The 144,179-nt window shown below is 40.9% G+C and overlaps 3 protein-coding genes across 16 annotated transcripts in view; 2 read left to right on the top strand and 1 right to left on the bottom strand.

The window, feature by feature from the left end:
- The window catches only part of FRG1 (FSHD region gene 1), a 10,865-nt gene extending 9,739 nt beyond the window's left edge, over positions 1 to 1,126 (top strand). The window contains exon 9 of the mRNA XM_045821510.1: positions 1,026 to 1,126. Within this exon, the coding sequence (XP_045677466.1) occupies positions 1,026 to 1,062 (37 nt within the window). The 3' untranslated portion in view covers positions 1,063 to 1,126. The remainder of the gene's footprint in view (positions 1 to 1,025) is intronic.
- A 16,465-nt stretch (positions 1,127 to 17,591) lies between these two features.
- ASAH1 (N-acylsphingosine amidohydrolase 1) lies at positions 17,592 to 46,590 on the top strand. The gene is made up of 14 exons (XM_045821376.1): positions 17,592 to 17,744; positions 27,814 to 27,860; positions 31,995 to 32,085; positions 32,526 to 32,612; positions 33,607 to 33,685; positions 36,905 to 36,979; positions 37,874 to 37,919; positions 38,994 to 39,138; positions 39,671 to 39,725; positions 39,857 to 39,938; positions 43,352 to 43,483; positions 43,576 to 43,699; positions 44,112 to 44,168; positions 45,534 to 46,590. Exons 1-14 carry the CDS (start codon positions 17,667 to 17,669, stop codon positions 45,621 to 45,623), a joined length of 1,188 nt encoding a protein of 395 aa, XP_045677332.1. The 5' UTR covers positions 17,592 to 17,666; the 3' UTR covers positions 45,624 to 46,590.
- A 5,331-nt stretch (positions 46,591 to 51,921) lies between these two features.
- PCM1 (pericentriolar material 1) lies at positions 51,922 to 134,963 on the bottom strand. Of its 14 annotated transcripts, none has more exons than XM_045821741.1 (41): positions 134,423 to 134,963; positions 133,006 to 133,076; positions 122,430 to 122,547; positions 120,703 to 120,948; positions 118,770 to 119,042; positions 117,922 to 118,095; positions 110,946 to 111,123; positions 110,700 to 110,789; positions 108,264 to 108,364; positions 106,480 to 106,693; positions 104,436 to 104,637; positions 103,378 to 103,551; positions 102,522 to 102,679; positions 102,164 to 102,408; positions 98,763 to 98,917; positions 98,488 to 98,617; positions 97,350 to 97,490; positions 96,442 to 96,632; positions 94,768 to 94,968; positions 93,056 to 93,275; positions 92,806 to 92,951; positions 92,144 to 92,334; positions 90,688 to 90,859; positions 90,449 to 90,526; positions 85,937 to 86,292; positions 80,681 to 80,845; positions 75,732 to 75,904; positions 75,256 to 75,387; positions 70,880 to 71,000; positions 69,270 to 69,428; positions 68,894 to 69,030; positions 64,038 to 64,184; positions 62,162 to 62,359; positions 60,489 to 60,551; positions 59,939 to 60,074; positions 59,489 to 59,649; positions 56,513 to 56,588; positions 55,730 to 55,986; positions 53,568 to 53,660; positions 53,363 to 53,480; positions 51,922 to 52,036 (listed from the first exon to the last, which is right to left on the bottom strand). In XM_045821741.1, exons 3-41 carry the CDS (start codon positions 122,523 to 122,525, stop codon positions 52,011 to 52,013), a joined length of 6,294 nt encoding a protein of 2,097 aa, XP_045677697.1. In that variant the 5' UTR covers positions 122,526 to 122,547; positions 133,006 to 133,076; positions 134,423 to 134,963; the 3' UTR covers positions 51,922 to 52,010. The 14 variants fall into 14 exon arrangements, with proteins under 14 accessions (XP_045677697.1, XP_045677693.1, XP_045677696.1 ...); XM_045821737.1 differs by having other exon boundaries at positions 133,006 to 133,073; XM_045821740.1 differs by having other exon boundaries at positions 134,616 to 134,963.
- Between the last annotated feature and the right edge of the window lie 9,216 nt (positions 134,964 to 144,179).

Below are 144,179 nucleotides of genomic sequence, written 5' to 3'. Positions count from 1 at the left end.
CTCAAAATGAGGTCAAAATGGGGCACTTTAAAAATTTCTAAATAGAAAATTAAATAAGTGAAATTGAAGCACTTTTATTGAAGTGAATTCAGTGAATTCTGAAGTGAATTCAGAAGTGTGCAGGATATTTATCATAGCACATTATCAATATTTATCACTTGTTTAGTTAAGTAATTCCCTGAATTTACTACATTAAAAATAAGGAGTGAGGTTTAACTTTGAGCTTAACAACTAAAATCAAAGAAGGGCCAGATTAAAAGAGAAGTTGCTAATTTTCTGCCACTTACTCAAGCCCTACATTGCAAAGTTAGTCTTTAGACATTTCTTTATAGTACTTGATAAAGACAGTGTGTTTCTTGTTAACTAGGTATTGCCTAAAGTCAGCAAATGATGTAAGAATTTTTTTCCAGCTGTGCAAATTAGCATCTAGTATCTAGTTCTTAGAAATCGAGACTAGGATATAAAAATAGATCAGGTTATGGATACAGAAAAAATAGAATAAGGTCTATATCCTATAATTTGTATCACTTAGGAAAAATACAACGTTGTTAAATATAGAAGTTTAGGGCAGGCTTAAAATCAGAGGTAATTAAAATTGGTATTGTGTGAAACAGGGTCACTGGTTCGATTCCCAGTCAGGGCACATGCCTGGGTTGCGGGCCATGTCCTCAGTATGGGGCACATAAGGCAACCACACACTGATGTTTCTTTCCCTCTCTTTCCCCTTCTCTTCCCTTCTCTCTGAAAATAAATATTTTAAAATATATTTTTTAAAAATTGGTATTATGGATTGAAAAAGCCCTTAGACACATTTGTTAAAGATTAGGAAAAGACTTTCATAAGAATAGAATCCACTGAGTATGAAACATAAAATTGAAAAGTAAAATTTTAATCAAAATATTATAAGTGGTATGATAATATAACTGAGAACATAATATCTAAACATGAGTTTATGTTTAGTAGCAGTTTACTATATATGGAATGTTTTATGTAGATTAATTTTCATTATTTGTCTTTTCAAACAGGAGAGCAAAATTGAAAGCTGATAGATACTGCAAATGACCGGGATTTTTGTCTCTGCCTTCTTTTGTTTTTTTTTCTGAATAAAATAACCAGTGGAAGTGTTTTTACAGAGTTCTTGGGTCATTATGGAATTATTGCTAAACTAGTAGCTAGTCTGACCAAGATTAATGGAGTTTAACTGAGCTTCTCCACGGACGCACTTGTGAGCTCACGGCAGTGTCCGCATGGAGATGAAACTTGGAGTGCGCACTCAGAGGGCCACGGGGTGTGTTTTCTTGTCAGGATTTCCCATCACAAAGCACGAGGTGCTGTTCTGTGAAACCGACGTTCTTGTAGAGCTGGTGGCATCCGTCTCACTGCTTTATGGCCTGCTTTACATCACTTGACACAGTAGGTGCCCATCAGTACCTTTAAAAGGAAGTTAGAAAGTGCTGATCCATCAGTCCACAAGGCTTTGATTCTGCCTCTTCAGGACTGCCCCAACCACACGCAAGCCAAACGGACACACCAGCACCAGGGGGCAGGGCGGAGGGAAGGCAGCCCTGCATTAGGCAGCGGAGTGGGAGCGGGAAACTTGCTTAAAGAGCAGGTAGGCGCAGAATAGACAAGAGGGAAGCTGGGGGAGTCCCCTACTTAGGACCATTTGGCCCCAGTGGACATCTGTGCTAGGCATTGGTCCTCGCTGTAGGATGGGAGGGAGCCATTCCTTAACCCGGTGAGGTTCAGCACTAAGCTTTGCTGAGGTCTGCCGTACTACACCAACTTCATTCCCAGCCTGTGTCTTCCTGAGTTTCTGAACCCAGTGTTCCGGATGCCATCGAACCCCAGGTGTGTCAGAGTCCAGGCAGTGGATTGGGTTCCTGGACCTCACTGGAAATTCTGCTTTGGGGGACTTAGGTTGTCTGGGGCATCTGCATGTGCTCACCATCCCACACCGATTCCAGCGCACAGCTGGGACTGAGACCTGGCCTGAGCTGCCGGACCCCGCCTGGGGCTCAGCCTTCATATTTCATCTGTCACCAGCTACAGAGGTGCACGGCCCTCTTCAACAGGGCAGCTGAGCTGCCACTTCCAGCCAGATAGAGGAGCCCTTGCTGTGGGCAGAGCTGGAACTTGGTGCTGCAGCTCCAAAAGCTCCTTTTTCTGATCCTTAGGTTGGGAGCCTGCTTACTGCTCTGACCCTGCACAGCAGTGGTTCTCAACCAGGGCGTATTTTGCCTCCCAGGGCACATTTCAGAATGGCTGGGGATATTTTGGGTTGTTGCAATGAGGAGAGGAAGTGCTACTAGCAGCTGGAGGGTTAGACTCAGAATGCGGCTAAACATCCTGCAGAGCACAAGGCGGCCCAAAACACAGGAAGTGCCAAGGCCACGGACTTCGTCTGTTCCTTAACTTCTGCCAGATCTCCTGCCCCTAAAAGTAAACAGTAGTTCAAATTTATGTATAAGAACCACTTAGGGTACCTGTAGATTTCCTAGACCCATAGACTTAGCCAGTCTAGGGCTGGGCTCCAAAATTAGCATTTTAATAAGCACTCCAAGTGATTCTGCAGCACGTGGTCTGAGCCACACTTTGAGAGACTACCCTCAAGAAACTGAACCCTTGTCTCCAACACCGGCCTGGTACCTGAGACGATCTGACCAGTTTCCCGGGAACCCATGTTCCGTCCTGAATTTCTGAACCCAGCGCATCCCTGGATTCCTCCTCCTGACGCTCACCCTCATGTGCCCCGTTCCTGCCCCCATCCCAGACAGCAGAGCTGTTACAGAACTAACTCCCGCCAACCAGGGCGATTCAGGTTAAATGTATGCACCGCCGGCCCTCGTGGAGTTCATACTAAGCTGGCGGAGGACAGGATGTGAATTTTAGAAGTCGCAGGGGACAGATAAGAGTTACCTCCCCGTGTCCACCATTGCACCTCATGCAAACCCCTGTTGGTAGCGCTGGCACCACTGGGGACGGGGCAGAGGTCAGGAAGGAATGCATGAATGCATCTAGACCCTGTCACATGGCCCCACTTTTCCAGCTCACCCATGAGGACATGGGGAGAAACTGTGTTCAAAGCACTGTTGAAATCTGGCCGAGCATGTCCCTGACTTACCAGGCTGGCCACCTTATCTAAAAGAAGGTTATACAGAGAAAGACAAATACCACATGATTTCACTTACCTGTGGTATCTACAAAAGAAAAAACCAAACAAGCAGAGTCACAGACAGGGAAAAAGTGGTGGTTGCTGGGTGGTGGGGTGGGGGGCGAGCGAAGTAGGTGAAGGGGCTGTGATGCGGGCCCCGGCTCGTGGGGCCCACCGCACTGTGAATGACACACGAGGCATTCTCGCGGACTACCGGGTCCTGTGGAGGAAAAGGGACGGCATGCCTTTCCTCTCAAGAGGAGAAAAAACCTCCGCCCTTGACCAGCCTTTACTGCTTTTCTGGGCACATTACATGATGGTCCTCATTTACTCTGCCCAGGTTCGCTTTATGTGGTTACCTTTTACAGAAAACAAAGGAGCCGGATGCCGCTAATCACTTCACAGAAGAGGGATATTTGCAAATGCAAAGGGAAAAGTGGTTGAAGTGGTTATACTCCATACTGGGGACAGATTTTAGGAAGTTACAGTAAGCACTCGGCTGTCACAATTCCGGGTGAGGGAGTTTTAGCAAAAGCAAGTCTCAAAGCGGCCTAGGTACAATGCAGGCCTGATTCCCCACAGGAGAACCTATCCGTGGGCCTGGGTCCTCTGCATCTCCGAGTGGGAGCTGGGCCCACACCACACAGAACGGCCTCCTATAGGGATCCAGAGGACACTTCTGCAGGTAGAAATTAAGTCTCAGAGGTGCAGTGCACAGCATAGGGAGTCACTTCGTATGGTGACCATTTTGTAATGCACAAAAATGCTGAGTCACTGTGTTGTGCACCTGGAACTAATACTGTATGTCAACTACAATTTCATTTTTTAAAGCTTATATACAATAAAAGCACTAACCAAAAAAAAAAAGGTCCCCACACCATATTTTGACTGCCCATGTTTTTCAGATTAGGTTATTTCGGTTTTTCTACCTGTACATTTACTGACATTCTTACTATTTTACCATCTCCGAACTGCTGTCCCCTGTCCCGGTGACTGTTTAATCTCGGACACTCTCTTTCGCTTCTGGAATCCCCGTGAGGTTGCAGTTTCCCGTTCTCTGTTGGAACTTCCTGTCCACTAAGCAGGTTTTGGTGGGTTTGTTCTCGTTTGTGGGGTCAGAGCTGTAACAGCTCCCTTGGGAACCCTCGTCCACTAGCTCTATAACATCCTGGGCGTCTGGGGGCGTTCTCCACTGCTCACCTTTTCTTTGGTGACGTCTGATGATTTCTCATGTCTGATGTAATTAGATTGTATTCTGGGCACTGTGGGTCATGCATTACAGACACTGTGAAGTCTGTTTTGTTCCTCTGAAACATTTTCGTCTGTTCGTATAATAGACAGTTAACTTGATTGATCTCAAGCTCCAAGTGCTGTCTCCCCCTCCAGTGGCAACAGCTGGAATCTCTGTGTGGTCCCTTCTGTCAGGCTGGGCTGCCTGGGGTCCACCCCAGGGGTGTGGGGTCGGAGATCAGTGGCCGCGTGGCCACCCTCCGGTGCTCTCCTACTCAAGACCTCGCCTCCCGTCCCACACTCCTCGGTCACTCCGGACGCTGTCCTCTGCTCTGGACCTGTCCGCTGAGTCCTGCGCTAGCACCACTGGAGGGTTCCCCGTGAGTTTTCATCGCTCCCAGGGGCACTGCCTGGGGCCTATCCAAACTGCAAACGAGTTAAAAATACGATTCCCTTCTTATCAGAATTAACTCCCCTCAAGTCTGCATGCTTGTGGTCACTCCCCATTAGCTTTAGATAATTTTTTAGTATTTTGCCCCAAGCTGACGTCTGTGTGTGTGAGAGAGGGGTGGTGCGGGACAAGAAGCTCCGGCAGGACTGGCTCAGACTCAGATGAAGGGCCTGCCTGGGTCTCCATACAGGTGGTAACTCTAACACCCTACACACACACACAGATAATAATAATAATAGCAACAAAGAAGTCATTAAAATATACGAATACATTCATACATCTTAAAATATCCCTGAATTCCTAAAACAGCCTCAGCAAACCAGATAACCCAGCAGGCCCCCAAGCACTGGAGTTCCTGGGCCCACCCCAGTGCGGACACTCACCAGCCCGTGGCTTCGACCCACGGCTGCAGAAACTATACTTACTCAGTTTTCTAAACTCTTATGACACAGAAGAACGTATTAAAACACGCTGACTTAATACTGTATTGTATTAGCCAAATTGTTATGACATGATAGTTTTCTTCACTGGGGTGGGAAATCATGATGACTTTGTTTTCATGAAATTATTCTTGTATGTTATTGTCCTAATCAATAATATTAGCCTGAGCGGCTTAATGCAAATAAAGACTATTAAACTTTTTTTCTGACTCCTACATATTGAAACCCATTTAATTTAATGAAAAGATTAGGAACAAATTTAAAAGAATAATTCCATACCTTTATTTCCCCTTTTCTCTCCATTAGTTTACAATTTCTTTCAAGTGCCTATTTCATGAAGGGAACTTGACGGTGCTAAGGCAGGTTTTGCTCGTTGACATTTCTTGTGCCCTATTCCTCAGGAACGTCTCTGGCACGACTCGGTGTATTTCTGTTTAACTCTATGGCACTGGCACTCTTGCCTTACGTAGTACTGAGGCTTGTTTTCTACGACGGAGAAACCAGGTGCATTCCTTCCATTTAGCCTGGTGTTTCAACACTGCCTTTGTGTTTCTTGGAGAATGTAGTCTCCGTTCTCAGAGTGTACAGCGAGGACTCGTCAACTCAAACCTGCAGGTGTGTATCTTGCAGCGCTGTACAGATCTAGTGAGGTTCTGCAATCCCGAGCTGAGTGCCGCCGGAGACAGCCTGGGGCGTAGCGCTGCTCCTTAGTGTTGGTTTTTCCTCCGGGCAGTTTCCCAATCCTGGTCCTCAGAGGTGAGCGGAATTGTGAGGGAGAGAACAAAGGAAACAAAGCACATCTCTTCATTCCTTCAGAAAGGTAGAAACTCAAGTAAGACCAGAGTAAGGAGTCAAGTCATAACTTCTAACCTTATACACAGAAAACAGAGCTACAATCACGGGGAAGAATAAAATTGGCAATGCTTTAAGCTTCCAATGTCTCTTCTCTCTTCTTTATTATTTCCTTATGTGGGTATCACTGCATATTATCCCCTATTTTCTTATCCTGCTTCTAAATATATTCCCGAGGCATATTTCCCTTTTCTTTTTGCCTTTATTTTACTAACACCAGGAAAAGCCTGGGTACATACCTAGGTTCAGGAGAACTCAAAGTTAAGATACTAGTTTAGCCAACCACCAGCACTCATTCAGCCCGATGCTACCTGCACGACGTGTCAGCAGTGTGGTGACGTGTGGGAAAGGGCCAGTGGGCCTTGGACCAACCGAGGCTGTTCCGCAGTTCCTCAGCCCTCAAGTCCTAGTTTAGACCGTCGTCCAAGCACAGCAGCAAGAACTGTTTAAATGTATCCCTTCCCACTGCTGTTCAGGGAAATAATCTCCCCAGCTGCCTACAGAATCAGAGCCTTCTTGCATGTTTCCGTGTTCCTCATTTTTAGTCCTGAAATCCTCTCAAGAAGGCCTTCGATATGTCCCATCGCTGTTTCTGTACCTCTGCACCCATGATCACCAACCACCTTTTCTTTATCCACGTTCCTTTGTTGCCAAAACCTCTTTCCACACCTTTGCGCTCTTTCACGTGCAGAAAAATGGGCGAAGGCTTAAGCAGTTAGCAGAAGGGTCAATGAAAATTTCCAGTAAACAAATTTGCTCTTGACTCTCCCATGAAAATGCCCCTTCTGATTTTTTCCAAGCTGAATTCGGCTCTCCTCCTAGCGCGGCCAGAGTTGGAGGATCATGTACCATGGCCCCAAGTCCCAGGTTGAAACTCCTCATCACCCATCCACTCAACCTGGAAGCTCCTATCACCCCCACCCATCACCACCGCAGTTCTGCCCTGCTCTTCCTCAGCGTCCTCCAGCCCCTGAGACCGGGGTCACAGTGGTCCTCTCACCGAGCCGCCCATCCTCCGTTTCACTGGCCTCAGCTTCCACACTATTATGACCTCACCGCTTTAAAAAGCCTGTCACCTCTGGTCTGCTAAGCTTTTATACTACTGTAAAGTAACTGCAGAGATGCTAAGTTCTACATTTTGCTTTTGCTGCACCTTCTTCCTAGATTGAAAATCCCCATCTCGAACTCTGAATGCCTTTCACCCTTTACCCAGTGGGGGGTGGTTTGGGGATGATTAAAGAGCTGTGCATTCAAGCTCCCCTCCGACTGCGGCCCAGCTCCCAGCAGGCCCAGGTGGTAGAGTCCGCGGCCTGGAGGTGGGGACCTCTGACCTAAAGGATGTGTAAAGAACATTTCATATAAGAAGATTCATATTTTTCTCAGGCATAGGGAACATACACAAGAGTTGACTCCATGCTTAACCATACAGTTAGCCTCCAAAAATAAGCAAGGTGCTATAGAGACCATAGATTCTGCAAAATTCAATGAATTATTGAGAAATCAACAAAAGATAACTTATGGAATTAACTTATATTTGTGAGCAATGTTTCTTATCCACAGGGAGTAGATAGGAGTTTATGAAAGAATACTAATTTCTTTACCATTCTCTAATATACTGACCATATAAAACACCTACACACAATACAAAGAAAACCATCAAAAATGCAAAAACTACTCCCTCTTGGAATTTATATTACAGAAATTAACACAGAGCTAAGGAAAACAGAAAGTTCAAGCATACAAGGAGTGTTTTTAAAAGATAAATTTAAAATCCTACACATTTGGAAAATTTTTATTTTTTAAACTCATACATCAAGGAAGAAATCAAATTAAAATTACAAAATAATCCAAATTTTCATGAAAAACCTACATATCAAAATAGTAGAGAGGTAGCAAAAGTAGGAATTAACTAGTTACATATATAACCTAGATATTAATATATAGCTAGATATTGCAGATATAGTAATAAACAACATAGGCATGATCCCTGCCTTGATAGTTTACTAAGATAGATTATTATTTATTAAGACAGATAGATAATTTAAAAAGGCAGACTAAACAAATAATAAGTAATCAAATAATTATTATTGTGCAAAGTGCTGACAAGGAAAAGTGCAGGCTCTCTGAGAACTGATTTACGTACGGGCCGACTACACTTTGGAAAGCTGCAGGTCAGGGAAGGCTCCCCTGGGGGGACCTAAATTAAGCTGAATTGTGAGAGACGAGTAGGACGCACATGCGCCAGGGCATGGCTGGGAGAGAACAGTCCGCGCGCCAGAACCCGGTGAGCAGGAGCAGTAAGGCAAGAGAAAGAAAAAAAAGAAAGAAAGAAAGAAAGAAAGAAAGCCAGAGAGGAAGTCGGAGGCAGTCCATCTTCTGAGCAGAGGCAGAGCCTTCTGAGCCATGTTGGGGTCTGGACTTGGCTGCAGGGGGATGGAAAATCACCATAAGGTATTAAGCAAGGAAGTGATAGTATTAAGTTTGCATTTCTGAAAGACCTTTGACTGCAGTTGAGAGGATATTTGGGATAAGGGCAAGAGAGAGAACTATGAATCAGTCCACTTAGGAAGAGACTGCAGTGCCAAAAGGAAGATATTATGGGAACCCAAATCCGGGTGTTGGCAGGGAGGTGCAGAGAGGATGGCAGATTTCAGAATTGTTTTAAACATAATTAACTGCCTTCATAATTAAATGTAAGAGACAGGGAAAGAGGGGTCATGAGCAATTCCTAAATTTCTTGCTTGAGCATTAGCGTGGGTGGCAAAGCCACTTATTGAGGTGGAGGAAGAGCAGGCTGTTGTTGGGGGGCGGGGGGAAGAAAAACTGGTGAGCTCAGTGTGACGTGTCACGAGGTGCTGAAGAGCAACCACGTGGAGCTCGCAGACTCAGAATGGGCCAGGAAGCCACGAGAATGAGATCACTTGGCCCACAGAAGAGAGTAAGATGCACAGATATGACAGCGATCTGGGGACTCCAGTACTAGTGTGGCCTAGTGCAGAGGAGCTGAGAAAGTCTGAGGAAAGGCATGCAGGCAAGGATTCTGAAAACCAGTAGAATGTAATATGACGGAAGCCATAAAGGGGGAGCTTGTTAAGGAAAAGGGGGGTCCATTTTTTTTAACATGCTGAAGGACTAGTGAAATGAAATTCGCACTACAGCACTCACCAGGTACCTCGATAGGGGAGTGACTGGTTTGATATCCAGATTAGGAAGTGTTGGTGGGTAAGTAGAAATAAGGAGAGTAATACAATAAATTTGGCTGCATACTCTTTAATTTGAAGGAACAATAGGAAATGCAAAAGACTTTTTATTATTTGGACAGGATGAACAAGTTTTTGTTCTGCCAAGCAGAAATATTTTTTAAAAACTACCAACTAGCCCTGGCTGGTGTGGCTCAGTGGCTTGCGTGCTGGGGCATGCAAGAAGCAACTGGTCAATGTATCTCTTGCACATGGATGTATGTGTGTGTCTCTCCCTCCCTTCCCTTCTCTCTAAAAATAAATAAATAAAATCTTTAAAAAAACCCTACCAACTAGTGCCATAATTTTATAAAGGAGTATTAAATTTCAAAAGAAAAAAGTTTGAAGGATATAACATCCAAATAAAAGACAGTCCTCAGGAGAAGACAACTGGTAACCTTAATCTAACATACCTATCTTGAACTTGCTAAATGGGTAGACATGGACAACATTAACTTATCTGTTTCTTAGTTCATCACAGATGCATCGACATCTCCTGATGACCTGATTCCAGCCCATGGATTTGCTTGGGGGAATTTCCAGTGTAGTACTCTTTTGAGGACTGGTGAGTGGTGTTAGCAACAGGATCCAAGGGAGAATTTTTCCCCTTAACAAAGGAAAGACTTGAGTATGCTTAAATGCTAATGTCAAGAGCCAATCGAGAAGAAGAGGTTGAAATGCAAGAGAGAGAAGGCATAATTTATGGCATGGTATTCCAGAAAAGGCAGTAGAAGCAGGAACCCAGGTGGCACGTGGAGAAACTGGACTTAAACAGGAGAGACAACCTCCCCACTGCGGCAGGGCTGGGGTAGGAAGAATGGGGACGGGTACAGACCCACGAGTTGACTTGGCAGCAGAGAGGTGAGGTAGTTCCCCCTCTAGAGTTTATATTTTCTCCATGAAGAAGGTAAGTTAATCTAAGAGTAACGGAACAAAGAGCAGATGATCAAAGTTCTGAGAAGAGTGGTTAGGGGAGAGATAAAGTGCATGAGATTCAGATTTGCTGTGTAGTATGTGGAGGGGCGTAAATTTTTGTTTTGATTTCTAATGATACCTATTCGGCAAAGCAGAATTCAGTAGCCCAGGCTGTATTCGTGCAGGGCTGGGATTTCCCAGAATGCACAGTGAACGGACAAACAGCAAGAACATCTAATACATTTGGTTGGCAAGTAGTTGAAGTGATGGACCTTGGAATCTAAGCTGGACGGGGGGGGGGGGGCAGCAAGAAAATGGGGAGCCTGATGGGGGGAAGAAAGCAGACAGATGACGAAAAGCACAAAGACCCATCAGGGAGTAGATGTAATTGAACGAGCAATCTAAAAAGCTAGGAGGGCAATCCAGACTCTAAATAAAGCTGTTTGTGTATTAAGATGGGTGTCTTTCATTGCAGTCTTTCCTTTTTATAAAATGTTTTAAATCACAACTGTACAACTTACAGAGGTTTTGTGGCCTGGTCTGGGAATTCAGTGTAAGGTGTCTATGCCTTGGAATCAGAAATCTGAGCATAGTTACTTAACCCAAGCCTCAGATTTCTCAACCATGAGATGGGGTAATAACAGCGCTTACTTCATATTCATGTGGAAAACGCATGGTGATTTCCAAACATCTGACTTAAAAACTTCCAGAAAACAATCCATTTGTAATTTGGTGATACCTTATATTATTTTAAACACCATTTGGTATATGATGTTAATGCCGTTCCTTTAGTTATTTTAGTTATTCAACAAACATTTGTTGTTGCGTGCTGTCATTATGTGCCAGACACTGTTCTAGGGGCTGAGGCTGGGCAGCAAGCAAAACACAATCCCCTCCCTCCAGAGCTTACATTCTGGTCAGAAGACGACAGACACTAATTGAATGAAAAGCACATGTGCCTAACACACGATGGTGATGACATCCAGAGTCAGGCCAAGGGAGGAGAGGGGGATGAGGAGAACCTGGGGAGTCTCGTACTACCTATGGTGCTGTAGGAAGGCCTTCCTAATGAGGGGCTAGTTGAGCATCTGTGTACTCCACATAGATATATATCTGGGAAAGAACCTTCTAGAGTGTAGGAGCAATAACTACAAAGTTCCTCATCATGAGAAAAGGGGAAACGGGAAGGGTGTGAGATCGGAGAGGTAGCAGGAGGCCGGCCAGATCCTAAGCGGCCTTGTAGGCCACTGTGAGATCCTTGGCTTTCACTCACTGAAGGGTTTTGAGGAGAGGAATGGCGTGATCTGACTCATGTGCACAGCAGACAGCTGATGGGGAAGGCAGGGAAACCCATTACAAGTTCATTGTAATTATCCAGAGGAAAACCTGGGCCAAGGCAGAGGCAGAACTGGTGCGAATTCATTGGATTCTGCATGTAATATATTTTGAGGGCAGAGCCAGTAGCATTTGCTGGATGTGTGGTAAGAAAGAAAAGTCAAAAGTAACTGTAAGATCTTTGGCCTAAGCAAACTGGAGAATGGATTTGCCATTTACCGAGACAGGGAGGGTTGAGAAAGGGACAGTGTGGATGGAGAGAGAGAAAAGAGTTCATTTTTAGACACGATGAGTTTAGTAAAATGCCTATTAGATATCCACAGGAGATGATGTTGAGAACATTGCGAGATGTAAGGGCCTGAGTTCAGGGAACAGAGGTAAGCTAGTGACATAAATTTGAGACTTACCAATATAAAAAAGGCATTCAAGTCTTCAAATTGGGTGAGATCACATAAGGGGTGAGCACAGATGAAGAAGAAAGGCATCCGAACACTGAGCCCGGGGCACCCGCTGAGGAGGAGGACGTGCAGGAGGCGGCCAGTGCGGCAGAGCAGCAGCAACAGAGAGTGGCATTCCGGAGGAAAATGCAGTAAGTGCTCCAGGATCTAAGACGCAATCGTGGAGTGCGGTATTTGAGATAAAATAGAAGCCAAGAGCATTGCAAGAGAAGAGGTCGAGAAACCAAGAAACCAGAATAGTGGCAGGATTGTCTTTGTGGGCAGTTCGATCATCAGGAACGTGGACAGGAATCTTCTTGGGAAGAGTGCCAGCGAGACGGGTGTGTGGAAATCCGAGGGGCGAGGGGCGCGTGTCTTCGGTGTGATGGCAGTAGCTCCCCAGCCCAGTCAGATTGTTGGGAATGTTTTGGACGTTGGTATCATTAGGTTGGCCATGTGGCAGTGTTGATATTCAGCTGCCTTTTAACCTACAAAGACGGCAATTTCATATGGTGCAACCTGATAGGACCGAACATATAAAATATGTCCGAATTGTGGTCAGCTTCAAAAGCTTTTATTATTAGCGCTGTTTTTCTTTTCAGTTGTGAGCTCCCTGAGATCAGAAATTCGTATTTGTATCACATGCGTATCTTTCCTAACATAGTTATCTGCGTGGTACTGTTAGTTGGTCATATAGCGCTTATCCAGCATGTATTATTACTGCCATTGTTTTTGCTGGCTTCCGTTGTCATTTCAGGGGGGAAGGTCTTGTCCCTACCACTCCGAGTTGGGAAACAATTGAGAAGTATTATACACAGGCATCAGACGGGGATCAAGCACAGCTTTATGGCTGCGGATCACACTGAAATAGAGGCCAAGGTGGGAACCCAACTCTTTCTCCTCCGGAATGAACTTAGACACTCAGTCACTTGGCAGATGCAAACTGGCGCCCACGAGCACAGCTAGTTTCTCACATGAAGGGGGATAAACTGAGGGCCGATGAGGCTGGGTTTTGCAGAGAGCAGACACCAGCCCTCCCACAAGGCTCCAGTCTTGGATACCTTCTCTCCACACCTCCCCCTGCCGGCCTTCTGCGAGGCTTCCTTCAGTCTTTGCAGCCATCCTGTTAACACGGTGTTTTACAAGTTTGCTGGAGACGTGCTAATATTGGAAGTCATGGCCAAAGGCTACAAATGCTGCCCCCATCGCTCTCGTTGTCCAGGGCTTGCTTGCTGCCGTGAGCTGACCGCTGTGGGCAGGCAGGTCTGAATGACAGAGCCAGAGAGGCCAGGCCCCACACGTGACCCTTCCAGCTACTCACCAATTAAGTCAGTCACTCCTCCCTTAAGGAGACAGGAATTGAGTGATTCAAGAGAAAGGTAGAAGCTTCCTCCCCAAAACATCTGATGGTAGATCCAGGCCTGAAGCTTATATAATTTGGATGATCCTCTTTAAAAAAAAAAAAAAAAAAAAAAGAATTGCAAGTGTAAAATTAGGTAGAAGGTTTGGAAGAGGCTTGTGTTATAGTTTTACAATAAATCCTACTCTGCTCTTGCAAAGGCAGAAATACCTATTTTAGTGTGCCAATCTATTAGCATACCCTCAGATACAATAATTCAACTTGCAAGCAAACGAACCTGACCTCACTTAAATAATAAAGAGCAGTCAGTGGCTCACATTAATGAAGAGTCCAGTTGTTGGACAGGCTCCATGATTGGTTGATTCAGCAGCTGAGCAATGTCCTAATGACCCAGTTTCTTTCCTCTGTGTTGTCCACAGTGCGGTGGTTCCCTTCAGGTTTACAGCACGAATGCCAGCAGCAATGAGGATGACCAACTCACTCTTTCCTGTTAGAAGAGCCTCAACCTTAGGACAAAAGCCCTGATCTTCAGACCAGGGCCTGTTGGATTCAAGAGTCCAAGTGACTAAGGCTAAAATCAAGAACTGGGCCAAAAGGGACAGGGTCACCTAAAGGTCAGGCAACCAGGGCCCACCTCTGCAGGTAAGACTAAGGATAGGATACGGCTCATCCTAATCAGGTGGCTGCTTTGTGATGGAGAGCAACTGAGGCTCGAAAAACATCCACTATCTTCAACCAGAGGTTAGAGTATGCAATACCAGGCTAAATGCATTGAGAGTTGTCCAGATACTTGTTTGATTCACATTTCCCCCAATCTTCATTTGCTTCTACCATGAGACTGATAGCCAGGCGGGCCCTAGTCTATCCAGCACCTAGAGTAAGTGCTCAGAACTGATTGAGAGAACATATGAATAAATCACGAACTTGGAAGAAACAACCGGTTGGAGCATTACATAGGTAACTGCAATGGTTTACGTGAAAATGAAACTATGCAAGAATATAAAGTCAAAACGACAAAGAGATTTAGAGATTACTGGATGTGAGCTGAATTGACAAATCAGGTCAGAACCACAGGTCTTACCAAAGAAAGCGGAGGAAGGATAAAAGGCTCTTGAAGCTCTAACATGTCGGAGGGGTTCAAAAATATTTCACAAGAAACAGAAAGATAAGTGAAAAGTGATGGATAGTTAAGTAACTATTTTATTTTGACACTCTATGGGGAGGGCAATGAGGTTTAACGTAAGCACTACATTTGTAGGTGTACACTGGAATACCTTAAGCTGAAGGTAATGATTTAACATATTTTTCTGTAGAAAAGTAAAGCCAAAAGCAAGTGCTTTTTCTTAGTGTGACAAAGCTACTGGAGAGGAAGGATTGTGTAACCGTTTTTGCATGATCTCTTATTTTCCATTTTTAGTATCTTTCATTCTCCTGAAATGGACAAAAATCTAAGCCTTGAAACTCAGATTACATTTTAAACATAATAAGCTTTTTTCTTGAAACAAAATAGCTCATTGGTTAAGACTCGGGTAAATATTTATTTTTGGAACTGAAATATCGGTTCCATATTTTTTGGACTTCCGGTGCAAATTTTTGAATATTCAGTTTTACCAATCAAGTCGCACCTGTTCTGGGCAATGTGGTGGTATGTGTGGCAGAGTTCATTCAGGGTGGGGTGGTTAGACTGCAATGGTGTTAAACCAAGGTTCCACCTCAGGAAGCTCGGAATGTTAGGCAGGAGACTGGAGAAGGTCCACAGCCTGCCAAGCACTTCAGCTATTCTGATAAACAATCTGATTACTGATGCTGACTCTCGCATACTCAACTGGTTATCCAAGTCCTATACTTGATGCTTGTTGTGAAGGTAGTAGTTGAACCACCCTTCCCATTGACAGCCCTTCATTGGTCTATTTAAATACCATTTGCTATTAATATGTCAGTATGCCTCAAACCACGGCAAAGTTCCCTATGGCCACACGCTCTGCCTTGGCTCTCTGTACATGGCTGGTATTGAAGAATGGAGTGGGTTTAAAAAAAAAAAAGGATGTATGTGTAAGAAAAAAACATGCATAAAATGGTATAATTTTAGGGAAGTAGATTCAATTCTTAATTTGTCTGAAAATGGAATCAACAGCATAGAAAAGGTCTTTGAAAGTTAAAGGCAAAGTTATAAGAAAGTTGTGTGCAAGAATACCATGATAATTAATGTTTTCTGCCTAAAGAATCTGATTTTGCCACACCACTTAACCACCAATTAATCTCCTCTCACAGGGTAAAAAAATGTGCTTGGTGACATGTTCAAAGTGCCCTCAGCAGTATTTAAGGTGAATGATCTTCGATCCACATAGCCATTTATACACGAAAAGATGGGAGTACTCTAGGTCCAAGGTAATCCAACCTATTTGCACGTTACACATTTGCCTAGAATAAAGCCAGAAGCTTACAAAGACTTCTAGTGGCAGATACCATCTGCCCTACCCCACTTATCTCCCATACTTACCTACTTCTTTCCCTGCTTCCTTCTGCTGCACCCACACGGACTTCCTGCAGAACACGCCAGGCCCATTCTCACACTGGAACCTTCATACAAGCTACTTCGTCTGCCTGGACTCCTCTTCCCCGGGCACCCACAAACCTCCCTCCCTCACCTCCTCCAAATCTCTGCTCAAACGTCACTTCGTCGGTAACGCCAATGCCACCCATCTTATTTAACATTGCAACTCTCCCCACTCTTGATCTCCCTTACTCTTTTTCTGTTTGGTACTTATCACCTGCTAACATCCAACATAAGTTTCCTTATGTAGGATGCTACATAACACCTGGATTCATTTCTCATCCAGATCGAAAACATCATAAGGGAGGAATTCCTTGTCTTTTTTGGTTCTCTGCTTGTCCTACAATGCTTGGTACACTGTAAATTGACAGTAAATATTTGTCGGGTTAGTGAACATTTCTACAATCTGCTTGCTTACTGTTGAATCAGAAACCACTTTGATCATGTGGTATGTTTCAAAAGTCAAACTTCCTCCTCCAAGAGAAACACTCATCTAGCATCCCCCCCCAAAAAAAAATGTCTAGGGGGAAAAAACCCTCGAAACATCAAATTCTCATTTCCAAATCTCCAACAAAAAATTGTTTTTCTAAGGAATACAAATGGGTAAAATTGCAATTTCACAGAATCACATGCGCAAGACAAAAATAAATATACGAAGATGTTAGTGACTGCATTCTGAGTTTTACATAAACAAAGAATGCTAGCTGAAATGTCAAAGCCCCATCAGAAACTGGAACCCAGAGAGACTTTCCTGTTGGGCTTATTACTAACTCATCCTACGAGGGTGATAGCGTCCACAGAAGCACGGATGCCAAACAAATACCTGCTTTTCAGGTGCAGGCTGCCCTCCCCCCGGGTTTAGCACAGCTCAGAACACACAGCCGCTGGATGGCGGAATACATCAGGAAGGTGCGCGCCTCTCAGTAACTGAAGCCAAAATTCGGTGACCGGTCACTCCGCTGTGAAAGCCTAAATGAGTTAACTCACAGCCTGGGGTCTCCGTGGGGTACTCCCTACCGCCCCTTGACACCTGGGCCTGTCCAGTGACCCCAGGGTCAGGCTGAATAACCTCACTCACTTCGGGCTTGCCCTCCTCAAAAGGCAAAGACGGGTCGGGGTCGCGTGTTAGGTAGCGTTTTACGACTTTTGTGACTAGGGTCTGTTTCGCGGGCAATTAACACCGAGTGGACTGAGCGCGGACCTCACCCTGGGCCGTTCAGGGATGTTGCACAGGTGGCACGGGCCCGGAGAGCAGCGGGACCTCACTCCTCGGTGCCACTCGAGGTTGGGACCCCAAATGACCCCCACACCCGGCTTCGAGGACCAGCCGAGGTTTCTCGGAGCTAGACCCGGTGAAGTCACAGCGGTCTGGGCGGGGCTCCGGCTCGACCCAACCACTGCCCGCGCGGAGGGGTGTCCGACCAAGAGCACGGCCCTAGCGCGAGCACTGGCGAGTACCCTCGGGGTCCCTGCCCCACGCCGAAAGCCTCCCAGCTCTCGTCGCCCTGTTTTCGCGACACCGATAAGCCCCATCCTGTCCTTCCCGCCCGTCTCCTCTGCTCCCTACCCAGCTCCCCACCTCGAGTGGTGCAGCCCGGGTGGTAGGTCACGTGGCGGCGGGGCGTGGCCTGCTTCCAGCCTTGGAGGTGTCTATCGAGGCCTCCGCCAGCATCTCGGAGCGGCTTCGGCGGCTGGAACGATGCAGGGCAGGAGTAGCCTAACCTTCGTCTTTCTGACCGTGGCCGTCATCTGGGCCGTGGCGCAGCACGCGCCGCCGGTGGGTGAGCTGGCTCGGGGGGCGCGCAGGTGCGGGCGTGGCAGGTAGGGCGGGGCGCTAGGAACACCTGGTCCGGGCAGCATCTTTACAGGTGTCCGTGGTTACCAGCGCGCGGGGTGGGGGGTGGGGGGTGGGCTCACACTACTCGCGGAATTGACTCGGCACAGCTGGAACCTTTTAGGGAAATCCTGATCTCTGCAGGATGGTGCTTGTGATTTACACACCCTAAAATTTCAGGGATTGCGCTTGTTCTACGAGTTCCGGGCTTGTGCATTCTGAACTGCTGAGAGAAAAAGTTCCAGTCGACTTGCGTACATAACTCGGTTAAGCGGGGGACTGCTTGATGACTTCGGCATTCTCTGCGCGGTGACGAGCTGCTGAAGTTGCAGCCCTGGATCCTGAGTGCATTGGGGAAGGCCTAGGCGTCCCCCAGTCGGGGACGTGGGAGCAGCCCAGGCAGGCCCCATGTGGCGGCTGCACCCTCACCCCAGTCATGTGAACGCCCGTCCCGTGGCTCTTTCCCGGGTAGGAAGTCCCAGGAACACAGATGCAACTGCAAGAGGCAGCGAGGCCCCAGCCTGACTCTCCTTTTACAGAGGAGGAAGTGGATTAGTGACAGAATGTCTAGCCAGAGGTCACACTTTTGTCTGCTGGAGCACGCTGACCTCAAGCCTCTTGACACCCAGGCTGGTGCTCTTTCATAAGCCTCTTCTTTCAAAGCATCAAGGCTACATTTTTCTTTGTCAGCTAATCAGATAAAGAGGACTTGGGTGCACCTGACCTGAGACTAGTCGAGGGTGAACTTGAATAGCTTAGCTAGGATACTGATAGTAGGACCACAGTGTGTGTCTTAATTCTTTTATTACTCTAAGGAGAAATGCTTTACGAATAAAGTCATGGCAGAATATTATTCAGCCTTTAAAAGTTATGTTAAGCAAGTAAAGGCAGAATACAGAATACTATGTGCAGTGATTTCAATCACGGGCAAATGCACAGTATACATGGGAAGACAAGGATTGGAAGAGCATAAGGGGAAATAAAATTAGTATGCTTTAGTGTGAATAAGGAATTAATTTGCTTTGAAGTGGTTGGAATTTCGTGAATTTTTAAGGAATTTGTTCCTTTGACACTGTCCGTGACCTTCAGCCAACCTCCCCTTCCCCTCAGGAAACATAGCTGTAGTTGAACAAAGTATTATTCTCTGTGGTGAGGGAGAGCCCACCATGGGCAACTGTGGGGCCTTTCAGCACAAAGTAGAAAAAACCTGTTTCGTCGTTTGCAGTTTGGTTGTGTGATTTGGAGACAGGTTGAAGGAATTGTGGGTTGCTGTACATTGAATGCTTTTAGGAAGTGGAGCCATTCCAGGATTGGGTAATAAACAGTCAAGTTAGCAAGAGAAGGGGTGTTCGGTGTTTGGTGGGTTGCCTAGTACTCTTGTTTTTGTCTGTGCTGAGACAGAATCGTGAGTGGCCCTGCTTTTATCTCGTCCCCGGGGAAGCTTCGCTGAGGTGGGGATGCTGTGAGGTTGGTTGTATCCAGGACGAGAACAGCCGTAGCCTGGCCCTGTGTGTCCGACCGGCGTGCGATAATACTGAGGTCTGGTTGTGAACTTCAGACACGCTGCAGGTGTCAGGGGACCTCTACACTTTACCATTCCAAGCGACAGTATTTCAAAGGCTCTTTCTGAAACAAGAAGACGCAGCAGTCTTCATGAATTGAACAGTTCTTACCTGCCACAGTGGTTGTGAAAATCTCGTCCTGCTACTGGTGTCCATGTGGGAAGCTGCTTTCCTAAGTCTTTAATGGAATGAGAAAAAATGAGGGCGTGAAGCTAAAATTATTAAATCAGAATGCTCACTGTTATTCTGATTTTACGGCTTTTCAATTTTTGTTGTTAAAACATTCTTTCTGTTACGTTTGTGGGGTTTTGCTTTGTTTGGTTTAACATCGCCTCCTGGGAGCATCAAGAATCGGACTCCCGTGCGCTGGGGTCCCTGTTCCTTTTTTCACTGATCTGGGAAATTCTGGGAGCCTCTGGCTGGAAGCTACAGACGTTTCATGACCTCAGTCTCTGACAAGAGCATGCAGTTGTTAACTTTGAATCATTTTATATGATAAGCTGCTGGTAACCACGTAGGGACAAAAGATACTTCAAAACTGCTTCTGACGCATGTGAATAATGAGGACCCGCTTTAAGTCACAAACAAAAAATCATATGACTCTCGGAATGTCTGTGGGCTTTGTTTCTTCTTGTTTTTGAGGCCTTTCAGACTCTAGCCTATTGTGAGGACTTCCTGAGTCATCCTTTCCTATTGATTCCATGAGGAGACCCGTGAAGAGACGGTGGCCCCGAGGGTGACGCAGAAGTACCGGGAGAGGGCTCTTAGACCTTGTTCATGATTTTGGACTCTGTCCTAAAAACCGTGGGAAGCCATTGGGTCGTTTTAAACGAGATATGACACAATAAAATTTTCCCTTTAAAAAGAGCACTTTGGACTGGGAGGAGCCGAGGGTGGACGCCAGGAGACTGGTGCAGGGGAGGAAATGGGATGATGCGTGGGAGGGTGGTGGCGGTGGAGGAGGAGAGAAGGGGACGGCTCTGGAGAAGACGAGGGGCAGAGTGAGCGGAAGGAGGATGGGTTGGACGACAGGAGGGACAGGCCCCTGTCTGAGGTGCTCAGCTGGGCGAAGGGTGGCATCACTACCAGGGAACACGGCAGGCCAACGTTCGGGAGTGGAAGAAAGATCATTTTCATTCTGGGTATATTGGACTCCCAGTGGCAATGAGCTACCTAGTGGACCTTTTGCACGGGAGCTCAGGGGGAGGTCTGGGGGGTTGCAGGCACCTTACTGGGAGCCACTGGAGCAGGTGAACATCGAGCGGAGAGAGGATCTAGGAAGAGGAGTGATGACGCCTAGGCAAAGGCCGAGGGACCTGCTCAGGCAGCGTCCAGTGGGGAAGAACTGACCGAGTCAAAGCAGCAGCCACAATGGAGGAGCGAGTGCTGTGGGAGCTCGGAGAGTGTGGGGCAGGTTCCCTGGGCCGAATGCCATTGAGGTGTCCGCTGTGCTTGGCACCCGGCGGTCATCGGCCACCTTGGCCAGTGCAGGGTTGGGAGCGGCTAACGGGTGCAGCCAGCTGAGGAGCTACCAGAAGGCAAGGAATCCGAGTCGGGGAGATGACTCTTCTCGTGAATAAATCTGAGCGGATTCCTAAAGTACGTGAAAAAGATACATAATGGCTCAGTAAGTAATTGCTGGATTAAACTTATTTTCATGCATCAGCTTCTCATGTGAGTAGTAGCACTCTTGACAGGAGCTAACTGAATTAGGTTTTAGCAATGATTTCCACCAAGTTCCCAGAAGTCCCGTAAACCCCACCTGGCCCGGCCAGTTTTATTGTAAGTGCATCTGCTGTTCCACGGCACTGCAAAGGAAGGGACACGCAGGTGTGGTCTGTCCCTTGCCCAGCAAATATCGCGTGCCCCTGTGTGCCAGCTTCTGTTCGAGATGCGGGAAGCAGGTCGATGCGCAAGAGGAAAGGTGCCTGCCCTCATGGAGGGTTTGTTCACATTTCTTTTACCTAAACATCCCCAGTGTCATTGGGTACCTTCCCACCAAAAGTCAGAACACAAAGGAAAAACTTTGCATGCTCATTTGAGCTTGACATATATGCAGGAAACATGCCTTTTCTCATCCAGTAGGTGTGTGTCTGCTCCGTTGTATACAGAGAACATTTTAAGAAAAATCTTAGAATATAGTTGTCGAGTTAAAGAATTGAATTAAAATTGCCTCCTAGGATTGTTCAGCTTCTTTTCTGATGGCGTGAACACTGGTGTGAGCTGTATAATTTCTTTCAATTACCTTTGATTGTCGTTTTCTGAGGATGTGAATGAGACAGGAACATGAGAGCTCTCTGTACCTTTTTGTGCGCCTTTCCAGTGAGGTTCTCACCAGTTCCGCAGGACTCAGTGTTTGAAGGAGTTGCACAAGTGACATCATTTCTTTTAGGGTGGAGCATTTAAGTCGCTAATGGGAAAAATGATCATTTATATATTGTCTTCCTGAATATAGTGTCTCCAGTAGCTTTATAATTAGTTTTTCTTAATGAGTGGAGAGGACATGAAGATTATTTAATTTCAAAGAGGTTCCAGTTCCTATCAAATAACCAGAATAATCAGAGAATTCGCTAACCCAGAAAGTGTTCACCAAAAATGTCTTCCAGAGATTTTCCAGCATTTCCTCTGGCCTTAGGAAGCAAAGATGAGAAAGGGCACGTGAGAGAAACTGAGATTTTAGGTGGGTTGTGTGTATTTCCCGTAATATACCAAGCAGACTGTTTAATCGCGCTGACCTATCACCTATAATCTTTACCTCTCATCTATTTAAATTTGTACTTACCTTGACAAGGTTGTCTATTATTAAGTCCATGTGTACTTAAATTTGGAGACGGTAAGACACTTGAATAACAGGTGAGCTCACTGTAAGTCTGTTGAAGCCTGTACATAGATTCTGAAGCTCCCTTTCCTCACAGAAGTCTCCCTTGTGGGGCAGGATGTGGCGGCCTCCACTCCACCCCCAGAGTTCACCTGGTTAAAATGGCCTTTTTGCCTTTTACTCTTACAGCCGGCCTCTATGCAGATTTCATGTCTGTGTTAGAATTTCCTGTTCACTGCTGCTGGGGCGATCGTAGCACAACATCTTATGCCCTCAGACTCCTTCCTACCTGTATGGTGGCCAGGCCACTCTCTCACCTCTGGGGCAGGTCACGTTATGTCCTGAGACGTGACAGAGAACGTGTAACTCCCCCCACAGTGGTCTCATCAGAGATAAGCCTTGTCGTTTGATTTTAATGTTGGCTTTGGAACCCAGGTCGTGCAACTATAACCATTCAGGAGAGATGAACATGGTTATGTTGCACTTATTTGCTGAGTGGATTCCAGTGGTCACTGAAACCCTGAAGCAAGTACAGATTGTGGCTGATCTGGGATTACATGGAGGTGCCAGCTCCGCTGTTACCTGGGGGAAGCTGTGGGGCAGCAGGAAGGCTGGGACCCCCGTCCTCTCACCAGCTGCATGACCTTCTGATCGCCAGTGGAGCCGAGCCTGGCATTCAGAACAGGACCCTGAAGTCCCTGGTAACCTGTGTTAGACCAGCTGGAAAGGAGCCTGGAGGCTTCAGCTAGAAATAAGTGACGAAGATTCATGCGTGGGTCCCAGGGTTTGCAAACCATCAACACTAGGCAGTACCAAGAGTGTATTCCAAAGAAAACAGAAAGGCTTAGAGCTCTCGTTGTGATATGCACCTCCTTCAGAAGAGTCAGCCCTGCATTCGCAGCCTCTGGATGGGTCTGAGAGGGTCTTCCGCTATGTGACCGCGGGTCTGGGTGTGTGGACCGTCTTTCCTGAGCCGTTCAGGGGCCAATCAGAGGGCTATCTGAAGTGGTACAAGTAGGCAAGGATGTAAAAAGTAAAGTTCCCTCTTTTTCCTCCCTTTTTTTCTTCCACTGTGCATACCTCTACTCTTGCCTAGTAAACATTGATAACACGATTGTACCTGGAAGATCTGTGAATATTGCTCATTGTTCAGTACACTGTGCTTACATTTCCTTTCCTGGAATTCCAAAGCCAAAATTCTGTTGGCACTGAAAGAATATTCAAATGTATTCTCCACCAAATGCTCACATTAACACCACAGTTCAGTTTGCTTCATATTTATATCATGCCTTTCTTATACAGATTGTTTTCCTGGGAGTTTCTAATTGCTTCCTCTTTTTTTTTCTTAGCAGAAGAAGCCAAGCCTATGCCATTGTCACTGTATTCTGGGGTTTTTTTTTTTTCCAGCTTCTGACTTATTCTCTCAATATTTATTCTGTCCAGTCGTCTTGAAACCTACTGAATTCCTATTCTGGTTGGCTCTGTTTTCTTTTTATCTGGACCATGCTTTCCCAGTACCACAGTGTCCCCCTGTAGTTCCAGGGCGTTTCTCTTTTGTCCTCACATTCTGTTATTTTGGAGAGTAAGAGTAAGAAATGAGGATGAAGGGAGAGTTGCGTGAGGGACCAGTAAACAGGACAGAAAAGAACTCCCAGCCTCTGCAGACAGAACTGCATGTGGCATGATTGGTGGGCAGAAAACTAAACACACGATGTCCGTCTCTCCGTCCACACCACCTCACAGGGTGTCCTCTGGAAACTGAGGAAGCAGTCAGGCGGGACCCGGGGCAGTGTCTGCAGGTGCTGACACCCTGGAGCGGTTGGCAGATGGCAGCCAGCAGGCCGGACCCTCCTGCCAGCTGTTCTGGGGAGGCCTGGGGGCTAAGGATGGTTCTTACATTCTTAAAAACTTGGGGTGATCAAAAGGAAATGAGGACTTGGTGACATGGAAAAATCACCTGAACGCCACACACCAGTCTCCATAAACAGCGTTGCTTGGGAACAGAGACACGCTCGTTGGCTCGCTTCCTGTCTGCGGCTTATTGCCGTAGCGAAGCCATGTGTGGTGTGCTCCTGGCCTTTCACTGCCGCGCGGGCACTGCAAGTGACAGCCAGCAGCTGGAACTCAACAGCATGTTGAGTGCCACCTGTAGCTGTGTGGTCTGTCATTTTAACCTTTAAAAACAATTGCCAGCCCTGGCTGGGTGGGTCAGTTGGTTGAAGCGTCATCCTGTACACCAAAAGGTCACTGGTTTGATCCCCGGTCAGGACACATACCTAGGTTGTGGGTTTGATTCCTGGTCAGGGCACAGACAGGGGGCAACTGATTGATGTTTCTTTCTCGTGTCTACGTTTCTCTGTCTCCGTCTCCTCCCCCCACCACTTTGTCTTTCACTAAAATCAATAAACATATTCTTGGGTGGTGAGGCTTAAAAAAATTGAATACAGTAGTCAAGTGAAATAAAAATTAGAGCAAACTATCATTGAACACAAGACAAGAAGTGAGAAAATTGTTCTCTCAAGGCAAAGTGGAGTATGGATCATCTTGCTACCGAGTTAGATGGCTGAGCCTCGTGTTCCTTATGCAGCGACACCAGAGTTGTGATAAAAGATACACTGTGTGTAACGTGACAGGATTAACCAGTCCTCACCATATCCCCAAGTTAGAGGACAATGAAGTATCAGAAAAATACAGAAAATTCAAAGCGGAGTGTCTCATCACAGCAGCATTTATTTATAAATTTTAGAGAGTGTAATGAAGCTACAACCAAAGTAAGTCTCCAGATAGCTCATCGGTTAGCTAAGTGAGGAAAGCCGTTTACCAACGGTAACCGAAATCACATGTGATTGCGGTCATGTAAGTAATGTGCCCTGAGAAAATTTGTTTCACACAATCAGTCCAGGACTCTGGCAACATCATCAGTATTAGTTGAAGAACAAGGCAAAAGATTCCTAGCTGTTTTCCTTGGCTCTTGAAGTTACTGATACCGATCAGTTATTGATATTGTACTTAACTAGGGCATCAATGCCAAGTTTCAGACTAAAGAGTTACTCTCTGCAAGTAGTCTGCCTGGAACAGCTCCAGGCAGGATGTTTTCAAAGAAGCTGAGAATCTCGTCATTCAGTTCAGACCTAAAGTGGAATCTGCTATGATGTGTAACAATTGACAGTAGAAAAGATATGAGGTCTGTCTGGAAAAAGTCCAACCATTGTTAACATAATGGGAACGGTTTACATGACATCGATGTCACCTGGCAGCCAAGGAGAGAGGACTGGAATGCGCATGTGTGAACAATGACGACTTCACTGCACTCGTCAGTGGGGGCGGTAGGCACATATGTGAGTGAGCATGTGGCCGTCACATTCAAAATGACTGAGTGAGTAGAGCAACGAATCTGCATCAAATTTTGCATTGAGCTTGAACATCCCTCTGAGGAAACTATTCAGATGAGTCAGAAGGCCACAGCGCTGGGCATCTGGTGATTGGCAGCTTCATCACAACAATGTACCTGCTCATGCATCACATCCCCTGCAGAGTTTTTTGGCAAAACATCAAATAACCCAGGTGACTTAGCCTCCCTACAGCCTCCATTTGGCGCCCTGTGACTTCTGGCTTTTCCCAAAACCAAAATCACCTTTGAAAGGGAAGAGATTTCAGACCACCAATGAGATTCAGGAAAATATGATGGAGCAGCTGATGGCATTTGGGAGAACAGTGTGAAGTCCCAAGGTGCCTACTTTGAAGGGGACTGAGGCATCATTGTCCTATGTGCAATGTTTCTTGTATCTTCTTCAATAAATATCTCTATTTTTCATAGCACATGGCTGGATACTTTCTGGACAGACCTTGTGTGTAGAACAAAAAAAGGTTTAGTTGGACAAATGTACAAAGTTTGTGAAAATGGCACTTAAAAGTTGTGGTTATTGATAATATTATGAATTGGCAAACACTTGAGGGGAAATACTTGAATCTCTTACATGTGACGGAATGAGTAATGCCAACCATGAACTTCTTTTGCTCTTGTAGACTTAACCATCACCATTTCTGTGAATTTGTGTAGGAAATAGAGGCTGACTTATCCTACCCCACAGCAGTTAGGGGGGTTAGCAGCAGGAAAACCTCACTGTGAGTTTTATACCCAGGTCAGGGCCGAGACTGAAATTTTTCTAAACAAGACCCTCCTTCAGCCGCTATTATTAAACATTGAATGGCTTGGAAAATCAGCTCTTGCTAAGTTGATACTGGATTATCAAATTGACATTTAACATCTGTTATTTTTATATTGTAATAATTTAGAAGTAGAACTTAAATTCTAGTGATTGAATGAGCTTTTGATAATTTGATACTTGATACTGCGTCTTAGTGAAATCAGCCTAACGTTACAAGGCAACACAGCACTTGTCCGAGAACCTTAGTTGGGCTGCCGTTACGTTCTTTTCACAACCAGGAACGTTTGGATCACAGGGAGCGCCAAGCTACTTTATACCCCTCCCGTGCTATTAAAAGTTAACACAAGATGTGAGAGCTTCATTCTCACACAGTTTTTGCTGCCGGTATATTTTTCTGAGCTCAATCTACAGTTCTAGTGGTTTCCTTCCCTACTCTATGTCCTGCTTATGGTGAATCTATCCTCCTTGTTAAAAGTTATTTAACTTGCATAACATTGAGTCTCCAGAGGAAAGATAAACAGGTTTGCTCTCTTGAACTAGTAATAAAAAAGTTGCAAATTCATGTGGACTTTTTTTTTGGTTCATTTTATGTTAAGAGCTAATTCTATTTTGCTACTAAGCTTGAACTCTTCCCTAAGGCTCGTTGGTTCATTGCCTCCTCTGCAGTGGCCTCAGGTTCAGGGTCATCCTCCCCTCCAGGAGCACAAAGCTTGGTAGTGAAGAGAGAAACAGTCGTAACTATGACGCCATGCCAAAAGATGGCGATGGAGATGTGTGCAAACGCTGTGGAGTGCAGGGCAGGGGGTGACTGTTTTCGCATGGAAAGTAGATGAAGATGTCTTCAAAACACGCGCACACAGCAGTGTTTGAGCTGGATCTTAGAAATTAAAGCCAGAAGTTCCCCGGGTAGAGGACAGGCATTCCAGGCAGAGGCAACACCACGTGCACAGGCCTGGAAGGCGAGAGACGGTAGGACATGGCTGCACATGTCCCCGCACAACAGGGGGAGTGGCAGGAGAGAGGCTGGGCCAGTAAAGTAGGACCGGATTGTGAAGGCCCTGGACAGCGTGCCCTGAAAATCTGGTTCCGGATGCAAATTTCTATTGCAGGAGAGGTGGCTCATAAGTTCAAGTAACATCACATCCTATCAGGTTATTTAGTGTTCAACCAACCTATTTGACATAGATTTTCCATCTACTTACACTTCCTCTTTATTTGATATACGTGCAGTATAAGAGCCAAATGACCATACCTGGCACTAGTGTAAATTCAATTGAGACAGAAAATGCACTGAAGTTTGAGATTTTTAGTAGTTTTTAAAGGAGGAAAAGACTTTTAAGAAGTATTGAAATAGTCTAAAAGGGCAGTCATTCTTGATTTTGTCTTTACAAGCTTTAACCATTTTTGCAAGTTGCCTATTCAATTTGTTATTTTCTGAAACTTGAAATTTTCTTTTTTTTTAGTGGACAGAAGACTGCAGAAAATCAACTTACCCTCCTTCTGGACCAACGTGAGTAAATATGAGATGATCAAAACTCACATTTTCCTGTGTAATAATCTCAAAAAATAATGGGAGTGAATAAAAATTTAAGTCATGTCCTCTAAGAAAGGCAAAAAAAATCTTTCTCAGGTTTGTGTATGATGTATTTGACTAAAACTCTGGACAAATGTGAAAATACTCCATGATTACTACATCCGTTTCTAGCCTATCAAAATCATAGGGGGGAAAAAAAAAGATTCCCATTCTCCACTAAATTCTCCTGTCTACTGCTCGGCATTTTCCTCATCCTGAGAAACTCAGAGCCTAGTCATGATGTTCTGTGCTTCCTGAGTATTAACGACCAGATTTCACTGGGACAAAAAAGTGTAGGATCTTACATGTGAAACATTTAAGAAATAAATCTAGCACGGTAATCAAAATCTGTCAAGGGGAAAGCAGGACTGGAAGACAGAGGGAGGGGCCCAAATTGTGGTTTAGTGTACTCAGCGTTGATAATTTTAGTCTAGTTACAGGCATGGCCTTTTCTGATCCTTTGTGGCTACACGCCTGTGAGGAAGAGGTAAGGACAGCTCACCTGCCCCGAGGGGACCAGGGTGTGGGAAAGGAGGAAAGGGGTAAGATCCGCTGGGGAATCTTGTTTGGCCTGCTCTTCCTTCTGCACGAAAGTAGCCTGCTGGGGGCAGGGGAGGCAGAGGACAACTTGAACCAGGGGTATCAAGATGACTTTCCGGGTGTTGTAGGGCTCTAATCTATTTTGTACTGCACTTGCCTAAATTATGCATCCTAAATAGATAGGCTCTGTTTCAGATACAAAGAAACTGTAGCAAACTAAATTATTTTGATTTACTCACCTTTCTGCAGAAAGAGGCCAATATTTGTCAGGAAGTAAGTTAGAGGTAATTGGTTTCTGTGTTTTCCCAAAGCCAGAGCCCTGCCCAGTCGCCTGGGGTGGCTTGCCCTCTCCACGCCCTGCTGTCAACACTAACCAGCACACTAGCGGTCGTGCCCTATCGACTGCGCCCTGAACTTGGCTGGTCTCCACTGCCCCATGGAACATTCAATGAATATGTTCCACATTCAAGGCTCTGCTTCTACTCCGTTTCCTGCGCCCCTTGTATGTGTCTACAAACCGATTGCTCAGCAAACCTTACCTGCTTTCAAGTGGTTCCAAGTTACCGAGTGTGTGTGCACACGTGTATGACACATACAAATAAACACCATTTTCTTATATGTAGACAGCTGCATAATGGGACTGTTTTTGCCTGGGGTTTCTGCGGGATTCCTTCCTACCTCGGTAGGCAGTTCCCAACACAGAAATCCTCAGCACCACCCTGATCGTTTGGTCTCTCCTCTGAACTACCCACGGATCTTGAGATCTGGCAGAGAAGAACCTCGAAGGATGAGAAGTCCTCCTGTCCCTTTCGGGGCATCCTTTTCACTCAAGTGTGTAGATTCTGGAGAGATGTGTGGGCAACCGTGAGGAAGGAGAGAAAACACCTGTTTGTCCCACCTGACCAGTCACTTCAGCGCTGGAGGTCAAGGCCCGACAGCCCGAGCACCCGTGAACCACCCGCGTCCCATTAGCATTCCTCCGCTGCTGCTCACTGGGCTCGGCCTGGGCTCTGTTGTTGGTGTCGGCGTGTGGTGTAGCACTTGGGCTCCGTGCCAAGCCCCCTGGGGTCCCAGGTGGGTTCAGTCTGTGCTTGATACTGATTATGATGCCCTGGGCACAGCACGTGCTGTCTCCAAAATCGTTTAACGTGTGTTGTTTGTGGTAAAGTAGAAAAATATCCTACCGTGATTGCTGTTGATTGAATGCTGATGCCGCATAGTTCATGAAATCCTCATTGCCCTCCTAAGGCAGGTACTCTTGATTTCTGTAGGACATGCAGGTGCCGTTGTTCAATACTGAGATATTTTAGAAAAATGTTTAAAGAGAAGTAAAATAGGGGCTTATGGCTAAGCTTTAGTTAATTAAAAGAAGGTTGTTCATCAGATGAATGGTTCTTACCAAGAATTCTGGTTAACGGAGCTTTGATTGTAGAGAGGTTTCTGGGGTCCCCCACCCCCACTTCATTTAATTCTCCACTGGAATGAGTTCGTTTCCTCTCCGTTTCTTCTTCCGAGTTCTTGAGCCTGACCAGAGGGGTCCGCGCTGAAAACGAGTCAGGAGTTTAGGGCAGCTGTAGGGGCGTGGTTTGGATTTTATCGGCTGTTACGAGGGGAGGAGCAGCCGACTGGAGTTCACGGGTAGAACGCGTGCGTTGTGGACGGTGCGGCCACTGGCCGCTGGTGTGCGGGGGCGCCCCAGGAGCCGCTGATTTCTTACTGCCATTTGGCTCGGAGATACCGCTGCACGCCAGGGGCCGGGGGAGGGGCGCAGGGAGCAGGTTGGAAGCACCTGCCTGTGATAGGATGAAAATAATTATTGAATTGTGTAGCAAAATTTTGCATGTGAAATTATGATCAGCCAGAAATGGAATTTATTTGTCTTTATATAAAGCTTTTTTTCCCTAGGAATTAAGGAGGATAGTATTTAATATAGATATCAGCTAGTAAGGAAGGGGCATTTCAAAAATGCTTTGAAAAGCACAGAATTTATCCACTGCGGTTGGGTTTAAATGTACGTGTCCGGAGTCAGGCGTGCTTTCCTTTTCCACCTGCATCACGACACTGGTGGCTGCTGGTTAGCAGTCTCAAAAAGCCACAAACATGCACCCAGGCTCCAAGCTCAGCAGCATTATTTAGAGAAACAAATAAGTATTCACGGCCATAGAAGTGTCAATAGGACCACAGCTCCTGTCTTTTAGAACTAACCAATCTCTGCTATAGACGCAAGACTGGATCACATTTTAGTTCGACGGCCTGGCGGCACTGCACACGCTAGAGCCCAGCCTGCGCTTTTCTGGAGCGGAGTAACAGTGGGGCAAATGCTGGCTGTTTTTGGTGTAGTTTTTTAAAAAATTTATTGGGGTGACATTGGTTGATAAAATCATGTAAGTTTCAGAGGTATAATTCTATAATACATCATCTACGTATCGTATTGTGTTCACCACCCCAAGTCTAGTCTCCTTCCATTTATCCCCCACCCCCTCTCCTACCTCCCCCCACCCCCCTTTTCTGCTGGTAATCTCTGTACTGTTGTCTGTGTCTATGAGGGTTGTTTGGGGGAGGTTTTGGTGTTTTTTGTTGTTAATCCTGTCACATTTTTTACCCAGTACTCCTTGCCCCTGACAGCTGTCAGTCTGTTCTCTGTATCTTAGGCATAGTTTCAAGCTGAAGAATCACTGAATGGCACACCCTCAGAGGCTGTTTGAGTGTAGTAACAGATGCCAGAAGATAGCACTTTCGTAGCAACAGACTAGGTATAGCGTTCACCCACGAGAAAGAAATACGGCCCAGGTCCATTAATAATGGAAGGGCGTGGACATTACTGTATACTCAGCAGAAATTGCTCTGTGTACGTTGATGGGTGGGAAGCCGGGGAATGGGTGTGATCCCACAGTGCTTGGCCCTGGATTCCCGACAGAAGAATGAGAAGGGAGGAGCACAGGAGGCAGAGGAAGGTGGCCAAGTTCATGGGAAGCTGATACGTGGTGCCACTTCGGGGTCTTCAAGGATCACCCTACTAGAGCCAGCAGCAACTGGGCACTAGTGCCAGACTGTGCAAGAGGAAGTTCTGACTGGGAAACCAGTTAGCCAAGTTCCCAAGCTTAGACTAAACTTTTGCAGAGATTGAGGAGGAAAAAAAAAGGGGGCAGGTATTTTCTAGCAGTGAGATTCCAGTTACATGTAACTCTGGAACCAAAATTGATTCTTTCCCATATCACCAGTCACATTAACGTTTCAGTATGTATAATCTCTTCTAAGAGCTCTGAAACTGCTTATGATCATAGACAACGTAGGACAGAAGCACTGGGCCATGAGTGTTTGCAAGTTTTCACTTGAAGACTAACTTCTGTATTGTTATTAAGAATATATCTCTTCTAAGGGGACTAAGTGGTAACTGAAAAAACACCATAAAGATTACATTTTAAAAAAGGAATATATCTCTAACATGTCCATGTAGAGATATATTCCTAACACCCTAACACCCATTAAGACTGCTGCTAATATTTCAAGATGCTGCACCTCTCATTACAGCTACCGGGGGCCAGTCCCGTGGTACACCATAAACCTTGACTTGCCGCCCTACAAGAGATGGCATGACTTGCTCACTGACAAGGCATCGTCGGTAAGCTGTGGCTCCTGACTCTTCCGTTTCTGACCTCACTGACTGTGGTCGCACTGGTACAGGAACCCGTACTTCATGAAATTACACACCACGTATTTTAAGAGTGAGCTCTGGATTCTTTGCTGCCATTTACAATAAACGATAGCAGAGGAAAACATGCCGTTCCTTGTCTGTCACTTCTTGCTCTTTTCACTGGCCTTTGCCTTTGCTTCTTTCTTTCTCTCTGTCTCTTCTGCCTTCATCTACATGGTTGAGCACATGTCATGCTAAAGATGTGTTGTGTTTACATTTAACTGAAAATATTTTCCAGTATCACCCTATTTTATTTCTCTGCATACAAATAAATCAAAAGGTCTATATCTGTTTTCATTATACCAGTAGTAATCTTAAGTGTCAGTACTTCTTTATGTTTCTTATTAATTAGTTAATTAATTTTACAGCTAAAGATAATCGTGAACTCCCTAAAGGATGTAGTAAATGCTTTTGTTCCAAGTGGAAAAATTATGCAGATCGTGGATCAAAAGTTGGTAAGAAATATTGTTTCCTGTAATAAATTTTAAATACACCCAGTTCAGAAAAGCCTCTGGTATTTACTTAAAGGTGTAATTGTACGACCTCTTGTAAGGCGCTTAGACACGGCTGTGTTTATTCTAGACCACTGTCCAAACCTCAGCTTTCTCCTCAGGGAGAGCTGACTGAGACACACGGTGTGTGGTGGTCGTGAGCACGGCCTGACATGCCGCAGGCACGGCACAGTGCCTGGGTGTAGTAAGTGGTGAATGCACGCTCAGTGGGTCCTTTGTGTGTGTTAAATTGGAGGGTCTAGTCCATGCGTGTGCTGTCTTAGGCCACAGTCCCTACAAATAGCAAGCTGGTGAGCAATGAAACTTGTAAATTTTAAACATACTGTTTTAGCAAGAGGCTATGTGAGCTTTTAAATTTTGATCTCGTTGTTAGTGAACCATTGCAGTTAAGGATAAAAGTATGATGTACGCCATCGAAGTTGCTTGTGTGCTTACTATTTGCTAACAATGCATATAGCAGCTTAGCCCACGATCATATATTAACCAAGTCAGAAGTTTTTGAGAATGGCTAGAGACAGGTTCCTGCCATGTGTGGGAAGGAAACAGCAATGAGGGTGAAATGCCATTGGCTGAAGGGTGGGTTTGAGGAGAGAGGTAGGGAGGCTTCTTGTGGTGCTCCGGTTGTGGGTCACAGCGGGGCATCCATCCACGTGCAGCAGCCGCTCCGGTGCCCTGTGTCTGCAGAAGAGGGTGAAACAGAAACAACCTCAGACGCATTTGTCTCTGCATAATACCAGAGAACAGACGAGCGTAAGGGTGCAAAAGCAAGAGTCAGAGCGAGTATTACATAGGCCTTTTAAAAACACATGATGTAGAAGTGTCTTAAAAATAAGATCACCTATCGGGGCAGCAATCTCTAGAACGCATGCTGTGTAAAAGAACCAGATCTCAAAGCAGCGCCTGAGGTTGAGCGATTGTTCATTTGTTTGGTTTTCAGCCTGGTCTACTCGGCAACTTTCCTGGCCCCTATGAGGAGGAGATGAAGGGGATTGCAGATGTTACTGGCATACCTTTAGGTGAGGTTCATTTCTCAGCTTTTAAACAGTTTAATAAAGCACTTAACATTTGTTTCTATTGCGGCATGGTATACATCCTGTGAAGTGCACAGATCTTAAGAATACAGCTCAATAGAATTTTAAAAAATACTTACGGGCAATACTTAACTGCAACTCAGGTCAACATACAGAGAACTGCAGCCCCCCAGAATGCTCCATCGTACCCCTTCGCAGACAACACCGCCTCCCCAGGTGGCCGCTGTTCTGACTTCACCGCCGTTCGTTTTGCCTCTTGAACGTTTACAGACGGGACGGAGCAGTGCGCACTGTCGTCTGCTTTCTCATTCCCGTTGTACAAACAGGAGGTTGGGGTTGTCCCAGCTTTGGGATATGAAGAATGAACATGTGTGAACTTTCTTGTATATGTCTTTCGATGGGCATAGGCACTCATTTCTCTTGGATTTACAAGGAGGACCCCCGAGAATGGAATTTATTTGTAAAAATTGTATATTCTACATGCTGACACTTCAGTCCCCTTCAGAATACTATCTATTTGATGTAATACACCAATCAAGACATTTTTTCTGCTACTCAAACCTGTTTTTGAACTTGTTGATTTTGATGCCTTTGAAAAGGGCTTCTGCCATTTTTTGTTTCACCTCTTCCACATCGGCAAAACGTTTTCCCTTGAGGATGTTTTTCATCTGGGGAGATGAAAAGTTGCTTGTAGTGAAATCAAGTGAATAGGGAGGGTGGGGCACAGGGGTCTTGCTCTTTTTGGTCAAAAGTTGCTGAACACTCAGCGCATTGTGGGCAGGTGCGCTCGTAAATCACTCATCGTGAAATGGGCAAATGTGTTGAAAGAGCCTTCAAAAAACTTCACAGAAGCTGAACGCAGCCTCTCACAACGACACCAGCTGGCACACTGATACAGATGGGTTCCTAGAACACTCACCTAGCCGGGGAAGCCTGTCCTACAAGGGGCCCGCCCTCCAGAAGATAATTCCAGGGGTGTTTCGGGGTCCCCCCGCATATACTGGGTGACAAGGCAGCTGCAGTGTTTAGCCTGGTAGATTCTGCCGGCCAGTCCTCCAGAGCGGTTGTATCCATGGGCTGTCAACACAGCATACGAGTTCTAATTTTCTCCACTTGATTCTTTTCTACTTGATAGTCTTTTTTACTTGAGCCATTTTATTGTGTTATAGTATCCCATTATTGTCTCATTTGCATTTCCCTGATGGCTGATGAGAGCAAACAGTGTACTGACCCCTTTCTTCCTTCTTTGTGCTGGTTAAAGTCTTGTGCCCATATCTTATCTGTGTGAAGAAATTCTTTATATATTCTGAATGAAAGTTTTTTGTCAGAAATATGTATTCCAAATACCTTCTCCCAGTCTGTAGCTTGCTTTTTTATTCCCTTATTGGTGTCTTTTTGATGAACAAAAATTCTTAATTTTAATAAAGGTCATTTCCTCATTTTTTTTTAGGGGTAGTGCTTTTTGTGTGCATTTAAGAAATCTTTGCATATGCCAAGGTCACGAAAATATCCTTCTCTCTTCTAGATGTTTTTCATTTATTCGCTACATAATCTATCTCAAATTAACTTTGGGCATGGTGTTAGTGAAGGGCCAAGTTTCAGGGTTTTCCATCCATCCACTGGGCTAAGCTGCCTTTCCTGGCAAAGACCATCCTTCCCCAGTGAACTGCAGTGGTGCTCTTGATGGAAATTGGGTGGTCGTACACATCTGCTTCAGGCTGTGGACTTTCTGTGAAGTTTCATTTATCTATTTGTCTTTACTTATACCAGGACCATGCCCCTGCAGTCACTAAAGCTTTAGAGTAAGCCTTGGAGTATGTAGTGTAAGTTCTCCACCTTTATTTTTCTTCAGAGCTCTCTTAGCCATTCTAGACCCTTTGCATTTCCATGTAAATTTTAGAATCAGCCTGTCAACTTTGACAAAATAGCCAGCCGACATGTTGAGTGGGATTGTAATACTGAGTCTTCCAATCCACGAATATCATATATGAAATTTCAGTATTTATTTAGGTTGTTGATTTTTCTGAGCTGCATTTCTAACTTTTAGAGAGGGTGTCTTGCATATTATTCATTCATATATCCTCCATCATATTGTTTCTCATAGTCTTCATATTCATCATGTTTTTAGGTATTGATGTTTTGGAAGCTGTTTTCCAACTAATAGTATTTAATGAAACAGACTTTTTCTGCCACTCCAACAGTCTTCTTTTTAAGCTACTGAACAATAGAATAGCTACTTATTTTAAGTAGCCTGTATACCCTGGTTTTACAAGAGAGATGATTGAGAATTTCTGGAAATCAATAGTATTTATCAACAAAAAATGGCTAGATTTTTTTGGTTTTTGCTTCTTTAAAAAATGACTTAAAGGGTGGTCTCAAAAATGATCTAAAAAGCTAATTAGCATACAGAAAATATACATTTGTAGCTTATATGAGAAGTAAGTCTTTAATTTCTTTATTATATAAATAACTCTAGCAAATGAATACTACATAAATATCTCAAGAGAAAAATGAATTGAAAAGTTTAACCAATGATTCATAATAAAAGAAAAGAAGAGTGTAATTTCACCAAAACAGAAATCAAATGGAAAAAAACACACATTAAATTGGGGTGAAAAAAAAACGTTAAGCCTAACATATTAACATGAATTGGAACAGTGAAAATGTATATCATTGAATTATTATTAAATGCTATTAAATGGTATCATTATTATTACACAGTTTTGGAAGAATATACAACAATTAAAATATTTGACGATGAATTTTCTGTGTAAGCTCTGTACTTATTAATACTTTCTGTATTTCTTTTCTCATCTTCGAATATTGGTCACACTCTAAGGATCTAGGCAAAATACTTCTCAGTATGCAACCAAAAGCCAGATGCATTAAATTTTGTAGTTGAGCCTTCTGAAGAAAACTAAAAGGAAGCACATGGGTGAAACAATGTGGACGTTCTGGTGCAATAGAATTCCCCCGTGCCCACATGTTCAGCTCCCCCCTTTGGGGACTAGCTTTGTCATCCGTCTGCAGTGTCCAGGCCGGTGAGACGCTGTCACTCAGCCAGCCGTGCAGGCACGTTCAGGCTGGCCTGCTGGAGCAGAAACTCCCACAGGGAGGACAGCTCACCCCTTTCCAAAAAAGAAGTTTCTAATAATGTCATGGTTCTCTGTATTAACAAAAGAAAATTTCTGTCTTTTCCCATAGGAGAGATTATTTCATTCAACATTTTCTATGAGTTTTTCACCATCTGTACTTCGATAATAGCAGAGGACAAGAAAGGTAAGTGTGCTCAGGGAGGGTGGGCGCCAGGAAGTGCAGGGTCAGGGAACAGTCTCCCACGCAGATGGAGGGAGGACTTGTAGAACCTCAGCTTGCTTTGCGAATTGTGTGTGTGTGGCACACGGTTTTATGGATTTCTGTAAATTTTTAAAAGTAAATTGAAAACTATCCTTATTTTAAGACCACTGTAATGCCTATTAAAGTTTAGTTCAGGCATGCAAAACAACTTGGAAGAAGTGTTCCAGGACTATAAACATGCTTGCCCTTCCTCATGGTCTACTCATACTCATCTTCAGGATCTGACATAAGTACTCACAGGAGGCTTAATAATCTTTGTGATTGTAATGGTCCCAGCCTTCTCTTGCAGCCCAGGACAAATCATCCAGCATTCCTCAGCCAACAGCCCCCGGGCAGACCACCGTCACCTTCCCATGTTTTCCCTGGCAGATCCCGAGTACAGAGCACAGGATGATTTAGCCTGGGTCACTCTTATTTTTGACCTGCACTTTGTTATAAAAGCCTGCCTGTACCTAACCCTTGAGGTGTCCAGCTGTGGCTAACATGCCTGAAGGATGTTGGCAAGTCACATTAGGTGAGGCTAACGTAACTGTGTCCGGGTAGGACAGTGTCCTAGTGGACCAAAGAATGACCACTTATCCTCTCCCCGTATTCTAACCTTACCTGGAACCCTGTGATCTCGGGGATTATGGGGGGATCTGGCCAATGTGACAAGGAGAACAGTTTGATCTTAATACTCACAGTATCAAGATGCTGCTTAATTCTTCTTGGATTTAACAGGTGTAGATACCAGTGAACCAAAACGAAGCGTCTGGCTTTAAGATCTATCATACTATCATAACTACTTCTATGTGTCTCTTGCTTTCTTTCAATTAGGTCATTTAATACACGGGCGAAACATGGACTTTGGAATATTTCTTGGGTAAGTCAAGAAAATGGTGTGTTATCAGTCCTTAAGAAGAGTAGATTGTATTGTACTGATGAAAAGTCCCAAGTCATTCTCCAAGTGTGACCACAAGGGAAGAACGTGGGTTCCTTAGTGCTGGGACAAGATGGGCACACTCTTACTCAGTTGTTTGTGAGTGCGTACCTCAGTGGTACCTAGTGAACAGAGATCTGGAACACGCTTGAAGGCCCAGATGCACGTCCAGCTTATTGCTTAAAAGGAAGAATATCTCTGGCTGATGTGGCTCAGTGGGTTGAGTGCCTGCCTGCGAAGCAAAGGGTCGCCAGTTTGATTCCTGGTCAGGGCACCTACATGCCTGGGTTGCAGGCCAGGTCCCCAGTGGGGGTGGGGGCGCATGAGAGGCAACCACACATTGATGTTTCTCTCCCTTTTTCCCTCCCTTCCCTTCTCTAAAAATAAATAAAATCTAAAAAAAAAATCTCTAAAAAAGGAAGAATAGCCTTCTGTTTTATGTCTCAATCTTTCTGGAAAAAGTGTAGTCCTTTTTACAATGAGGGCTAAGTTTGAATCTGGGGTGTACCGTTTGTAGGCTGTTGTATTGGGAGAACGACTGAGCCTCTCTGAGCCTCAGTTTTGTCACGTGGAGAGTGGAGAGCAAAGCCCCTATATTATGGTAAAGTTCTTTTTTATATTGAATTGATTGGGGTGACACTGGTTAATAAAATTATATAGGTTTCAGGTGTGCAATTCTGTAATACATTGCCTGTACATTGTACTGTGTGTTCACCACCCCAAGTCGAGTCTCCTTCCATCACCATTATCCCCCCTTTACCCTCTTCTACCTGCCCCACCCTCTTTCCCTCTGGTAGTCACCATACTGTTGTCTACGTACCTGAGTTGTTGTTGTTTGTTTGTTTTTGTGCTTAATCCCTTTATCCCCAACCCCCCTCCGCTCTGACGCAAAGTTCTTGTTAGGGTTGATCATTAGGGATTAGATCAAGTACCTAGTATAACGCATGGCCGTCATCATTATCTTCATCATCATCATCATCATTGTTCTGAAATGTCACTAAAACTTGTCTTTTGCAGGTGGAATATAAATAATAACACCTGGGTCGTAACCGAGGCACTAAAACCGTTAACAGTGAACTTGGACTTCCGGAGAAACAATAAAACTGTCTTCAAGGCGTCAAGCTTTGCGGGCTATGTGGGCATGTTAACAGGATTCAAACCAGTAAGGACTGTCCCATTACGTAACATTACAGGTAGCTCTGCATCCTGCTTTTCCTCTCTGTGAAGGGTGGATCTAAGGAAACGAGGACCTAAAAAGAATATGGAGCCCCTGTTCACTCGTTTGCACTGCTTGTCACCTTCGCAGGAGTGAGCTCACATGGTAGAGGGGAGTAGAGAGGAAATGAAGGCTCCTGAGCCCACTCTGGGGGCAAAGTATGTGGCCGGATGGCGGGGCTGGGGAATGGCCGCCTGGAACCTGGTCCTGGGTCTGCCACGCAGACACGTTAGGCGTGAATTCTCTGCACTGCAGATTCTTCATTAGAGAAGGGAACTACTTACCTCTCACACGGGGGGCGAGAGTGCTTTGAACTTCTAAAACAGCTCTGTCAATAGCAGGTGATATAATCATGGTTTTGATTAATCGTTGCACTCCCCACGCCCCAGTCCAGGCCTGGGTAGACCACGCAGACTACGGCGAGAGGGCCTTGCACAGGGCGGTCTCGGTTTCTGACTTCACTCCTTTCTTTTCTCAGGGACTGTTCAGTCTTACACTAAATGAGCGTTTCAGTACAAATGGCGGTTATATGGGTGAGTAGACCGTTGTTAAGCGAAATGGGGAATTTCATGGGTGTTTTAAGAGGAGAGCTGGCTTCACCCTGTGGTTCACAGTCCCAGCTGTTCCAGGTCTGGTGACCCTGTGTGTGTTTGCTCCCTGCCAGGTGTCATCGAGTGGATTTTGGGGAAGAAGGATGCCATGTGGATAGGTTTTATCACTAGAGCAGTCCTGGAAAACAGCACAAGGTAATCTGGTTGCTTTATCATCAGATTTAATGTTTATTTTCTTTCACTTCAAAATTATTTGTATTGATATAATTGATGTGTAACATTAATTTAAGGTATACAAAAGGTTTTGTTATTTGTATGTATTGCAAAATGATCACAGTAAGTCTAACATCCATCACCACACACATTTTTTTTCCTTCTGAGAACTTGTAAGATGTACTTTTAGCAACTTTCAAATATACACTACAGTATTATTAACTATAATAACCACATTATACATTACATCTCTAGGACTTACTTTATATTTCAACGTTTTTACCTTTCAACCTCCTCCACTCATTTCACTAACCCAGTCCCCATCCTTGACTGACTCTGACAACCACTCATCTGTTCTCTGTGAGTTTGATTTTTTGTTTGCTTTTAGATTCCACATATGTGAGATCATATGGTATTTGTCTTTTGCCTTTGGATTTATTTCACTTAGTGTAAAGCCTTCAAGGTCCATTCATGTTGTTGCAGATGGCAAGATTTCCTTCTTTTTTATGGCTGAATAGTATTCCACTGTGCGTATATATCATATGCACACCTCATGTTCTTTATCCATTTCTCCGGCAGTGGGCACTTAGTTTGTTTCCATGTTTTGGAAACAAACATGGTGAATGTTTGGCTATTGTAAATAATGCTGCAGTGAACACGGGGGTGCAGGTATCTTTTTGAATCAGTGTTTTCATTTCCCTCAGCAAAATACTTCCAGAGGTGGAATTTCTAGACCGCATGGTAGTTCTGGTTTTAGTGTTTTGAGGATCCTTCGTACTGGTTTCCATGGTAGTTGCACCAATTTACATTCCTGCCAACAGTGCACAAGGGTTCGCTTTTCTCCACATCCTCACCATCACTTTTATTCCTTGTCTTTTTGATGAAAGCCATTCTAACAGGTGTGAGGTGCTATGTCACTGTACTTTGGATTTCTGATTGGTGATGTTAAGCACCTTTTCATGAACGTGATAGCCACCTGTTTGTCTTCTTGGAAAAATGGCTAATCAGAATTTTTGCTCATTTTTAATGGGATTATTTGGGTTTTTTTGCTGTTGAGTTGCATGAGTTCTTTATATATTATGGATAGTAACCCCTTATCAGATACATGTTTTGCAAATCTTTTCTCCAATTTAATAGGTTTTCTTTTCATTTTGTTGACAGTTTTCTTTGCTGTTCCGAAGCTTTTTAGTTTGATGGAGTCCCACTTATTTATTTTTGCTTTTGTTGCCTTTTGGTGTCAAATCCAAAACAATCATAGCCAAGACCAATGCTAAAGAGCTTACCACTTATTTTCTGCTAGGAATTTTATGGTTTTAGGTCTTATATTCGAGTCTTTAATTCATTTTGCATTGATTTGTGTGTTTTGTGAGATAGTGGTCCATTTTCATTGTTTTGCATGTGGCTTTGCATCCAGTTTTCCCAGCACCATTTATTGAAGAGACTATCCTTTGAAGGTACTTCAGTGTGTACTGAAGATACACATTGGTGTATCGCGTAATTGCTCTGTCTAGTACTGTCTAGTATTGGGTATTCTTGGCTCTTGTAAATTAATTTACTATATGTGTATGGGCTTATTTTGGGGCTTTCTATTCTGGTTCCATTGAGCTGTGTCTGTGTCTAATGCCAATACCATACTGTTTTTATTGCTATAGTTTTATAATATAGTTTGAAATCAGAACATGTGATTCGTACAGCTTTGTTCTTTCTCACGATTGCATTTGTTAGAGTTTTTTGATTTTTGTTTCTGGCTCCATATAAATTTTAGGATTATGCTGTTTTCTTTCTGTGAAAAATGCCATTGGAATTTTGACAGGGATTGCATTGAATCTGTAGATTGCTTTAGGTAGTATGGACATCTTAACAATATTAATTTCTCAATCCATGAGCATGGAATATCTTTCCATTTATTTATATCTTCCATTTCTTTCATCAGTGTCTTATATTTCTCAATGTGCAGGTATTTCACCTTCTGGGTTAAACTTATTCCTTGGTATTTTGTTCTTTTTGATGCAGTTCTTTTAATTTCCTTCTCGCAGTTATTAGTGCATAGCTACTGATTTTTGTTGATTTTATCCTGCAACTTTACTGAATCTATTAGTTCTAACAGTGTGTGTGTGTGTGTGTGTGTGTGTGTGTGTGTGTGTCAAAATTGTCTTCCAATTTTCTATGTATAATATTATGTCATCTGTAAATTGCAAGTTTTACTTCTTCCTTTCTGATTTGGATGCCTTTTGTTTTTCATGCATAATCGCTCTGTCTAGTACTGTAAAAACAATACTGAGTAAAAATGGAAAGAGTGGGCATCTCTGTCTTGTTCCTAATCTTAGAAGACAAGCATTCAGCTTTTCACCCCTGACCGTTAACTGTGAGCTTGTCACATGTGGGCTGCATTGTGTTGAGGGACATCCCCTCTGTACCCATACTTGCAGTTTTTAATCATCAGTGTATGTCGAAAATTGCCAAATGCTTTCTCCTCATCTGTTGAAATTGTCGTACGGTTTTTATCTTTTGTTTTGTTAACGTGGTGTATCACATTGATTTGTGGTTGTTGAGCCATCCCTGCATCCCTGGGGTAAATCCCACTTGATCATGGTGTATGATCCTTTTAGTGTGTTGTACTTTATTTTAAATTACTCACACTGAAATATAAAAAATTTTCCGGGTTATCTTCCATTGAAGAATTATTTCAGAGTTTCTGAGGTGAACCTCATATTCGAGTCTTTAATTCATTTTGCATTGATTTGTGTGTTTTCACACAAATCATTTTTTTTTCATTTACGTGTGTGTGTGTGTTTAGAGGAAGGAAATGAATTGTCAAAAAAAGTAAGGATAATGCTACTATGACAAAAAAATAACCCATACATAAAATAAAAATTGTACAATAAAATGTTCATTTAAATCATAATGCCTGTTAACCTAGAAGTTAGTCTATGCAGAAATCTTATAATAGCAAAACTGCCTGTAGCCAGCACTACATTAAAATGACTTAGAATAAATTGACAATTCTATTGTTACTGCTTTCCAGGGAACGAGCACAGTAATTTTTTGAAAATCCACTTCATTTATGAATGGCCCCCATTTTTAAAGTTGGCTCTACTCCCTAAGTCCTGTCTACGGTAATTAGTTTGCTCTGTGGTTTAGTGAAAGGCATCCACGGTGAGGGTGGGAGAAGACCCCTCGAGGCTGCTGTGTCCCTCAGGCTGGAGTGGACGTTTGAGGTCTCAGTGTTCTGCCACATCCGAGCTGGAGCTGGTCCTCCCCGAGCCACTGCTAACCAAACCTTTTTTAAAGAACATGTTCCTCAAATATTTGTTTTCACTTAGTACCTATAGCTAAAAATTTTTGATGCCATGTCAACTAAAACTTTTTGCTTTTTAAAAAACGTTTTTATGTAGTTATGAAGAAGCCAGGAATATACTGATCAAAACGAAGATACTGGCCCCGGCGTACTTCATCCTGGGAGGCAACAAGACCGGGGAGGGCTGTGTGATCACACGGGACAGAAAAAAATGTCTGGACGTGCACGAGTAAGTGCCCGCGTTGCGGCAGAACAGAACTACGGCACGGACTGACGGAGGTCCAGGCGTGAGTCCTGAGGAGTCTCTCTTTTTCTGTTTAGACTCGACCCCGAGCAGGGTAGGTGGTATGTGGTGGAAACTAATTACGACCGTTGGAAAAATCCCTTCTTCCTTGATGACCGCAGAACAGCTGCAAAGATGTGTCTAAACCACACAACACAAGACGTAAGTAACACAAGAAATGGGGACGTTCAAGATTACGTTGGTTCCGGCATTTTTCTCCGGCTTCTATGGAATTTATAAACCTAGTTCTATCCAGTATTGAGGGAAAGTCCCACTGAGTTTTTGTTTTGTTTTTGAAGAGCTAAATTTTGCTGTACTTACCTTTTTTATTCTAATTCTGGACACAACTCGGTGAAGTTGAATGACAAACAGGCAAGAATTAAAGGGGGAGGAAGAGTCAGAAAGAAAAAGTGACACATTAGAACCACTACTTCTGCTCCTGACAGTGACCCCGAGGGAAATTCATTTCGGGAGTGGGAGGGAGACTGATAGAATGTCTTGGTTTCCGACCCGTCTGTGTGAGTAGGGCTGTTGACATCTGTGTTTAATGTGCTGAACAATTTTTGTGTTTTAGAAAATCTCAATACCAACCATATATGATATCCTGTCAACAAAACCTGTCCTCAACAAGGTATTTGGAATTTTTATTGATTGATTGATTGATTGTAGAGAGAACAGAGGGAAGGAGGTGGAGGGAAGAGGGGAGGCAGACCTACGGAGACATCGACATCAACATCAACGGGCTGTCCCGCTCACGTACGCACTCATTGGTCGATTCTTGTGCGCGCCCTGACCGGGGTCCCACCTGCAGCCTTGGCGTACTGGGGGACGATCTCTACCCGGCTGAGCTCCCGGCCAGGGCTTAGAAGTATATACATGTATTTGCTTTTGGGGAAAGGATTTCGTCCTGTGTTTCATCTCCCCCCGCTGTCCTGGGAGAAATCAGAGCTAGAATCCTAAGTCATGTTCAGCTTAAGGCTGATTTTTAAAAATGCTTTTGTGTGACCAAAATAGTAACTGCTGGGATGTGACAAAGAAACCGGCCCCTGTGGCTTGGGCATCCAATTTGATCAGAGTATTGTTCCCAGTTTTACTTACATGGCATTGAATTAGGTGTAGCATTTTAGTCTTTACTTCTCCCAGAGATCTTATGCTGTCCACTACAAACACCTAAAACTTAACACCCTCCAAAACAGAGCTTTGTGTCTAGGTGGTTAGGGTTTCCCTTTAACGTTATTACATCTTTTATCTTTCCCTCACATTATAGCTAAAAAACACACCAAGTTTCCTAAGCATCCAGTTTGCTCACAGTGCCTGCTCCTTGTGTATCACACACCAGGATTCCCCCTTGGTCCTCTTCCTCGGCCCTCCCCCCAGCCCTCCCTGGCATCAGTGCGCCTCCTTTACCTCCGGCAGCACAGACTCCTCCTGCTGGGAGCGTTCAGATCAGAGCCTGGCTCCTCAAGGAAGCCTTCCTTAAGCCCCCTGGCCCCGCCATACTTCTTGCTTTGTCCACGTCCCGTTTGTGGGAACTTGCAGTGGTCATTTACAGATTCTGTGCCTTGTAATCTGCATGCCTGCATAGGGTCCCACTGTATATGCTTTAAGGGTGAGGGCAACCAAGGAAAACTGTTCATATTCCATACACGTGAAGCTTTGCGTGACTGCAGATCGCAAATGCAAGGTTCAGTCAGTCTGACAGCACTGGTGGTGAAGCAGTGTGCTGCTCTGGAATACGACCTTGTGAAGAACTCAAGGTTCTCTCCCAAGCATATTTATATGTGCAACCTGGAATAACAGCCTATTGAAATCAGTTGTTTTTAGCATTAACTTATTAGTTACTTACCTTCATATAACATTTATGTTTTTATAATGTAATACTATACATTACTTAATATTAGGTAACTTTATAAAGCAGTTCCACGAGAAACGTCCATATGATCAGGACATCTTGGAATTGAAAACACCCTTACAGTAAAACTAACTGTTGTTTCAGCTGACGGTGTTCACAACCTTGATGGACGTCGCCAAAGGTCAATTTGAGACTTACCTGCGGGACTGCCCAGACCCCTGTATCGGGTGGTGAGCACACGCCTGGCCTACAGAACGCGCTGGGGCGCGGTGGGAGCTCTCGCATGGCTGGCCTGTGCAGCCGCCTGCCCTCGGACCAGCAGCTGAGACTCAGGGCAGGGCCTCTCGAAGGCATGAGCTTGTCCGTCTCGGTGTGTTTACACTTCGCAGGCTATTTGTGCAGAAACAGCTGTTTGTTCTCACGTAAGTGAAGTACGACAGTCGTTCAGAATTTGTTGTTTCATTTCATTTTGACATTTGGGGGCGGGGGTGGGTCACCTATTGTGGGACCCACTTCCACGGAATAAAGCAGTCTCTGTGGGCACTGAAATCTGCACATCTGTATAATAGTTACAGTAAATAGTCCACGTTGTTTTTCACTTTTATCTACACATTTGTAAGTTTTTCTATGCGATTGTCTTTGCTGTTTGTGACAGCAATATCATTTCACCAACTTTGACGGGAGGGAGATGAGACATTCAACTGTATTATTTCTTAATGGACAACACTCGGGGCCTGACTCTGCATGGCAGTACTTGCGGGGGTTGATGAAGCGGTCGGCATGCAGGGTAGTGCTGGACACACAGAGTGGGAGTGTTCCCTTTTCCAGAAGCACCCTACCTCCCAGAGACCCCAGGAAGCTAGTAGCGTCAAAATCTGAGCTCCAGGTTCCGGGATGCACAGTGAACAGGCCAGGCCTGTGGAGAATGGGAGGTGGACCCACTGTCTGAAACGTTCCTATGTATCACCCACTTAATAGTTTTTCTTCTGATCAGTATGTATTTTTTAAAAACTTAAGTTCAGTTACTAAAAATGTTTTCAGCAATCAACACATTTATGAAAAATGCTAACAGAACGTGTTAACTTTTCTAACTTTCACAATGAACTGTGAAATGCATGCCAGCTGGCATGGCTGTATCCACTTCATTTCCGTATCAGCTGTACGCACGACGTTGAATAAAGTCACTGGAAGCAGTGTTGCAGTCTTGTGCGCTGACTGCGTCTGTGCCCGCGTGTCTGTCTGAGGGTGGGCGTTACCGTGGGAAAACCAAAGCCGAACAAGTCCGAGTTAAATTACAAGACTTGGGCAAGTGGGCCATTCAGTGTATGACCAAACAGCTACAACTTCCATGACTGATCCTCGCCACTTCCTAGCCCAGTGTGCTCTTCCTCCGACCAAGAGCCACAGGCTAACCCTGGAGGATTCCAGTGTCCAACTCTGAACGGAGTATGAGTATATAGTCACATGAATGTCTTGAATCTCACCATAGAGATATTCTAGGATTTCAAGGTTGGAAGACTACATTAAAACAGCACTTAAGGCTAGGGATGGGGCTGCCGTGGGTTTTACAAAGCTGAGAGCAGTGCTTTTCAACCTTTTTTATCTTATGGCACGCCTCAACTAATTACTAAAATTATGCAGCACACCAAAAAACATTTTCCACCAAATCTGACAAAAAAATAAATACAATTTTGATTGATTACTATAGTAATAGTAATCACCTACCCTTTTTGCTCCAAAGTGACTTCAAGATCAGGTGCCTACACCGGTATGTAAGTATTTCTGTGTACCAGAAAAATTACCCAATCAGATGCAACCTTGTTATGCACTGTGACTGATAAGGTTCAACTGTATTGTATGACCTATATATTTATGGTTCAAGACAGGGCGTTCACACCAGATGGCTATTGTGTTGGCTGTTGTAATTTTTAAATGACAGTCCAAGGCAAAAGATAACTACATACTAATACCATACTAAAGTCAGGTATTGCACATTTTAAAAACTGGTACACAGGTTGAAAATCACTGGCCCAGAGGCCATGGGAAGAACAGGGTTCCTCTATGAATAGCACCCTTCTCCCGTGCCCCGTGGTACGGACTGAGGAACAGGCCCCAGAAGGACCTCTAATGAAAAGTAACAAGGCCATGTGTTTTTAGGCTGTGCCACCTGCCAAGGAAGGGCCAGAGCCTTGCAAATCACGAGATGACTGACCAAAGCTGAGGTCACACTGATCCTTATAGTTTAATCCTAACCCAATTTTGTCTTGTTTAGTGACTTCAATGAACACTGATAATTATTTGTATAATTGCTCATTCGCTGATTTCCATTTTTAATTCTTTTTGTAAATCGTCCTTTGAAAGATACAGCTAATTACCATTTGACAAAATGTAAACACTAAAGCACCCTTGGATCCAGTTCTTTCATTTTGCAGATAGGAAAATGAGGAACAGAGAGGGTTAAATAGCATCACTATGTGTTTTTTTTTATTCCTCACCCGAGGATATATATGTTTGTTTTATTGATCTTGGGGAGGGAGGGAGGGGAGGAAAGGGGAAGAGAGAGAGAGAAACATCCATATGAGAAACATTACCAGTTGCCTCCTGTACACGCCCCAACGGGGGGTCAAACCTGCAACCTAGGCATGTGCCCTGACCGGAAAGCAAACCTGCCACCTGTTTAGTGTACGGAATGATGTTCCAACCAACCGAACCTCCTGGCCAGGGCAGCGTCAGTGTGTCCTGTGCATCACGTTCCCAACTGTCGTAGTAATACTCTCTGTGCTTTATCACAATACTGCCCAAGTAGTATCTGTGAAAGAACTGTAAGCTAAACAACAAAAGGGCTCTGGTGTATTGAAATGAATGCTCATATTTATACGAAAAAAAAAAAAAGCTGCAGTCCACAGTCTTGTCTAAGCTGAGCTCTTGAATCCTGACAGTCCAGTAGAAGGTACAGAGATTTTCTAGGTAAAACTCTAAGATGACCACTGACATTACATTAGAAAACATTTACATTCTGAAATATGCCTTACTTTTCTAGCTATTACCAGAAATTTTACTCCAACACAACAGAATTCAGTGGCGGACCAGAGAAAAGGGTTGTTAGAAATTCACCTGCGGGACACCCATATAATCCGCGTTTGACGACCGGCGGTAGTGGGGCACAGAGACAAGGAGGAAAAGACAGGGCAATCATACGTCATACAGTCCGCAGTGAAACAGAATGATACAGTCAAAAAGGCGATCTGAAATACGAATTTTGTAGCTTAATTAAACTCCATTACTCTATGTCAAACATTAGGGGTGTGTGGGGATAATAGGAGAGAATGAAAAAGGAGAGAAAATAAAACAGACAATAACCAGAGTGGTAAAAGTGGAACTGTGGACAACTCCACATCTAAGATCCACTCTAATGAGGGTTCTTGAGACTTTGCCTCCTTAGGTAAAAAGGGGACAATTATGACGAGTACAGAGCCAGGACATGTCAGAAAAGAATGTTTGCTGAGCAAAAAGCATACAGAAGCAAGTGTGAGCTCTGGAAGACCCCTGCTTTTCTCCAGCACGGATACACATGTGATGCACAGGTACACACGTGTGCAGCACTCGTCATCAGAGCATTTCCACGAACACTTTCGAGGGAGAGACTAGCCCATGCTCCCCTTCCAGGAAAATACTGAACACCCAGCAGGTGAAGCAGCAGCGTCTGTGTCCGCAGTCTCACTGCGGAGAGAGGTTTCATGCAACACTGAATACTGCGCTACAGTGAGTCGGTACAGCACGTTCTACTTTCAAAGTCCTTTAGTGATGTCATCTGATCACCAGAAGGCCTTAACTGGGCTGCTGTACTCTGGGAGATACAGTTCATTACAGGTGAGGAGCTCTTGCAATATGACAACTTTTACAACTATCATTTATTTTAAATTAATCGCATGTGATTTGATAGACCTAAATATCAGGGATAACTAACCACATGCAGAAAGTTTTAATGAAAAAGCATTCCATAAGAGAGAACTCTGCAGTACTGAAACTTTTATGTTGGGGTCAGTTCTCAAGTCAACAGCTTTTTGTCAACCGCTGGCCCAAACCTTTTGTATGGATATTTGAGACCGGACAGATGATATGAACCGATAAGATTAAAACACTTTTTATATAAGAATCAAAGTCATTTGTAAGCAAAGGATTCCCCTCTGTGCCTCACTGGAAAATGAGCCCACCGGAAGCACCAGTGTGAGGCAAGCGCCAGCCATGTAAAGACAGGGAACGCTGGAGTAACTAACAATCAGAGCTGTGCAGCGAGAACAACAGGAAATGCTGGCTCTTCCAGCAAGGTGCCTAGGTAGCCACATCTGCATGGTGAAATAAATGAAATCCAGAGCCAATCATTTCTTTGACAGATGAAGAGTGACCTGCTTATATTAAAGGAAGTTTAGCAATAAGCCAGAAACACGCCAGTCTAATTTTGAGTAAATACGAGACTGTTCTCCACACAGTATATAAGGTAGATACAACTAAGAAATAGAAGAGCAAGCCTGCGCTGTACGGAAAATGGCCTCAGGTTTGATAAATCTCTCTGGATAGTTGATATGCCATTATTTTTCATGGCTTGGTTTCTTTTTTACAGCTAAAATAGTCAGATCAGCCACAATTCTGGAATAAATTCTAAAGTGTAAATGAGTATGGTAATTTAAATGACAATGCAATTCAGGGTCATACGCAGGATATACATTTATTAGCAGTGAAAAAGCATTTAGCCAAAGTGAAATGTTACAAAATACAAAGAGCACCTGGCACAGTCTGGTGAGCGCACTACTTCAGGAATTACCTCAACCTGTGTAGGGTTCTCTCTCACTCCTTTTGACCTTTTCTACCTCCCATTTCTAACCAAATTTTTAACTTATAAATTAAGACAAACAGGAATATTTAATGCCTGACCCTTTAGCAATAGCTTCTGGGAAAAACATGAAACAAGTTATTTGTTCTCAAGCTCCATGTATTTTAAAACTAAATTACCTACTAAAATAGAAAACACCAGACTAGATTACAGCAGGTATAACATAAGTCAAATGAGCAAGTCTGATAAGGTTCGTAGGCACTACAACAACAACCAAGGTGTAAGTACAACTGTTCCACCGATCTTTAATATGCATGCAGAGAGAGAGAGTCATAACATGTGAGGCTTGGCTTGAGTACTGAAATGAAGTTTTTCCCTCTTCCTGAACAATCTAGAAAACAAATACAGAACTGAAGTATACATATAATGTGACGTACTGTTTCAGTTTCCCTGATGTCAGGCCAGGTGGGTAAGAATTCCTAATTCTGGAATGAGAGTTTTCTGAATATATGTTTTTTTAAAGCTGGAGATGTACATCTCATATAATTTAAATTAAGTACCAATACAGTAGATGTCCTCAGAAGAAAATGCTCATTGAATACTTCCTGACTGGACACTGCGGTTTTATAATAAGGTATCAGGCTGGTAAGAATTTTGAAGGAATACCAACCAAGCTCTCTTCAGTCAATCTTTAACCAACTTAAAAGATACCTGGGATAAATAACTGTTAACTGGTTCTGTGACGCCTTGCGGGGTAGAAGGCTAGGCTGGGATCTAAAGGTAACCATCGTTTACAAGCTGGCTGGCTGGCTGAGCGGTGCCAGAGTCACACGGACTTCCGTGCTTCAGCACCCACCTCTCTCACCGCACACGGGCACCTGCTGCGCCTCGGCTGTAAGCTGCCGTCTCGGTGAGCTTATCTGAAGGCACACAGAGCCTCGGCATTCCGGTACCTGCATTTAGTTCTGTTAGTCCCTCTTTGAAAGAGCTCAGTTTTTCATTTAAAATTAATCACAATGTTACTTGTCTGTGCAGATATACCCTCTAATTTTGTAAAACTTATTTATTTTTAGATGGAGGCAACACAGATGGGAACTGAAATTCTGGGAAATACCTGCTCGGTACTAAGACGTGTCCTAAACGTACTACCCAATTTGAACCGAGTATTCCTACCCTGCACTGCCTTCACAGACACCCCGGAAACCTGCACAGCCTGCCCCATCTTAGGAACAGGAGGAGGACACGCAGACACCTAGTAGCACATCAGGCCGTAACAGCAGCAACACTGGCATTACTGGGAAGCCTGGCATGATGGCTAGACTCGGTAACAAAAAGGGGCAACTGAGACAACTGTAAGAGCACAAACAAGAAAATATTTGGAAAAAAACTGCACGTCTCTAACTCTTGACCACTGCTCTTCTTTGAACAGCCTAATTATGCAGAACAGTGACTTGCTGTGTAGAATTTAACATAATTTCCAAAAAAGATTTTACAGTTAAGTCCAAACTTTATTTAAAACTACATTTTAAATTCAACATGACCAAACGCCACAATGGGGGAGTGGGGAGAGAAAAAAAAAAAAAAAGCCCACAGTGTATCAAGGCTTGAATCTGTCCCCAATTTAGTTTATGTTTTAAACTGCCATGGGCAGAAATTCGCACACTTACCGAAAATGCAGTGTCAAACTAATTTACATTTGTATACAGATCAAAACAGATGTTTATTTAGAACCATTTCCATATATGCACTGACTATGTAGTAAAGAGAGTTGGATGAGCCTCTGGAGATATTCATGTGCTCTGGGCTCCCACTGTTTCTGAAAAACAATAATAATCAACGTCTTATGAATTACTTACTGAATTAAGATATTACTAGAACTGAAGTATTTTTGTCTTCCATTAATTAAAGCACTCACTTTTAATATAAAGTTATTACAAGGAAATGCTAACTCAGACTGCCACAACGCCCCGATAACATATGGTAACGGCTGTGAGAGCCGTGACAGGTGAGGGTCTGTTTTAGATGGCAGACTGACCAGGAACTTCCCGTCTCTCTTCAACTCCCACAGAATAAAACAAAGCAAAGCAAACAAACAAAAAGCCCACTAGGAAAAAAAAGACAAGAACTGTAAAACCGAGCGACTCCGAGCGGAGGCCAGCGAAAGAGGGTGGCTCCGTGAGCAGAGTGGGGAGCCGAGCGGGAGGCGCGGCGCGGGGGAGGCTGCAGCCTGGACACAGAGCAGAGGGTGCGGCTGGGACTCGAACAGGCAGAACCCGGCCGAACACTGGGAAGTTCACTGAAGGTCTGCCTTCCCTTCACCTCACTTCCAGGGGAAACAACCTTACGTGACTTTAACCAGTGGGTGAACTGACAGACAGTAACAAAAATCTTTTGACCTGGACACAAGAAATGCTCTCCTGAGTGGCCCGGGGCTGTGCTATCAGACCCACACAAAAGGCAATCGGGGACTATCGCTTGGCTCTGTACTGAATCGTGTTTACACAGAACCACCTTCAGAAAAACAGACAAGGTTTAACTACTATGTTACAAAAACAAAATGTGTGTTTCTTTTCATAACCTCAATAATGTAAGAATCTGCAGAAAACTGAACAGAGAAGGCAAAGCAGGAGGGAAGGAGTAGCTGGGTAACGACCAGAGTTGACGAAACCAGCAAATGTACAAGGAAGTATGTATTGAAAATAACGAAGGAGACAGAGAAAACCAAAAGTAGTATGAACACTGAAAGGAAAGGAAGGTCTAAAGACTCGCTTTTCATTTAGAAGATGAAAACCACCATCTGAATTTTTTAATTTACGGGCTTGATTTTGAGATAGAGGGTCTCCTCCAAAAGAACTAACCACCAGTAATGAAAAGAAATGGGGTCTTCTACTTTCCTTTCTTAAACCATGTGTATATACTACTTTGCTAAAACTAAAGATTTTTAAAATAGAAGAAATTACTTGATAATACCATCCTAAAAATTAGTAAGCTAAACTAAAACTTTTACAGAATTATGTTTCCTTTACACTATATAGCTTAACTCTTCCAGGCACTAGTAGTACAGTAAAACAAAAACAAAAAAATGATGGCATAAGAATGAGTAATTTTGCAGTATGATATTGTTAAAACTGATAATTCATACCAGGTTCTTTCAGTGTCTGAGAATCCCCAGCTAATTCTTCAGTCTGCATTTCACATAATAACTCAGCAGATAAATGGTTTTTCTGTTCTTCTTGTACCATTTTCTTCCTTAGATCTGCCTTTAGAATGATGAAAAAAACAAAATCATTTTCATCTTAACAGTATTTATTATGTAAAGGTAAGTTTAATTAAAGAGAGCCAAATACCTCTGAGTATATTGTCAGTTTAAGTGGTAAATCTTCAACTTTCACAAAGTCTTCTTCATCAGATTTCTGACTTATATTACCCGATTCTGCTTCCTGCAAGATAAGCACATTGTTTCATGAAGGAATCCCAGCTGCAAACCAGTCATCCAGCCAGAGACAAAGGTGGATTCTTCCAAGTGCACCCCGGGAACTCCATCATGTGTAGTGCCCTAACACAGCCAAGCTCGCGCGAGAACGGCAGTCTGGGAGTCACACAAAGGGCCGTGCACCTGCTGGTACGGGAAACACTTTGTGCGTTCTGTTCTCATTTTATAAAACAAAGGGTCTGTTTATACAAGTTAAAGGGCGAAAAGGTAGCTATGTTTAGGGTTAAAATAGTTAGAGGGACAGCTCTTGTTTCTTGCTATGTTTACAAAAAACATGAGGGCTTTATCCAGCAGAATCTAAGTAAACACTTACACTTTCAGTATCAACCCTGTGGAGGGTCGAACAGAGACGAGGTATGAATTTAGCACTCATTTTTGCAATCACCTCATACTGTATTTTTCTGAAACTTGAATACTTTTATTCTCTTAGTTGTTTCTGATTTTTAACAGTTACCATCATCCTACCACTACCCAAGTGTAAACTGTAGGTTTTTCTTGAAATATTTCTTACCCGCCTCCCCCTCCCCTTTAGCTTGTGTTTTCTGTTTACGTGGTAAGGGAGCCCCCGACACTGCCTCCACAACCATACACTCCACAGTCACCCAGTTCGTCTCCATAGACCAGGACTACGGACCCTGCACTTTCTCACGCTAACACACTCAGCAGTGTCCTGGCTGAAATTCAAATTCAAGACCCTCTAGACTCCAACTCCAAGTTAATTTCACTGCAGTGCTTCCACTCAGCAACTCTACATACTCATCGAATGATAACGAGAAGAAGTCTAACAGGTAACTAAATAAGAATTTTAAGTGCGTAATTTTACTGATAGAGAAGTAAATAAAACAGAGTTAAGAATTACTCTTTTTACTAATGTTTTTGAAACATTATAAGCTCCCTTTCTGAGAAATTATAAAATCATAGTTGCAAATATATCTTTAGGGAGAAAACTGATGTTAATTAAAAATATGTGAAATACATTCTTTAGACCTAAGAGTACAATGTTATAAATCTCTTCATTTTTGCTGATAAGACAAAGTATATAAAACACATACAAATCCAAGGACCCAAAAAATAACCTGCTTGCTATAAAATTAAATTGATATAAAGGTCCAGATTTGGTGGCATATTTTCTAGCATTTTTTATGTCATTTAGTATATAGTGATACTCTATTGTTGTCAAATTATTTTATTTCCCATCCCAGTCTTTCAGGTCTATCAAAGACTTACGAAGTATCCTAAATACCACAGTTGAGAAAGCATGTGTAAGGGAGTAATGATGATTCAAGTATCATTATCCTTCAGGCCTGATTTTGAAATGAACTGTCTCCAGGCCACCACCTAGAACTCTGCGGAGGACGGTGAAGGCTGAGTGCTTGGCAAGGCCGCACTTGACTGTTTGCATCATCTGCAAAGCAGATCCAAGACGGGGGTCGGGGTGGGGCAACTGACAGATCCCTCAGGGTTTGAGAAGGGAATAGATAACCACAAGCTTCAGCTGAATGCGACTGTAACTTTTGCAGAAGACATATGTATCATTTAGATAGCCGGAGAATGGAACAATCCGTGCCCACAGCATCTCCCTAAATTTGCAAAATGTCCTTGAGCTCTACCCAACCATCCCCCATAAAATAAACACAGAGACCATGTTCAGGGTCATTGTCTCTCTATCAGAGGACAATGTCCCACCTGGCCCCTGCTTTTCTTTGAACTGTCTGTGTTGTGTCTTTCTAAATCTCCTGTCACCCCGACTCAGGCACCTCCATTCTGCGCTGGTCGCGGCAAAACTCATTACTTTGGTTCTCAAAATTATAAAAAGAATAGCTTTTAGGTTTTGAGATAGTCACCTTAATATTACCCTTCTGTTCAAGTTTAAATTAAGTTTGAATGAGAGATAAAAATAATCCGACAGTTTCTAAACCTAAACACAGAGTTGTATGTACATGCTGCAATTGTTACCCGGAAAATCCATATGCACAGAAATGACAGCAGAAATATTCAGAAAGGGATGGTACGTACATAGTCATTCACCAGCACTGGGGAGTCGGTGTCAGAACTTCCAGCCAGGGAGCTCTCAGGAGTCTCCTGAGCAGATTTCATCTCTTTGACTCTGGGCACCAGGGTTTCGGTCTCAGTTAGCGGCAAGGGCAAAGTGCCGGGCTGTTTAGATGACTCGGCGGTCGCAGGCGAGCCCTTCTGGACAGTGGTGTTGAGAGGTCGCTCGTTTTCCAAGATGTTGAGGGAGCACGGTTTCACAGGAGCGCTGTCCTGGTCATCTGTCATGGGGGACAGTCTTAACATTAGTATGTAATGCGACAGCTGTTAAATTTTTATTACACCAAAAAGGGCAATACTAAATCAGCATATGCAGGCTATTTAATACTCCCCCCAAAAAGCAACTATAAATTGTCCTCATCAATAGTTTCCAAATTTAATTAATTGGATTCATGTGGGGATGTTTTAAAAATTAAACCCCTAAAATTCACCAGATTTGTAAAATGAAGCAGGATTTTGAGGAGTAAAAATAGGTATTTTTAAAAACAACCTGCGTTTCTATCTAAAGACGTCTGCACCTTACAGAATTTTTTGTGTTTAAGTATGTAAACTTTTCTGTAACGACTCTTTGCAGAAAACAAAGCCCTGTGTTTTCTACAATGTTTTTAGGGGGAGAAAGGGGACATACATTAGGTCAAAAATACCCTCAAACTTACGTTAGCTAAGAATTTAATTTTTTTCAATTTTTAAGCACATAAAGGCACTTTAGATAGTATTAAAATGGAATAATCTATTTAGGTTTCTTACCTTTACTAGCAGTGGTTTCTTGTTCTGATGGGACATTTTTGCTTTCTGCTGATTTTTCAAACTCCTGTTGTAGAACCTAGAAGGAAAAAGAAATGTCTCAATAGCAAGGCCTAATACATATGGTCACTAGACAGGAGGAGGTAACTAGTATGTGGCTTTTGTCCAGCCTGAGACCTTTATACAAATGAATTAAAAAATATCTTCTGACTGTGATTGCAATTTCAGGATGGCTGAGTAAAAGGATTCCTCATCTTAAAGAATTTCAAAATAATACACAGAACTGGTATATTATAGATTCCACTACGTTGTATTATTTTTTCAGATCAAACTCTATCTTAAATAAAACTTACATCCGTTTGTATGTAGATGCTAAGAGTGTGGAAGAGGAACTGACCAGGATGGGCAAAAGACAAACGAAGCTGAGTGCCTCCAGCAGCAGGAGAAAACCACTGAGATTCACCTCCCACTGGAAGTGCCAGACTGTAGGAAGCAATACTGTGGTGGGGTGGGAGTCCGTGACGCAAAGTGGGTGCTGGTGAACATTTGAAGCTGTTTAAGGAAAACATGGACACCTAGGTTCCCTCCCCCAACTTGAACAGAAAACAGGAGATTACATGTTAGAGAAATTAAACCAGTGAAGTCTCAGGCCTGGGGGCCACCAGGGGTAGCAGGGGTACAGAAAACAGGAATGAGGAGGACAGGGCAAAGCGTCACACTGGAAACGGAGGGATTCATGGCACGCCCGTAAAATGAGCGGTGAGGCCCTCAGCCCCATCCCCACATCTAGCTGCAGCGTACCTCTTCCCAGGCAGGAGGAGAGGGGGCGCCCCTCTTTGGAGAAACTAATACACCCCAGGAAAAAAGACTAATAGATGTTGACATTTCAAAAAGCTGTCTACCCAATAATTGCCCTACAGTAAAGCCCAAAAGAAACCCAAGCAGGTTTTTAGTGTATCATTCTCTAAAACAAGCACCAAAGGTATAGGAGACATCTGAAAAATGTTTCTAGACAGTAGAAACAAGAGCGTGCTGTAAAAAAGTAACAATCATAAAAGGAAAAGAAAATGAGAAGACCTGTGGAGGCTAATATCTGATAATACTAATTCCAGACAGAAAGAAAAATGGTGAGAAATGAAGAATAAAAGAGAATTCATCAAACTGATGGGCATGACACAAATTAAAAAGACCCACTGAGTCCCCAGATGGTGAGTTAAAAAGGCCTGCAGCAATGCAGCGTATCATTGTAAAACTGCAGACCTCCAGGAGGAGGAAAGTTCTGGAATGGGAAAGAAAAAAACAGACAGACACAAAGGATCAGAACTAAGAAAGGCGTTCACTGGCCTGCTCAACAGTATTGTATACTAGAAGACAGAAACAGTGCCTTCAGAAATCTGAGAGAAAATAATTTCAACATGGAAATGTTGATTTTCTTAGACATATAAAATCTCAAAATCTCATTCTTAGAGCCTTATTAGATGTGTTCCACCAAAATTAGGTAATAAATCAAGAAACAGAAAGACAAAGACTGGATCCCAAAACAGCGGACTTCTATAATGACAAAGGGGTTCCCAAGCTAGTGGTGGCGCTTGTCCAACCTGAGATCACGCATGGGGATTTTAAACATCTTCCAAAAGTTTCAAGAAGGAGGCTGTGGCTGCAATTTCCAGACAGCTAAGAAAAGTTTCCTTTCTTCTTAACCTCCAAATAGTACAGAGAACTGGAATATTATGGATTCCACTACTTTGTATTATTTTTAGCGGCCTAAGAGCCAAACCTAGAATGGAGCAGAAGGGGGGAATGCTCCAGAAAGGACAAAAATGACAACCTGGTTTCTGTAGAAAATTCCGCCGAGAGATTTACCCACCTACTGCAGGGCACAGCAAAGACTTGGGCATGTGTTCAAAGACAACTAAGCGAATAAAACAGAGACAATTACTAAACTCAAGTGAAAAAAATGTGTAAGACTAAGCAATAAACAATGTGTGCATAGTTCAGTAGTCAGTAAATATTAACATAGTTTGGTTAAATCTAAACATCTGGTTATATAACCAACCAGAAAACATAATTAAATGAGGAGTTGTAAGTGACCTCAAAATCTTTATCTACTATATTAATAGAAAGTTGACAGATAACACAGTATACAAGTGAATGAAAAAATATATACACAAATGCTTATTATTCAGAAATACAGAGGTAAGTAGGAGAAAAAAACATACAAGTGTTGCCTCTGAGGCAGGATGAGGCAGAGGTAGTAAAGGGAGTAATTTTTTTTTTAAGATTTTATTATTTATTTTTAGAGAGGGAAGGGAAGGAGAAAGAGAGAGAGAAACATCAGTGTGCAGTTGCTGGGGACCGTGGCCTGCAACCCAGGCATGTGCCCTGACTGGGAATCGAACCTGTGATGCTTTGGTTCGCAGCCCATGCTCAATCCCCTGAGCTACGCCAGCCAGGGCGGAATAATTTTATTTTGTTACAATTCCATGATGGCTAGAAAAAAAATATAGATTAGAAATCCAAACCGTCTGAAGTAATCTCATAAATTTTAGGACTTGTTACCAAAAAAAAGTACAGTGCTTTTTTTCTTTTTAATTTTATTTATTTATTTTCAACAGAGGGGAAGGGAGAAGGAAAGGGAGGGAGAGAAACATCAATGTGTGGTTGCCTCTAGCACGCCCCTTGTTGGGGACCTGGCCTGCAACCCAGGCATGTACCCTGACTGGGAATCGAATCATCAACCCTTTGGTTCGCAGGCCATTGCTCTATCCACCGAGCCACGCCAGCCAAGGCAGGAAATACAGCGCTTTAAACATTGCTGATACAAAAACAGTGTTTCAGATTTCAATAAGGATATTTTAAAAATTTGTATTCATGAAAATGAGAACAGGGAAGCTATAAATTTCGGCACCGTTAAAAAGGACCTGCTTTCAGCAGTATAAAATGGGGCAGGCCGGAGGTGTGTCGTCCACACTGGAATACCTGGTCATCATGTTCGTTTTCTTCTGTAGTTTCAATGTTAGCCTGAAGTGAAGTCTGAACATCTACAGGTCCCTCCTCAAATTCTTCTATTTCTTCATCTTCATTCTCATCTTCTCCACTTCCATAATTAGTCAATGCTTGGGTTTCAGCTTTGGACAAATCTACATGGATTAACACAATCTTTAAGTAAATTTTCAGTACTTAATAGCTACAATTTACTGCATGTCTGTGTTGTGCAAGTGTTTCACATACAACATCGGACATCTTCCAAACAGGGGCTACTAGGAAAAACTGGTGCAGGAAGGACAAGTCTCTCAGTCGGGCCCACGCTGCGGTTCAGACTCAGAGCCGAGGGCTGCCTAGCTCCATACCCACTACACCCACCAGGCTGTTTCAGCCACAGACCTGCGGAGAGGAAGGGATGGCCGAGCACGAAGCCTCGAGACTTACTAATGGACACTGGGCATTCTTCACTTTCTTCATCTTCCTCCTGATCGGAAATGTCGGATCTCACATTTTTGGGACCGTCGCCATCATACTCTTCAGGTGTTTGAGTCTGCTTAACTGTTTCAGTCTCGTCCTTGTCCTAGCCACAAGAACATTCGAGTAATTAGTTTTTCAATTTGTTGCACAAAGTGAAACTTTGTTAGTACTTTTATATTATACTATTTCAAATTTAGATTTTTTCAAGTTCTCATAAAATTATCTCGTAATATTAAAACTAAGTGAATGTTGTGCTTTGACACAAATACCAAGGGAGACAGTACATTTTCTAAAGGTATATAGTAAGTCTATCATAAAAATTAGTAATAGCCATTATCTAATAAAAAACACAATCATTTTAGATGGTTTAGTTTTGTTTTTAAAAGAAAATAAAGGTTTGTCAGAAGAAAGAACACTTGATAACATACTTTGCTCTCAAACATTAAGGTAAAAGCTGTTCAAGTCATTTAGTCTCTTGTTTAGAAAGCATTATTTGGGGGCACAAATGAGCACGTACTTTGTCTTCCTCGTCAATTTCTGCAGCAGGTGAGCCACGATCTCCTTCGAGAATCCTTCTGGCCTACAAGCAAGTCAATTAAACAAAATTTAGGTTAACTCTTCAGCATGATAGTTAGGTATTCAGTAAACTGTAATAAATGGTGCATTTTGACCATCATCTAAAGAGCTGAATGCATCTTAGAAATGTAAATAAAACTCTTTCACTCAAATCTTTTAAAGTAACAAAACCAAAGCAACACTCCCTCCTGACATCTCCTTGGATACCTAGGAGTACTCAAATGTACAAAGCACAACACAGAAGTCTCGATCCCTTCCTTCCATAAGCTAGCCTCTTTCAGTCTCCTAGTCTCAGTAAATGGCCCCTCATTTGACCCAAATGAGCAAGTCAGAAAAGCCTCTACGTCACTTTTATTATTCACATTTAAACCATCAGAATGCCTCGCTAACTCAACCACCTCAGTGTACCTGCTGTTGCACATTCAGAGCTAAGACACGCAGTTTCTTACCTGGACTACTGCAACACCCTTACAACTGGCCTCTCGGCTTCTTTCTCTACTCTCCTACAACTCCTGTTCGACATGGTACGCACACACAAACTTCAAACTGTACATGAGATAACGTTACTCCTCTATTTCAAACCTTCCCATGGATTTCCATAATGCTTAGAATAGAAAGTGCCTATCACAGTCTCTCAGTCCCCATAACTTGGCTTTATATGCCTCTGGGGATTCGTATCCTAAACTCTTTAATTCAGTTAATGTGTTCCTGCCTCCCTGGCCTTCTGTCTGCTCTCCAAACTAACTGCTCGGTCCTGGCTTGGAGTCTTCACACTCCAGTTTGTTACTCCTGGAAAGCTCTCCCCCTTCACCGTCATTATAAACTACTTGTCTTTCATGCCTTTGCTCACATTTCACCCCCTTAAAGAGCCGTGTGAGACTGCCCATCTAAAGGAGTCCTGGTTACTTATACTGTCCTGTTTTGTTGTTCTCAAGCTCTAATCAATGGCTGAAACAATCCGAAACTTCTTTACGTCTAAAATAAAAACATTACAAAAAGTATGAAACAGATGGCTTACCTTTATCTGATTTAGATTTAAGGAAGAAGGGTTATCCCTTTGTTTTGGGTCCTGACCTGCTTTCATGATTAAAAGTCAAGAAAAGGGTGCAGGTATAGGGAAAAAGGTGCCTTGCACGGCTCAAGCTGAGGGGACAAAACTCATCCAACTTCACACGCGACCCAGACTAACTTAACAGGGTATACCACGCCGGAGGGGTGTGCGACCCAAGTTGTCACTCACACACACACACACACACACAGTTGGCTGGAGTGACACGCACGACCAGGGAATCTACTGCGACAGGCAGCAGCTGAGGCAGACAGATTCCTGTCGCCTCTTCTCCGCAAGCCTGAGTGAGTGACGGTACTGTGAACCAGGTATCTGACAATGGACGGTCAGCATCATTTCCCGTCTGCCTTCCTGATCTGCAGTCACTGATGCTACCACTGAGATTCTGTACGGGGCCAGCATAGGTACTGATTTGGAATCTGATTAACTGGTATCACTTTAAAACTACTTTTCTGAGGTCGAGATTTTAGTAATCAATAATAATCAAGAACTACATATGCATGCTAATTACAATTACTTCTAAAATTAAAATGAATGTAATTTACCTCTTTGGCATAAGACTGTATCACTCCAGCTGCTTCTATTTTCCTTTTGCATCTCTGTTTAACTGTCATGCTATTATTATCCAAATCTTGCATGAGTTTAAAGAACGCCAGCTCATTAAACAACACTTCCGATATCTCCACAAGAAGATCCTCTCCACAGTCTTTCAGTTTCCTGCCAGCAAATTTTGCCAATGAATCCTATTCGAAATAACCAAATCACTTTAAGATTATAGTAAACATCAATTGTGGACACAGCAGTACAAATCTAAATTACAATACTCAACTAATAAAAAATTATTTTATTACTTTTTAGCATTAAGAAACTTTTAGTTCTATTCAAGCAGAAATACAGCATCATCAAATGAACAAGTCTGCTATATTTGACACTTTTTTTTTTTATAAAACCGCTTTTCTTTCTTTTAAAAACATGGACTATGCTATTTAGAAAACAGGCAAATAACTATGACATCCCGTGTCCCATCTCCTAAAAAACTGCCGCCTCGAGCACCATCATGGAAAGGACGAATGCTGGTGCCTTGTGGGAAGAAACTCAACGAACAGGTTTTGTAAGGAAAAAAGTAGAAGAAAGTAATAGAGGCTCTAATTCATGAAAAACATTCAATACTCTGAGCAGATTTAATGTACATGCCTCTTATTCTTCATTTAGGTCCCTTCTTGGAGGAAAAAAAAGGAATGGTAGGAAAGTAGTCCAATGTTCTGAGACATAGAAAAATATCTTACATCCAAATTAAGTATTTTGGGATTTGCCCACAATTATGATTATCGTAGGCAAAACTGAGGAAAAGTGTATGGATATTGATAAACAAAAAGTTATTTAAATGACACACCATTTCTCTTTCAGCCTGATTCTAAAATGGAGTGTCTTCCCCACAGAAATAAGCTAGCTAAAGTTATAAACATACATTTATCTAAAAACTATTCTAAAAATTCTTAAACAACACATAAAACCACTGATATTTTATAGTCTTCATAAACTATGTTAGTTCTATTAAATTAAATAGAGCCAGAACAATTTCAAAACTGTATAGAATTTATACTTGTCTTTAAAAAAATAGGAAATTACAGTGATGGGAATTTGCATCAAGCCTAGGGTTTTAAAAAATTAGCAAAGTGATAATACTGTCTTCAAAACCAACCTAAAACAGGAATAGGAAGGAAAATTTTTATAGGAAAAATCTGTAACAAAAATATATATTTTTAGTTTGTAATAACAATACACATCACTGAATTACCTCAATGGAAAAATATACAGGAGAGTTTCACTGTGAGGATTTTTACAAGTGGTGTAAGGTATCCTTACTTCACATAGGGTGTTCTCAACCTTGGCACTTACTAACAACTCACTAGATGCTCGATGCCTCCTTGCCTATCGTGACAAACAGAATACAGACATTGCTAATGTCTTCTTGGCCAAAACTGCCCCCCTGCCCCTTTGAGAATCACCACTTTAACATAACTTAAGGTTACTGTCACAGCCTAAGAAATCTCCACAACCAACAGCAGGTTTCTGGCGTCTAAAATTTTGCAGATTGGTAAAAAATTATTTGAGAAAATATGACAGAAAACTTTCTAACCGTTTGGAACTTGAAATTTTTTACTAAGTAGCAGAAAAGTCAAAACAAAATTTGATTAGAGTTGGGATAGGTCTTAAAGATGATCAAATGAAATGAAGACACAGGCCCTAACAGCATTATTTTTAACCAAGTAAAGGAATAACCTAAAGAGTACTGTATCACCCCAAATAGAAGCTAGATGGATAGTTATTTGAATAAACTGTGTAATGTCAGGAATGGCAAAGAAAAAAAAATCTTCACCAGGCGGTACATATTTTTGTCGTGCAAGTAAAAACCCTTACCTGTAATATACTTCCAAGCTGCTTATGAAAGAACTTGACGAACTCCTTGCTCTCGTCGTTCTGCTGGGTCAGGGTCAGCACCATGCGCCTCACTGAAGTCAGAAGCTGAGGAGAGCATACTTCATCCATGTGCTCCTGAGAAAAACCCTGCGTGGTTAGGATCTAGACTCACCTATTGTTCAAAGAATATCAGTCCACAAAATGAGATTTTATTTTTCTTGTATAAATGCTTCTCAACTTTCCACTATACATCTGGAACTATTTATTCATAAGAATAGTCAAACCCCCACTCTACACACATTATAATGATTTTCGATTTTGATTCACCATGGCAGGTCACAGCCAGTAAAAGAAACTGTTTCAAATCCTTTCATCACTTTGTTTCTGTTCTGAAGGAGGACTCCCCCCACCCCGAACCCCACCCATGGTCTCCACACTCCCGTCTTCCTGTTCGCAGTTCAGTCCAGCTCCTCTTACAAACACTCCCGGGCGGTCTTGGCGGTGCCGCGGCATCCCGTGTACCACGGGCGTCCTGTGCACCACGGGACGGCCGATGGCACGCTCATCTCTACGTGCCAGGTGCCATTAGTGCCTCTAGCATCCCACGTCCCGATGACCGTAAGTGTAGCACGACATTAGAAACTGTTTCGAGGGTCAAAATGACCCCTACGTGAGAACCACTGTCCTCTCTCTCTCTTAAAAAGCCTCTTTGGACAAGTCTCTTCTCCTGAATCTTCATTTAGAAGCATGTTCAAACTACCCAATGACCCAAATCACGGTCAGCTTTCTGAGGTGAGTCTATAAAACACCCTTATCAAGTAACCTCAAGGTTCTGATCCCTCTCTTGCCACTGAAGTCATTGGGGCAGGCCCTCTAAAACCTTTAGCTGGGTAACTTTGTATTTTTTTTCTACATGAACATGTATTATGAGGTGGCCAACCTTGATGATACCTAAGATCCCTTAAATCTAAGGACTTAAGGTCATTTTTAAAAGACTCATGTGTCAAGGAGTCAGACATGTGAGTCACTACAAGCTATGCATGTCCAGCAGATGACACCTTTTTCCATATTCCCCACCCAGCACAGTGGCTGCCCGCAGGACACGCCCGTGAGCTGCTGGATGAGCAGTGCCACGGGAGCAGCACACCCCAGGTGCTCCAAGGAGCTGCGGCGGCATGTCAAAGGCAGCAACAAACCCCTCTGAAGAAGAACTGCTTCGGCCGGGCAGTGAGGAGCTATTTTGTATTTCCCACGGGAGGACCCGCGGCACAGAGGGCTCCCGCGGCACGAAAGGGACATGCTGAGTAACCGCGGGGAGGGGCCTGGGTGGACAGTGGTGAGAGACGAAGGTGGGACGGCCTGCCCAATCCTGCGACGGGGCCTCTTCAAGGCCAAGGAGTCTGCCCACTAAACACGCACTTCAGGCCTATGCCAGGGAGGCTGGGCAACAGGTAAGGGCACGAGTCAAGGCTATGCTAGCGGAGGAAAGTAAAGGTGACTGCTCTTAAGGAGGGGGATCGACGTTTGACTCCCCGGTGACAGAGGAGAGAGAGTGTGAGGAAGTCCGGCGCGCGTGACTGTGTGTAATGCTGACGTTAACAAAGAAGTCCTATAATCCTGCCAAAAAAGTCATGATTTGAAGTGAAACATGACATGATAAAAAGTTAAAATCCAATCATTAGCTCTACTCATTTTAGAAACTTAAATGCTAAATTCAGTAAGGAAATCCTTATGAAAAGATATCACTTAAATCAGACAAAAAATGGCAAGTGCACTAAAATTTTCTAACTAAGGATGGTTGTATTCCCCAAGCATAAAGCAAAATTATTCAGAATTTTTAACCCTTAGAAAATATTTGTATATATCAATTAAATATTACTACCAATATGCCTAATTTAACCAAAAAGACATGTTTAAAGCATTTATTGAATTACTCACGATAAAACAAAAATGTGAAAGGAAAAAGGAATACTCTGAGATATGTGTGCCAGAGAAGCAGCAAGTCAATTCACTTGAGGGAAAGGTTTTAATCTCTTAAATAAATTATTTACCTAAGAATATGTGTATATTCTTGTAAACCCATCAGAATATAAATATCCTTTTTGGGGGAGAAATACATGTTTTACAGATAACAAGAGACAGACCCACAGAATAATTGGTGGAACTGAGGTATTCGTCTTATCCCCTCAAATTCCCTTTATCCAGACTCTGAAGTCCTGCTCGGGTGAACACACTCTTCTAGTAGGGAGACAGACACATGCAAACCATTACGACACTTTGTCCTAAGTGCTGTAATGAAGACGTGTACCAATATCCCGGGGGCAGTGAAGAGAAGGAGGACTCTGCCCGTCAGAACGTGCAGAAGTATGTGGGCTGGGTCCTGAAGAGGAGACTGGCTGACAGACTGGAAGAGCCCTCCAGGCAAAGGAGATGACACGGGCAATGTGCCTTTCGAATGCCGCCAAGCAGGAAGCAAGGTGCGTGGGAAGGGATGGATAAGGGGCCGAGCCAGGCTATAAAAGGTTTTATGAGTGATGTTGTACCTGATCTGGATCCCAAGTCACACTTCTCAGAGCCTAAAGAGCTTGATTAGTCTGAAAAATGATGGTTGAGGTCTGAAGGATCCGTCTGTTCATTTATTATATTAATTCATTTAATAAGTATTTAACGAGTGCCTATTATACGCAGCTACTAATCTTGGCACTGGCGATAAACCAGTGACCGCGACAGATTTCTATCTCTGACTTTACACGGCTTTCACCGTAACAGGGAGAGATAGCACAAAATAAGAAGACATTGCATACATTAGAAGGTGACGAGCACTATGGAGATAAAGAAAAGCAGGTAAGGAACGGGTGGAGGTCTGCTCACCAAAAAGGGAACACTTGTCAGAAGATCTGAAGGGCTCGAGGGGCAAACCGTGCAGGCGTGTGAAGGAAGAGCACTCCAGGCCTAAGGATCAGGAAGGGCCAAGGCCTTACGAGTGCAAACCACGCTAGCAGGAGTCTGAAGATCAGAAGAGAAAGCAAACAGGGACCGCCCCGCCCTCCAGAGCTATTAAAATTGCCCAGGAGAAGGCGAGTCTTCAGTTTTCACGTGGGATAATTTGGGCACAGACAGATGGGCCAAAATCTCTCCTTTCGGCTGTAAGACAATGTCTGCAGGCAAAGCAGGCCCCACACCTGCCTTCTCGAAGACCGCTCTTCTCTAAGACATCCCGACGAAGGCAGTCCTTCCGGGGAAGAGTGCCAGTGCGTGGGACAACTCTGTCCCCAGTGTCGCACGCCCCGGGAAGTGCGGGAGAGGGCGAGCGATGAGCCCGACGATGACGTACTCAGTAGTCTGCCTATCGGAACGAAAAGACTTTTCATTTCTAATTTTTAAAATTTCCACTTAAATTGGAATGTGAGAGAGTGCCATCTCAGGTACAAGACTCATCTGTACTTTCCACTTCGGCACTTTTTCTCTGCCCTGTTCACAGTTAGTCAACAAAATTAATAATACTGCTTACCAGTCTCGTACTCTCACTGCTGGGAGAAATATAAATTGTTAAACCTTTCTGAAGGACAACTTAACATAATGTCTCAAAAGCTTTACCTTAGAACAAGAAATTCTATGTCTAACAATTACTTCTAAGAAATAAAAATGGGATGTATAAAAATTTTGATAAAATCATTGAAGTGATGTTTAGAATGGTGAAAAAGAAACCAGGATAGACATAAAGAGTTAACAAAAATAACTGATTAAAACAACAGAAAATTCTGGTCTGTGCGCACCCTCCCCTCAGAGCAGCCCCTAGCACAGCTCACTGGGCCGGCCCACGTGGTGAGCTCGCGCTCTCCTGTTCTGCACAACCACTAAGTGTTGAGTCGCCTCGTCCTGGGCCCAGATCTAGCTCCCTTGCTCTTACTTAGTGTCTGCTGTAGGTGACTCTATTGACCATTAATGGGACCTGTTAATTTCCAAAATATATTTCCATGGTCTGTTCCTCCCCATCGATAGTACCACACCCGTATCTAGGCCACTATCATTTCTCATCTGATCTCACTGCACTCCTGACCTCTATCATCAATCACCACATGTTAACCAGATTGTTTCTTGCTTGCTTAAACCTCTCTTGTGTTCTTCTGAAACTCTGAACACAGTCCAAACTCCTACTCACGGAGGATGTTCTACATACTAGCTCCCGCCTCGATCCCCAATTCCAGCTCTCACGACTTTCTTACAACCGCATGAGTCCTCTTCTAGTTTCTTCAACAGGCCAAACCAGTTACTCCTTTGGGCCCTTTAACTCTGTCTGGAATGATCTTGGTTTAAGCCTGCTCCTTATGCACATCTTTCCTTAAATGCTCCCTCTTCAGAGGCCTTCCTGGCCATCCAGTCTAGAACAGACACTATCATGGCATACTCTAATTCTCTGCATGGCACATATCATTATCGGATACACATTTACTTATCCTTTACATTCACTTTTTTTTTGGAGGGGGGTCCATACTCTCATCTTTACATGCAGGTTCCATGACAGCAAAGTCCTGGACTTGCCCACCAAACCCACCCTAAAGTAGGCATTCTATAAGTGTTTTTGAATGAATAGTGAATATTCTGTAACCATTAAAAGTATGCAGCAGAAAAAGTGATGTAGAAAGATGTTTACGGTATATGGGAAAAAGAGAACACACATATATGAACAAAATATTACAAAAAGGTTCACAAAATGTTGCTGGGACTATCTCTGAGTGACAAAATATGGGTTATTTTTAGTTTTGCTTACATGTATTTTCTGAATTTATTAAAATGGAGTACTTCGTATGAATTGAAGAACAAAACAAAGTTTATTCTTAAGAATTACTGCTTACCTTCAAAAATGGAATGACTTCTTTCATAATTGCTTTAATTTGTCGGTCTAGCTGCTGAGTATCAATTCTAGGACATGGGACGGCAGAGATTTCACTTACAGGTTGTTGTGAATTATGATTTTCAATAATAGGAGTTTCTATTTGTTAAAAAAAGATATATTAGCAAAATCAAGTCTATGACATAATATGTATGCATCTATGCAAAATTCTAAAGAACATTGTGATTTTATGCTAAAATAATACAAAGAAAAAACCAGCGACAGTTTTAGGACCCCTAAGAAGTGATTTTAAAAAACCACCATTATATATCAGATGGAGTGTTAAATTTTTACATATGGAACTACGATTTTTACTGTTAATGAATGCAACTACACACCTTCTAAATCATTGACAGTGGTCATGGCAGCAGCACCACTGTCATCCTCAATGATCTTGCAGGTACATCTTACGTTTGTGTTACTTTCGGCCTCAGTTTTCATGCGTTCGTACTCCCTCATCCTGGCCAGCGCCTGGTCCAAGTGGATCACAGTGTTACCTGCGTATGGGGCAGAAGTGTGTCTCAAAGATATAAAAGCAAACTTTGTCATGTATTCCTCTAAAGTTATTAATTAAAAAATGTCTGAACATAGGAAAGAAGAACTGGCTTTAACAAGTTCTAGGTATTGTATTAGTGGGCACCTGAAAACATTATCGTATTTATTTAATCCTAAAATAACCTTATGAAGTGGATGACAGCACCCTCATTTTCAGAGAACATAAGTAACCTGCACAAGGTTTCAGAGCCAAGTGCTAACAGGAATTTAAATGCAGGTCTCTTAAGACTCTAACGTCCTTACTTCAGTACATCATGTTGCTTCACTTAAACAGTACAAAAATAAATTCCAAATGTCATGCAAATTCTGATGCAAACAACCTAACTTACGACAATCAACTGAGGTAAGGAAAAGACCTAAGCAAGAATGACACTTCCCAATTCTCTCTTCTACTTCAAAGCTAATGCTGAATGACTGTAAGGGAAAGGAGTGAATGAAACAAAACAGGCAGGCTCAAAGTTACTGGCAGCTCCGAAAGGGGGAACTACTAAGGGGGAACGGGTTTATCAGAGTGATGTTTGTGATTTTCCTCTATTTTGAGTTCCGTACATGAAAGGCACTTCCTCAGAAGGGAGCCAGCCTTCGAGTTCTTGATAATCAGATTAAGGCAAAAGGAAGACAATCATTTTGGCCCAAGGTAGGTCACTGAAGACATGGCAAGGTTGGGCCCTTTCCTTTGTAGTGGAAAAATGCCTTTGAAGCCATCTACATCTTGTTCTCATCCTACGAACCAACACTGGAATGGGACACTACCCTATGAACCTGGGGCTTGAGGTCTGAATGACTGAGTACTTGGGTACCTTTCCATAGGCTACAGCGTGGAAAATGCACCGAGAGGTACTCGTACATTTCCTTTCCCCTAATCTTTTGAAATTCAGGACTCAGGGTTTCTTTTCTCTCCTTTTGAGTTACGCAACTTTTTAAAACTTATTAATGAAAAAAAAAATGCAATGTACCATGCCTTAGAATTACAAAAATTTCAGTTCTTCTCAAATTAAGACATTAACATTGTTACTGAGAATGTGATCGAATGAAGGTACCGCCGCCTGTAGACTTTTCCACTGACTGGAAAACTTTAAAGGGTGACCTTTCTCTTAAGGACAGGAGATTAACATTTTCTAAACTATCATACATGCTAGAAAGTTCTGTATTTTCTTCATAAGAGCAAGGTAAGTGAGATCCCCATTTTCTCAGTGTATGCAGAGTCAGAAATCTTCGAAGATTTTCCCAGAGTCGAAGAGTTAAGAGGAGAAGATTCCTGAATTTACTGATGGACAGATTTTTAAGTCCCCATTCTGTAAGAAGCTGCCTTTCTAGAATTTTGTTTCCTTATCAATGTAATTCAAAGACTGTAGCAAAGTCATGTTGTAAGATTATAAAAAATTCTGCTTACCCAGATCATCTGTTGCAAAAGGCTCAAAATTTGAAGATACAGACAGGACACTAGCATTATCAGCATCATTTTGCTCACTTATTTTATGTGTTTCTCTCTCAAAGTTCTTCTCAAAAGTTTCCTAAGTCATAGTTTTGAAACAAATAAAAATCACTAATATTTCTTTTTTAAAAGTTGGATTAAATTAAAATTTTAACACAGAAACTATTTGCATAAAACTACACACTTAAAATCGTGACATAAGCATAAGGTATAAAGCACTGAACAGAGTTAGGACAACCTGCAGGACACTTGTCATTCTGCAGATGACAACACACAGAGCCAGCTACAGGTCAAACTCTAACTTGGAAAACTCAGTGCTGCAAATTACATCTACACCCGCAGGGAAATTCTCCTCGTTCTCCAAACCCTCACAACACCCAGCACCTTATACTGTGGTATGCAGCTGTCTCATATCGGAAGAAAAACATGACATCATCATTCATATTTTTTACATCAACTTTATTGAATTAGAATTTACAAACAATACGCCCATTAAGTGTACAGTCTGAGTAGTTTCGAAAAATATATACACCCACGTAGCCACCTTCCCTAAAAATAAAGACCATTTCCGTCAGGCCAGAAGGCCCCTTCTGGTGTGTGGCCCTCTGCAGTCAATACGCACTACAGCCCACTCATAGGACTTCTGTCACGTCAGATTAGCTTTGTTGGCTCTAGACTTCGTATAAAGGAGCCATTCAGTATGTACTCTTCACTTTCAGGCTTCTTTCACTCAGTGTTTCTGAAATTAATCCGTGTTGCTGTGTGTTTCATAAGTTAATGAACTCATTTGAATGGTTGAGTAATACTCCATCGTATGGATATACCAGTTTGTTTATCCACTTATCTGCTGATGCTCCAGTTTGAGGCTATCATGACTAATGATGCTATGAACATTAGTGTACAAGAATTTTTTTGAATGTGTATTTTCATTTCTCTTGGATGAATACCTAGAAGAGAAATTGCTAGGTCACACGCCAAGTTTATGTTTACCTTTGTAAGGAACTGCCATACTGCTTTCCAAAGTGGTTGTACAATTTCACAAACCCACCAGCAGTGTGCGAGTTCCAAATGCTCCATGTTCACACCAACACTTCTTACTGTCAACCTTTAACTCCAGCCTTTCTAGTGGGTGTGGAGTGTATCTTGTGTGGTTTTAATCTGCACACTGGCCATTTATGTGTCTTCCTTCATGAAGCACCTGTTCCAATCTCTTGCCCACTCTTGACTGAGGCGATTGTCCTACAACGGACTCGTAGAAGTTCTTTCTAAACAGTCTGGATTTGTCACTTATGTAGCCATTTGTCAGATACATATACACTGAGATCATTTTCTCCTGATTTTAGCTTTTGAAACAGAATTTAATCAGTTTTCCTTTTACAGTTAGTGCTTTCTGTCCTGAGACACCTTTGCTTATGTCAAAATAAGAAGGATCCCCTTGTTTTCTTTTATAAGTTTTATAGGTTTAGCTTTTCCAGGACTTGAAGCACTTTCCAACTGACTTTTGTCTGTAGCGTGACTGGGGGACGGGGCAGCAGCGGGGCAGGGGTGTGACACTCATCTCTCACTGGTGTTCTTTCTCCGAGCTACAGATACTCTAAAATTTTCTCTTAAATTATAAAATGAAAAGTTCTGTCCCTGATTAAAGAAGAGTCAGGTATTAGCAAAATCCCTTTAGGAAATGAAACCATTGTGTGGCTCCATCAAGTAAGACTTGCTGGTGGACATGCTTTTGCCATTTTATGGCGCCGGGGTAGGAGATGCACAGTGCTTCTCCCTCTGCCTAACCCTCGATTCCTCATCCTCCACTGACAATTCTCAGGTGCCTGCTTTTACTTCTCCTTTTCCTGAGAGTGAAGAATACGCACTCTGAACTGTGTGTGTACAAGCTCCATAAATGAGGCCCAAAGAACCTTGGCCTAGAAACATGGAGAATGAGACTCTGTCTGATATGGTAACTTCTAGCCATGTAGCTAACGTATTAAATAAAATGTAAATTTAGTTCCTCAATCCCACTAGGCACTGTCTTAGTAGCCAATGGCTGCTCTATCAGACAATACAGATATGAAACTTTTCCACCACTCGGAAAATTCTACTGGACAGCACCGCTCCAGATCAATGAGTACAGACACTGGATGCTGTGCTGCCGCAGCTAATTAACTGGCATTGACAAAGGGAAGATGTTGGCATTAATGCTAAATTTAAGTTTTGGATAAAAAAATTAAAGAACTAACCTATTTATTTAAAAGTAATACTAACTATAGTTATTTATGCCAAGTCCCTAAAATTATGGCCTGAATCTCTGTGAACCCCCACACCCTAAATTCATATGTTAAGGCGCTAACTCCCAATGTGGTAGTATTAGGAGGCGGGGAGCTGGGAGGTAGTCAGGTTTGGACGAGGTCGTGAGTGTAGAGCCCCCACGATGGCGCCAGTGTCCTCAGAAAGAGAGGGCCCACCCTGGCGCTCCCCCTCACCAGCGCGCAAGCACACAGGTGGGAAGAAGGCGGCCCTCTGCGAGCCAGGGGGAGAGCCCTCAAGCAGCAGCAAACCTGCTGGCACAAGGTCCTGCACTCCCTAGCTTTCAGAGCCCTGAGAAACAGTATTTGTTGTTTTAACCACTCCGTATATACAGTGTTTGGTTTACCAGCCCGAGCTGACTAAAACACCTCCTTATTAAGCAGTACAGTACCTTTAAACTTTCACTTTAAAACCCTGTCAACACTGTCATAAATTGTAGCTCAATTTTCAAAATTTGCTATTGATGGTACAGACCAATGTGTTCTAATCTTTTAAAATAACTGGAAATAATGCTATCTATAAAACTTGGAAATAAAGGGAGGCACTAGAGTTAAAAATACAAAATTACTGCCCCGACTGGTGTGGCTCAGTAGTTTGGGCGTCATCTCGCAAACTAAAAGGTCGCCAATTCAATTACGGGTCAGAGGACGTGCTGCCTGGGTTGAGGGCCCGGTCCCCACCTTGGGGGCATGTGAGAGACAACTGATCCATGTTACTCTCTCTTCCTCCCTTCCCCTCTTTTTAAAATAAGGAAGAAAGGAAGAAAAAGAAAGAAAGAAAATCTTTAAAGATAATTCATGCTCTCCGTAAGTTATTTCAATGCCTAATAAACTTTAACCTAGTATCTCCAATTACATATCTATCTGGGCCAACTTCATTTCCCACATAAAGAAGTACAGAATTTTCAATTAGTTATAATAACGACTAATCCCAAGTAGCAGTTCCTTACATTTATTTATATTTGACATTATAAAGTAATTAAAACCATGTAGTCTTTAGTCACAGTTTACATGCATGTTGGTATAGGAGTTGGAGCCTGGTGGAGACAGGTTTTAAGCAGAAAAAAAAAATGACTTGGGAAAGTATTGTTTTAAACATGAATATAAACGAAAGAGCAAAAATCCAGAAAAAAGTCCTCAATAGCCATAAAGAAATTACTATGTGTGAAGAAGAGACAAGATAATCTTTGGAGAAAACACTACCTGTGCGGGAGAAAGTTCTAATGTTAGCACGTTAATAATGGTCAGAAACACAGTGGTATGCTTTCAACTCTTTACCTTTGTCAGATAGTTGCTAATCAATTACAGTACTCTTACCTATGGGTTATCCAGGTGCTAGAAATGGCATTTAAAAAAAAAATGAATTTGCTACCCTAAGACCACATACAATTTTCAACAACAGAATCAGGGTCTGAACTTTCAAACAGGTGGCTTCCAAATACCGAGCACGCCACCCCTCAGTGCCCCAGCGGTGCGCCGCTCCGGCATCTAACGGCACCTGCCTGGCACCGCGGGTCCTGTAGGCCATGCAGGTGCTATTTGGAGGATCTACTTATTGAAAACATACCCTTTTCCTCACCACTCTTTTCCATTTCCTTTCTACTTTAAAGTTTTTTTGGTCAATTCTAATACATTAAATTACATTTTTGTCCCAGATGACTTTCTTTTATCTACGCTTCTCTCCCAGCCCAAAGACCTGTTTCAAGGGTTCTGACTGTGATCGGACTGCTGTCTGGTTTACTGAATGTCTTAAAGAACATAACAAATTTTACTAAATGTCTACGATGAGTCGACTCCTATGACAGGCAATGGAACCACCAATACAACCATTTTACACCTTATAATCCATCACTTATACACAATGCATTATGATTAAGTTTTAGACCTCACCTCAAAATAAAATGATTACATTCAGCTTTTTAAAAAAGTGGAAAGCCAAATACATTAGGTATGCTCACAGTTTATAACCACCTATTTAACTTTTGTTTAGTGCATGCTGAAACTAGGTATTGACTTCATTAATCCCAATCAGCTTACATCATCAGTAGTAGCAAGGCTTTCACTGGGAGTAAGTTCTGAGTTGGATGCTATCCAAGTACCAGAATTCGCTGACTTTACATTTTCCCCTTCTTTCTCGTGGCTCTCAGAAATATGTGTGGATACGATGTCCTAAATAAGGAAATGAGATATTTATGTAAAACATAAACATTCAATCAAAAATTTAAAAGCAGAACCAGATAAAAGAAAAAATTCAATATGCCTCACCTCATAGGTTGTGAGGAAGAAATAACATCGAAGATAAAATACTGAAATATTGCCCAGAAAAAGACTTTATGTAAAAGCTACTTAAGTTATACAAGAAGTTTTAAATAAAAAGCAAAAAGGCATATAGAAAATAGATCAAAAGACTTAAGGAACAAGGACACAGTTTAGTCTAAGAAAGCAACCAGCTATAATCACGAAGAACAGCGACACTAGACAGGAAAGAAAAAAGAATGTTAGCCGCCAGATACCTGCAATGCGTATAAGGCCCTCTGTCTCAAGTAGTCTGTATTAAGTAGCTGAAGCTCATGGAAGAGTTCAATAAGAAAATGTGGACGAGATTCATTTTGAGAAATTAATGTAGCTACTTCAGAATAAATAGTATCCCGCAAAGCTTCGAACATGGAAAAATCACTCCCAGTTTCTGGAAGATATAAAATATCAGAAAGTTAATATTGATAAAATATATCCCCAACAATTTCTATTAACTTGTATTATTACTCTCAGTCTGAAGTTACTTAAAAATCAGAACATAATTCTATTTCAGGGCTTTTATAGTTAAAAAAAATCTTAAAATTATTAAGATAAAGTTAATCATAAAAAATACCTATATATACACTGTATAATAAAGACATGTTTAAATGTATGAATAACATTACCTTTACTTGGATCATAACTTTCTCAATAAAAAAATTCTGGAAAATGTTGTACATTTCATAGGAATAATCAGTGGAAATCTTTCAGCACTTGGATGAAATCAGCCAACTATAAATAATTTTCTTTTTTAGCTAATATGAATTTGTTACAAAGGAGGAAATTTGTATAATAATGAAAATAAACTAAATATTACCAACAAGAGTTACTATTTTAAGCTCTATCTAGTTATGTACAAATCCTCAAATCTCAACTATGATACTGTAGGGATAAAAACTGAATTTGTGCCCTGGCCGGGTGCCTCAGTCAGCTAAAGCATCATCCATACACCAAAATGTTGCAGGTTCAATTCCTGGTCAGGGCACATATGAGAGGTAACCAATGGATGTTTCTCTGTCTCTCTCTCAAACCAATAAACATATACTTGGGTGAGGATTTAAAAAATAAAAACAAAAAAACCCCATAAAGTTGTAAAGTTGTAACTATAATATAAACATAATAGGTCAATTTCTCTATAGCATGACATACTGACATATTTACTAGTAGTACTCAGTATACGTTGAAATGGGCAATGGAAATCTTCCGTTTCACAGAACCTAGGTATCACTCTGTTATGTACCAACAATTCTGCCATATGCTTTTGTTGGTAACACAGAATTATCACCCTCATTGATGACAGAATCATACTCCAGTACAAATTAGGAACTATTCCCATTCTGATTCCTCTGTGAAAAAAAGTATCTCCAAGTGGCTCTTCTAGCTAACAAATTCTGTAAACATTCTGGAACAACAGTAGAACATAAAGCAGTTAAATATTCAAATTCTAAAAAATCAGTAATTTCTAACAAAATTAGAAATATTAACTGTTACGTTTTCAAATAAATCTACAAAGATTACAAAGATAATTTACTTTTTGCAGAAGAGGAATAAGAAAATGAAAAGCAAATGGGGTTTAAAAAAACCCTTTCTACTAACTTCCTAAGTTAACATCTTTGGGTCTCAGTTTCCATAAGTAAAATACAGTAAGAATGATATACATGCAACTTCCCCACCTTGCCTCAGACACTTATGAACATAAAATGAAATATAATAAAGTTCTCTTAGTATTTTAAAGTGTCCAAATGTGATACAGTACTACAAATATAATGTATATTATAAGCAAGGACCAAAACTATCTCTGTAGGAAATCTCTTACAGGAAAAATCCAGATAAGATATAACAATGTGCAAACTTTCAATTTAGATACTACATTAGAGTTTGGCATAGCTGTTTAACTTAGAAAATGTTTATTATTTCAAAGATACAAGAATAAGCATATTTAGTATTTTTCATACTTCTGTATGTGATAAAATTACCACTGTACTATATATCATTAAAGATAAAGTTATTCCCATAACTTAATTACGTCAAACACGTTTCATCCTTCCTGCCTGCAATAAAGAGGTGGAAAGTTTTTGCCATTTTTTCTCCTCCTGGACTAAAATGCATTAGTTTAGGCTAAAAAAACCCTTGCTCTCAGTCAGGGATGATTCTATGATGTTTTCACCCTCTCAATTTTCAGAGTTCTTTTCTTCAGGAAGCCACTACACATTCAGCTTTGTCTGTCTCAGGTCCTTGTTTTTGTTGCTTAGAGTTCCCTGAAGATTCATAACAGGCTTTCATTTTCATTCATGTGCAATACAGGAGGAATTAAAGAATATTTACAATACTAAATCACACAGAACTATGCTTAATGAAAATACAGTTTAAGACAAAAATTAACATTTTGGAATCTGTGATTTTTCCATAACCTTTTTTATCATGGTCTTTGCATGCATGTCATAGTTGTTTTGTTTATTGGTTTATTTTCTATAGATATTGATGGGTAATCAAAAACAAGCAACTACAACGAAGTCATACACAACATGTAACACCTGCAAATACAAGGCAGAACTAAAAATAACTGTAGTTCTGTTTCTAAAAGTTATTAATGCTCTCAAGCATTTACAAATACTAAATACTAAATGGTTTACTAAAACACAAAATTATAAAAATGTTTCCTGTTACCTATATGTGTTGGTTATGTTACATACACAAACAGAAAATGAAAACAAAAAAAGCAGCCAATTATACCAAGTAAAGAATTATAAGTGAAAAGCTTTGGAATTTTGTGAATATGAATTTTCTTTGACTTTTACAAGTCAAGTAACATATATGCACTGGCTAAATCTAAAAAAATAAAAAACTTAAAAAAAATTAGAACAACAAAACTAAGGATTTTTAGGACCAATGGAAAAAAAATTAACAGAAAGTGGACACCAAAACTAAACATACTGTTACCTGGCGCTTCATTGCATGCATTTCTGTTAGACTGCTGTAGTATTCTCCTAGCATGTGCTGTAGGAAAGGCAGACATAAGGATGAACAGAAAATGCGTATGAATAGTAATGATAGGGTCTATCGTAGAAGTGAATAAAAAATAAGCCAATTTCTTTAAAATTGTTTGCCTGAACTAAAATGTTATACTCTATTTAAAAATAATCTCATCAATGAAAATAAAAGATTTGCTATAAACTTCTTTTAATGTGACTGATCATAATAAAACTCTACCTTTCACCCTCAGAAACAAACTTATCAAGGCGAGCCTTCCTCATCTCTGGAGGAAGAAGAGGGCTGAGTAATTTAATACTGGCAGTCACACATGTTACAACTGAATAATCGTATCAAAAACTATTACATGTTATAAAGAATTTTAGGGTGATGGTTAACAATAAAAATAAGTCTTTTTAGAAAATACGTAAATACACACAAAGGTATATTTACACTATTCAAACATTTTTTAAGCCACCAAAATTCAATCGTTTTATTTTCTAAGTGACAATAATAAGGACTGAACTTCTATGACCAACTATCAATTATTTATGTAACTGACAGCCTTTCAAAATAGCTCCTGTTCCTGCCTGCCACTCAAATGTTTACTCTTTGAAGGTATCACTACTAGATCTAGTGAAAAGCGATGGAAATTATAAAATTTGGGGGTCAGGACAACAGAGCTGGAATTTTTGCCAAAAGGATCCTAGACTTAACAGACTAGGATTGAAACTTCAGCTCTACCATTTCCAAGCAATACGACCTTGAAGAAGTCCCTTTAAAATAAGAAAAAAAAAGTGATGTTTCTTTAGGGATTACAAAAGTAATAAACATTTACTACGTAAGTTTTAGAAAATATGTAAGTTTAAAGATGATAAAACCAGTATTAACATTTTGATGCATTTCTTCGTCTTTTTTGCATTCAGATTTTTGTTTAAACATAGTTGAAACTATACTGTTAAAAAAAACACTGAATCTCCATTTTTTTTTCACTTTTGTCTCCTGAGTATGGATGCGCACAGTATGCGTATGGATTACCGGGTTGAAGGCCTGACTTTCTGAAGAAAAACTGTACCAGTTCACATTACTGGCCCTTTATGAGTGCTGTGAAAAAGCAGGTGCCCTATGTGACTGTGCACCCATCCTCATCCTCATCCACAAATGGAAACAGAACCAGCTCACAAGATTATGAAGCTCAAATGAAATGAGTAATCTGTTTTAATTTATAGACAGTGAAGCACAACACAGTGGGAGCTGCCTTCTCACCCCCGAGGGCTTTGCTGACAATGGAAAGCAGAGACTCTGTATTTACCACTTCCCTCCCTGTATTTCTTTGAGATGAACTTAGTCATCGCAAGTTATGAAAGTACCAGCACTTATTTAAACTGCAACAGTGGCAAGTACATGGCTCCATTCATTCAGTGCACACTTACAGAGTAACTGCCATGCGCCAGGTAACATTCTAGCATTTCACATGCAAGGAAGAAAAGTAGTATCTGTTGCCGAGGGACTTAAAAAGGCAATACAGACATTTAAACAGGTAAATACGAGACAATGTGAAACAGGCAACAGAGGAGGTTTACACAGACTACAACAATAACAAAAAAAGAAAAAAAGGGAAACCCATCCCGGCTTGCATTTGGATGCAATTTCAGAGTTACAGAACTACGATTATTTGAGCCCAGCAGAGAAAAGGACTCACCAAGAGCAAAAAGGACTCGCAGAAAAGACAACTGCTGCGGTAACAAAGAGCGTGATCGCTGTGGGGAAAGTTCAACTCAGGACCACGCAAAGGGTGAAGTTCTGGGCAGAAGGCCTGCGGCCGGAAACCTCCCGTTCAGGCATGAAGGCACGGGCACCTGCGCCAGCAGGCAGGACGAAGGACAAAGGCTTGAAGCCGGGAAATGACAGGACTGTACACCTGAGTTCTTACTCAGATAAGGTTTTCAGAGTTTCAGACTAGGAGTTCCAAATCAATGTTAACTACAGTTTTTTTGTTTGGAATTTTATCAAAATGTGTCTAAAGCTAGCATCATAACAACAAAAAATTCCAGCTTCAGTGTACTGTAGTATCTACATAAAACCTTGCAGATGACAGAGAAGTGTGACAGACCAATTTTAAAGCTTGTTTTAATACAGCTTTTAAAATCTAGGATGAAGAAATCCTTAAATTAAAGCAAACCAAAAAGGAACATACCTGAAGATATTTCTGTAGACCTACTACATTTTATTATTTTTTCCAGCTGCTCATGATTCTGTCTGCTGAATACTTTTGCTTGAACAGGCTCTTCAGTCTGGGCTGAATGTCTGTTCCTATTTTTGCAAGGTTCACATGTGCTAGACATACTGGCACTTTCATACCCTTGAGTAAAAAAAGTGACAACTATTATCAGTTGTAACTAACTCAAACTGAAAGGGAAATTGATTTCCACAGTGAAACAGCACAGGTAACTCAATTTAGCATGCTGTGAAGGCCTGGTATAAAGTAAATAAAATATGAAAGAGTAAATGGTATGTCTTGGAGATATCTTTGCAACAATCTTTGGAAGCCTGAGATAGCAGTAATAAATTCTGTCATTCATTGTCCTTTATATCCATTTTAATGAGTATATCTAAACACAAACTATATGGTAGACTTATATGACCCAGATTCTCTAACTAGAATCCCAAGTTAACAGTGTTTCAGAATTAGGAAATACAAGAAAAAAAACCACATTCAATCTATATAAAATGCTCCTAAAAGAGAGAAGGGTAATGCGCATTAAGTAGTCAAATATGTCTGCCTTCTTACTATACCTTTTATGTAAAATGACTTAGTTTAAAAAGTCTTACCCACACACAGCCTATTCTACTAAATTTTTCTTCTATATTCTATCTATTGTGTCTATTTCTGTTTTATTTTTTCTACAGATTCCACATATAAGTGAATCATATAGCATTTATCTTTCTCTGACTTATTTTGTTTAGCATAATACTTTCTAACCCATCCATGATGTTGCAAAAAAGATTTCACTTTTTTTTTAATGGCTGACTAGTATTTCCTTGTGTGAATGTACAACTTTTTAGCCACTCATCTGCTGATGGGCACTTGGGTTGCTTCCGTACCTTGGCTGTTGTCAATAATGCTGCAGTGAACATAGGGGAGCACATATTCTTTCAAATTAGTGTTTTGGGTTTCTTTAGATACATTTTTAAAAGTGGCACACCTGGATCATAAGGCAGTTCCATTTTTAATCTGAGGAACCTCCACGTTGTTTTCCAAATCCTTTAATTTGTTGATATAATAAATTATGTTCACAGGTTTCCTGATAATGAATCATGATCACATTTCTGTAATAAACCCTACTGACAATGGTCTGATATTCTTTTGACATACCAGCAGATTAAGTTTGCTAATATTTTACTTTTACTTTTGAATTTATATTATTAGCTAAAACTGATCTACTGTTACGTCATTGAACTGCTTCCCCTTCTTTTCCCCTTCCCCCAGATACAGGTCTCTGCTCTGATTCATGTGTAGTTTCTGTAGCTTTCCTCAGGCAGAATACACCAGTATCCTTTCATCTTGACAGGCGAAGGGTGTCTTGTCTGAGTACAGGACTTTTAAGTTGTAGCTCTTTTTTGTCCATGGATGGATATTATTCCATTTTCTTCCACTTCTTCTGTTGTATGATTATCTGATTGTCAGGTTCTTTTTCATCATTTGCAACTTGTTCTTTCAGTTTGGAAGCTTAGTAGATTTTCACTAACTTCTTAAGAATTTTACAATTCAATCAGAACATGTGTGTGCGCATGTGCACACCACGCCCACCACTTGCTCCTGGCTGGACAAGAGCTGTTGTTTTGATCTGCGGTCCCAAATCTTTCTTCTCTAAAGATCCCCTTTATTATTTAATTACCCCTCTACCTGTTTTTAGTTCCCCTTTAGAAGTCATTGTATGTCAGAGCTCCAAGATCTGTCTTTAAGCCTCTAATGATTTTCAAAAACTTGATTTTTCTCTCTTAGTACTGTGCTTCAGGTAATTACATAATTCTTCCCCTCAAATTTCTGGGCCACTAATTTGGGACTTAATAACATTCATCCTGTTTTTCAAATAATCTAAACACTGTATGTGAAAATAATTTTTTTTCTAGTTCTAAAGAATTTGTTAAAATTCAACCTCCGTGAGAGTTGTTATTTTGTTCAAGTGTACATTTCCTCAATACTTCTGCTTCTACTAGATGACCTGCTGTGGCCTGCTCCCTCCCTCTCATGTGCACTGTGGCAATCACGAGGCTAGCCACCGCTCTTACGTACCGTCAGGGCTGGACCCAAGGCTGGGCAGCTTTAATGGCGTCAAGCTGGCAGTGCTTGGAGGTCTCACTTCCATGGGAAAGCAATGTTCCGGCTAAGAAGTTGTCAGTCTTCCACGAGACAGTAAGAGAAAGCCTCTCTACTCCTCAGTCTCCTCAGCGGCAAAGACAAATGCTCTCAGAGGTTCAGGGTAGGGAAGATGCCACGTACAAGTTCAATGACACCCTTGTCCATTAGTAATCGGAAGAGGCAAGACTGCCGCTACTCTTGGAAGGCAGGGAGGTGCCAAGACCAAAAGAGTTGCATGGATTTCCTCAATCAACTTTTCTCCGGGAATCACAGGGCCCTGGGCTTTGCCCCAGACACCCTCTGAAAGAACGGCTCACAGCAGCCCACAGCAGCTGCTGTGCTAACAACAGGCTCCCATATGCTGCCCACCGCCTCTCTGTGACCCCTACCCGGAGCCAATCTTCCCTTTCTGCCTCTAGGGCCACTTTTCCAGTTGGAGCTTCATCATTTCAAACTTAAGTTCCTGGTTTCTTCACTGGTCTCTTAGACTCAAGTCTCGCCACACTCTACTCAAAACTTACAGGAAAAAGCGCTCTCTTCGTTATCTCTGACCTTCACATAAAACAGGTCCAACAATAAAGGGTCTGAATCCAAAAGCAGTATGTAAAATAATACAGTTTGTAGTACTACTGTTTGCTTAACTAATAGCCAACAAAGCTCTGAAAGTAAGCTGTTATTCTAACAAGAACATTTACATAAATGAAATTAAGCTTCTGACTACTGTCACTGAATAACGTGGAAAGTACTGAATGAATTCTAACCCACATTAAAACATTTATGATGTGGCACACACAGAATTCTCTTTGGGGAGCCCAAGTAGGCAGTTCAAAGACAAGCTTACTCTCCACAGCTGAAACTGAGAAAAGCAGCATGTGGAATACATACATACATACATGCATACATACATAACAATGATTTTCTTTGATTCCCAAATTGAAAACATCAAGGGCTAGCCTTCCAAAGGTAAGGCACTGGTGTGTGGTTGCATTACCCCTCCCTGGGGCACTCTGACAGGAACCCTCCAGGGAGAACAGGGCAGCTAGAGAACGTTAACAACACTCCAGAGCAGCACAGGCTAGTAAGCCCGCCAGAGCAGCAGCAGCACATGGCGGTCATTATTGCAAGGGTGCTGTCCCCGGTCCCACAGCATCACTCCTTCCCTTGCACCCACTCTGTTCTTCTCAGCGTGCGCGGCTGACGTAGCCAGTGGAAACGGGACTTCCACGTAGGAAGCAATGTAGGGAAGCAGCCCAGCCTGGCGCCCCGGGGGCCCTGCATGTACCCACACGAGCCACGCAGGTGAGCACTGTGAACTGCAGCTGAAGCGGCCTCGGCAGAGGGCCACGTGACAGTCCTCCTGGAACGTGGAACCCGGGAACACGCGAGGCTTGTGAGAAGCTGCCGTGTGGCCATTCCCCCTCACCTCGCCCGTTCCTCCGGAAAGCTGTCATGAGAGCTTTCCATCTCCTCCTGGTTCTGACGACGGGAGACCTTTCTGTCACACCCCATGTGCACAACTCCACTCTGTAATGTGGCTGTAGCTACAGCACAGCAGTGGTTTCTCAGCAACAGGTGTCCACCGCTCATGTATGTCCTCCTACCTGTCATCTGGGCCCTCTGGTTTCGGCGTCACCTTGTGGTGTGTGGGACGAGGGGTACGGGGAGCTGGCACCTTTAGCTCCTCTTCCTTTCTCTACGTAAATAATAAACTCTCTGAATCTAAAAAGGGCTGTTTCTTTACTGGTCACATCTGTCAGGTCTTGCCATGCCTAATGCTTATGCTTAACATCTATTTCATCTCAATCTCCATTAGCGAGTCACAGAACGGGGAGAGGGGAGAAATGAAGAGACGCAGCAATGGGCAACACCCAGAAGTCAGTACATTAACAATTCTAGTCCATTCTCCAAGAAAAAAATGAGGAAAATGTATGATATATGCTTCTACTCTCTCTAATAATATCAAAAGAGGAAATGGGCCTTGTAGATTGTAGCCAAATTATGGGTCTGGTAACCAAATTATAGGTTTGATAACCGAAACATCCAGCAAGGCAAGAAATCACGTTCAACTCATCAAGTCTGAATGTTAGCTGCAGTTTAAGATGATTATCACATAATGTGTTAAATCTTACTTCACAAACAATAACATGTACCTTTACATACAAAGACTTTCTAAAGCTTAAAATACATAACTGTGCCATTCTTCAGGACCTTTACTATACTTCTATGTATGTGAGTTTCCAAGAGAGGGAATTAACCGAGTACAGCGATTTTGAAAATTTTTCTTCTTACAAGACTGGAACACTTTGTTCTTAAGCACCAAATACTATCTCTTTGAAACCAGAACCAATCAAAGACACAGCTGAAAAGTATCCTTTGTAAACTTGAAGAAGCAGCATCCTTTCACTAATATTCCAGATTTTAGCCAGTAAAATTGACTTTAACCTAGTGTTAACATTCATTAAATTCTTTAAAATAACCATAGCAAAAGTTTTAAAGTCACAGAAAAAAAATTTTAGTGGCATGTAGTTAACACTATAAAGAGAACCGATATGATACTCAATGGTAAACAAGATTTGACAAAACATGAGTTAATGTTATACTTCGGTTCAGGAAGGCCAACAGTGAACTTTTTAAAAAGGCTGTTTCATCTATGACAGTCAAAGACTGCAATGTAGTTAGAGGCCCACATTTCTTTAAATGAATCAATCAAGGACCTAACCAGAAGTCACGACTAAAGTGTTGAATGTAGAGCAAGACGTGATAGTAAAAGAGAATAGTAAAACTAGGACTTTAATAGTTCTTAAGTAACCTACAAGATTTGGAAAAAGATCTGAGTTCACAGTAACCATTTATATAAGAAATATAAGAGGCTTTAAGAAGCACAAAGTGCAATGTTTTAAATATATACAACATTAACAGCTGTATGATAAATTTTGTAAAAAAAATTATAGTTAACTAAAAATGACTTTGTTCAAATACTTCTAAAAGTGCCCACCCATCTAACCATACTGAAATAAAATTATGTCAACATGCCAGAGTAATGTTGCCAACATTTATCCTGATCAGCATTCAACAGATTTAAATACTTACCAACACTTTTAATTCTGCTTTTCAGCTGAGCAGAATGCCTCTTCTTACTCTTCGACTTGGGAGTTCTGTCTTTAGATGCCAGGCTGGCCTGTGCAGAGGCTTTCCTCGCCTTGAATGTTTTCGACACAGTGGTCGGATCCACTGGATCAGGCATGCTGCTAAAGCTTTCCAACGACTCTTCGTCAGACTGGCGCCTTCTGCTGGTATCTAACTGATTCTTGCGATTGCTATTTGTAGTCTTCTCTACAGACACTGCAAATCCAGTCTGGATGAATGGTTTTTCTACTTCACCTTCTTGGTCATATAACCATGGTGTTCTACTGTTTTCCATCTCCTCTTCGGGCTGCTTTTGATTCCTTACACCAAAGAAAATAAGTTTTTAGAGATTACAATGATAGATTTCCAAGTTTACTGCAAACTCCCGATATAGTACTCAAAATATAGTTTACTAGATTTCAGTAAATAAAATCAACAGCCTATAAAATATTTACACAAAAATATGCATTAAATATGCAAATATTCAATAAGCCGGTGTTCTAAATTATCTTAAAACTTTAATATTCAACCCTTATCACTAAACCATTTTCACCGGCAAAAGTCCCAAACCAAAGATCTAGCATTCGTAACACAAAAGACCAGGAAAGAAAAATCAAGGAAAGATGGTACATAAGGAGGACAAAAAACGTGGAGGAACAACCCAGAAGGATCTACAGCAGAGGGTCTGAGACATACACGCATGTGTGTCATGTGACGCAGCTCAGCTAGAACAGGAACTGGGTGAAAACAAGGGCCACGCAAGCAGTTCTTCCCTTCTCCACACTCGAAGTGTGGTTTAGTTCTATCGGTCTGGTGTCAGTTTCAAGTTTTATCCACTCAACACCAGCATCCTTTAATATCTAAACAAGCATTCACTGGTCATCTAAATAATAATACAGTCAAAATACAGTCGAAACAAAGTTAAGTAAGTCTACAGGACTCCTCAGAACTTTTAGTATGCCAATGTACTTGATACAAAGTCTTGGACGGGAACAGAGTTAGATGTCCCAAACCTTTGATCACAGAACCCAACATGGACAACAATGTTCCAGACCTAAGAACGTAATCTGGGAGACACTGACTGACAGAACTTAATACTAACGTGAGCAAACCTGCAGTTTGCAGGCCAGATTGGGGCTGCTGCCTGTTTTTGTATGGCCTGTGAGCTAAAATGATGTTTATATTCTCGCATGGTTGAAAAAAATAAAATCGAAGGAGGAAAGTTTGCAACACAACTACAAGAAATTCAAACTTCAGAGCCCATAAAGTGTTACTGAAACACAGCCACTCATTCTTTACATATTGTTTATGGCTGCTTTTGTGTAAAAATGGCAGCGATAAGCAGGCCTGAAGAGTACTGTATGGCCTGCAATGTATACCATCTAGCCTTCACAGGAAGGGTTTTCTGGCCCCGGCCCAGAACTGCAATGTTCCATCTCACTGCTTATCTTCTCCAGCCATTCAATTCAGGGAACCCGTATTAGCTGAGATTTTGGGGAGGAGATCAGGTCCAATCTGAAGTAGGTCGAACATCTACAACAACGTTAGATATCCATGGCTGTCCTTTTTTACCATCGATTATATATAAAATATGGATAGTAACAAAGTAGAGTCCTTCCAGTAGGGTAGGCTATTCACTAAAGCTTTGAAACAGTGTTTATTGCTTATGATGGAGATTCACTCAAACCTCATTTCTGAATGGCAAATGTACGCTAAATACTGTTAGCCTCTGACAATAGAATACTTTCATAAAGCAACAGGAGATTTACTAATAGGAAAAAATGGTTAGTACAGCTAAGAAAAACAAAGTCTGGGGGCGGATCAGTCACAGGACTCCCAGAAGCAAATATAAAGTTGAATTTATGAGTTTTTGATTAATCAAGGAAGTCAAGGATTTACATGATTTACACACTGCTGCTTCAAGAGCCGAGATCTGCTCAATTCCGTAACTAAAGGGAAGAATACTGTGATTTATATGTCTGTCAAGGGCTGGGAAAGACAAAATCATAGAGACATTCTCTCAGAACAAATACTAGGCTCAACTGACCTCTAACATTTCATCATTCGAAAAAGATGTTTTTGGCACGAATGGCCCACCTTGGCTCATGCTTTACTTTCCTAAAGGCTCCCAAACAAGCAGCACCTGGCCTCAGCGTGCCCGGTACCTCTCGCTACATGGCCCCCGGCCCTGCACCAGTGGCAGCAGGCCTCCGCGTGCTGCTTGGCCTCCCCCAGGCACCTCTGAGCCCAGCATGAGTAGCAGCCATCTGCAGACTGCTCTGTAGCTCATGTCAGGTGGCCCTAGGGAAGAACACAGGCGGCAGGTGACCTCAGCCTGCACCTCCCCGGAGGCCCCAGAACCAGAGCACTCAGTGGACAACTTGAGACCACATCGAAGCATCACCGCCCCAATTCCAGGGGTGGACTCAGCAGTACCAGAGCCCCACTGAAGTAAATAAGTCCTGCACTGTGGGGTGGGCCCCCGTACAGATGAACTTCCACGGTGTTCAGGGTTGGTGGTCATAGCCAGTCCTTGCAGTGACTGGTCGGGGAGTCCATCTCTCCCACAGAGGTGCCGACAGCAGTCAAGGCTCAACTACAATGTGAAGGCATACTCAGCCCACACAGGGGGCACCCCTCAAGTGCCCAGCTTGGGTGATCAGGAGGCTGTGACACTGGGTAATGGAACACCTACTACATTACGTCACTTCACCAAGCCTGGAGACGCAGCAGCTCTACCTAACACACAGAAACAAACACAAGGAAGCTGCCAAAATGAGGAGACAAACACATCCTAAATGAATGAACACAGTAAAAACTCCAGGAAAAGAACTAAACAAAATGGAAACAAGCAAGACTGTTTCCATTTGAATACTCTGCTAGATGCAGAGTTCAAAACACTGGGTTATAAAGATGTGCAATGAACTGAGAACTTCAACAGCATAAAAAAGGACACAGAAATCATGAAAAATAAGCAGTCAGAAATGAAGGATACACTAACTGAAATGAAGAATAACTTACGGGGAATCCACAGTACAGTAGATGAAGCTGAGAATCCAATCAGCAATTTGGAATATAAGGAAGCAAAAAGCACCCAATCGGAACAAACAAACAAACAAACAAAGGATAGTGTAAGCAGCCTCTGGGGCAACTTCAAGGGTACCAATATTGGCATCATGGGTGTGCCAAAAAGAGGAGAGAGCGAGCAAGAAATTGAAAACCTATTTGAAAAAATGACAAGAAATTTGCCTAACTTGGTGAAGCAAATGAACACAAGTCCCGGAAGCACAGTGTCCCAAACAAGATAAATCCAAAGAGGCCCACAGTAAGACACATAATAATTAAAATCAAAAGGTTAAAGAGAAAGAGAGACTCTTTAAAAGCAGCAAGAGAAAAGCAGTTAGTTGCCTACAAGGGAGCTCCCGTAAGACTGTCAGCTGATTTCTCAACAGAAACTTTGCAGGCCAGTGGGATTAGCAAGATGTATTCAAAATGATGAAAGCAAGCACGACCAGCCAAGGCTGCTCTACCCAGCAAAGTTATTATTTAGAATTGAAGGATAAGTAAAGGCTTCCTAGACAAGAAAACGCTAAAGGGGTTTATCACCACCAAATGAGTGTTATATGAAATGTTAAAGGCCTTCTTTGAGAAGAAAAAGAAAGATAAACAATTTGAATAAAATGGCAACGACTGAATCTAAAAAACAAAATAAACAGAACAGAAATAGACTCAGGTAAGAGAATATTTTAATGGTTGCAAGATGGAACCATTAAGGGAATGGGTGAAAAGGGCGAAGAGAGTAAGAAACACAAATTGGTCGTTACGAAATAGTGGGGATGTAAAGTACAGCACAGGGAATATAGTCAGTGATATTCTAGTAACTGTGCATGGTGCCAAATGAGTGCAAGATGTATCGGGGTGATCCCTTAGTAAGTTACATAACGTCTAATCACTGGGGAGTACACCTGAAACTAATACAATAATGTATGTCGAAAGTAACTGAAAAGGAAAATGATTTAAAAATGAAAAAACAGTAATAAGTTTTTTCTGAAGTTAACAATGAAAAGTCTTTATTTTCACCAGTTGGCTATCAAAATCATTTTATGGGTTACTGGTGTTGTTTATCTAGCTATAAATGTGCTTACAGAATGATCAACCTGATCCAACACAACTCGTGTTTGACATTGAGTCAAAATTGTATTTGATCAGAATATCACATTAAAAGATAATAGATGTTGAGACAGAGATAAAGAAATTATATGACTGATACCACACATCACCACAACTTCCTCGGCTAAAGCTGCTTTTCTAGCCCAGCAGTCCCCCACGTGGCCTGGGGACAGGCCTCAGGAGCACAACCCGGCCGGGGGCTCCGAATCGGGTCAGGGCACCGTCACTTGACAACAACTGTCCTCTAGCAGTCAGCTGTCGGTCCTGCATCGGGAACTTAAAGACGCTGCAGGGGTCAGGTCTTACCCTTTCACAGTGACTCTCCCGGGACACTGGTCAAAATGCTGCGCTGCTCTTGTGCCGGGGCTAGCAGCAGGTGCGTGCCTGAGAGACATCAGGCGAGATGTCAAGCCAAACAATCACGAATACCCTAACTGTGTCTTCACAACATATAATTAAATGTATATAAACAAAATTAAATTATAGAACAAGAGATTAATGTGAACTCTTAAGCACATAAGGAATTGTGTTAGCGACTGAGTTACCTTTGTTTCTCTGCTCCAATAGAAGAACTACTTTCAAAAGGTTTTGGAAAAGCCATATATTCTGTTTTCCCAGAAGAATTCTGGGCTAATGGTTGCTGCTGTTCAGTGGATGTAGAAATATTCTGAGAAAAATCTCCAAAATTAGAAGGAAATAAAGGGCTGAAATTCACACCTAGTAAGTAAAAGCAATGGGTAAGACAACAATAAAGCATCTTCAGCCTTACTGTGAAATCAAAAGACATCTGTAATTAATGTGCCATTCATATCCATCAAAACAAAAAGTTGTTAGTCAAAATTAAGAATTGTTTTTATAATCCTGTTAAGAAAACACACTGTGGTATTTTTATTTATATTTATACTCACAAAGCCCTTCCACCAAATCTTCTCTCCTCCTGTATCTGCTCTGGCAACATCTTCAATTCCTCTTTCTTCATGACTCACCTCATCCAACTGGTCACGTAACTACGTAACTTGTCCGACCCCCAGAATGTCTTTCCCTGGTACTCCTGCAAACAGCCTTCCATTTCCTAGTCATGTATTTCATGCTATCTCCCTGCTCAGACTCTTCAATGGCCCCTCTCGTCTACAACAGCAAGTCTAAGCTGCTTCGCATGGCACAGAACACCTGTGCTACTGACCTGGCCACAGGCCTAAACACTAGCCATACTTAAATGACCTCTAAATTCCCTAAGTGATAAACTGTTTCACTGCTTTGTAACTCCAAGTGGTTCCATTGATTAGTAAGTCCTTTCCCTTATTTCCTGGAAATAAATTAGGTTCATTTTTTAGCTTAAATAACACATTCTTGCTGGGAAAATACATTTGCTGATGACGTCTTGCCCCAAGGTAGAACAGCCCACTCACCTCATTTGCACCCACAGCACCGCACTAGACACTGATTAACATCCGTAGCATCTCCACTAGACTCTAAGTTCCTTGAAGAGTTAGTCTCAGTCCTCTTTGAGTCCCAGTCATTTATATAGTGTCTGACTCACAATGCATGCAGGAAAAAAGTCTGAGTAAAAGCCTAAGCTAAATAAAATTAAATGTAACCCTATACTAGGTACTCACCTTTAGTTTAGTGGTATGTCTCCCTGCCGAGACATGAAGCTCCTCTAGAGGAACACTATGTTATTCAGCTTTACTCTCTCAACGTGCTACCTAGTGCCTGGTGTAGAGTAGCCATTAGATACATTAATTCCCTTTCTCCTTAATAAATAGTTGTTAAATAATTCACACATATAAGACTTAGTAATCACTCATAATTGTGTATTTAATTCCTTAGCAACCATATCAAGCTTAAGTTTTTACTATAAAGTAGAAAGGGATTTGTAACTTTCTTTGCAACATTTCCTACCACTCTAAAAGAGACTGATAAATATTCATGTAATAGGCAAATGATATTCTCGAACACAGCGTACTTATTTATTTTCCCTTTAGGTTTCCAGTCACTTACCTGGTGCAAATGATGAAAAATTAGTAAACCCAGGTAGGTTAAACAGATTTACAGGCTGTGTTGGAAAGCTGAACGGACAAAACAAACTGGGAGAAGGAGGGTGTGATGCACTGTTGCCTCTTTCCTTGCTTCCAGATTTTTCTGGATGCTGATTTTGTTGGCGCATAAGTTCATTTAGCATTTGTTTCAACCTGTAAAAATTTAAGAAGTCGGTGTTTTAAAAATCAGCTACATTACATTCAGAAAAAGTATTATCTAAGAAGTGATTCAATAGCATGCAGAAGAGACGAACTGCTCTGCTAGTTGCTACAACAAATATCTGCTTGTCCTGAAGGCTTACTTCAGCAACTCAGCCTTTGGAACGAGAACTGCACCTGGTACTTCTATCAGATGGTAGGTACAACTGTAAGAAACACATTGTTTTTTTTCTTGTTTACAGCTTTACTGAGGTATAGTTACACACAATTCACCTACTAAGTGTAAAGTTGAATAGCATAAATTTTTAAACAAAAGTCCACAATATTAAAGGGGAACATCGGACAACCACTGCTGACAAAATTGTCAGGCGATAGAGAGCATCTGAGTATGTAATTCGGCTCACGCCCCTCTGCCCCAGAGGGCAACTCGCAGCAGAGCCGCACTGCCCGGAAGAGACGGAGTACCTCTGCACGTTATTCTGCTGCCACGTCAGCTGCGTGTAGCACTGGTTCAGCTGGTGCATGATGAGGTGCACCTGAGGCGACGCGACGTTGCTGGGCATGACACTGTACGGGCCCGTGAGGAGGGTCTGCAGCAGACAAGACAGAGCCTACGGAAAGAAAACGTTCCGTACTCTTTGCTGAGGACCTGAGAAAAATGCGCACTGCTTTTAAAACAGGGTAAAAAAAACATTTCTTTCACAGTACATTTTACCTGCTGGTCCTGCATCAAAGTCTGGCAAATACTGACACTGAAATCAAGCTGTTTCTTCAGCTGGTTAATCTGTTCTTGCCACTGTTCTTTCTCCTCTACATACGAGAGCTCTGACACCCAGCGGAGGTTCTCCTGACGCTGCATGCTGATATTCTGTTGTCTGGTCTTGGCTAGGGGACGATAATTTCCATCTGCTGAAAAGGGGCGATTGTTCTTCCACCTAACAAGAAATTTAGAATATTAAGTCATCCTACATAATTATTTGGTTTTTAAAATCTAGCAAGAAACCACAGGTCAGTATTCTCTTTTTAAGTTCAAAGGACTCAAAAAGCAGGGAAAATAAAGGGGGTCAAGATTCTAGGTTTTTAGCCTTATACAATTATAATTTCTTATTCTTCTCCAGTTTTTTCATTTATGTTTTACACAAAAGGATCCATATAATTCTGTATACTGCAACATGAAAGTATTATCACAAGCAGTTTTTCATTCTCCATGCTTTAAGCTAACCCACATGACACCATGGAGTACAACTACTTTGCTACCTTTTATTCATGAAACATTTTTCACTTATAATAATGTAGTATCTTTGTTGCCAGACCTTTTTTACTATCTACAATTTAAAAATTTTTGCTAAATTCTTCAAAACAAGAGCAAAGATCAAAGCTTATGAACCTTGATCCAGTTTAGCTGAGATTTATCTTGGCAACATTCTTGTGGTATAATAAAAAATTATTATAGGGAAAAATAAAGGGATTAAGCAAAAACAAACCTCACAGACACAGACGACAGCATGATTACCGGAGGAAAAGAGGGTTGGGCGAGGTACAGGAGGATAAAGGGGGGATGAATGGTGATGCAAGGAGACTTGACTTGGGGTGAACAGACAATACAATATACCATGTATTTACAGAGCCCTACACCTGAAACCTACATAATTTTATTATCCATGTCACCCCAATTTAAAAAATACATGTGTGTGTATTTGGTCTTCATCCCAGGCTTCCAGCGGAGCTCCTACAACGCTTGGTTTCTCCAGGGTATCTGTTGTTATTCACGAAGAGCCCCTGTGAACCATATCTGAGTTTATGCTAATGACTCTACACAGGCCACCGACAGGTGTATGGTGGGGGCTGGTCTTTTTCACCAGAAAACCCAGCCTGGTGACGAGAGGAGTTGGAACGTTTAGCCCCATTCCCTAAACTCCAAGGATGGCACAGAAGGGGCCGGAGATTAAACTGAACTGCCTATGGCCAATGATTTGATCAGCCGTGCCCATGCAATGAAACCTCCGTGAAACTGCTACACAAGGCAATGGTTAGGAAGCTTCCGGGATGGAGTGCAGGGCACGGTGCTCCCAGACAGGGCATGCAAGATCCACAGCCCCAAACCTTGCCCTATGCGTCTCTTCCATTTGGCTATTCTTGAGTTGTACCTTTTATAATAAACCAGTAAATATAAGCGTTTTCCTGAGCCCCATGAGTTGTTTTAGCAAATTATGAAAGCTGAAGAAGGCTTATGGGAACCCCCAGATTACTAGCCATGTCAGACAGAAGTGTGGGTTCCCTGGAGACTTGGGGCTTACGACTGGCATCTGAAGTGATGGAAGTCTTGTGGGTCTGAGCCCCTTAACTATACTGTAAGACACCCCACTGTTTCTGAGAAAAACCTGAAACTCTTCAAATCAAGCAAAAACTTAAAACAGTGAAACTAACCTATTTTTAGTTTCCTTTGCATTGTAAGAGTTATGATTCGTGCTATTGGGAGGATATACTGAAAAGTTATCATTGGAACTGGAATCCTGTTCTTCCTCTTCCTCTTCATCTGTCCGAACAACTCCTTCAGAAAGGTAACCATCTTCATCTCCTTCTTCATCCAGTGCACACTGGGTAGAGCCGCCCCACGTTGCCATTGTTCTAGAGATTGAGTCAAAAACCAAGAGATCATTCTGGAGACGAACTAAACACTTTACCCCCTGCCATGTGCAGATGTGTACCGCATTTGTGTGTGTGCACATACGGGTGTGTGTGCATACAGTCCATCTAATGCTGAGAAAATTCTATTTATTTACTTATTCATTCATTCATTCATTCATTCATTCATTCATTCAATTTACTGAGACAGACAGGCAGGCAGACAGACAGACAGACAGACAGACATCAATTTGTCGTTCTCCTTATCTATGCACTCACTGGCTGATTCGTCCATGCTGCCCTGACCAGGGATCGATCTGCAACCTTGGTGTATCCAGACGACGCTATAACCAACTGAGCTACCCGGATGGGGCAAAATTTCACTTAATCTTAGTAACTACAAGATGGGTGGTACTTTCCCCACTGCTGCTTTATAAAATGTATTTACTCTGCCTTCCACAAAACAATTCTTCAAATAAACTAAAACAATAATCATATGCGCCCCTGGAATTTTTTTTCCTAAACTAAACCCCCCTCAACTTTCCTTTCTTCCAATAACAATTTTCTAGATCAGAGCTGGCCAACAGCACTTTCTGCCATAGTAATCGATTTCTGTGCTATCCAACAGAGCAGTCACTAGGAATTCATATTCACTAGGTAAATATGACCAAAGAATACTTAAAATATGAATGGTGTCACTCAGAAAATGAATTCTAATTTTACTTAATTTTAACTTAGTTACTTCTGTCCTGTGATAAACTAGATGTTTATCAAAACTATCTAAAGAACTCGAAGTATAAATGTGTAGTAGTCTGAATAGAATAAAATACTGTAGATACAGTCTGATCACTAAATAAATATATATGGGGGCTCCAAGAACAGAACAGGTTTTTCTAAGAAGAGTGAGGCTTGGTGCAGTGTACCAGAAATGCCATCTAAAAATATCAAAATGTAAAGCCACGACAAACCTGGATTTCAAAATTTTAGGTATGAACACTACTATATAGATATGCAATTAACTGATCACAGATACACAAGTCATTCAGAAATATTCTAGATGTGAAAATGTCAAACTTAAATGCTAGACACTAGAAACTTACAAACAGCAGATGCTCAATTTAAGTAAAAAAGTGCTTATTTCTGGCCTGATAGAATAGCACTACAAAGTATCAAAAATGTCCTTTTCATAGCTTAAAACTTAACTAAGAAAACAAGGGTCATACAATCAAAAATCTGTATCACCATTTGACCAAGTGTCTTAGTAATTAAAAAAAAAAAAAAAAGACAGAAAGATGATGCTATGAGAAGTCTGAACAGGAAGTAGCTCAATTTAGTGACACTGAGTCACAAAGGTGACGCTTCAATACTGCCCTCACTGGCGCGGATCTGTGCTGGGATGGAGAGGGGTAACAGGCCTGCCAGCCTGCAGGCCCCAGGCGGGCGAGGCTAAAAGCATGGTCTACACGACTCACTCACTTTTCTGTTCTGCTTTGCTGAGGAGTACACAGATTCTCAGACCCATCACTTCTCAAGGAAGCGGCCCTTGGGGACGCGGTTTCAGCCAGACCCTGCCTCCGCTGGTGTTCGGCCATCAGGGCTTCAAGCTGCTTTCTCCTCTGTCGCAGCTCTTCCCTTAAAATTTCATGTCTGCGCATTTCTGACCAAAGCTATTAATTAAAAATTAGAGTCAAGTTAGTGTCAATATTTGGATTTGTTTTCCCCTTAAAGAACAGCCAGCTAATACTATTTGTCAGTACCAACAAATATTTCTGATCTCATTCTATCCTTTTTATACTGAAATATCCACTAAGGTTAAAATAATATTTTAATAAGAAAATATAAGGGAATTATTAATTCTTAATGAAAAAAAAGCAGCACCCCACACACCAACTATTTAGACAAAGTTATGTTTCCTACAAATCACATATAAAGTAAAACACCTAAGGATAGGTCTCTTTAACTGAAATGATGATTACCTGCTGCACCTATCCTTTACATATAATACTGCCAAATATTTGCTAATAAAGATCAAGACTATTCTGAAGAGATCCCAAATTAATTACATTTTGACAAAAGTATTTCTTTCCCCAACTGAAAGACACGAAACAGGCTACATTTAAGAACATGTTTTACAGATACTCAGTTTCCCTTCTGAAGATGCGACTTACACAGCACAGGGAATAGTCAAAAAAGCCATAATAACTGTGTGTCCGATGGTACTAGACTTATCAGGGTGATTGCTTCGTAAGGTATATAAATGTCTAATAAGATATCTTGTACACTTGAAACTAATATAATATTGTATGTCAACTGTAATTGAAAAATAAATTTTAAAACAAGCTGTGGCTTAAGACTCAAGAACAACAGGGTGCAATATACAATACCTCATTATCTACTACTGAAGAAACTTCAGGCTCAAAAACAGATTTGCTTGTATTGGTTTCATTTTCATTAACAGTTGGGGTTGAAGTGACAGCTGGCATATATTTTTTTGTGGGACAATTACCCGCACTAGTAGCTGACAGCTTAAAAAAAAGGATTAGTAAAAATTATGAGGAATTAAAGCACTTGTGTTAATTTCATAAAAGCAGTTATTTTAGTACTCTTCTAGGGTTCTAGTAATGTGTTTTATTTATTACCAAACCTCAACTTATATCATGATTCAAAGAAAATCAGACATAACAAAACAAAGATGAAAACCCAGGCTGAAGTTGATGAGTAGTAACCAACCTTCAGGAACAAGAGAGACAAGAAAAGTAAAATGTTACTGTGTGAAATTTCATATACTCAACCCGACTCAGGTATTTATTCCTCCGGACATTGTTTAGATTGGGGACAAGGGAAAAAGGATTAGACAAAGTAGAAAAGGTTAGGAGTCTAGAAAATAAACATCTATATTAGAAATATTATTTGATGTGTTTCCCTTTCTTTGAAAATAAAGTGACTGAAGAATAAACCTAACCAATAAATTTTAGGGAAAACAGGTCTCAAAAAGAATTGGCATTTCCTTCCCATATTAACCCTGCCCCTGCTTATCTGACATGGTCAAGGATCATTCATTCTCTATTAGTCTCAAAGACCGACGCATAGAGTGCTACGAATAAACAAAAGTATGTAAAGTTAGCATCTGAACTACAAATAAAATATTTTAATTAATTTCCTTGGATAAATTCATGATGGCTTAAGAGTTTTCTAATATAATTTTAGGCCAGTAAGAAATGGAAATACTAGTCCCTGAATTACAAAGCTGAAACCAGACTATTTTAACAGTTATACTCACGTTCTGAATCTACAGCTAGCTAACCCATCAAGTGAAAGAATAGAAAGAATCAATCAATTACTATGTGGTTATGTTTCTGTGTAAATGTATATCCCTTGCCCATTTCAACAGTTCATCCATTTCATTGATCATAAAATTAAGATACAAATCTGTCATATCAGTACTAGAAAAGGCACTTTTAATCAACACAGAGTTTCAGACATCTTTTTTCAGAGAAGTGGTAAGAGAAATTTCCTACTTACCTGTAGGTCAGGACATGCCTTTTGCAATGCTTGAATTTTCTCTTGAATCTTAATCAGTTTCTTTCTTTCCTCCTGCAATTGTTTGAGTTCTCTCTGTTGCTGCTGTAGTTTAGCCTCATAAAATTTCTCTCTGTAATTTAATTGACATTAAAGTTGTGGACTCCAGTACATGTGATGAAAGCATTAAGCATGATGTAATACAGTACACCTAGCCAAGTACTTTCTCTACAGAGGGACTAAACTTTTATGAAACGAAGTCTATGAACATAACATACCTCGCCTTTTCATTTACTCCAGTGTCTTTCTGTATTTTATTGGTATTTCCTCTGGTGTTATTCGCATTCTGTTTGGTGTCCTCTTCTGCTGGGTAGAAATCATCCAAATTTGAAGTGCTGGCAGAAACAGCTCCTTGTTCTACTGCGTCATCATCCTAAAATCACATCATTATATTAAAATAATCTTTACATATCCAATTCATACTTTAGTAAATAATACTAGTCTGTCAAAGTTACATAAGAAAATTAGAAAAGTAGAGAAAGTAGAAATTTTTAGAGAACACTGAAGTTTATCCTCTACCAACGGCAATAAATGAAGTATTGAAAGTAGAAATAGTACATTTAAAATTTAAGCTGCCTACTATCCAGTAATGACAAATATTAAGCTGCTTTTTCTTATCTTGACCAGGTACTGAGCTATCAAAGAAAAAAACATGCAGATAAAAAATAAACTACTGGAGCTGGGAGCTCTTACTATTAGATAGTTCTTAAGATTTAACTGCTACATGAACAATTTCAAATAATCAATGTCTACTGTCACTTACTTACTTAAAATTTTCCATTTCCTCATTGTATTTAGTTTACCAAATGCCAATGGCTCGCAATATGAAAACTAGTAATATTATACCATTCAAATCTGCAATAATTACTGGAAATACAACTCAAGTTCTTACCGTCCTAACAGTAGAATCATACCCTTTATTGAAATCAACGCACTTATTAAAATAGGAGGTTTAGGATGAACTACTTTGTTTTCTTAAACAGATTTAAGTCTCTATATTTTGTATTTACTCATGCTTTCTCTGAAGTCCTCAATTAAAACTTTAACCGTTGGAAACCATTCTAATAAAACCTTGAACAGTTAATGATAATTCAGTTACAAAACCAACTGATTAATTTTAAGTTTGCAGAGAGTGTTTTTCTGGTCTTCACAATCTAAAGACCTAATTCATTACTAGTATGGAGAGGAAGATTAGAGAGTAACTGGGTTGGGACTCAGAAAAATAAAGAAGTTAAATCTTGAGGCATTTTCATGCAATAAAAAGTGGAAAAATTAAACTAGGACAAAAGATACAAAACACTGCATGATGTTTCAGATGATAGTATGAAGATGTCTGAACAACTGAAATGATAGAGTTCTAACATGAAAACAAAGTAATTGACCAAAAAATTACTGTATTCTAAGACACATAAAGTTTCATAAGGGCCATGTAAGTTGTCCAAGCTAATCTAATCAATAAGAGTAATAAAAGCTTTATATAATCATAACTATATAACCGCTTATAGACCTTCTCCTGAGTCTCTTGGGAAAGAGACTATTAAAAAAATGTAAGAACACAAAAATTACGCTTAGTAAAATAAGTAAAACTCATCAAACATTTTTTCAACAGCTCTCTTTCAAAGGCTTTTAAAATTTTTTTATTGATTAATTTTAGGGAGAGGGAGGAGAGAGAAAGAGAGAGAGAGAGACAGACAGACAGACAGACATCGAGTTGCTGTTCCACTTATTGATGCTGTCACTGGTTGATTCTTGTGCGTGCCCTGACTGGAGATTGAACCTGCAACCTTAGCGTGTCAGGACAATACTCCAACCACCTGAGCTCCCCAGGCAGTGCTCAATAACTCTCTTTCAGAAGGAGACTCCTCAATCCCTCTGGGCTGCATTTTCCTCATTTCTCATACACATATTTTAGGTCTTAGAAACACCCTAAAGCAAAAGGTCTCCATTCAATGTAATCCCGAAATTATGCTAATTCATCTATAAGCCACCCAGTTATTTATCGTTTCTAATCTATTATTCCCACTTTGGGTTGTACATCTGAAAAAACCTTAAAAAATAAACAGAAAGTAATTAACCAGTACAATATTCAAGATAGCAAAAACTATTATTATATTTACTTTAGCAGCTTTTTTTTGCAAATGATAATACCATCATATAATCAAAGTTCAGAAAGTAACAAAGACATTTAGAAAAGCCTCCTGTCCATCCCTTTCCCCCAACTGAATCCATTCACCATAGGTAACCAATGTTATCAATTTATATATCCTACAGATATACTTTGAATATATAAGCAAAAATATTTACGTGTGTATACACATACCTATATGTGTTTGTGTAAACATGTGTTTATACAAAATACCCATATATATATATATATATATATATATGGGAAAACTTGGAAAAAGCCAAAAACCAATTCTAGTAGTGGTTAAACAAGCTCTAATGTAATCAAGGATATGGGAAAATGGACTCATACATCACTGCTTAGATACCATTTAACAGTCATTCTAGAGACCAGGAAAGGAGTGTCCATTAAAATTAAAATGCGCACAAACTCTAACAAAGCAATTCTACTTCCTCATAACTGCTCTTGAAAAACACAAATGCACAAAGAGGGTTGAGCAAAAACGTTCACGGAAACATTCCAAGTAGTGAAAAGTTGTAAATAACAATTGTATACATTAACAAGATGTCAGATGAACTACATTAAGGTCTGTTGATACTACAGAAAACTATGCAAGTCTTGTATTTAATATATATACACAAATACATACATATGTATGCAATATTATCTATATTTTGTAATTACTTAATATTTTATAATTATTTAGCTATAATTATGTAGAACTATATATATTGATATGAAGAGTTCTCCAAGACATTGTGGAGTGGGGAAAAAAATAAGCTGTAAAATAATACTTGTATGTGGAATCTAAACAAAAGCAAACAAAACAAAAACAAACTCATGGATACAGAGAATAAACAGATAGTCACCAGATGGGAGGGGAGGCTGGAGCCATGGATAAAAAAGGTGGAAGGAATTAAGAAGTGCAGATTGGCAGTTACAAAAATGGTCATAGGGATATAAAGTACAGCATAGGGAATATGATCAATAATATTTTAACAATTATGTATGGTGTTAGATGTGTACTAGACTTACTGAGTGATCACTTCATAAAATATGTAAATGTCTAATTACAATGTTATACACCTGAAATGAATATACTGTAGTTAACTGTAATTGAAAAATAAATTTAAAAAATAAAGACTGGGGTCTTCAGCAAAAAACAAATGTTTCAGTAATGAAGTTACACTGGAACACAGCCATGCTCGTTTGTTTACACAACATCTGTGACTGCCTGGAGCAGTACTTATGACAGAGCCTGTAGGTCCACAAAGCCAAAAACATCTACTGACTCACCCTTCACAAAGAAGGCTGCTCATCTCTGATACGTGGCATGGAAGGTGCTAAGCACGTAAACCTGGCATATGGCAAGAACCCAATACATTAACATGTACTAGTATAATTTACCAATATAATTACCAAAATACGTAGGTTTTACCTTATAAGACTGGTCTATTTAACAAACAGTTTTTAAAAAGACCAAGCAGTACTTACCTGTACCATGGCAACAAGATCCTGTAACTGCCGAAGTTTCTGTTTTGCAACCATAAGTCTATTGATCTTCTGTTCAAATTCAGCATCTTCTGGAGCCTCGTCCACATCCACCACACTGCTCCTGTGACTGGATAATGAGGCTGCACTGGCGCCTTCATCTTCTGCTTCCTCCTCCTCCTCCTCCTCATCATCTTCACCTTGTGCAACACGAACCCCCTGCTCTCCTTCTCTATTGTATCGGCAATCTGCTAAAAACAGACATCACTGAAACCCACAACTTAGTCAAGACTACCAATGAAAGAACATCCGCTTCCCAAGAACAAATGGCAATAATTTCTGGGAATAGAGTCAGTCATACCTAGAGAAGGAGGCATGTTTAAAGCTCTTATGTTGGCAGCAGATCTGTTGTTAATCTCACAATTAGAATTAACTGATCTGCCATCTCTATTATTAGAAACACACTGTGCATTAGAAATACTATTTACTTCATTCCTGGTGGCAGCTACTTGTGGATTCCTAAAAGAAAGAAAGGAGCTTAAAGTTATTTAAGATAAAAAAATAAAAACAATAATAATCAAAGGTTTAGAACTACTGATAAAGTAATTCCAAACTATAAACATCATTGGCTAGTTCCCCATTTAAATTCATACTGTGAATAACTGGCTTGCTTTTCATTAACTTCTGCTCTTTAGGAATTTAAGAAAACATCAATCAAAATTATACCTAAAAGTAAAGAAGTAGGAAAATGTCAAGTTAGATACTTACGATTTACTTGCATTTGGACCTAACAAACAGCAAATTTACTAAACTATTTGATACTATATTCAATACTTCCTTATTTTTTTTTAATTGATTTTGAGAGCCAGGAAGGAGAAAGAGGAGAGAAACACTGATGTGCGAGATATACATCGACTGGTTGCCTCTCGCACACTCCCAACTGGGGACCTGGCCCGCAACCCAGGTGTGTGCCATAAGTGGGAAGTGAACCAGTGATCTTTTGGTTTGCAGGCTGGCACTCAATCCATTGAGCCACACCAGCCAGCCAGGGCTTTTTTTTTTTAAAGGCGGGGCAATAAGATTACACTGACCAAAATAGTAGACTAAGAGGAGAAAAGTTTAAACAAAAGAGAAATAGCATTCAATTGAAGCTTCTCTGGTTCTATATTAAAAGTATTAAGTTAAGATAAATGCTAGAAAAATAAACAAGTTCTTACAGAATGTTAGTAACAGGTTCAGAAGTTTCATGCTCAGAATCATATTCTGACTCTTCAGTTTCTTCATCTTTTGTGTTTTCATTTACAGCATCTGTCATCATATCTGATGTCTGTTCATAATAATGAACTAATTCTCTTAGTTCATTCAATCTCTTTCGAACTTCATTTAACTTCCTGTAAACAGCAAAGTAAAGCATGCATTATTTCCATATAATTGCAGCCAGCACAGCCTAGTCAATAATACAGGGAATATGACTGCAAAGAATTTAATTTCAAGTACGGCTTACTCAGAATCTCATTGCTTTATTTTTTTTCACGTTGTGTTAGGGACAAAAGCATATGAGAAAGTTCCAAGCATTCACTTTAAGCAGGCATAAATGTTAACAGCTTAAAACACAATGTCAAAAATATTCCTAGGTTTCTTAATATCTATCAAAAATGAGGAGTACAAAATACTCAATTTGAATACTAGCTCTCAGGCAAATCAGGTATATAGGCATTACTGAGCATTTGTAGATGGTTCCTGATATAGACATATCATAACATACAGGGATCTATTAAGTTTATAATACATTTATAAAAAATGACAAAAGTTTAAGTTTTATTAAATGCCAGGAAGTACCCAATGTTTTTTAATCCTTAAAACATCTCTGTGAATGACTATATTATTATCCCTATTTTTTTAGATGAAGAAACAGAAGCTAAATGAAGGTAAGTTACTCATCCATGGGCATATAGCCTTGAGAGATACAATTTACAATTTCTGAGCTATCTGACTCTAAAGCCTGAGCTCTAAAACCATTTGATTATAGAAATCTTTGAACTCTAGTCCCACCATTTCTAATCCTGTATTTGGAAACAGAAATGCACTTGCTCACAGAAATCACCCGTATCGCAGTGTCACCTCGCTCTTGGACGGCCCAAAGATTGGACATGTGACACACAGACACCCTTCTACTACCATGTCACTTAAGAATGTTCAGCATGTTAAATAAACCCAGAGTTTATCCTATCATTCAACACTACTCTATTTAACAGTATTCGTAAAAGGGTTTTACTGGAGTTTTTCAGTTGGATTTAGGTGGCCTTCATTTTCATTGTCAGTCTGAGAAAGCAGAGGAGCTGCAGCGTAAGGACCCGCTGGCGCGAGGCTGTTGGGCTCTCCACTGGTGGCTGGTGCCGAGTACACAGGAGCAGAGGGGGTGGACGGGGTACCCCTTTGATCCACGCTCCTCTGCGCAGGGGCTGAAGGAGGCACGACTGCAAAAGGAACAACAGTTATCAAAAAGAATTACGGCATCAAACAACACAGTTTGCTTGGATGTAGAAAAATAAAAAGTAAAAATCACTGACATCTTAAATTCTGCATGAGGTTTAGAAACTTAAGGATATAACATCCAGACACTTATGCACATGTCCTTCAACCAAAGACAGTAAACACGGTAGAATAAAGACAACATGAGAATTGACAAGATATTGTACCTTTAAAAATAACTAGTGTTCCTTATTAAAGCCCTTGATAAACTCGCTTCTAGGTTAAGTTAAACGAGGCCACTGTGCATGACGGGCAGCACACCACCTACAAATCTGGACAGGGCAGGCCTAGCACAGCATGTCCCTAAGAGCGCTCCAAACCCACAATTCAGAGAAAGCCGTATCTGGTCTCCAAGCTGAAACTTTTCTTGTTCCAAGAGATAAAGGAAAATTGTTAAGGGTACCATGATACACCCATACCATGAAATACTACTTGGCAATAAAACTTTCTAATTAATGATGGCTAATTCCTCAGTAGTCCTTGAACTATATTTTTTAATTACTTTTCTGTTCACACACATCAGAGAATATCTTATGCCTTAAAAGACAATAAAGATTAAGAATGTTTGCACTTCTCTATCTCCTATTACTCTAAAACTATCGTGATTTCTCTCTTTCTCAGAGCAACACCATCATTATTTGTTGCCTAAAGTATCAACTGCTACAGCTAGTTTCCAGCAGTGTCTTCACCTTATTCTTGGACTGTTCCTTCTGCTGCTACTTTTCACACTGTTTTCCAGTGGGGAGAAAAATGATACTGTGGCATCATCAGTGGACTGAGTACTACTTTGTTTATGCAAATAAAACTGTTCACAAGGCCTTGAATACAACCTTCAAATTTTAAGGTTTTCTTAGTTGTGTTAATCCATTTGGGAAGGATGTGTTGGGATTATACTCTAGAGGAGACTGGCAGAGGTTGGGAAAGAAAGGAGTATGTTTCAGTGCAGAAATAGTTAAGGTGCTTTTGGAGGTGGCAGAAAAGTAGAAGATGGGTGAAGAACAAAAAACAGGGACTCTGGAAATGTTTCCATTCCTTGTTTTTTCTTTAATAAGAAAGCAGTCAAAATGTCGAAGAACAATGACCAGCTGAGGCTGACTCCACTGCCAATGCTACAGCTCCTACGGCTAACTGGGTAGAAGGCAGGGATCAGGTGTGAAGATAGCAGGTGAGAACTAGTAAATAGATCTTAACTGGAGAGAGGCAAGTAAAACATCAGCAGAGCTGTAAAGAGTTTCTATTGTATAACTTGGAGGATTACTGGCTTTCCCATTCCCACATGAGGTGATGATTTACACGTTCTTTAAATGAATGTGAGTTACAGAATTTCTACACTAAACCATATGTACTATATAAAGTTTTTTCAACCTCGCTTTTTTGTATAAAAGCTTTCATAGTTTTTAAATATAAGTATTAATTTGGCTAAGTTTTTCTTTAAGGGAAAATTTTGAATGTGTTAAAAAATGTAGCATTATTATGTCTAATTGCCTTCTCGTTTACTTTTCCCTTATTTAAATCCTACCAATTTTCCAGACCCAACTTTATCCTTCCCCTTTTCTAAATTATAGAACAGACCTTCTATCTGTTTGGTTTGGCTTTTATCAAACTCTGCCTTGTTACTAAAAAGCTTTCCACATGTGAGTTCTAGCTCCCCACAAACAGTATCATTTTCTTCAGGAACTAAGTGTTCAGTCACTCACCAAACATTTACTAAGTAACTACCACCAATATGTGCCACAGCGATGCCTGTGTGTCCTCTGCCTAACACCACTAGGGCCAGATTTACTTACATGAGTTGTTCAGATGCTGATCCCGAAGTGTATGAAGTTCTCCAAGCAGTTTGTCCATTTTTTGCTTCTTTTCCTGTAACACTCTCATTTTGCTAAAAAGTTGGACTTTCTCATCAGGCAAATGTTCTGAAACTGATGGATTCCTGCTCTGGGAAACCTCTCTAGTCAATGAAAGGCTTTCTGCCTGTCTTCTATTATCTGGAACAGCTGGAGGCTTATAAAAAATAAAAGAAGAAAAATAAAGACTAAGGTAATTTAAGGTGGCATTCTCATTTTCAAATTACATAAAAATTCTTCCCAAGAGATAAACACTTGCCTTGACTGCACTGGTGGGTAAACACATGCCTTTCCCATTCCTAACCTGCACCCTGCTCCCTGACGTGCCGCTCTAACACATGCAGACACATCAACCACACAGAGGTCTTGGATTCACTGACTATTATTTATTATCTGGATCTAAATTCAGTGATCTGAGTTAATCAAGCAGGGCCACATTTCATACAAAATAAGCTTTCAAAAAAATAATCCTTCAAAAATACCATTCTCTCTTGCCACTTTTTTAGAACCACCACCATAAACTTAAATTTCTTAACCTATCAGCTTTTCCAACCACTTTTCTATGTTTCTCTATTTAAAAAGCAATTATGAAACATTTAAAATCTACCAAGTCTTAGAAAATCACATGATGAACAAAGACTACTGAGCTCAGTCAAATTTTAACATTTTGCCATATTTGTATCAATTTTTAAGAGAAATATAGTTATGGCTCTATACATTCCAATCCCCAATCCCATTACTGTCTCCAGAGAGAACCACAATCTAAAATTAGATAGCTACTATTCTTATACATGCTTTTCTTTTGTAACGCCTATGTGTGCACCCATGAAAAATATACATTCTTTACACATTTTAAAACATAAGCTACATGATTTCCTTCTTAAACTTGCATTTTCATTCCTCAGCTCTGGTTTAGCTACTATTACTGGTTATAGCATTTCACACTATGTATATAACTTATTAGGCCATTTTCCCTGGTCATGGACATTTAGATTGTTTCTGATTTTTACTATTAACACCACAATGCTGCTTGAGCATTCTTGTGCATATCTTCTTGAGAACACGTGAGAGTTTCTTAAGGTGGGGCATTGCAGAAAATATGTACTAGATACTCCTAAAAAAACTCCCCTAGGTGGTAGGGCCACATTCGTTTATTTTTGGTTGGTCAGCAGACAAGAGATACTGCACCTTCAATCATACTGATTTGCAGTGGAGAGGTATTAATTCACCCTTTCTTATTCAAGGCCCACAAATCGAAAATCTTGCATTTATATAATTACTTTAAAAGGTCAATGAATTATAAACTTATTAACTCTAAAAATAAACATAAGAATTTTCTTAAAATCATTGGTAAAATATTACAGGGACAATGATTCAAACACAGTCAGTTTTCACATTCTGACCATGAACCTTTGAAAGGGAAAGAGAATGTAGTATCCAGCAGCGTGCAAAGGAAAAATTTCACTAATCATTTCACTCCAAGGAGATTTCCCTCTAATTTAGTGTTTCTCAAAGGATAGTCCCCAGACCACCAGCACTGGAGAACACTGGGAGAAGCCCACCCCGAATGTACGCATCATAATTTTGGAGGTGAGGAGAATCCCACCAACCAGAAATCCTTATTTTTTTTAACAATCATATCAGGTCATACTTATGCTCAGTGAAGTTTTACCACCACTGTTTTAACCAATGTGACTTTAAACTCAAGTATACTAAAAAACTGTTACCTGAGAATCACGAAGCTGATTATGAAAACGCTGAATTAAATCATTCAATTCTTCATTTAGTTCAGATGTGATACTGACTCCAGATAGGCTACCTGTAGTTTCTATTACAAACGGAAAGAAAATTAACAACTATTCATTAAAGCAGATAAGTAAATATAGCACCTTAATTTCTGAGAAGCTAAAAATAAATTTTGGGGAAAAAAATTAAAAAACACTTCAACTAACATAATTTGAAACTAACCCTCAGATTTATCTATCAATCAATTTTATTTTTTCCATCTAATCCGAAAATAAGGAGAAACTGACAAAACTCTGAAACAGTGGTCCACCTTTTTCTGTCCCAACATTTGAAGAGGGAAACCATCACAACCCAAATTAGAACGGCACTGAATGGAGTGGGGACGAGGGTAGGTCTGTCAGTCTGGGTTGAGGAGGGGGCAAGGAGAGTTGCAGTCTGAGACAGAACAGCTGATTCTGTTCTACTAGATTCAACTGATTTGGGCTACTAGGGATTGAGGTCTCAGTCTCTACCTCCCCCAGCCCATCAGTGCTTTAGTTCAGAGGCAAGCAAACTTCTTCAAGATTCAGTTAGTAATAAATATGCTAGGCTTTGGAGAAATACAGTTTTGTTTCAACCACCCAACTTTGCCATTACAGGGTAAAAGCGCCCACAGACAACAGACAGAGGGGCAGGGCTGTGTTCCACCAAGCTTTACTGCAGACAGTGGACCAAACCCAGCTGGCCCCCGTGTGCAGAGCCCTGCAGCAGAACACGTCATTTCCCGAAGCAATGCCTGCGATACGCGGCATACTAAAAGTCCGTAGTCTCTCTCTTCTGGAGGCAGTATCATGACAACAATTTGAATCCAGTTACAGGCCTACTACCCAGCACCACCCCCACCCCCCGCTTATCCTCTCCAGTTCTAGAAGAGACATTGCCTATAAATTGTTTCTGCTTTAAAGGAAAACACTAGCTTTTTCTACTGAGAAATTATAATTTCAGGCCTGGAAAGAATCCCACATATCTAGTCCAAACTCTTTTAAAAAGAAGGAAATGACAGTCTAGATAACACACAACTTTCTAGTTAAACGACGAAAGCAGCACTCTTTCCCATAACATTTCCCATAATTATGATAATTATGTTGCCGCTAACATACCAGCAGATTAAATACAATTGTTTTTTCATTAGCATTCCTCTACAAAAATCTCATAAATACAAGAGAAAATCTTTCTTAAAATTACTAATCTAAAATTCTTTTTGAAATAGTTTATAAACTAAAACTTATTTATTCTACTCCTGGTCCCTGCCTCACCACAGTACATATTTTTCTATTAAAAAAAAGAGATTATCTACTTACTTAAAAATAGAAGTTCATATTCACAAATAGAGGACTATTGACCTAAAACTCAAGAGATGGGATACTACTAAAATGCCATATAAGCCCAGGCAAGCCACAAACACCGTGTTAAGAGTCTCTTTTCTATAAAATAGTAACAGTAGCAGCTTTGGTGACTAACGTACAATTTTGTGAAAGTCAAATGAAATGATGTAAATTTAAGTATTTGAAATAACATAATTATCACAGGGAAGTCTCTGAAATCTGACACTCCAAACTTAAAATTTAATACTTAAAAGGTTAGTCATTAACCAAACTAGTACTGGTCCCTGGAAAAATATTTTTTCCTAAATATAAAACCTAATGATACTTTAAATTTTACAAGGTAAAAGTGGAGACGAAAATCCTGTAATTATTAACAACAGTGACTATATAATTATTACAAAAGAGTAAGTTATTTGCAAGTCATAAAGTTCCTAGTGAAAATGAAAAACTAAACGCTGCTCAGCGGCCACCAGAGGGCTGAGCTGGGGCGGGTGCGGGCGCAGGACAGAGTGCGCGCCAACAAGGGGACTTCGGGGAGGGCCCACGGTGGAGAGCCCCAGGAGATAAATCATCACTAGACTAGGAAGACAGACGACTAGAAAATACACCTTAGTTTTACTGAGTTCTAATAAGCAACAATTTGTTTTTAACATAATGAAAGATTAAACACCTAGTTTGAAGGAGTTGAAACAAATTAAACTCAATACTAAAGAATTCAATTAAATTTCCACCTAAATTTTATAGGGCTATGAGGGAAGGAAGAAAAAAGAACACTGGTGAGCCTCAGGAAGCCCGCACAGGATATAAGTATAGTCCAAAGGAACTACTGTACACAACTGGATACCTAACTGAAGTAAGAGAAATACTTAACTGCAGGAGCTAAAGAAGCTCTACGAAGCTAATCACTGTCTCACGTAAGGTTTTAACCCTTCCCTGGGAGGCAAGCAAAGCACAGCAGTCCTACTTAAATCAAATATAAAAGGTGGGAAATAAAAGCATCAACAGCACTATCAGTCCAAGGTACAAAAACAGACTACAGCCTGCCCCCTTTACCTCTTAAGGGTACTCTCTGATGCAAAGGAGAGCGATCTGGCTGTCTGCACGGTACAGTATGATGGCCAGGAGTTGTCCCTGCAATCTTTTCTGCATAACCAGAGAAAAGCACAGGACAGGGTAAGCCTTGTATGTAGGTTTCTGCACTAGTCAACAATCAAGATCTGACTATATAATAACTGGCATCCACCTTGCAACAGCATTAAGCCCTGCTTACAAAAAGAGCGTTCTAAGACTGTGGCATACCAGAGTCGTCCATCACGGCAATAGCTTGCTCTGCTTTATGCTGCAGAGCAAGGAGGGCAGCTTGTCTTCCCTGCAGCGCTCGCAGCTGTTCCTGCTGCTCTAACATCCTTTTTAATAAATCATGTTGTTTCTTCAAATTTTCCATCTCTTCCATAGGCTCCTGCTGAGGATCTCTGGCCTGGAAAATAAGGCCAACAATACTTACATCTATTAAAATTCATGTTTCAATTTCAACTACCCTCAGCAAAGTACATACATAGATAACAACTTAGTATTAAATGTATCACCCTAGACACAGCTTTCGTAGACGTGAGGAAAAAAGAATAATATAGAAACACAGAGAGAGCCCGCCGTATTAAGAGTCAGGTAATTTCATAGTAAAGACTATAAGCAATGGCTTAGCATAAAGTGGAATTAACAAAAGGAAAGCAAAGAAAAAGGCATACCAAAGGGAAGATGGTAAAGCTAAGGGCAAAAGGAGCTACAAACACATATACATACACAAGCAAATGAGAGATCCAGGCCTTACAGAAGAGGAAGAGCGAATCATACCAGCTTAAGGCCCAAAAGCATCCTTGAAAAAGTATCTCTGAAAAACACCACTACTAAGTGATGCTTAAAAAAATAACAATTTTTAAAATACATTTAAAATTTTAAAAACAATTTTGAAAATTGGTAATCTGATGTGAAAGACTCTAATGTACCTGTATCACATTATAGAAACAGTAAAACAGAAAATTTTATATTTTCTTATAAAAATTATCATTTTTCTTTTAAAATAAGTTCATTTAGAATACTCTGACCTTACCCACCCCCCCAAACCCTAGCATTTTGCCTAAAACTACAGGATCAGATTTTTTTAAAAACCAAGTTTTAAATTAAAAAAACACTAAGTTTTAAAAACTTAGAACTATCTAAAAGTAACCCAACAAGAAACAATAAAAGTTGATTAAGCAAAAAGACAAACTTAAATAAATTACACCTGAAATACATAGCATAATATTTTCCATCATTAATTTGCCATTTAAAAAATCTTATACTTTAAGACTTTAATGATTTTACCTAATATTTACATAAAATATTTAACTCAGAAATGTGTATTTCATTTTTTCCTGTCAAAATTCATCTTTTAGTTCTGGCTTATTTCAACACTATTTATATCTCGAAAAAAATAATTTGAAGGAAGAAGGATAACTATCAATAGCTAACTTTCTCAGATTTGATCCAAAATAACTGCATCAATGTCAGTGGTAAAATGTAAAACCAGGCTCCAACAGGCACAGATCTCAATGGACTAAAAGAAATGTCACCAAACTGATATCAAACACTCCAACAAAGTAGCAATAGTAATTAATTAGGAGAAGAAACACTGCGCAATTGTAAGGTAAAATGTCATCCTGGGAAAAAGAGGATAACCTTTAAGAATGTATACAGCTCCACCTAATTTATAATTCTCTCATTTCTCAAAAATAGTTCAGACCTCCAGGTAACCTGAAAGCTATCTAATTTTAAAGAGTTTACTAAACAATTTAATATTATGCATTTTTTACCCTTTAAAAAGCAAAGTTTTTATAAGAACTTTAATCCTTGTTAGTCACATTGTAAAACTTTGATACTATAATTATAAATTCAGAATAATTTATTAAAGTAAACACAATTACCTTCAGATTTTTCACTAATCTAAAACCCAACAATTTTCAAAATTAGTGAGGTTTTATTACTGCACAATAACTTTTGCATCCATAAGAATAACATTTCAGAATAATACTTAGAAAGACTGAACTAAGGGCAGTAGGTGGGAACTACTATCAAATACAGGGGAAGGGAAGGTGAGAAAATGGAGATAAAAGTACCGAGGGGTAAGAACAGACCAAGAGAATAGTGCATGCATGGAACTGGGATCAAGAAGGAAGCCAGGCCTACATCTGCCCTTGAATACATGTTAAACTTTTGAGTCACTTTCAACAAACACATTTTCAGTTTACAGATTTAAAAAAATAACTTGGGCACTAAATCCTGAGTTACATACAGACAACAGTCCAATTTCAGAAAACCCTAAGTCTTCTCTATTCACCTGAGGTTCCTGCAATAATTCTTCATGGATCCCAAAACACACACACACACCCTCCCCACGTCAGTCACCCAAGGACATGCTTACTGATTTTCAGAGAAAGGGGAAGGGAAGGAAAAAGAGATGGAGAGAAACATTGATGTGAGAGAGAGAGAACTGTCAGTTGCCTCTCATACGCACCCTGACCAGGGACTGAACCAGCAGCCTAGGCATACTCCCTGACCAGGAATCAAACCTGCGACCATAAACCTTAGGTTTATGGGATGACTCTCCAATCAATAAGCCACATGGGCCTGGGCCCAAGTATATCTTTACAAGCTGAAAAGTACTTCAGATAATATGCAACTCCCATTTTTTTATGTGAAAGATGAGGCATTATAAACCCACAGAAGAAAAAGATATGATTGAACTAATAATATCACAGGGGAAGTCAGCTTCCTAGGTCCTAATGTAGTGTTTTTCACACCATACTATCTGCCCCAAAATTATGCACTTAAATAATTCTAAAGTCAGAAGTCTAAGTTACAATCTCTGAAGCAGTAGTCTGATTTGGGAGACAAACTTAGACATTCAATAACTAGAACTAATGAAAATAATAGCAAAAAAAAGGGTAAATGGTATTTTAAAAAGCTTATAAATGCTCTAAGAGCTGGAATTAAGTGCAGGGGGAAAGAGGAGCATGGGCAAACAATGAGGACTTGAGTATTTGAGAGGCTTGTTTAAAATGATGCAAAATGTCATCCTACCCATACAGTGTTCCATAAAATGGGCTGTGCCCTTATAGGCAGCTTGAGAATATTAATCATTACTTATTAAGCTGCAACTCACAAAACTGCTTTAAGCTCTGAATCTCAGTTAAGATCTCAACGTTTCCCCCTACTCCTCTAACAGAATACAACATTCTGATAGGGTGTTAAAGGAGAGAGTGAAGGTGGGGTATAGAGAGAATGACATTCTGCACAGCAGAATGGTGGCACTTTGGAACATTCCTAGGAAATAAAAATGATGTTATGAGCAAAGTACTGACAGAACAATCCTAGGATGGCCCTAAGAATCAAACAATTAAAGAGACTCAGAATAAACTCCAAGAAGCAAGTTCAAGAGAGAAAAATGTTCATTTACAAGGATGTTAATAAACTTAGAAACAAAAAAGAGGTTTTTAAGAGTAAATGTAAGCAGACTGACAGCTCTAGGAGGGTCGGGGGATGGAGGGGTAGAGCAAAAAAGAAAAAAAAACAAAGAACTCATGGACATGGACTCAGACAACCATGTGGCAACTGCAGTGGGGAGGGAGTGGATGGAGGTGGACCAGGGCATGGGGGGATCGATGGTAATGATAAAAGATACCATTAAGTAAATAAAGCAATGTAAGGTCTCAGGAAAAAAACTGGCAGATACTATGCTTTAGTAATTTAAGCATATTAAGTTCCATCTGTCACTGTTCAGAAGACTTAAAGAGCACAAGTTCCGAAGAGTATCTACTGTGTTTCACATTCACTTTCTCTTCTCCAACACCAGCAGTTTCAAAAATAAAACAGCCACTTTATTTACTTTTCTGTTAAATTGGGGCACCTTCTGCTTAAAACTTTACAGTAACATCACCAGAGCTGATTTCAAACTATATCCTCAAACTTTTGTGGGAGCCAGGGGGAGAATAAAAACCTAGAGGTTAAATTTTGCCATTTTTAGACACAAAAAATATAAAACATGTACCTAACAGAAAAGAAAGACTAATCCTAGGTAATAAGCTAGTAATAAAACATATAAAATCCATCTTATCTATACTCAGTTATTAAAATAATCCTTTATTCTTGCCAAATGGAGATGAGAACTTTTAGAAATGCCATTTACTCACACAGTTTAACTGGAACACAAATTGCTGTCTTTAAACCTTTCCTGAGTGCCTTTATATAAACCATAAAAAGTTAAGAAAAAACATTTAAAGGAAACATCAGATAAAAAAACTGCAAAAACATTAGCAAAGTCGAATGATTAAATATTTTTCTTATAAAAAAAAGTTTTGTTTCCAACAGGAACAAAGCTATAAACCAAAAGGCAACAGGCCCTGGCCAGGTGGCTCAGGTGAGCAGAGCATCATCCCCACACGCCCAGGTTGTGGGTTCCTTCTCTCATCAGGGCACATCCAGGAAGCAAGCAAGGAATGCATAAATTAAGTGAAACAACAAATCGATGTTTCTCTGTCTCACTCCCTCTCTCTTTCAAATCGATAAATTTTAAAAATATTTAATTTAAAAAGGCAACTAATGGTCAAGGCAAATGTTTTGTTATATTTGTGTTATGTCTTGAATTCTCAATAGCAAAAACTATTTATGTTTTGAGTTCTCGATAGCAAAAAAGGGAAATGGATCAAGTTTCAAGTCCTTTGTGACTGCAAATTCAAAACAAATGCCAAATTAATACATGGAGAGCCCTGGCTGGCGTAGCTCAGTGGATTGGGCGCAGGCTGTGAACCAAAGCATTGCAGGTTCAATTCCCGGTCAGGGCACATGCCTGGGTTGCAGGCCATGGCCCTCAGCAACCGCACATTGATGTGTTTCTCTCTCTCTCTCTCTCTCTCTCTCTCTCTCTCTCTCTCTCTCTCTCTCTCCCTCTCTAAAAATAAAATAAATAAAATCTTAAAAAAAAATACATGGAGAGAAGTATAGCAAGCAGAAAAAAGAAAAACATTAAAGGACAGCATTTTAACAGAGCAAATTACAGTACAACTAACCATATTAATAATATATATTTAAGAGTAACAGTAGTAACAGAAAAGCAAATAAAGAAGAGGAACTATGAACAAGAGAGTCACTCACTGACTTCCCGAGTTCATACGGTGATGTACACCTTTGAGAGAAACCCAAATTTTTGGCTACTTTCCCTCCTGGGCCCCAGTCCCCTGTCTTTCTGAGGAGTTTGTCACCTTTCCCTCCTGGACTCACAGCAACCTCAGTGTCTGAAACCTGTTCTTGTGAAGCTCAATTCCCTAGTTTGCCCTCAGTGCATGGCTAAACTCCCAGACTGAAAGATGCCTCCTTTATTAAATACTGTAGCATATTAATTTCTTAACACAAACTCTAGTTTAACACACAAGCCACTCATAAATAAAAAAAACTTTACCAGTCCATTAAAAAAAAAATCAATCCACCCTCCCCAAGTGTCAATAAACTTAAGACTTTTACACCTTTCTGTACACTAGTCTACTGCTCATTACAGTTATCTTATCCTAGGCAATTTTAAAGTTATACAACTGCTGAAGCACATTTTAACATTTATGCTGCTGTGTTATTAATCAACTTTCAAAATATGATTTTATGTTATGAAAAAAATTCTCTTTGGGGAACACTACAGATAAATTATAAGTAACCAAATATATCATTTCCAACTCCTCCACAATGGAATTCCTTTCCCCACGGGCCCCCAACCCTTCCACTTAAACTAGAATGAAATGTGAGGAAGAAATTATTCCCAGCACCACTATAAACAGAAAAACCATTCCCCCACAGTAGAACCTATCCTTTTGCAACTGTTACAATCAAGTCTCTGAGTATCTCCTGATGAAAATGCAGAAAACAAACAAACAAACAAACAAACCAAACCAACCTCAAATTGCCTCTTCAAATTAAGAAGGGCAGGAAAGACAAAGGAGGCAGATGGGAAACTACGCAGGTCAGTAGTAAAAGGAAACAAACCTTCAAACTCCCAATGCTGAGTGGTATTTAGAACATATCCCAGGAACAAAAGTATATGTACATCACACTTTACCAGTAACACGAAAGCTTTACTGATAAAGAAAAGCTTTGCTGGTAACAGGTTTTCAAGTTTACTAATGCACAGGTACAGGTGCATCTGTTAAAATAAAAACGCTTAAAAGCCAACTAGTTTCAAAGGACACTAATTTCTATGAAGCTTATTTTACAAATCTTTCCTCAAAATTCTGTAAATTCCTGATTATTTTTCAAAAGATGTATTTTGGCTCTATTCCCTAGTGGGCCTCAGTTCCCTGGCATTCTGAGGAGGTCTCTCACCTTTCCCTTTTAATAACCTCACTTTGCAGAGTCAGAAGTTAGTGTATTTTTCACACTGTGAATAAATCACAATGAAAATGCTACCTTGTCCCATTTTCATCTCAATTTTTCAGTCTTTTGATTTGCTCCAGTTTAGGCTAACCTGAGAAATAAAAACCCTAACAGCCTTCAAACGAGTCCTCAATGGCAAATAAACCTGGAGACTTCCAACGGACAACACGACAGGCACTGATTCTCCCCACTCACAGCTCTTATCTCCACGATGAATTTGAACTTTCCCAATGCTGTTCAAAAGGACTAAAGCTGTGCTAAATGAACAAACTAGAAAAACCATGCTTCTGTAAGCTGAAGATCAGAACGATTAGATTTTAAAATCAGCCGTTAAAACTATCTTTAATGTTAATAAAACTTTTAAACTTCCATGTTTAAAAATATATTCAGCATTAGCAATTTGAGGTTTCTTCCCTGAAATATGCTTTTCATTAAGGAATGCCTATAAAAATATAATCTTACAAAATGGCAGAAAAGTTTAAGCCTTCATTTCTAGCATCTGAATGACCAACAAGCTGCTTATGGGGGTCTCTGGGGCCTCAGCCTGCACCTCTGTAGTCAGGGATGGGCCCTCGGCTCCGGAACCAGGCCCCACAGCTGAGTCTGTAGTTCCAGCATCCTGCTCCTCCTCGTCTCTACCCTGAATTATTTTACTGGTATAAATCAGACAACTATTACAAAGAGCAGTAAAATGTTATAATGGATGGCACAGTTTTCTGGAAACACGTCAACTCGTCTGAGGTGGCATCAGAATGTCACAGTACATGTACATCAATAAACTACAAAAATAACTCAATACACATTATGTAAAAGGTCCAGAACTTACAAGGATCTTTTGGAGAACTTTCATGTATGACTTTTCCTGTTCTTTAAGGTGATCTATTAGATGAGTAAGGCGCTCGACATTAGCAGATCTTTCATTTTTCTCTACAAGATCCTCCCGCATGGAGCTAGCTTTGGTAATATAGTCACGAATCTGAACAAGCCTGCTTACAACCTGCTGGGGAGATTTTTTTTTAAAAAAGGGCATGAAAGTAAACAGTATGTAAAATCGAGCATAATTCATTCAACAGCAATAGTTTTTAAATTTCAGCTAAAATAACAAAATACTTCTAATTACTATGTACATTCATACATGCAAAACATCTGAATCAAATTTAGAATTTAATCAAAACTATCGGCAACACTAACAACTCCAATTACTGCTATGTTTTAAAATTTCAAAATTAGTGTTTACATTACCTGAAAATTTTTATTTACAGAACTGCACACCAAACTATTTATATAAATTTTGCTTATGTTATTTATATGTAAATTTAAAGTATTATAAATACCTTTGAAAGTACTTTTCAAAAGAATTATGTCACCATTTAAAAAAATTCTTACTACAATCTATTAATCACATTGCTCCCAACCCCCCGTACTAAAATTGGCAGTATCTGGCAGAAAAACAGTAGTGATTTACCTGAGTAATCATTTCTATAGTCATTTTAGGTTAAAAAAAAAAAGGGAAATTTATTTTCAATAAATCTGATAGATTGTCAAGTATGAAGGAGTATTTTAACTCTGCTTAACAAAAATTCCTGTATGCATAATCTAATACAATTTTTTAAATGTTAACATTTTATACTTGGAGGTTTGTGAAGGCAAAGGGCAAAAGAAACAAATTTTTACCATCTGGCTGCTCTCCATGGCAGGCTCTCCTCTCCCATCTTCTTCAGAGACTTGACAGTTTTGCAAAAGGTCGTTACTTAAAGCGGAAGCAAACAACTCTTTGCACTGCGCCGGCCCAGTCCCTTCTTTCTTCTGAGGACTGGGGGCGGCGTCTCTGCTCTTGTTAGTGTTGATCTGCATGGGCAAGCAGTTGAAGGGCTTGCGGTTCTCACCAAGCTGACGCTTGTTGTTAGCGGCTGTTGCTCTGCCTTGAGAGTCGCTTCCAATGCTTCTCTACATGGGAAAAAGAAACCAAATCCACAAAACGTTAGCCATCCAACAGTTCTAAAGAAATTTCAACGTTCTGAGCTTCACCATCAGATACCGATTCAGCTTGCAGTAACATATGAAACAGCTACAGATCTACAAAATTCTACTAAAACATCAAAATTTGATTGGTACAACCTATTCCTAATCTTGTCAAACTATTCAATTGAAGACTATAAGCAAGATTAGTCTACATAAAACACTAGGAATATAGACCATATTTATAACTCACAGTACTAGTCTTACATGTTCAGAGTTTTATATAGGCTTTGGCCCAGTGAATCAATGTTAATCAATACAAATATGAGCACGAAGATGAGTCTCTATGGAGCCCCGTATGAAAAAGTACTGGGCTCAGTGCTTGGCATGTGTGTTCAATAGTTAGTAAACAGATGACCAAAGGACAGACGACCATCACCGTACCAGACCTGATGTACCTTTATGCATATCTGGGAATCTGTTTATCTCTGTAAAGTACAGATGTAATATTAAAATATTAAGAGTTCATTATCATTTATAAGAAATGGAATATTATTCAGCTTAAAAAAAAATGGAAATCCTAACACACACTGCAACACGTTTGAACCTTGAGAACATTATGCTGAGAAAAATAAGCCAGTCACCGACAGATAAACATACACGAAGTTCATTCACACTGACCTCAACACCGCGGCACAAGTGGTTATACCTAGTACAAGACGAAGCCCCAAGAGAAGTCAGATTCAGAGACAGAAAGCAGAACAGGGACTGTCGGGAGGTGCGGGGAGGGGAGAGTGAGCAGTTGCTGTTTAATGGGAGCAGAGTTTCAGTTTTCCAAGACGAAGAGGGTTCTGTACCTGGGCGGTGGTGATGGTACCACACAAGGTGAATGTATGCAATGTCACTGAACTGAACTAAAAAAGGTGGAGATGGTTAAGTTTATGTTATGTGTATTTTACCACAATTTTTAAAAAGAGCAAAGCTCAGTAACTTTAGTTCATTATCATTTCTACTTCCTCTTCTAAACTTTATTTCACTGATTATATAAATACAAACCACAGTTTTATTCTAAACAAGTTTATCCAGCCAAAAATACAGTCAAAAATCAGTTCTTGAACATCTTGGTTCTCAAACAATTCCATCCAGTTGTTTCCATTGTCTAACAAAACTCTGGGTGTCGATTCTCTACCTGACAACCCTTTCATGCCGACACCTGTCTGATCAGTCATGTCTCTCAGGCAACAAACAAAGGAGACTCAGTTTTCAAACAAATCGCTTCTCAAACAGTTTTTCTGGAACACATTAAGTTCTAAAACCAACGTTCCACTGTATTCTAAACTTTTCCTTAATAGCGATCTGATTCAGTACTAACATGCAAAATTTAGTTTCATAATGAAATCATTTAAGTTAGTCATACAGTACAGTAACCAAGTCCAAAAAGACTCGTCCTTAGCAAGTTTAGAAATAAGGCTTTTTTGCCCTTCAAAGAACATAGTACCACCACTACCGATTAAAATTCTTTCCATATGCACAGATACTAAGAAAAAAACTAATAAACAGCTTGACTTTTTATTCTTAAGATAAATTATTTAATCTATTTTAATTCTTTTCCATAGCCATATACTGAGTTTTGAAACAATTCACTGACCTGATCTAAATCACTGAAGTTTATCCGCTGCTTAAGCTTCTCGAGCTCCGCCTGCTCCGGAACAGACATCTGGGTCACGTATCTGCTGTGCGGAAACGTGTGCGGAGTCTTCGTTCTTCGCCTTCCAACTCCTGGTGACGACTCCGGAGAAATGTCATTGGTTACCCGCTTGTCACTTTCTACACCAAACTTCTTCTTATTCTTTTCTGATGATCTATTTGCCTTCTTCTGTTGGCCACCCCAATCCTTTAAAACAGTAAAGGCAAGAAGAGTTAACACGGTCTCTGTCAAACCAGGAGAATAATTTGGTATACTTAAAAAAATTTGGTCCATCTTAGAAATGACAAAAACACTTTTCACATATATATGTAGTCTTTTCACATAAATATATAGTCATAAATATATTTACTATTACTAATCCATCTTCCCATTATGGCTAGTCTAAATTTCATAGGCTGTCCTTTAGAAAATACATTACTTTCCTTTTTACAGATCATTATCAGATACAAATGCCCAAACTCCAACTCTACAGTGAGTCTAAATACTTTCAAAAAAACATTTTTAAAAATGGTCCTTTACTATTTATAAACTGAATAGTGAAGTGAATCGCAGATACCTTTCCCGGCCTCCTTTCAAGTCAGTACGTATGAGAAAACAGACCTGAAATCAGCCTGGGCTCGGAAGCAGTGACTGTCTCTGAAGAAACGCTCCACTGCATGGCCCTGAGCAACGTACTGAACTCCCCACAGCCCGAGTTCCTTACTCTCTAAAACAGCGGCACCTTTAGAACACAACTAAACATGACATACATGAAACCATCCAGCACGGTGCCTAGTATGTGGTGAGCAATAAATACAACTTATTATTCTTAAAGACGACAATGTGTTACCTAAGATCTGATGACAAAAATGCTTCATGTTTTAACTAGAAAACATTTTTACCTACTAAGTTCCACCCATATAACCTAACTCATTCAACAAAAAGTCTACGAATTCCCACAGTATCTAGATTAGAAGAATCTTTTAGTTTTACGCTAGTAAAAACCTTTGGCATATTCTAATTTAAAAGAAAACTCCCTTCACTACAGACTGTCCCTTCACACCAGTCCACCCGTTGGTGCGCCTGCCCACCTCGGGGTCTACCTACCCCGCCCTGTCTGGCCTCAGATGACTGCACACAAGATGCACATCTACTCCAACATGGGAAATCATTACTTTAAAACTTCACACTGTGACTAAGAGACCACTGGTTGGTATTTAATTGCAGCTGTAACTGAAAACTTCGGAAAGAAAGGGCAGCTACAGTGCCCCATGTGGACCAGAGAAGAGAGAAAGCTGGTTGGTGAGGATACAGTTGTGTTACTCGGGGACTCGGAAGGAGAGTAAGGGAAGTGAAAACGTAATTCTTGACAACTCTGTAGTTCCTTCTCTGTCCCTTCCTAAAACCCAACCTTATTTCTTTACGTTGTTTTCCATAAAACAGCTTTATATCCTTATAAAAAAACTTCCTCTTTGGCTTAAGCTAACTCAAGTCGATACCCTCTCACCTGCAAACAAAAATATCTTCACTAACATAACAAATAGCCCAGCATCATTTAATATCTTGACCAGCCAAAAAAAATGTGTTTGTTTTACAAAGTTTCAGTGAACTAGACTTAGCTAAGTCACGGGAAAGGTGCATTTCAACTGCTGGCAGTCAATGACAAACCACCAGTAAAAGCATCATACCATGTTGTTGAGTCGGTCATCAACACTCTCATTGCTCCAGTTGGGGGAATCCTGATCATTCATGCCTTCTTCAAAAGGACCTCCTCCTGCGGCCATACTGGCTTTAACAATTAATTTTCTGTAAAACAAGTAAAAGCTAACCTTTTAGGCATATAAAAACACACTCTAGCAATATGAAAGAATCTCGGAAAAGCTGATTTCATAAAATAAAAAGAGCCCCTGCCCAACCACACACGAACACTGATTTAGCTGTTGTAGGCCTATCATGACTAGCATGAGTTCAACTGCTGGGGTGATGGGGAGGGGAAGGAAAACCTCTGAATAGCCATTATGCATGCCGGCATGCAAGCTTTAAGGTTATTTAATTTATTCAACGAAGTCCTAAAAGGTCATGAGGGAGGAAAAAGTTATTAATAGCTAGAACCAAAAGTGCTCTTAGAAAAGAAACTAATACCTCCCAAAGACCGGGGCATTTGTTTTGTGTCAAAGATTCAGGGGGCAGAACTGCTCCGCATGGAACATGGAGAAAGGCTTCGTGTCAGTAACAAAGAAGGTAATGGTGAGCAAGATGAGAACACAGGCAGGAAGAAGGACTAGATGGGTGAATGGCCGATAAAAGTCGAGAATACAGTGGCTAAAACACTTTCAAAATACTGCTGCCTGCTGCCCTATTGTACTGCTGGGGATTTTGTGAAAATAAGGGAAGGCAGTGAATTTCTTAACTGGATCAAAGAGATGAGAAGCAGGAGCAGCAATGGTAAAAGCAAAGGTTTAAGAGCAGAGAGTACCATGAAAATAAGACTTCTACATGTCCTGTGGAGGACTTCGGATTTCCACTGGGTAGGAACTGCAGGAGTTAGAGAGGGGGGCTGAGTGAAAGAGGAGATGGTGGGACAACTTTACAATTCAAGGCCAGAAAAGGCTATTAGACATCAGGGTTGTAATAGGTTTCTCATTTTACAAACACTAACAATCAAAGGAGTTAGGTAATTTTGCCAAGGTCATTCAGCTGAAAATGTCAAGGATGAATATAAATCCCAGGTGCTTTTACTCTAAGATCCTAACTTATCCCATTCATCACCAGAGCACAATGTTAAAAGGATTATCATCCATGACAAAGTAGGATTTATCTCATAGACAGTTTAATGTTAGGATATCTATCAGAATAATGTATTAAGAGATTACAGAGCAAGTTAAATTTTATCATCTCAAAATAAAAAGGGATCTGATAGAATCCAATCCTTCAAATTTTAAAAACTCTTACAAGTACAAATATACTGACACTGCTTCATAAGTATATATATTTTTTTTCTAGTGTTTTCTTCCAATGAACATATGAGGTCTCTCTAAAAGGTATACAGCCATGTAGTATGAAAAAGAGACATTTATTGAAGAAGATATACAAGATACAAGATACAATGCACACAGGACAATGACGCCTCAGTCCCCTTCAAAGTAGGCAACCTGGGACCTCACACAGTTCTCCCCATCACCATCAGCTGCCAGGTCGTATTTTCCTGACTCTCACTGATGGTCTGAAATCTCTTCCCTTCAAAGGTGATTTTAGTTTTTGGGAAAAGCCAGAAGTTGAAGGGCGCCAAATGTGGGGTGTGGGGAGGGCTGAGTCACTTGGGTGATGTGATGTTATGCATGACCTAGCACCCTGTCATGACCAAGTTGCCAATCACCAGCTGCCCATAGCTGCGGCCTTCTGAATCATCCCAATAGCTTCTACAGAGGAATGCTCAAGCTTAAGATGAAATCTGATGCAGATTGGTTGTTCTACTGGCTCAGTCATTTTGAATGTGACAGCCACACGGTACACATGCTCACTTAACGGCATCTACTACCCCCACTGACTAGTACGGTGAAGGGGTCACGGTTCACGCATGCACATTCCAGTTCACTCGCCTTGGCTGCCAGGTTACACCAATGTCATGCAAACCATTTGTTATAGTAACAATGGCTGGACTTTTTCGGGACAGGCCTCATATATTACTTTAATAAATTCTACAGAGTTGAAAAAAGTACATTTTAAACCAATAGGCAATGATTTTCAAATAAGACATGAAGGCCATTCCTATTAACCCTGCAGCGGCCGCACTTCAGAACGGTGCGTGAGAGGTCATCGACCACTGTCATCCACATAACCACTCAAGGGTTAAAATACAGACCAAAACAAGAATGACACATGGCAGTTATTTAGCATTGCTTTGGAAGTTCTAAAGAACAGAAAAATAAGGAACAAACATTAATATTATAAAGAGAGAAGGTATTTTTAAAGAATATGCATTATAAAACCTTCAAAACTTAAAATGATCACCAATAACCTCTCAGAAAATATACTGGAGAAAAATGATGCCACTGACACTAGTGACAGAAAGAACGAAATATCTAGGAATAAAATTTGCCCTGTGTGGGGAAGCACCATTCAACTCCAGAAAACAACAGAAGAGAAAATTTTAATAAGTAGAAAAACAAACTATCTTCCCTGGTGGGACAACAAATGTTATAAAACATACCATTTTTCCTAAATGTTTAGCCTTAATAAAACTGCATGAAAACTCCCACTGTAATTCTCCTTGGAATTTAACAAAACAAGTAACAATAAACAAGCCACACAAAAAAATTTTACTGTCTAAAATATAAAAGTAAGAGAAGCAATAGACATAGGAGAGTAAAAAACTAGTCCCAAGGTAATTCTACTACACTGAGTGCCTATATGGTTAAATTAGTACCATAGGATTTTCTAAAAAGAAAATCCTTGAATATTCAAAATTTAAAAAAAAGTAATAAAAAAATTAATTACAGCTAAATCTGTATGTTGGTATTTACTATATATAAGCCAAGCACCATGCTGAATATTTTATGTGCCTTTTATCACTTAATCCTCACAAGAATTCTGTGATGCAGGATTATTCAATTGATGAGACAATTTGGTAACAATTTTGAAAACAATTTATTTAGAGCTTTTAAGAGCCTTTCTTTAACTTAGATTCTTCATCTCAAAAAGAAACACAGAAAAATGATTTAAGTGACTATTTTCTCAATTCCTCCAAGGATGGTACATACCCAATACCAGTGCAGACACAGAGAAGGATTAATTCACAGTAAACAGCGGGGGTCTTACAGCATCAGAGTTTAAGTCTCTCCAAGTGAACAAGGCTGCCTTATACTCCAGCAGTGAGACAGTAAATAGATTAATAAGATTAAATAAATCAAATAAGCAAAACAAAATGAACTTAAAAGGGACAGATCTTACTAATTTGGGATGTAGAAATAAAATTTAAAAAGTTCAATGGATTTTATTCACATAAAAATGAATCCTAAGTAGCTGAAAATAAATAGTAAATGACAAACTGAGGGAAAAAACCTGAAATACATATGAAGTATACAGTTAAAATCTTTACTATAAGAATAAAAAGAGACTAAAAGAAACTCCCTCAAATTAAGTATGATCAATTTACAAAAAAATCAGTACACATAAAATGATAAAAATAATATAGTCCAACTGAAAATTAAAATAAGCGACTATTAAATTTGCTCAATTACATATATTGACAAATCCCCATGAAGGCAAAGAGAAACTGTATAACCTTTCTGGAAAGCATTTTAGCAATACTGTATCAAGAACTAAAACTATAATTATGTTTTGACTATAATTATGATAAATTAAAAACAAACTAAGTATCAAATAATAGCCTCAATACTATTGGGTCCGAACACCCTTCAAAATATGTAATTATGAAGGCTGAACAATACTGCCTGCTCTTATCATCAGAAGGTTCATATCATCATCAAAAGAGGAAAAAAACAATATGCAAAACTGCATACAGATTTTAAGAAAATACAATAAAATGCTTGCATGCAAGCAATTGTTAGTTACAGGGATAGGAACATGACTAATTTTCCTCTTTTCCCTGTCTTATAAATTTTCTGCAATAACTGATTCCCATACAGAGATATGTTCAGTGAGCTGAAATGATTCATTTAAACTATTTTGCCACTATTATTTTCTAGATGAATCCATATAATTTGTAATATTAAGTAGGAGCTCAAAAAATACATATGCAGTACAAGAATGCCACATTTAAAAGTACTAAAAGCAAGCTGTCCTAAAATGTAAATTAGAATGGAAAATTTTTAAAGTTATTGAAGTAAAAACTCTTCCTTAACAATTTCCCCCTCAAGACAGAATATATTACACTTTCCTATCAGTAAAGTAATAAACTCAGTTTACTTTAAATTTTTTAACACTGTAAGTGAAGCCCTGACCGGCGTGTCTCAGTAGGTTGGGCGTCATCCCACAAAGCTGGTCCTTTCCCGGGTCAGGGCACCTGCCTGGGTTGCAGGCTCCCCCCAACTCCTCCCACCATCAGGCCATATGCGAGAGAGGCAGCCTGACGTTTCTCTCCCTCTCCCTCCCTTCCCGTCTCTCTAAAAAGAAATAAAAACCTTAAAAAAGAAAAACAGACTGTATTTTAAAAGACAATGTTTTATGTACTATGATACATTTCAAAAATGAAAAGCTTTTAAGGATCTATTTTTAAGCTAGTGACTGAATAATATTAAAATAAGATTCTAAAACAATTTGAATATATTAAAATTAGTTTGGGAACAACGGATCAAATATTTCTAAACCTTTCTAAGAATACCACTTCCTAAATAAAATTTATTTAGTTTATTAAATAAACAACTTTGTCCTATTGTTATATTGTGATTGGCATACAATGAGGTAGAATATTTAACATAATAACAAAATGCATTTAAAAGGCACAGGCCTACAGGAGTGAAATTATTAGTACAAAACTAAAGAAATAATTGCATGTGGATCAATTCTCAATGTTAACTTTAACAGTCAGCTCATCTCTCTAAGAAAGTATCTCCCCTATAAAAGGTAGAAAATAAAGCCGAGTTATTTCTCTCTTCATGCCAACCTCCATAACCACCTCAAAGTCACCATTAAATATATAGGATTTGTCTTGTAAATTTTATTCTGTAGACAGTATATACTAATATAAACTATTACTTAAACAGTAATTATTATTATAAACTATTACTTATATAGAAAGACCTCCAATAACCACAATACTAGGTATGTAGACAAGAGGACCAATACAAGCAAGATTCCCATAGCAGGATCAGTAGGAATTGGTGACTAATACTGGATGATGAGGGAGACGAGGCAGTGAGGAAAGAATAAAAAGATGACTCCTAGAACAACTTGCAGCTTAAACTGGGTATATGATGATACATTCAAAGTAATTTGAAAAGAAACAGGTTTCTGTTGTTGAGAAAAAATGATGAGTTCCGTTTTAGAAATGTTGAGTTGGAGATACCTATGGTACACCCAAATTAAATTTGTGTAGCAAACAAATACTAGTCTCTCAGAAGTGAAATCTAGGCTGGAGAGAGACTGCAAGTCACCCACTCAGACCTGAAGTGCAAAAGAAGGTTCAGGGAGAGATGAAGAGTAAGAGGAAAAAGACTGGACCTTGAAGGACACTGGTATTTAAGATACACACAGAGGGAAAGACTTGAGAAGGTTCAAAAAGACCGGAAGGAAGCCAGGAACATGTACTAGAAATGGGGAAAGAGAATAAAAACAGAAGATATAGTAAAAATGCCAGACACTACTTTGTCGTGGAAGAAAAGTACTGAGAAGTGTCCACTGGAACTCAGCAACAGGTCCCGGATGATGACCTTCTTCAGGAAGAGCAATTTCAGCAGGGGGGCGAGGGTCAATTCCACAACTGCCATCGAATGGGAGGGGGAATGTAAAGCAAGTCGTCAGGGAATTGTTTTAGGGAATCAGCCTGTGGAGGAAAGCAGGTGATGGTCATGAAGAAAGTTTTGTTAAAAGGGAATTATCTTGAGTATGTTTAAAATTTGCTGGGAATGACTTAGGACAGAGGAGATACTGTAGATGCAGAAGAGAAAAGTGGTGAGAAAATGGTGTTGGTCTCTGAGAAAGTGGAAATGACTGGAATCCAGGGCACAAGAAAAATTAGTTTTAGACAGGCAGAGAAACATCTCTTTTTTGAAACAAAAGGAAAGAAGAAAGTGGACCTGAAAGTCTGGGTAGCAGATTTTGAGGCAGAAAGTTGAAAGAGTTCGTAAGTGCCAGGAAGGAGAGAGACTGCTCATCGACCGGGAGAGAAGGAGAGGTGGCAGTGTCTGCCGGTAGAGGAGCAGGGAACAGAGAGTGGCTGGCGGCAGCAAGGACCCAAGTGAGAGCGGAGAGCATTCACCGACGCCACACCTGCAGTGTGAACTCTTCCCCCAGCAGCGCTCGTCGGCCTTGGTGTAAACACTCCACTGACCCCGTCCCAAGGCTGAGATTTTGCCAGGCAGGTGTATGTACTAGAGAGATGACGACGTGGAACACTGAAGCCGTGGAAAACCCGTGACAGTGATAAATGATGGTATGGGGAGCTTAACGGGGAAAAGTAAAAACTGTTCTACTTTAAACAAGCACTTCCAGGCATCCTGTGACCTACTAAGCAATCTTGAAAATATTACTTAAAAGTTTCATTTAGCTATTTTGACAGCCTTATTTCACTCTCTTATCTTGCAAAGATATGAAATGCAAAAATACTATGACAATTTATGAGCTACTGTCAGTGACTGACCGTTCTACGAACATCCTGCTGCAGAATCCTCACTCTGCGTGTGCCCAATCTGCGGCCCGTGGTGGCCACACGCAGCCCAGGGTGGCTGTGAATGCGGCCCAACACAAAATCGTGAATTTACTTAAAACAGTGAGTTCTTTTGTGATTACATGTCACAATCTATTTAATGTTGGCCCAAGACAGCTCCTCTTCTTCCAGTGTGGCCCAGAGACACCCAAAGAGCGGCCACCTGCAACAGCATTAATTACCACAAACATACCTATGACTAAGATTTACTTTTGAAATAAGACAAAGAAGAAATTCAAAGAAATTTAGGAATGAAGTAAAGAAAAAAGATTATTTTCCTAAAATCTTTAAAATTCAAGTATTTTTCAAATGGCACTAAATTACTCATAATCACCTCTGGAAATACCTTACTTCTCAACTGATTGCTTTAAATCAAGTTTTTAGAAATACCCAAATAAAATAATGTGTAGAACACAGTTTTAAAAAAATCTACTCAGGGTCACAAATAACCAAAGTTGATACTTTATACACCAGTACAAGTTTTCTAAAAGTTGTATTATTTGGGGTAGTTCTTACCCTGATGGTAAAAAGGAAATATGCCATGCACTATTATAAATCTTAACACAGTGGACAACTAAGCACTTTTAATGGAAACTGAGAAGAAAATGCCTAAGTATTTGGTATTATGTACTGTTGATTCAAAGTTTCATTTGAGAAACTTCTCAATTTCTTCCCTGTACTTAAGATGATTAAGCATCAGAAAATTATATAGAATCTTTTTCAGTTTTGCTGAGTCTTTCTAAAAATTTCAATAATTTTCTAGAACTTAAAATATCTCTATAATTATCCTCTTCAAATTAAAAAAACTCAAACCCTGGCTGGGTAGTCAACTGGTTAGAGCATCGTCCCAATATACCAAGGTTGTGGGTTCAATCCCAGGTCAGAGCACCTACAAAAAGCAACCAATGAATGCATAAATAAGTGAAACAACAAATCAATGTCTCTTTCTCTCTCTCCCTGCTCCTCCCTCAAATCAATAACTTTTTTTTAAACTCAAAATATGGCGGGGGGGGGGGGGTACCAGAGTGCAACACCTAATTTGAAGTAACAGACATTTGATTAGAACTCACTATGTACCAAGTATGCATTAGGTCTACCTTTACAGTTACTCTATGTCGAACATTTTCACACCAATAAAATTTAGCATATCCCTGCTTTCTACAAAAACAACTTAGAATTCTGAAGTCAATTAATTTTCCAATACACAAAGTTCTGCTTCTAAGACCTCTCCCGCTCTGTAATTTATGCCCAAAATCTATGGCACTTTTTTGCCATGGATTACATACACCTCTCTAGGCAGATCAGGCCACGCTGCTGCCCTCCTCCTTCAATCCCTAGCATCAAGGCCCCTTCATCCCATTCTCACTGGTGACGGCTCTACCTGCCGTCACTTCTACTGGACCACTCCAAACACAACTCCCCAAACACTCCCCACCTGTTCCCCAACATTCCCCCTACTTCTTCAGCTTCAGTAAAATTCCAAATCCCTCTGAAAGCACTATGTCCTTGAAAATTCTTTCTAAAACAGTACTACTCTTCTAGGCTCAGAGATTCATGGGGAAAGGACATCATTTGCAGACCCTTATTATTTGTTTACCTCTCCTCTTTAGAACACATTAGCCAGCAAAAACACCACCCTCCCCACCTTAGGCACTCTTTCCCACTGTGTCCCCCACAAGAGAATCTTGAGCTTACAAGTAGCTCATGGTTTCACTCTGCACTGCATGCCCTGCTCTCATGACCTGAACGTGAGCAATGATTTTCCTAAGACTGGCCTCAGTTCCAATGTCCATCTCATCTTCTCTATGCCAATATTGTTTTCACTCTGAACTGGTAATTTGTTCAAGGTCCTGAACTTCCAAAATCCCTCTTTCTTACCCTAAGTTTTTATATTTTACTTCTCCCTCTCATTGGCTCTTGGCCCTGTCACTTCTCTCTCCAGAATTCCACTCATCCTGGCTTTCTAGACACAACCCAAGTAGGCCATTCCCAAAACGCCTCGTGTTAGCATCCTTAACTTCCTCACCTATTGGCCTATTCTGTCAACTCAACTGTTTGTCTCTGCTTCTATCCCCAATCCGTGAAGCAGTGGGCAAACAGTTATAAAATGGCACAGCCTGTGTCCATTAGCATGGTATACTATACTGTATACACACACACACACACACACACACACACACATTTTCAAAATGTAAATTCACTCCATGAGGTAAGGAACTGGGTCTGATTTGCTCACTGCCAAATCTCCAGTACTTTAGTCATTAGGTAGCACATGAAGGCACTCAATTAAATTTGTTAAGATGAATGCACTGCTATGTACCCCTTATTTGCCTCTCACTTAATTTCCTAGAATGATAATTCCAAAAACTTTGTATGTTTTTCCACATCTCAAATAAACCTGCCCTTTCATAAACAAATAGCCAAATCCCCTATCAAGAAAACCAAGTTCTTCTCACATGAATTGGCTCAACAGCCATATGTTTTTGTTTCATCTTATCCATCTTCCCTGTGTTAAAAGGGAAATTATTTTACTTTATACCTGACTTTACAATTCTTTTTATTCTACCAAACTCCTACTATCTATACACTTCAGTGGTAAGAACTGTAATGCACTCACTCACATTTGACCCTTCCTGAGTTCCATTTTTCTTATCCTATTGTGTTACAGTCTTCTAATTAAAAAATACCACTGAAAATTATAATCTAAGATATAAATCCACTGTCAATCTGTACTTTCTCACGAGGGTCATCTCATTCCATAAAGAAACGGAAGATCTAGCTGGCTGCTTTCCCAGAAAGCAAGAACATACTAAACAAATTTGGAAAATGAGCTGTCTTCAAATTTTATCTGAATTAAATATGGACTCAGATTTTTCCTAGAAGAGCAATTATTTCTAAAACTTTCTTAACAAAACTTTCTTCTAATCCTCATGTTAGTCATTTAATTTCTAAATTGTCCCTGGCAAACTTAACTTTCCCTCAGTGAGGTTAAACAGACTTTCTTCCACTGCTCAGAGAGTATCTCTACATAACCAGTACTGGATAATGTACTATGCACAGAAACTAACATTTAAAATAATTTTAAACAGCTAAAAGAAAAAAAATTTAAAACTTTAGTCAATAGTATATATAACAAGCTCAAAAAATAGCTTGTGAATAAAAAATAAAAGTAATTAATAGTAAATGTGAAAGAGATTACTTAAGAACAAATGGATTTGGCTATCCAAATATCTATTCTAGGACAAATTCAAACTCAAACGGTCTGAAGAAATTCCATGAGAAGAAAGACATTTCAAAGGTGTTACACAAACTATTCCACATTTCAATAGTTAGAAGGGACAGGGCTCCTCCAAACAGAAGCATGAGGTCAGACTGCAGTGGAATGCGGGAGGGCAGGCACACGGGCCCGCAAACCCGGACTGTCTGTCTACCAGGCAGAGAGGGCCCTCCACCATGCCCTGGTATTTATAGTTCCTTATCTTTTTAGTCCTCACCCAAGATATATTTATTGATTCCAGAGAGAGAGAGAGAGAGAGAGAGAGAGAGAGAGAGCGAGAGAGAGAGAGGGAGGGAGGGAGGGAGGGAGGTGGGGGGAAGGGGAGGGAGAGAGAGAGAGAGAAAAGATAGACATCAATGTGAGAGAAACAGGGGTCCGTTGCCTCCAGCACACACCCAACCACAGACACGGCCCACAGCCTAGGTATGTGCCCTGGCCGGGAATCAAACCCGTGACTTTTCTGTGCATGGGGGATGACGCTCTGACCAACTGAGCCACACCATCCAGGGCATGCACTGGTATTTTGTTAGCTGTCTCCACCTTCAAGTCTTCTTCAGCTATAATTCGAAGGACAGTAACATACATAATGATGTCAAATTACCTGCTTGGAAACTAGTTTTTGCAGCACAGAAACAGCTCTTTTTCTGCTTCACACTTCAAAGTTGTTTTCTGCTTTTAAGAAAAAAAGACTTTATTAAATTCTTTACAATATGAAGCAGAGAATAACAAATACTATATTTATACCTAAAACATATTAAGTCAATAGAAAAGAAAAATTCAATTTATCAGTATCTTAGACTTAATTTACTTTAACCCTTTCAGACGACAATGTGGTGTACATATATGTTTAAATCCTCCAAACAATAATGTGCTGCCTTACTATCTACTTTGGAATATAATAAAAAGAGGCTAAACCCAATTATCACGTAAAGATCCATGCCAAGTTCACTCTTCAGATTGATGAAGTCATTCATTTCCAATAATTCAAACTATTCCAGAACTCTACCCGATGAGGAAAAAAGAGGTTTATTTAAATGCTACCTATTTCATTAAAAATACCCTTATCGTTGTAAAAACACAAGGTTGGCCTTCAGTTCAGAAACTCAGTAGTTTCACGGCTTCCAGTGGCTCTCACCGTGAAGGTGCTAGGGAAAGAAAGAAGCAGGTGCACCCCAGCTCTACAACACCCACTCCAGTAACCCGAGAATACCAGGAGGCGGAGTCTGGAAAACAGCTATGGGGCAGGGGTGGTGGGGGCGCCCAGAAAGCCCGGCTCCTTCCAGCGCCAAAACACGACCTACCACCCGTAAGACAGGCGACACAGACCTCAAACTCGTCCAAAAAAAGTCAATAAATAAAAATGTGTTTTTCAGACAAGGCGCGCTCCTGAGCAGTGGGCCGCGGGAGGAAAAGTTTGGAGGACCCGCCTCCCTACCCGGGCCTAGCTACCACGTAATCCCCAAACACCCGTTTTTGCAAAGCAAGCAACGTTTCCCAAGTCGCATTTGGCGTTTAGTTTTCCCCATCCTACCTGGACCTGCAGAAAAGGTGGGAGATGCAGAGCAATGACGGGGGGAGGTAGTAAGTTAACACCCCTTCGCAAGAATGAAGCACCTCTTAGCCAGCCAAAGTCAGAAACGCCCCCCGCAACCCTTCTGCTCTACAAACAACCGCGACAGCAGAAATCGCGCTGCTCACAGCCCACCCCGAAAGCAGCGTCGTTTCTTCCCCGCCCTTTTCCACCCCGAATTCTGGATTGAGACCCCACAATAAAACTTGAGGATGGGGTGGGAGGGGACGCAATGACGGAGACTAGGGCCACGGAGGCCCCTTGCTTTGGAGAACTAGACCCCCTGACTCTGGGAACTAAACCACAGCCCGGCTCCTCTTCCTCCACTCGAGGAACATTCCTAGGCACCCGGGACGCAGGGCGGCCTCCAGCCCTGGGCCGGAAAAAGAAAGGGGCGGGGAGGCAAGAAGGGGGCTCCACCGTCGCTAACGCGTCCCTAGATGCTCACCCCGAGATGGCGTCGGTCGGTCCGGACGAGGGGCGGACCGCCTGAAGTAGGCAGGGAGAAGACCCAGGAGCCCACAGCGAGGCCTGGGCCCGAAGCCAGGCCTCCCGGGGCTAGACTCCCAAAGCGGTTGATCTCCCGCCCCTGGCGCCGCGCAGCCCTCGGTTGCCAAGGGCTGGGGACGCGCACGCAATACCTGTAAACGAAGCAGCCGCTCCTGCCAAGAGCGGAGTAACGGTCAGACCCCACAACCCGCCACCGACCGTGTTCCTCCCCCGGAGACCGCAGCAGGGACAGTCCGCAAGTTCCCTGGCTGCCGCGGGCCCAATGGCCGCCTTTCCTAACTCAGCCAGTCGGCGCCAACCGCCGCAGCCACCGCCATCTTAGGATCTCATTGTGGTGGGAGAAAAGGGGAGGGGGGACTGCAGAAGGGGCTACGCGCCCCGGGAGACATGCGTCGTCTCCGCGGCAACGGCCGCGCGCAGGCGAGAACTCGCCGGGACGCGAGCCGCAGTGCGATCCACGCGCAGGACTGCAGTCACGTGACCAGCCGGAGTCTGGGTACCACCCCTGGCTCCTGGGTGGCCGATTACGCCAAAGAATAACCAGAAACTACATGTCCCAGAATGCCAGTGGACCGGGTTTGGAGCGTCCGCTGGTCCACAAAGTGGGAGAAGAAACAAATCCCAGCATGCTGTGCGCCTCTCGGCTGGTGTGTAGATGAGCTCAAGGCCTGCGGAAGTGGACAGGCCACCCTGGGCAGCTGGAGATAGAGCGGGGGCGCATTCCTGCTTTCCGTGGGGGTGTTAGCTCCGGATGGTGCCGGATGGAGAAGAAAAGACGAAAGTCCGGGATCGCGCTTGTAGTCCCTGTCCACCCACATCCCGGTCACGAAGAGTTGGAAACAAAAGGGCCCTCACAGGCTAGTTCTAGTTTTACATCCACGGGAGTTCCCTGGTCGGAAGCCATATCATTAGTGGGAGAATTATAAATGTAAATAATCAACGCCACCTCCGATTAATGTCCTACTTTTATTTTAGAAGAACCAGATGATTTACACCAGAATGTAGTATCGAGACATTTTCTCTACAACTACACTGAATTCTTTTAATTTACACTTTTCTTTCAGCAGCAGCCTTTTTTAAGGTTAGTAAATTGACAGGTTCGTAAAACAAACCAAAAAATGCGACAGAGGGACAATTAAGGCTTTCAGTGTGCCTACCGGAAAAAACTAGTCAATTTTACTTGAATGCAAGGGCATTCCATTTATGAAGTTTGTAATCGTGGATTTTTTGTTTCAAGCAAAAAAGGAGGGCTGAAGAATGGACATCAGGGTTCCAACAACAAACTTCACAAAATCAATTAATAGAACTCGATCTCAATGCATAATTCAGGTGAACGAAGCTCCAGCCTGCGGTAATTTGCAACTGTATCCAGGTTCAGTCTCGGTGCAATGGTCTTTGACACTTTTTTTGTCATACATTTTTTAGTACTTTCCGTGTGTCTCACATTGCTGATTACTTAGGTAACAAAAACATTGCTCTTGAAGAGCATATGTTTTAGTGAATGATGGAGAAACAGGCTATGATGTAAATAAATTCTGTTTTGTAAGACAACGAAGTGCTGTGGGAACTCAGAGTGACTAGTGAGTGTGTGTTTTCTGTTCAGCGTGGCTTGGGCCCTTCTAGTTCCATCACTCAGTAGTAGCTCTAAAGTCTTGGGCAAGTTGCTTATCCTCTCAGAGCCTCTATTGCCCCGCCTGTAAAATGGGCGGGGCGGGGGGTAGTAATAATAATGCCTAGCTTGGAGGGATTTTTTAAAGTGGTATTTATTTTGTATAAGGCGGGATTAAGCATTTCACCTGTTGTGATTTTCTTAATCTCACGACTATCCTGAAGGGACTGAGTGTGCATTCGTTTCATTTTACAAATGAGAAGTTAAATAAATCCCCAAGGCTCTTGACTCCAAGTGATGGAGCCCAGGCTTAATCTGAGTTGTACTGACTCCTTGGAGAGATTTTTAGATTAACTAAGAAAATGCCTGGGAAAAAGTACTAGCATATGATAAGATTTCAAAATATTAGCTGTCATTATCAAAATCATAACCATTTTGTTTTATATGGGGGGATGTGCAAAAAATCATTTTTCCTCCTATCTTTTAAATCCTTCATTGGGCTAATAAATTTAATAAATTGACAGATGAACAAAAGAATATGTCCAAAATTTATTTGGATATACATGGGGGGGCGCATAAGAATATGAGACCCAAGGAAACATTGGGCCGTTGAGATTTATATGCCATTGGGGACAAAGGAGAGGGAGGCAGTGGTGTAGAATTTCAAAGGGAAAGCAGACAACTTAGAGGTAGATAGAAAGAGCAAACATGTAGTAAATGCTTGCCGGCCACCCAGAAACGAGTATACAGGAGGAAGTTCAACAACCAGGCTTTGCTGGATTTCTGGGGGTGGGGATGGGGGTGTCTACCACATTTAGTTTATATTATGATGCTTTAATTAGGTTTTTCCTCTTTAAAAAAATTTTATTGATTATTTTTAGAGAAAGAGAGAGAGGAAAGGAGAGAAACGTCAATTTGTTGTTCCACTCATTCATGCCTTCATTGGTTTCCTCTTGTGTGTGCCCTGGCCTGGGATTGAACCTTCAACCTTGGTGTAGTGGGACTGTGCTCTGACCAGATGAGCTACAGGGTCAGGGCTAAGCATGTTTTTCTATCTGAATTCCTTCAGGTAGGTAAGGAGGAAGGTCAAAGTTTCTCTCTGAATCTTGTTTTCTTAACAACCAGCCTAAAATCAATATCCTAAAAGGTATATTTTGGGGTAGCAAAACTTGGGTCATATATATATATTTTAAGCATGTAGAAGCTATTATCATTGAAACAATTCAGATTAATTCAAAAGCATTACTGAAATCAGTATGGTGGTTATGTTTCTTGAATTTATGGACCCTGAAAAATGTAAATAGTATTATGTTTGTTTGGTGGAGGGAGGAGTCTGAGACATTTTTACATTAAAAAGGGGTCTGCAAACTCAAATATGGGCATTACAGATATTAGTAGGGGACAAAGGAAAACAAAGCCCAAACCTACAAAATTATCCCAGACTTTCAAAAAGTTACCCAACTTAGGAAACAAGCCTTATGTAAATGAATCAGTTTAGTATGAGCATATGAAAATGGCAAATAAATGAAGCAGATAGTAAGTGCTTTAGGAATTAAGAGAAAATACTGATATATTGCCTCAAAGATACTGATCGTTCCAGGATCTATGTAGGATGAAATGGGGCGCAGAGGTCTGGGGGAAATGAAGATGGAGAGCATGAGAGGCCCCTCATGTAATGCAGTAGTTAATTAACTTTCAGGCTAGTGGCAACGTTGAGAACAAAACAGGGAGAACAGAGGAGGAGGGAGAGACAAGGAGAACAGGTAGCAGTGGCAGGAAGAACGAAGTCAAGGCATTGGATCCTGATGCTAAAGGAAGTCAATTTGTTGCCCAATGAAATGTCATTTGTTGCTTTGACACTAAGAGAGGAGCCCTTACAATATAACATTTTGTGTTACATGGTTTATCTCCTTAATGTGTTCTCTCTGTTCTTTGTCCACAAATGGATTTTAGGCATGGCTGAAGCAGAAAACCAGCCTTTTGTATTTGTTTATATTCCAAATGCCTTGAAGAGTTCGCTTACTTTGATGTTTATTAATGTGGTTTTTGAGGACAGTTCTTTGCAATACCCAGTATTAACCTGCAGGTGGTGACAGAACTCAAGGGGAAACCAGTGGCCGCCATCCACACTGCTGTAATAACTGAATTTTATGATTGATTGTTCTTATGTGGTCTTTGATACACCCAAGGGAATATATGACATGTAAATTATAAATTACAATAATTTCATTCAAGAATCCACTACTTAACCTAAAAAATTGGAACATAATCAATATATTTAAGGGCCCCTGTGCTTTTCTTCAAATCTGTTTTCCTTCTTTGCAGACATAAATGCTATCCTGAATGATACCGATGTTATCATTCCTTAATTTCACTCATATAACTATATATCACTAAATATATTGTTTAGCTTTGCTGGTTTTCAAGCTTTATATACTGTAACTGGTATCATACTGAGTATATTCTTGCTTGACTTGCTTTGTGATTCAACATTATGTTTCTGAGATTCATACACATTCATGGTAGAAACACAGTCTATTATGAATACAAGAACACAATGTAAAATTAATTTCGGAATATTCCTGCAATTGAATCTAACTGATTTTATCTTTACTCTTCATATTATCTCTGTGGGTAACGATGAAGGAAGAGATTGGTCATGTCACACAAGGGACTATGTAGAGGCCTCTGACCTAGTTCTTAGACCTTTTGCTTAAATTCAAGCCCTTTACTTCTCTGCTTTAAGCTAGCCCGGAGTTTCTCAGTCTTGGTACAGCTGCATTTGGGGCTGGATGGCTCTTTGTTTGGGGGACTGTTCCGTGCAATGCAGTGTGCTTAGCAGCATCCCTGGCCTCTTCCCACCAGATGCTTGTAGGCACCCCGCCACCTAGTTTGACAACTAACAATGTCTGCTGACCCCGTCAGAGCGGGGTGCGATGAGGGGTGAGCGCAGACTCACTCCCAATTAAGAAACATTGATCTAGTCTTTGCCTTGAAAAAAAACATTAATTATGATTTTTCTTATGTACCTCTTGCTCAAAAACCTGAGCTTATAAATAATTAAATCAATTAATTACTATATGTAATTATATCAGCTAATTATATCAAATCCAGATGCATAAGTAATGTTCTAAGGCTCTTCTTACCTTCACATCTAATTACCATGACATCTCTCATTACCGCCTAGTTCGCTTATGACCAGATTCAAAGAAACCAGCTGCTGCTCTCAACATAGAATGTTAATGTTCATACCAGTCTGAACTGCCCTTTCCTTCATAACCAAGTTACTCTTTCCCTTCAAAACAATCACTCACCAATAAATGTAACCCTCTGATTCTGACAATTCCATTCACATTGGCATTTCATCAATTTTTACATGGTTTTACTTCTGTAGAGTTATAACTACTGCATACGTCTTCCTGTATTTTTCTTGTGTATATTCTTGGGGGTCTACGTGTTTTTACCTCATCTCCTCTGCTCATTGTAAACCTGATCAGAGCTGGAATAGCATAGTCCTGTGTGGAATGCTTGCTTCCCAGGACATGCCAAGTTGGCGGGTTTAAACAAAGGGATGTGGATAACAGTAAAAAGTACAAAGAAGATAATATGCATCTCTTGCTAAGCTTTCCACCACCCCTGCAGCAGAAAAGTATCAAATATAACTGGATGTGGATTGTTAATTAAACAGAGATATCAGGTAACTAGGTACAGAAATATGGCTGATATAGATTTTGTTTTCTCATTCATATAAAAATACTAGAAAGGTAATGAAAATTTATTGTAAAAACCCCGTTATTGCAAATAGAATTATATGGGATATAATTCAACTATAGCCACAGTTATAAGGGATAATCCGGAGTGACTTTATAAAAGATGGACTCTGAGCCATAAAAGTGTCTTTTCTCACATGAATAAGGAGATGTGCAGGTGACACCCCGACGTGGTATCTGCATGCAAATCAGCGTGGGCGAGCGAAGTGGTGTCCATCCTGATCTGGGTTCCATCGGTCCAGATTAGCTCCACTGTGTTACGGAGGGAAGCTGCATCCTTGTCTGCTGTATTTTTTGTGCTTTTACCATAAAGAGGTTTCCCACACTGCAATTCTCCAGTAAGAAAGATTTTCAGGTCAGGGAGAATCAGCAAGAGGTGCGTAACAGAAAGACTCAGACTCTCCGGGAAAGAGAGGTCAGAATGCTTTTTCTCTATCAGAAGGTAGAAGGGCACCAAATAATTTCCGAGTTTAAAAACTGGGATATCAGATGGCAGGGCGGACAGTCCAATCTACGTAAGGAAAAAAGTAAAATCTTGACAATAGGTGCACCAGCATGGTGTAGAGCAGGGGTTGACAAACTTCTGTGAAACATCAGTTATTAAATGTTTTAGGCATTGGGTGCCATACAGCCTCTGTCCCAACTACTGAGCTGTGTGGTTGCAGAATGGAAGCAGGCAGACAACGTAATGAATGAGTGTGGCTGTGTTTCAATAAAACGTTACTTTGGGACACATTTAAGTTTTATATGGTTTTTACACGTCACAAAATGTTAATCATCTTCAATCATTTAAAATTATTGAAATAGGCAGTGGGCTCAATTTAACCCATGGGCCAGTGTTTGCTGACCCCTAATGCACTGACCACTTTAAATTTTTATTTAAAGATACATAAATCCAAGAAGAAATTAGCAATGGAAGAAAATGCAGTATTGTTACTTTACAGGATGGTGGTTTTACAAGGAGTATATTGAGCTAATATGAAAGGAGGGATATAGAGCAAATATAACCGGACAATATTTGAAGGTATTAGTTTGTACCATTTTCATATACATTTTGTTTTCCCCCATTCAGACTAACTGTAGACATACATTGCCTCTGTAAAGGATGGTCACAGCCAAAAATAAACAGAAACAAACGATTTTTAAAATCAAGTCATAAAAGAAGAAAATCAGAGCAGCCCCCACTCCTCACAATTTGCCTGGGTGGAAAGAGGAAGAACTGACGGGAAGGCAATAGACCTCGACGCTTTTCCCTGCATCCCTGAAAGGAAAGGCATCAGCTGTGTGGGGTGGCGACTGAGGGGAGCTCACAGAGCCCGGAGCTGCAGCAGGAATAGATGGGTACAGTGGTGCTGTGCAAACCTCACCCACCACAGCCTGGGAAGTGAAATGCAGTCCCAGAATGGAGAGACACTAAATTCATTATGATACTGAGCCCAGGGAGATCGGGTCTCTCCGAGCCCATAGAGAATATAGCCTTGAAATCCAATTAGAAAAACAACAGTTACATTTAGCTTTCACATGTAACTTTGTGGCATAAAAAATAGACCCACTTTACTCACATAATCCAAACATCAACTACCTGAGTGTTCCCAAGCCCTGGGAGCTGTCGGGTAACCAGATCTCCATCACAAATGCAGCAGGAGTCCTAACCTCACTTGCTGACATCTAGGGTCCTTGGAGCTATTATTTTCTACTTCTGCTGAAATTTTTATTTCTCCTTATCCCACATCATTCCCAAGACCGAACATGATCTCTTCCCCTTTACCTTGTCCAAATACCATGGACACAAGGCACCTCTGTGTGGTAGCTTTGACGTTAACAGTGGAAGATAGAAAAGCAAAAGGAAATCACACTGCAACAAACATCTTAAAACTGAGTATTTGACACCAGTGTTTCTTAAAGATGCCTGGGACTTCTCACTGACTGTTTCTTGTCCACTCACTGTCATCCGGTGGACTCTTTCTTCACGATCTACTCTTCATTCTTATCTCATTCACTACAATTTTTCACACGCTTCCTCTTGGCTTACTTACGGAAACTCCAAATTCTTCGCTGATTCTTCATGAGCAGAACAACTTTGTTCCCTCGGTCCCCCTCCCAGCCTAGCCCAGCCAGGCCCACTATTTAGATAAACGATGTTCTCTCTTCGCTCCACTAATGAGTGTGACCCATTTCCTCAGCACGGAGATTTAAGAAACTTGTGTCTTCTTTGGTTGCTAAAATTAATTGCATGAGACTGTTTACTGTCCCGATTAGTAGATATTACCAGAAACATTTCCATTTTCCTGACATGTCTTCCCTTGTTATTTCAGCATGGAGCGGGGGATGGCTAACTCAGTTCGTAGGGGCCAGTCTTTAGTACAAACTTATAGTGGAGAGAAGAGTGGAGACTTTTGTCTGATTTTCTAGATAGGTGCCCCGCCTTTTTTTCTCTTTGTTATATTCCCTCAATTTGTCATTTTTAAAAACATTTTCACATGACCTGGGGCCATCATTACCCTCTGCAAACAGCAATGATTTCACAGCTGGTCTCTGAGAAGCTTCTCGTACTGGGGGCGGGGGGGGGGGCGGAGAGAGAGAGAGAGAGAGAGAGAGAGAGAGAGAGAGAGAGAGAGAGAGAGAGTGTTGGGTGGGGGAGTTGTAGGGTGCTGGGAGGTGTGAAGATAGGGATTCTCCTTACAATGTTACGCTCCAGGTTTAGGTTGCCCTCAGCCACCACGGGCTCAGACTGCCACTCTCTGCCTCTGATTAGCACAGATCCCTGCACAGGCTGTAATCTTGCTGTACAGTTGGGTGACCCCCCTGCCTCCATGTACAGCTAGTGAAGCACTGTAGCAAGCTGGTGAGAGTGTGTTTCTAGAGCCACACTCCTTCGAGCCAGATCCTGGCCTATGTGACCTTGGGCAAGTTGCTTGCCCTCTTTAAATCTCAGTTATCTCATTGGCGAACTAGGGATAAAAATAAGGTGTGTCTCAAAGGGCTGCTACGAGGATTAAATGAATGAAAACATAGAAAGTGTTCTGATAGTTCCTGGCCTGCAGTACATGATATATAAATGTTTACATTTATTAAGCTTACAGGACTCTGTGCCAATACTGACTTGGGCCTGTAAGTTTTCAGCCTCCATTCCCAGACTCAGATTTTAGCATGGATTTCAGAGCATTCACACCATGCCAGGATGGCTGGGTCCTGAAGGCTTTAACTGTAGGGGCTACGTGACTACTGCTGGACACTTGGCTAGATCACTGCATGAGAGATGTTGGATTTTATCTTGTAGGATTATAGAGGGTCACCAAGCCATCTTGGGTAGAGAAGGGATGTGGTTGCATTTGTTTTTGTAAAGATAACTTCTTTTTTTTTCTTTTACTGCCCAGGAGATGGTTTGAGAGGGTTAGAAACTGGAAGTAGATTGATCCTCTAGGAGGTACCAATAGATTATGCCAAGGTGAGGACATATATAAAGGTGACTGCATTGAGGCTGGGACAATGAAGCTGAGGAAGCGGGGATGGCGTTCAGGAGGGGGAATCAGCAGGACTTCTTCGTGAAGAAAGTGACGGATGGTGGGGAGAAGTGATGTTGGATAATGCCAAGATTCTGAACTGGACAAAGGAATAAATAGTGGCCTTAATTATACGTTCTATCATTTGTCAGATAGCAAACAACTCTGGGGATTCTATTTTCAGATGTGGTCATACAAGTATGAATCATCATGTATTTTCCAATTAGTTGGATAATGTTTTACGATGAGATAACATCTTAAAAAATCTAAAAACCAGAGAAAAGGTACACATGGAGATTGGATTTAGCTTTCTGAAGAAGAAAGATCTACAACAAACTTTAAATTAAAGAGAGCAGAGAAGTCACAGCGAGGGCTGCAGTGACAGCAGACATCTTGTGTTACCGCCCACCTCCCTTACTTACATCTGAGGGCGTATTTTACAATGTGGTTTTACTTAGCATGTGCTCTTGTCTGCTTCTTCCTCCACATATTTTTACACAATGTAGCTGAATTTCTTCTTCATGTGTTAAGTGTAAAAATCTGTTTTCTATTAGAATGTAACATTTGCTTGGTCTCAGCTGTTTTGCTTTTAATGATGTGATCTTATGGGGGAGATTCTTTTTTAATAAAAAAGATGGTATTATTCGGAAGCATAAAACATATGCAATTCTGAAGTCCTTGCATACACACAGAAAGAAAAATAAACAATCCTTGGCCAGATCTCTTTTTATTCTTCGCAGAGGAAAAAATTGAGTAAGAAAACATCTTTTGCACTTTGCTCTGTTAAGAAACCAATTTAGACTTAGTTAAATT

The sequence above is a fragment of the Phyllostomus hastatus genome, unplaced genomic scaffold (assembly GCF_019186645.2).
Source record: "Phyllostomus hastatus isolate PE091 unplaced genomic scaffold, TTU_PhHast_1.1 phas_scaffold_46, whole genome shotgun sequence".
NCBI classification, from domain to species: Eukaryota; Metazoa; Chordata; class Mammalia; order Chiroptera; family Phyllostomidae; genus Phyllostomus; species Phyllostomus hastatus.
Note: the sequence above shows the minus strand (reverse complement) of the source record. Positions and strands in the feature narration are given on the sequence as shown.

What these genes read in the sequence shown, in the direction of transcription:
- ASAH1 (XM_045821376.1), top strand. Translation starts at nt 17,667, where the DNA reads ATGCAGGGCAGGAGTAGCCTAACCTTCGTCTTTCTGACCGTGGCCGTC. An exon ending in TCACTGACAAGGCATCGTCG is followed by an intron (nt 32,086 to 32,525) that starts GTAAGCTGTGGC and finishes TTAATTTTACAG; the next exon opens with CTAAAGATAATCGTGAACTC. An exon ending in AGATCGTGGATCAAAAGTTG is followed by an intron (nt 32,613 to 33,606) that starts GTAAGAAATATT and finishes TTTGGTTTTCAG; the next exon opens with CCTGGTCTACTCGGCAACTT.
- PCM1 (XM_045821741.1), bottom strand. Translation starts at nt 122,525, where the DNA reads ATGGCCGCAGGAGGAGGTCCTTTTGAAGAAGGCATGAATGATCAGGAT. An exon ending in CAGCAGAATAACGTGCAGAG is followed by an intron (nt 92,335 to 92,805) that starts GTACTCCGTCTC and finishes AAATTTTTACAG; the next exon opens with GTTGAAACAAATGCTAAATG. An exon ending in AAGTCATTCCATTTTTGAAG is followed by an intron (nt 64,185 to 68,893) that starts GTAAGCAGTAAT and finishes CTAACCACGCAG; the next exon opens with GGTTTTTCTCAGGAGCACAT.